Source organism: Schistocerca serialis, chromosome 7, assembly GCF_023864345.2.
Source record: "Schistocerca serialis cubense isolate TAMUIC-IGC-003099 chromosome 7, iqSchSeri2.2, whole genome shotgun sequence".
Lineage (NCBI taxonomy): Eukaryota > Metazoa > Arthropoda > Insecta > Orthoptera > Acrididae > Schistocerca > Schistocerca serialis.
In genome coordinates, this window is record NC_064644.1 from 516,341,157 (window position 1) to 516,463,052 (window position 121,896).

The 121,896-nt window shown below is 42.4% G+C and overlaps 3 protein-coding genes across 3 annotated transcripts in view; 2 read left to right on the plus strand and 1 right to left on the minus strand.

The window, feature by feature from the left end:
• LOC126413186 (myogenesis-regulating glycosidase-like) overlaps nucleotides 1-389 on the plus strand; it is a 22,917-nt gene extending 22,528 nt beyond the window's left edge. Inside the window, 1 exon segment of the mRNA XM_050083081.1 lies at nucleotides 145-389. Within this exon segment, the coding sequence (XP_049939038.1) occupies nucleotides 145-389 (245 nt within the window).
• Nucleotides 390-42,970: 42,581 nt separating this feature from the next.
• LOC126413187 (myogenesis-regulating glycosidase-like) lies at nucleotides 42,971-97,716 on the minus strand. The gene is made up of 6 exons (XM_050083083.1): nucleotides 97,692-97,716; nucleotides 71,382-72,370; nucleotides 56,661-57,095; nucleotides 48,594-48,750; nucleotides 43,210-43,401; nucleotides 42,971-43,098 (listed from the first exon to the last, which is right to left on the minus strand). The coding sequence occupies exons 1-6, from the start codon at nucleotides 97,714-97,716 to the stop codon at nucleotides 42,971-42,973; spliced, it is 1,926 nt and encodes a 641-aa protein (XP_049939040.1).
• Nucleotides 97,717-97,860: 144 nt separating this feature from the next.
• Nucleotides 97,861-119,526, plus strand: LOC126413188 (myogenesis-regulating glycosidase-like). The gene is made up of 6 exons (XM_050083084.1): nucleotides 97,861-97,917; nucleotides 100,908-101,018; nucleotides 105,024-106,012; nucleotides 109,112-109,546; nucleotides 113,499-113,655; nucleotides 119,327-119,526. The coding sequence occupies exons 1-6, from the start codon at nucleotides 97,908-97,910 to the stop codon at nucleotides 119,524-119,526; spliced, it is 1,902 nt and encodes a 633-aa protein (XP_049939041.1). The 5' UTR covers nucleotides 97,861-97,907.
• The last annotated feature ends 2,370 nt before the right edge of the window (nucleotides 119,527-121,896 follow it).

A 121,896-nucleotide genomic window follows, 5' to 3' on the forward strand; every position in this document is an offset into this window, starting at 1 on the left:
CGGTGACTAGGCCAGAATTGCTGATGGCCACGTAAGTGTTCAGGGCAAAGAAAATTCATTGTGACGTCATTAAGAGTCAGTACTTTTGTTACCAAAGAAATGAGACTACGCAGACAGTTGTGAATGTACGTGTTTTCCGTACAGAGTTCCTGCTGGGAGAGGACCTGTTGGTGGTGCCGGTGCTGGAAGAAGGTGCCATCAACCGCGACATCTACCTGCCGACGGCCAACTGGACAGACGAGGTTGACGCGGAACACCCCATAATAGAGGGACCCGTTTGGCTCACCAACTACTCGGCTCCGCTCAGCGCCCTGCCATACTTCTCGAGTATCTCTAGTTCTTTGGCATTACAGTTCATAATTGTAAACTGCCTTTGGGATCTGAAATAAAGTCTTATTACGCAATCTGTCAATATTGTTGTGAATTTATTCCCCAACTTACTTGTTGAGAATTTAATCATCAATACATTTTGATTTCCAGACGCTCATCACAGGATCGATTGTTTCATTATGCAACATTACTCAGTTCGATCTCATGTGGAGCAATCAGTATACATCACAAAAGGAAGTGTACAATGTGCCTGCCGCTAAAACTCCGAAACGAATTCCGGTCGATCAAGGGAGTTATATTTTGTGGTATACTTCTGTCCCCTAATCTTGAAGATGGTTTCCGTTTTCACCTTTTAAGGGTTTGCGTTTGAAGATATAAGGGCTGGAAAGTTTCCCTCTTTAGAAGTTTCTAGAACATTATAGAGTGTTAGAGAACATTCGAGAACATTCGAGCGTATTTGAGAGCATTCCACAACATTTCAGAATTTTAGAGAACGTTTCACAATGATCCGGGATGTTATAGAACGATAGAGAATAGTCTGGAGCCTTCGGAATGATTCCACAATGATCGGGAAGATCCCGGAACATCCCAGATCATTGTAGAACATTTCAGAACACTTTCTAGTGTTGTGAATGTTACTGAACACTGTGGACCATTCGAACCCTTTATGGTATGATCTGGAATTCGCCATTGGTGGGACCTCCCTTTCGTAGGGGTATGTAAATCTCTACTTATACTCTCAAGGTTTTTTCGACATACACTTCCAACTATCCCCAAGTCAACACCAGCAGACTGGAGAAACACGAGCTTAAAAAAGTCACATGTCTGTCCCCACGACTAACAAAAGCGAAAGACGAAACAACAGCACATTTAGCTCAACAGCTTTTACAAATAGACGAAGTCACGTTTCCCACTGACCAGATGGCCGGCGTCGTTAAACTCAACAGTGATTTGTGAAACGTAGCCACTGCTGGAAACGAGCTTATCGACCAAATTTATCCGAAAATTGTTCACAACTATACCAGTCCGGGCTGGCTATTTGAAACAGCAATTTTGGCCACTAAAAATAAAATTGTCGACGATATCAACTTTAATATTCAAAAGGGAATTTCCGGTGAAGAGAGAATATACAAATCGATCGACATTATGGTAAACGTTGAAGAAGGTGTGAACTTCCCTACAGAATTTTTAAACTCTTTGCAACTACCAGAAATGCCATTTCACTGCCTTCGACTTAAAAGTGGATCTACGATCGTAGTACTCAGAACTCTAAACTCACCAAAACTATGTAATGGAACAAGATTGATCGGAAAGTAGCTATCGAATAACATCATCGTAACCGAACTTATCACTGGACAGTACAAAAGACACCTATCATTTATCCCCAAAATACTAATGATCTACACCGAACTGCCATTCCAATATAAATACTTCAGTTTCCAATCAAATTAGCCTACAGTTTTACAATTAACAAAGCACAAGGACAAAATTTAAAGTATTGCAGCATCATTCTCAAAGACTTCTCCTCCTCTCATGGTCAGGTATAAATAGCTTGCCCTCGAGTACGAAAATCGAAAAATTTGTACATGTATACCCCAGATAACGAATTGAAAAACTTTATTTCTAAAAGTTGTAAATAGAATACGTTTTCAATAAATTTTGTTTACCTATTATTCTTCAACAAGCGTTGTAAATAGTGAAAATGTGTTTTCAATAAAAAAAAATTTTACCCCTTATACTATAATGTTTATTTTCTTTTCCAACTTTCACACAATGTCATATCAACTCCCCGGCTTGTTTCATATAATTGTCAGAAAAAATTTCACTATTCACCTACATAAGTTGACTGTCGACTTTATTCAGTGATAATGTCCTTAAACAGAATTATTGACTTCCAAGTGACTTATAAGCCGTAAGAAATAAGTAGTAGGGAGATGAGGGGTGCTGATGCAATTCTGATATCAAATAAATATGAAATTGATATGCAAATTAATTAACTCAAACAGTTAATTTTCCCTGCAACCACGCCCAACCGCACCTCCTCCCCTCCCCTCCCCTCACGCACACACACTCCTGGATGACATCATGTCTATCCCTCAGCCTGCACGTGGATCTCCACACCCTCTCCCCAGACAACCACTTCACCCTCCCTCACCTACCATAATGGCAGGAATTTCTAATTTTGATGGGAATTTCGAATTTTTGCGGAAATTTCGAGTTTTGTTGCGAATCTCGAATTTTGGTGGGAATTTAGTTGTCCCAGGGCTGTCATCACGTCCCACCCCATGCCCTACCACAGAAATTGGCTAGAAATGTAAAATGGCAGTTCCCTTTCCAGGTCTTGAAGCCTGGTACTACTACACAGAAAGCCCAAGTGCACATCCTAATACAATTATACCACCATAGGCTCTTGGAACTAGGAAGAAATTAAAAATGGTGGTGTCGCTGCCGGCACTTGAACACTGGTCCTTCTGGACGGAAAGCCCAATTGCACCTCCTAACACATGGAAACTGCACAGATGCGAAACAGGAATTTTAGGTTAGTATACTTTCTTCCTTTTGGTTAGGGAACTGAAGTAGTGATCGGTCCTAATTAGTTAGTTAATCATAAAGATGGGCCATAATTACACAACTGTATGCATAGCGCTACAAAAAGACTGACTAAAATGGTAATACAGCTGAAAAACTGACGATGCCATACAACTGGTGTTATACCACGGGGAAAAAAATTTCATAATACCACTTGGAACTAGTGGCAGACGCAGTCAGACTCTAGCCCTCACCTACAAGCCTGTGGGAAAAAGGCTTGCATGTAAGGTACTACCTCTATTCTTTTTGGCAAGAAATATGTTCGACGAGAGAGGAATTTAATAAGTGTATTACCTATAAGCATACAGCTGAGGACTGTATCTATCTCTGATCTCAGAGTTCGTTACAGACGGCTGCATAACAATCACCCCGCTGCACATATAATAGAGGCCAATACACGCTATAAAAACTGATGGAAAATGCATCCTAATAACGCATCGAAATTGTCTTGAAAAAAAAAAAAACAGCACTCGTAATGAACAGGTCATAATACAACACATGTACTGGGGAAAATTATCCTCCTGAAAGGTTGTAGAGGAGGTGGTACTTGAATGTTTGTTCTTCTAGATGTACGATCACAAACTGCCGAAAATTAAAGGCCATCTTACCTCCCCTCATACTCCCCCCCCCTTTCACTTCTTCCCTCCCTGCCACCATCCACGGGGGTACACGGGCTTTTTCAAACGGTCAGGTGCTACCGCCGAGCACCTCGCGGTTTTTCTGCGAGCCATCATCATTTTGCCAGCAGACGAGAGGCAATCCAACAAAAAAGCATGTATACCCAACTGAGCCGGTACGGCTCGCTACTTATATTTTTTTTTTTTTTTGTTTTTGAAATCACCCGCCTTCTCACTGCTTTCCGGGACGCCAATATCGAGATCGGATTAGAGTCTCTGGTCGCCGCATGAATGTCGTACATTTGCCACGCCGGACATTTGCCACGCCGGAAATTTGCCACACTTGCCCCTTCGCCAGGTAGCTTGAGTAGCGATCCCTCAGGTAAGGGATGCGCTTCCTCGTGCTTCTTCTGTCAACTTTCAAACCGCCGTCTCCACATCTTACTCGATACAACCAGTACGTAAGGGACCTTCTTCTCCGACATCTTGGTGAAATACAGAGCTTCTTTTCCGAAATCGAAATATTTATAAGTTTTGGGAAACGAAAGCAATACCGATGATCATGTCAGTATGTAATTAGTTCTGCCAAGTATAAATATAGATCCCTCTGTCTGTAGGATAGCTTCCTTTCACGCTTACTGATTGCGGTAGAAACAGCCCATTGGCATGGGAACAAGAAGAAAGGAACGATGTAAAGAGAATGAGAATGTAAGCTATTCATTTCGTTCTGATCACTGCATTTGTGCCTACTTTAATTACTACAACTGCATGCCCAAAAGACAATAAGGAAGGAATGTGAATGTTTGAAAAGAAGAACGACATACTCCATATTAATTTACCCTCTAAAATCCGATATCCCTTACGCCGAAACATTAGTTAATAAAGAGTAGCGGAACAATGTTCAAAACATGACTAAAAATACGTTCACTAAATAAAGATAAGAACATCTATGATTGACATGTCCTCTAAAGTCAACGTACAATTTTAAAATGTTAGAAATAAGGAAATGAAGTAATACAGAATGCTATGCTTGTAACGTACGTTGTTGTTCTGCATTGTTTAGCTCTGGTATTTACAGGATCACAGAGAAAGCATCCTAGGTTTTGGAGGGAAAAGCCGTAATTGTAATGATCTGCACTACTACAGAAACAAGAATCACAACTAAACGAAAAATAAGGTAATCTGTGTTTCAGCTCACAAGAGACATTGAAGCAGATAGTTTCTGTGACTTAGTATGGGCAGAGGTTATATTCTACAACAGTAAATTAATAACTGGCTCCTTTTACCGACGCCCGGTCTCAGATGTAACAGTTGCTGAACAGTTCAAAGAAAACTTGAGTCTCATCACAAATAGGTACTCTACTCATACAATTGTAGTTGGCAGTGACTTCAATCTACCTTCCGTATGTTGACAAAAATACCTTTTCAGACCCTATTGTAGTTAGAAAACAACTTCTGTAATTGTTCTAAATGCTTTTTTAACTTATTTTGAACAATTAGTTCACGAAGCCATTCAAATTGTAAATGGTTACGACAACACACTTGACCTCTTAGCCACAAATAATCCGAAGCAACGCGAAAAATATCTATTTCTAAAAGCAGCTAAAAATTCGGTTGACGTCTTTCTAAGAGACAGTCTTGAATCCTTCCAAACTATGTAAGTGAAGACCATATGTGGCTTAAGTTCAAGGAAATAGTATCAAAAGCACTCGAGAGAGTCATACCAAATAAATTAATAAGAGACTGAACTGATCCCCCATGGTACACAAGAAAGCTGCTGCAGGAGCACCGAAAAAGGCACTATAATTTAGACGAACGCAAAATCTCCAAGATTGGCGAAGTTTTACTGGGGCTCGAAATTTGGAGCGGATTTCAATGCGAGATGCATTTAATAGTTTCCACAACGAAAGTCTCTCTAGAAATGCAGAAAATCCAAAGAGATTCTGGTCCTATGTTAAGTAAACCAGCGGAAAGGCTCGGTAAGTACCTTTACTGCTTGACAGCTATGAGGAGGAGGAGAGGGAGACGAGGGATCCAACCCTTCGGAGCAGGTAAAATGGTGGCTGGCAAATGTCCAGGGTAGCAAATGTCCGGCGTGGCAACTGTCCGCACCTCCCTCCTCCCCGCATAACTTTGGCGAGTTGGCTTCCCGCCCGCTGCGTGGCGACATTAGGAGCAAGAAGGGGGTTGCGGTGGTGTGAGCTCTGTTCGGCGCGTGAGGTGGGACGTCAGCGTCGGAGGGCAACGCCGCTTGGTCGGTGGTCCCCGCGGAAGCAGTCGGTTGGTGACGGAACGCCGTGGGCTCGAAGATCCTAGTGTGAAGGGCCGGTGCTGCCCCGGTGGTGGTCATCGTGTCGTCATTCAGGGGTTGAGAAGTGATTTCTTGGTTCTGCCCTCGGATTCCGACAAAGAATTACGGCAAGTTTGGTGTATGAAGTGAACATAAAAATTCTAAAAAAGTGCACGTTGGCGGCGCGTATATCGTGAGTAGTACTGCAGTCTGAAGTTGGAGCGTTGATTAGGAGGAGAGTGTTGATATCGGCATTGTCATCTATTTGGCTGCTTTAAGGTAAATGACTGTTTTGGATCGAGGTGGAACCAAGTGAGGAACCAAAGCATTGCTTGTCTTATTAAGAAACCTAATCGGCCCCCAGGGTGTTAAACTCTGTAATATACGGTTATAACGAGTAATTGACAATCTGGAAGTGTCCACGAGTGAGCTTTGGAGGTATTGTTAAGTGTATGTAGTAATGGAAAGGTTGATTGTGGAGCTGTTTAGTCGGACGCTTATGAATCGTGTTTAATTGCACTTCACTTCTTATGGTATTTTACGGTTCTACTTGTCGTGGCGAAATCGTCGATAGTATTTTCATAATTTAGTTTGGGACGTCATTCTGTGGTTTGGTGTGGCACTTCCAAGAGTTTAAAGCCCCAAATATTTTCTTACTGCCTTTTCTGAGACGCCTCGCAACAGTTGTTGATTTATCTCTTGTCTACCCCAACGTAGTGCTGTTTGGTGCGGTGCGGTACAGTCGAAGTGTTCAGTAGTAACGCATTTACTCCCTCGTCCGGTTTAAGGTTTGCGAGCCGCATCGATATCGTCGTATAATCCGAGCATGCAAGTTGGCTGCCCCCTGTTAACGTTTTTTACATCGTGGAAAATCTTTGTAATGACGAATGCGATCCTGAAGGACAGCACGGTGCGCAACAGCGCATGACCACGACTAAATCAAAAGACATGTATTGTATATTTTTTTAACGAATTAACCACTGAGCTTAAGAGTTGATTTGTGTGTTTTTTGATTTCATTTGAAAGGGAAAGATTTACTCACCTGATTAATTATAACATCTATGCTTAATTATTTGTCATAATTCGTTGGGTGTCGTATTCATCACATGTAGGGAGGTTTGCGGTGTGAAGTGTTAAAAAGGAAGGAAAATATTTTGTGATACAGTGCACATCGTAGAAGCTGCGGTGTTTGAGTGTACGTTGACAGTAATCAGATTTTATCGCATTTAAGTTGATGTTGAAATTAAAATTTTGTGATCAATATTTTATTGCCTTTTGAGATCACAGGTGATATCTAGGAAAATTTTGGTATTGCCGTATGGCGTTAGAATCTTTTATTTATACTTGAATTATGCAATTACTATTTTTTTCCTTTGCTTAAAAAGAGATTTTAAGTTTTAAGCGTTGTAAATTGATTCTCAGAGCTGTTCTTTGATCTGTTATTATTCAAGAGATTGTTGGTTAAATAATGCTTCCGGAACTTCCATTATGAAACTATATTGAGGATCTTGGTGTTTATGATACCGAATGTTCACTTAATATTTTAAAATCAAGTTAATAAAGTTGTAAAATTTTGAAGGGAAAAAAACTTTTAGTAGAGAGACGGTGCCTGCCCGCACTCGCCACGACTTCGACGTATTCAAGGTATTGGCATGTGGGCGTTGTCTGATGTTTTGCCCGGTATCTGTCCCAGCTAACGCCTGCCTGTCCATGTCGCCAACTAATCAAGCAGAAATAAACGAAGGACGCCCCATTGCCACAGGCCTCGTGCTGGTCGTGACACAGCTACCTTGCGCGATCACCCACACACGCGCCGGATCGTGCTCCACACCGCGCCACACAGGTGACTGCCACTTTGAGGAGCGAAAACAATTAGTTTGTCGTAGAAAGAGGATGCAAGCCACTAAAGAACATCCTTTCCCTTGGTTGCTATGGTACAAGACATCACCGACCACATGCTCCAATTGGGAGATACGTGTATATGTAATATGGTCGATGACAACATGCCGGCGCTATTTGGCTCAAATGGCTCTGAGCACTATGGGACTTAACTGCTGAGGTCATCAGTCCCCTAGAACTTAGAACTACTTAAACCTAACTAACATAAGGACAGCTCACAAATCCATGCCCGAGGCAGGATTCGAACCTGCGACCATAGTGGTCCAGATTGTAGCGCCGGCCGGCGGCGGTATTTGCTTTTTAGACATATCGGAAGAGAGAGACGTGGTAAAATTTTATAGGAAGATCTGTTACAATGAGTGTCTGTGGTCATCAGTCCCCTAGACTTAGAACTACTGAAACCTAAGGACATCACACACATCCATGCCCGACGCAGGATTCGAATCTGCGATAGTCGCAGCAGCGCGGCTCCGGACTGGAGCGCTCGGCTACCGCGGCCGGCCCCAGGCGTATCAACGCCGTTATTACGGCCAGAGGTAGTTGTTCTGGGTACTGATTTCTCAGGCTCTATACACCCAAATTGCGTGAAAATGTTATCATATGTAGTCCGTAGCTCGTGGTCGTGCGGTAGCGTTCTCGCTTCCCGCGCCCGGGTTCCCGGGTTCGATTCCCTGCGGGGTCAGGGATTTTCTCTGCTTCGTGATGACTGGGTGTTGTGTGATGTCTTAGGTTTGTTAGGTTTAAGTAGTTCTAAGTTCTAGGGGACTGATGACCGTAGATGTTAAGTCCCATAGTGCTCAGAGCCATTTGAACCATTTTTTTTTGTAATCACATGTCGTCCGCAGCTCGTGGTCGTGCGGTAGCGTTCTCGCTTCCCGCGCCCGGGTTCCTGGGTTCAATTCCCGTCGGGGTCAGGGAATTTCTCTGCCTCGTGATGACTGGGTGTTGTGTGAGGTTAGTTAGGTTTAAGTTGTTCTAAGTTCTAGGGGACTGATGACCATAGATGTTAAGTCCCATAGTGCACAGAGCCATTTGAACCATTTTTTGGTAATCACATGTCAGTTCTAGTGTAATATATTTGTTCAAATGGCTCAAATAGCTCTGAGCACTATGGGACTCAACTGCTGTGGTTATCAGTCCCCTAGAACTTAGAACTACTTAAACCAAACTAACCTAAGGACATCACACACATCCATGCCCGAGGCAGGATTCGAACCTGCGACCGTAGCAGTCGCACGGTTCCGGACTGCGCGCCTAGAACCGCGAGACCACCGCGGACGGCATATATTTGTTCAATGAATACCCGTTTATCATCTGCATTTCTTCTTGGCGTAGCAATTTTAATGGCCAGTTGTCTATATTTTCCATGATCTTCCTTTCCAATATGCATTCAGGTAGATCATCGGGAAGAGGGTAATTCATAGGATCTTTTAGTAGTCTGGTGTACAGGACACGCAGATATTTTCATATAAAATCAAACAATGAGTCGGTAAGCCGTCAATGACCATATACAAACGGGAAAATATCAAAAAATATGAAAAAATGAGATAAAATAGGTTTAAATCGAGTAAAACCTGGTATAATTACGACACAAAATTCACGAAATATGTAAAATCCCTAAAGAACTGCAAAATTGCTCAAATTAACTAAGAATACATAAAATTATAGAAAAAGTATCACGGAATACAGGGAATTGGGGTGAGTTGAGGGTAGCCAGACACTGAAGACCAAGGAAAGCTTAAAAATTTTACTCTGGCTGCGTTCACTTTTAACTCTCCCTCTCCCCTTGTAAATTAAATCGGTTTTTGTAACACATACTCCAACAAAAGCGACATAAGTATTACACGCACAGGTGCCATGACTGTGTTCTCACTCACGCAGTCGAATGTAGATATTACAAAACTACGACTGGTTCCCACAAACAATCTTATTCCTCAAATATTAAGGAGAAGAATCAGTGCGTTTATTAGACTTAAGGCATTCCCTAGAGTGTTCTGTAGGAGAGTGGACCGATGTCACATGCATCTCCTTCAATAGTATGAGAGGGGTGTACTTGAGAGATGTGGCGTTAGGAGGAAATTGCCGTATTATCCTACACATGAGCGAAACTATCTAACATCAGACGAGGGCTTCTTTGTGCAAAAGAAATGCTACCAGAGCTGTGGTGATGCTACTGCAAACACCAACAAGGCTGTTACATCTCCTTTGGCTATTGATCATCTGATCATGGTGCTTGGTCCCTCATAAGAAGATGCTGTTTCTTTGTGTGCATTTTCATGCAGCAAAATAGGGGTGGTACCCCAATGTACCAGCTATCGAAAATATTCATGTCGGATTTTCTTCGCTGTATTTCCTAATGAGACGTAGCTGCGTCCATCAAAATCGATACTACTACTCCTGATAATATGCACGACTTATGCAGGAAGTGTGATTGAGGGTATGTACATTTCCGGCTTAAAAAGACATATAAAACCCATTAATTTCTTAAGATATAGAATAGCAGTTACGAACTTATTTCTAGCTCATATATAATCAGCTCGAATGATGCATATCCACTGACGATGCCATACTAGGACACCAGAATAGTGTAGAAGTAAGTAGTTTTATCATTATAAAGTTTGTCACCATAGTGATTGTGGTAGGCAACTTGTGGGGTGGTTGAATGTCTGATGTGGGACACATATATCCTGCATTAGAGTGTTAAGAGCGTTGTGTTATGCATATTGGAAACCATATGGCTTTAACAATATAGTATTTATAGGTGCAGAACTATGTAACCATTGGAGTGTGTGTTTATGCTCTAGGATCATTCCTCTTATGCCGGTACCTTCCTGGTACTGATTCCAGACAGTGGAATGATTCTTCAGAACAGATAGCACAGTTGATGTAGGTGAAATGTTTCAAACTCCATCCGACTGGAGGTCCATCATGCATAAAGTTCACATTTCTTCTTAATCATCTGTTATATTACTACAGCACTATCATGTCTACTATACACCGACAAGAGGAGCTGCCCTCCTTAACATGCACGGACCTAGAGAGATCTTGTGCTTTTGGAGGAGTGCTGCGGGTAAGACTGCTGTTGCAGAGAGCATTAGTTAAGGATAATGTGGGAAGGATCTGTCAATGTCCGACTTTATCCTACAAATGCGAGAATACTCTGTGACTCCCATCCATACAGGGAAATATAATCAGTCATAATTGTAAATACTACACTATGATCTATGCCCTGGAAATATGTAGATAACCCAACAGCATCGGTTTAGGACACTGTCTGGTATACCTCGGCGTATCTGGTCGAATGGACGTAGTGCAAGTCATCTAGTTTCATTTGAAATCTAGTATACTGTATCTGTAAAGTAGTGGAGAGGTGATTTAGCGATGATACAGAAATTGGGAGGCATTTTGGCGTGTATGACCGAAGGGATCTACAGCAGACATCTTTGAGCATTCACAATCTAGTGTATGGTACTTGCAATGTAGTGGAGGGGTGATTTAGTGGTGATGCAGAAATTGAGAAACATTCTGTTGTGTCACTGGCACACATTGCAATTACGGAACAACTCGTAAAATTGCTAAAATCGATCGTGCTATCAATTGCAGTGCTTAATAAGGTACAGCATCCCACACCAACTTTGTCTTTCCCGTTCTGCCCATTTTCTGGTACGCTGTTGATTAGCACATACTGACTGCTGAGCGAAACCACCTGGTTGAGATGGAGAGAGCACTGGCGGAACGCTGGACATCTGCTACATGTAGCTGCAGGGCGTGGTATTAAATGTAGAGGTCATCACTTTCAGAAAGTTGTTTGGAAGCATTTCTCAATGCTGCAGACTACACTAATTTCCATAAGCTGTGACACCCTACGCATGTTTTTTTTTCCTTTTCATCAATAAGATAACAGTACCTCCTTTTATTTCTACTACCTCACATGTGTTGTAAACAGCACCTGCTAGCGGTGGCCAACACCAGAACAGTAATCATGTACATGACTGCAAAACGAGGAATCAATGCTCGTTGAAACAGACCACCGACACATTTGCTAGCCTGTCGCTCTGGAAGACGAGATTAACTAAGTGTACAGGTGACCACCTACGGGTAGCTGTTGGCAACACTCTACAATGCCCTAAACTTTTCCTGTTTCCATATGTTGCAATGTCTTCCACATTTTTGTCAATGAGAAACACCACTTCGTGTTTTATTTCTACCAACCTGTGCACTTTGGAAGCTGCGTAGTTTACACTACGCAATGTTCAGCTTTCTGTAAGAGCCAGAGATATGGTAGGAAGACAAAGTGTATGGTGGTGTACGAAGCTGTAGTCATACACTTTATGCAGGTCTGTCTAAGCGATTTCGAGCACTGGTCACATGCTCCAATGAAGCGATACGTGTATATGTAATACGCTCGATGTCAACAAGCAGACTGTATTCGTTTTTAGATATGTTAGAAGAGAGAGACATGGTAAAATCTTACAGTAGGTTCTGTTACAAAGAGTGGTAAAAATAGTTAAAGTTTGGATGCAAATAATTCTCGCAATACTACACCGATTTTGCTAATTAAACTTTCAGAAATCGGCTGTATCTATTCTCGTGGAATCATGACTTTTTTGGTGTTTATCATCATGAGTGTGTGTTTAAAAAAATAGGTTTTACTGCAACTCCTGTACTATTGCATAATTCATAACCTCTAATTTATAACGCAGAGACCTTTAGGATTATAGCTCGTTGTGGAATATAGAAGTAATAGTGTTTTTTTCACAAAGTGTGAGTAGATTGTGTCAAACAGGCTGTGATGATTCAGTTGCTTACAAAACTAGAACGCAAGTATCTGCTGTGTCATAGAAACTTTACAGACATGTTCCACAGGGCAGTTATGGAGCAAAACATGTCAAATGTAAGCACACAGATGGTAACTGGTTTTTATGTATCGGAAGAGAGAGAGAGAGATGGGGTAAAATCTTATGGGAGATTCTACTACAAGACAGGCTCTCAAGTTTGTTTCATAAACGCAGTTGTGATATAGCTTCAGACTGCTAAAACGGGACTTCCCATAGTGTACAAAATAGCAATGTCCTCTTGAATTAAACATTGTTTTGTCGAACACAAAATGATTGTATTTTTTCCAATGTGTGAGTTAATGGCATGAAATGTTGTATTCTCTAATGTTATTTAACGTGTCTGAAATAGTAGTAATACACACATGCGCGACAGTTTATTTACAGACACTGATTTGAACTTGAGAGACGCTCTCAGATCATGTAATCTGTCCATCAGCGTGAAAGACATTACTTAACATAGATTTTTTTCTTCACAGTTTAAATTCTAGCCGTTTCTTTACTCTGATGATGGTTTCAAAATAACGAGGACACCCTGCCAGTGATCAGTAGTTATCACAGAAAAATAGTGGAAGACTTTCTTTATCCAGTTTTAAACGGTGTGGACATGACTTTGCAAACTGATCGTATGTAACCAGCGGTGGTGCACTTCATTGGATGTCCAGAAAAAATGAGACGGGAATTGCATTCTGCAGTTAAACGTTAAAATGAAACCAATTTTGCCCATAAAACTAAAAGAAAATGGATTGCGTCTGTTTATATGGAAAGAGGCCATTTATTATCATCATAATTGTGGTTTGCATTTTAATAGATGCTCGATTATAAGAGATACGTTGACATTAAATACAATTATTGCTGTGAATTGCTTTTGCTCCTCAAAACGGCAGTCATTTGTGTGGTCCAGTGTGTGTGTGGATGGTCGCCCTAGGCAGCTGTGTCCCTACCAGGATGCAGCCTGTGGGACTGGACAGCCTTCATTTATCTCCTACTGATTAGCTGGGTTTACATGCTTTTATGCTGGCAAAGGACCATTGCATCAAGGCAGGCCGGCTGCCTGTTGTCTGCCAGCAGAATGGTGGTGGACTGCGCTCGGTGGCAACAGTTGACCATTTGTGTCTTCCATAGGTGGTAGCAGGGAGAGAGGGTGGCAGGGGAGGGATGAAGGGGTAAGACGGCCCATAATTTTCGGCAGCTTGTGGTCATATATCGAGGAGAACACACGTTCAACTACCGCTTCCTCTGCAAGCTTATAGGACGATAATGTATCCCAGTACGTGTGCTGCATTATGACCGGTTCATTATGAGTGTTGTTTTTTTCATGACATTTTCAATGTGTAATTACACTCCTGGAAATGGAAAAAAGAACACATTGACACCGGTGTATCAGACCCACCATACTTGCTCCGGACACTGCGAGAGGGCTGTACAAGCAATGATCACACGCACGGCACAGCGGACACACCAGGAACCGCGGTGTTGGCCGTCGAATGGCGCTAGCTGCGCAGCATTTGTGCACCGCCGCCGTCAGTGTCAGCCAGTTTGCCGTGGCATACGGAGCTCCATCGCAGTCTTTAACACTGGTAGCATGCCGCGACAGCGTGGACGTGAACCGTATGTGCAGTTGACGGACTTTGAGCGAGGGCGTATAGTGGGCATGTGGGAGGCCGGGTGGACGTACCGCCGAATTGCTCAACACGTGGGGCGTGAGGTCTCCACAGTACATCGATGTTGTCGCCAGTGGTCGGCGGAAGGTGCACGTGCCCGTCGACCTGGGACCGGACTGCAGCGACGCACGGATGCACGCCAAGACCGTAGGATCCTACGCAGTGCCGTAGGTGACCGCACTGCCACTTCCCAGCAAATTAGGGACACTGTTGCTTCTGGGGTATCGGCGAGGACCATTTGCAACCGTCTCCATGAAGCTGGGCTACGGTCCCGCACACCGTTAGGCTGTCTTCCGCTCACGCCCCAACATCGTGCAGCCCGCCTCCAGTAGTGTCGCGACAGGCGTGAATGGAGGGACGAATGGAGACGTGTCGTCTTCAGCGATGAGAGTCGCTTCTGCCTTAGTGCCAATGATGGTCGTATGCGTGTTTGGCGCCGTGCAGGTGATCGCCACAATCAGGACTGCATACGACCGAGGCACACAGGGCCAACACCCGGCATCATGGTGTGGGGAGCGATCTCCTACACTGGCCGTACACCACTGGTGATCGTCGAGGGGACACTGAATAGTGCACGGTACATCCAAACCGTCATCGAACCCATCGTTCTACCATTCCTAGACCGGCAAGGGAACTTGCTGTTCCAACAGGACAATGCACGTCCGCATGTATCCCGTGCCACCCAACGTGCTCTAGAAGGTGTAAGTCAACTAAACTGGCCAGCAAGATCTCCGGATCTGTCCCCCATTGAATATGTTTGGGACTGGATGAAGCGTCGTCTCACGCGGTCTGCACGTCCAGCACGAACGCCGGTCCAACTGAGGCGCCAGGTGGAAATGGCATGGCAAGCCGTTCCACAGGACTACATCCAGCATCTCTACGATCGTCTCCATGGGAGAATAGCAGCCTGCATTGCTGCGAAAGGTGGATATACACTGTACTAGTGCCGACATTGTGCATGCTCTGTTGCCTGTGTCTATGTGCCTGTGGTTCTGTCAGTGTGATCATGTGATGTATCTGACCCCAGGAATGTGTCAATAAAGTTTCCTCTTCCTGGGACAATGAATTCACGGTGTTCTTATTTCAATTTCCAGGAGTGTATAACAGTTGTGGTAGCGTGTATTGGCCTTGATTACCTGGGCTGCAGGGTGATTATAGAGTAGGCATCTGTAGCAAACTTTGACGTCAAACAGCGATAGATAAAGGCCTCAGTTGTATGCTTACAGGTAATACACTTGTTACCCTCCTCTCTGCGCAACACCAGCATCTTGTCAGTTGGTCACATTTCCTGATAAAAAGAATAAAGGCAGTTTACGTTGCACCCCAGACTTTTTCCTACCAGCTTGTAGGTGATTCTGAGTGCGTCCGCCACTAGTTTCGAGTGATATTATGAAACTTATTCCCAGCAGGATTACACCAGTTGAATTCCATCATGAATTTTTGAGCTGTATTGCACTTTTAAGCGGTCTTTGTGCAGAGCTAACCATATAGTTGTGTAATTAGGGCCGATCTGAATGACTAATTAGAAATTAGGACAGATATCTACTTCAGTTTCCCAACCGAAACAAACAAAATATACTAACCTGAGCTTCCTCTCCTGCATCAGGACCTGTTCCATGTGTTGGGGAGGTGCACTTATGCTTTCCAGCCAGGAGGACCAGGGTGCAGGTCCTGGAAAGGGCACTGCTGTTCTGTATTTCCCTCCAATTTCTGGAGGCAGAGCTCAGGTACAAAGAATTCCCACCAAATTTCGAAATTCCCACCGAAATTCGGAATTCCAGGCAAAATTCGGAATTCCCGCCAGTAGGGTAGGTGGGGGAGGGTGAGAGGGTGGTATTGGGAGGGGAAGCTGTGGGGACCCACGGCTGAGGAAAAGACGTGATAGCACCTGGGAGTTTTTTGGATGGGGTAGGAATGAGTATGGGTGTCGGGGTAGTTTATTGATCAATTTAATTAAATCGCATATCAATCTAAAATTGCACCAGCAGCCTATCTCCCTAATACTGAAATCTACATCATTTTGGTCCTGAATACTTTTTTACTCTGAATAAGGCCGAAACAGATTTTCAGTACACTTCCTCACGATTCCTGTACCGTAAATGTTTGTTCAGTAAAATGATATAACAATGCCATGTCCAAGCAAATAGTTGCTATGTAACTCTGACAATAAGTGTTGTGTGTTGACCGCTGTCAGTCAGCAGCAATGTTCTACACGAGTTTCCTGAGATATTGCGGAGTGACTAGCTTCACCATCGCACTTTAGAATTATTTGCAGTCTTATGAGTAAATGGTTCGACATGGTTACGCAATAAATTTACCATCTTACTGGCGGAAAACGTTTCACAACATTTGTGCAATCATCAGTGAGTCATATTTTCTTCGGGTTAGGTTTTGTAGGACATTCCTCATAAATTCATATAGCTTGACACAGTTTCCTCTGTAGTTCTTGTCCTTATGTCCTCATAATCATGAAACATTAGTTTTCATAATCAGGGAAACCAAATTCCCGTAATTTAATGTGAAAGCACAGCTGCTTTTACAGAAATAAAATGACAGCAAATCTACAATGCACTGACTGGAAACTTTTTTCTTTTATATTTTGAGACGTTGCAATTGTCGTTCGCCATATAAATTATTGACACTAATTGTAAGTCTCCTTTGTAAGTTATTTTGTTACTGTCGGCTATCGGACTCGAAAACGGGAGTATCACATAGAAAATACAGTTCGTTACGAAATAACAAATACGTTTTATACTCTTATATGCACAATCAAGCTTATTCATGCTGAACTAACTATTGCTGTATTGCATTACCACACTAATTTAATAGTCAATCACCGATCAGCAAAGCCTTTTAGTATCTGTTCCAATAGGAAAATGTTCCGCCACGGAAGTTACTGACTAACACTCACTATGCTGCTTCGTCTGCCAATTTTAATAAATAATCCCGCGCGGCTTTCGCAAATAAACCGAATCACTGAAATACGTTTACCCTTCAACGCGACGTAATACTTTCAACTTTAATCATACTTTCTAGCAAATTCTTCGGACCATTTATGCGTGACGTGGCAGCGCGAGATAGTTCCATACGTAACCGTATCACCGATTCTCTGCACATTGAGTCAGTGCGTGCCCACTGTTTTTTCGGTTTCGTTGACATTAAAAGGAAGACAACGCTGCGCCAGAGGAGAAGCACGGCCACTATCGAAAACTTCAGAAGCCAGCGATAAGGAGGGAGTACAGAACCACCACGGTATAATCCTAAAGATAACAGTACTTCATACAAAGTCACTGCAGAAAGCTTTCAAACGTAATGCACAAATCAAAACCACAGACATCTTACGGTGTGCACGATCTAGCAATAATCTAAATGTCATCACTACTACGGTTTCTTGTGAATCTGACTTGTATGTCAACTGTTATTATTAATCTTTAACAGTTAGAATGCAGTTAATTCCTTCAGCTACTTTCAGAATGGTTCGCCAACCTTCATTAAACAACGTCACATAATCTCTGAAATTCAGTTCAGTTATTAATTAATAAAACAATTCACCACAAACGTATGGATAATTCTATACAGGGCGGTCCACTGATCGTGACCGGGCCAAATATCTGATGAAATAAGCGTCAAACGAAAAAAACTACAGAGAACGAAACTCGTCTAGCTTGAGGGGGGAAACCAGGTGGCGCTATGGTTGGCCCGCTAGATGGCGCTGCCATAGGTCAAACGGATATCAACTACGTTTTTTTAAATAGGAACCCCCAATTTTTATTACATATTCGTGTAGTACGTAAAGAAATCTGGATGTTTTAGTTGGACCACTTTTTTCACTTTGTGATAGATGGCGCTATAATAGTCACAAACATATAGCTCACAATTTTAGATGAACAGTTGGTAACAGGTAGGTTTTTTAAATTAAAGTGCAGAACGTAGGTACGTTTGAACATTTTATTTCTGATGCTCCAATGTGATACATGTACCTTTGTGAACTTATCATTTCTGAGAACGCTCAAAATGCCCGTCAGCCTCAATGCATTTGGCAATACGTGTAACTACATTCCTCTCAACAGCGAGTAGTTCGCCTTCCGTAATGTTCGCACATGCATTGACAATGCGCTGACGCATGTTGTCAGGTGTTGTCGGTGGATCACGATAGCAAATATCCTTCAACTTTCCCCACAGAAAGAAATCCGGGGACGTCAGATCCTGTGAATGTGCGGCCCACGATGTGGTGGTTCGACGACCAATCCACCTGTCATGAAATATGCTCTTCAATACAGCTTCAACCGCTCGCGAGCTATGTGCAAGACATCCATCATGCTGGAAGTACATCGCCACTCTGTCACGCAGTGAAACATCTTGTAGTATCATCGGTAGAACATTACGTAGGAAAACAGCATACATTGAACCATTTAGACTGCCTTAGATAAGATGTGGGCCAATTATCCTTCCTCCCATAATGCCGCACCATACATTAACCCGCCAAGGTCGCTGATGTTCCACTTGTCGCAGCCATCGTGGATTATGCCGGTTTACGTTACCGCTGTTGGTTAATGACGCTTCGTCGCTAAATAGAACACGTGCAAAAATCTGTCATCGTTCCGTAATTTCTCTTGTGCCCAGTGGCAGACTGTACACGACGTTCACAGTCGTCGCCATGCAATTCCTGGTGCATAGAAATGTGGTACGGGTGCAACCGATGTTTATGTAGCATTCTCAACACCGACGTTTTTGAGATTCCCGATTCTCGCGCAATTTGTCTTTACTGATGTGGGGATTAGCCGCGACAGCAGCTATAACACCTACTTGGGCATCATCATTTGTTGCAGGTCGTGGTTGACGTTTCACATGTGGCTGAATACTTCCTGTATTCTTAAATAACGTAACTATCGGGCGAACGGTCCGGACACTTGGATAATGTCGTCCAGGATACCGAGCAGGATACATAGCACACACCCGTTGGGCATTTTGATCACAATAGCCATACATCAACACGATATCGACCATTTCCGCAATTGGTAAACGGTCCATTTTAACACGGGTAATATATCACGAAGCAAATACCGTCCGCACTGGCGGAATGTTACGTGATACCACGTACTTGTACGTTTGTGACTATTACAGCGCCACCTATCACAAAGCGAAAAAAGTGGTCCAACTAAAACATTCATATTTCTTTACGTACCACGCGTTTGGCCACCAAGAGCTGTTGCATAGCGTTCTGATTCACGGGTCCAGTTATGTGGCTCCTTCCGTGTATAGCGATTTCACGACTATGACGTGTGGGGCCTGAAGATGGCATCAATGTAATGCCGAAACTGGTAGCATATAAGAAGTTCATAAAATAAATTTCTACAATACATACGGCTGTTGGTGAATTATTGTATCAAGAGAAGGTATTCAGTCCGACCCGATATTTTGAAGTCCTAAAAAGTCACTGACCCACGATTACTTGCGAGTATAGTCAGTCGTTCTGTAGCTCACCATAATGTCTCGTAATCTGCTCGAAACACGCCACACGAAGTTTATGAAAGACTTGAAGTGTTCACACGGGAAGCTCTCCCAGCCCAGCAGCCAGCGCCAGCTCTGCGAGCTTTAGTGCAACATCTGTTCTCCTCCCGGCTCCAAGACAAGCTACGCTTTCAGTGCAAGGAGACAGCGCGTAATAATTTAGTACGTGACAAGTGGGAATTTTAGCTTTGGAATAATGATGTTCACCATAGCAGATAAAAATTGAATTGTGCGTGGTCATTTTTCAACACAACCATTTTCAAAGTTACTACAAGCTAAATCAACCATATTACACTGGTAGCATCGCAAGAGCGAAAGCAAAAAAACAAGTTGGTGTAACATTAGTATGTTAGAGCACAAAAGCTGTTAAATTAATAAACTTTTATGTGGGGTTTCTCTCTTTGAATTTTCAATGCGTAGTTACTTTACGCCCCCCCCCCCCCCCCCCCATGAACCATGGACCTTGCCGTTGGTGGGGAGGCTTGCGTGCCTCAGCGATACAGATAGCCGTACCGTAGGTGCAACCACAACGGAGGGGTATCTGTTGAGAGGCCAGACAAACGTGTGGTTCCTGAAGAGGGGCAGCAGCCTTTTCAGTAGTTGCAAGGGCAACAGTCTGGATGATTGACTGATCTGGTCTTGTAACAATAACCAAAACGGCCTTGCTGTGCTGGTACTGCGAACGGCTGAAAGCAAGGGGAAACTACCGCCGTAATTTTTCCCGAGGGCATGCAGCTTTACTGTATGATTACATGATGATGGCGTGCTCTTGGGTAAAATATTCTGGAGGTAAAATAGTCCCCCATTCGGATCTCCGGGCGGGGACTACTCAGGAGGATGTTGTTATCAGGAGAAAGAAAACTGGCGTTCTACGGATCGGAGCGTGGAATGTCAGATCCCTTAATCGGGCAGGTAGGTTAGAAAATTTAAAAAGGAAAATGGATAGGTTGAAGTTAGATATAGTGGGAATTAGTGAAGTTCGGTGGCAAGAGGAACAAGACTTCTGGTCAGGTGACTACAGGGTTATAAACACAAAATCAAATAAGGGTAATGCAGGAGTAGGTTTAATAATGAATAGGAAAATAGGAATGCGGGTAAGCTACTACAAACAGCATAGTGAACGCATTATTGTGGCCAAGATAGATACGAAGCCCACGCCTACTACAGTAGTACAAGTTTATATGCCAACTAGCTCTGCAGATGACGAAGAAATTGAAGAAATGTATGATGAAATAAAAGAAATTATTCAGATTGTGAAGGGAGACGAAAATTTAATAGTCATGGGTGACTGGAATTCGAGTGTAGGAAAAGGGAAAGAAGGAAACATAGTAGGTGAATATGGATTGGGGGACAGAAATGAAAGAGGAAGCCGCCTGGTCGAATTTTGCACAGAGCACAACATAATCATAACTAACACTTGGTTTAAGAATCATGAAAGAAGGTTGTATACATGGAAGAACCCTGGAGATACTAAAAGGTATCAGATAGATTATATAATGGTAAGACAGAGATTTAGGAACCAGGTTTTAAATTGTAAGACATTTCCAGGGGCAGATGTGGACTCTGACCACAATCTATTGGTTATGACTTGTAGATTAAAACTGAAGAAACTGCTAAAAGGTGGGAATTTAAGGAGATGGGACCTGGATAAACTAAAAGAACCAGAGGTTGTACAGAGATTCAGGGAGAGCATAAGGGAGCAATTGACAGGAATGGGGGAAATAAATACAATAGAAGAAGAATGGGTAGCTTTGTGGGATGAAGTAGTGAAGGCAGCAGAGGATCAAGTAGGTAAAAAGACGAGGGCTAGTAGAAATCCTTGGGTAACAGAAGAAATATTGAATTTAATTGATGAAAGGAGAAAATATAAAAATGCAGTAAGTGAAACAGGCAAAAAGGAATACAAACGTCTCAAAAATGAGATCGACAGGAAGTGCAAAATGGCTAAGCAGGGATGGCTAGAGGACAAATGTAAGGATGTAGAGGCCTATCTCACTAGGGGTAAGACAGATACCGCCTACAGGAAAATTAAAGAGACCTTTGGAGATAAGAGAACGACTTGTATGAATATCAAGAGCTCAAATGGAAACCCAGTTCTAAGCAAAGAAGGGAAAGCAGAAAGGTGGAAGGAGTATATAGAGGGTCTATACAAGGGCGATGTACTTGAGGACAATATTATGGAAATGGAAGAGGATGTAGATGAAGATGAAATGGGAGATATGATACTGCGTGAAGAGTTTGACAGAGCTCTGAAAGACCTGAGTCGAAACAAGGCCCCCGGAGTAGACAATATTCCATTGGAACTACTGACGGCCGTGGGAGAGCCAGTCCTGACAAAACTCTACCATCTGGTGAGCAAGATGTATGAGACAGGCGAAATACCCTCAGACTTCAAGAAGAATATAATAATTCCAATCCCAACGAAAGCAGGTGTTGACAGATGTGAAAATTACCGAACTATCAGCTTAATAAGTCACAGCTGCAAAATACTAACACGAATTCTTTACAGACGAATGGAAAAACTAGTAGAAGCCAACCTCGGGGAAGATCAGTTTGGATTCCGTAGAAACACTGGAACACGTGAGGCAATACTGACCTTACGACTTATCTTAGAAGAACGATTAAGGAAAGGCAAACCTACGTTTCTAGCATTTGTAGACTTAGAGAAAGCTTTTGACAATGTTGACTGGAATACTCTCTTTCAAATTCTAAATGTGGCAGGGGTAAAATACAGGGAGCGAAAGGCTATTTACAATTTGTACAAAAACCAGATGGCAGTTAAAAGAGTCGAGAGACATGAAAGGGAAGCATTGGTAGGGAAGGGAGTAAGACAGGGTTGTAGCCTCTCCCCGATGTTGTTCAATCTGTATAGTGAGCAAGCAGTAAAGGAAACAAAAGAAAAATTCGGAGTAGGTATTAAAATTCATGGAGAAGAAATAAAAACTTTGAGGTTCGCCGATGACATTGTAATTCTGTCAGAGACAGCAAAGGACTTGGAAGAGCAGTTGAATGGAATGGACAGTGTCTTGAAAGAAGGATATAAGATGAACATCAACAAAAGCAAAACAAGGATAAATGAATGTAGTCTAATTAAGTCAGGTGATGCTGAGGGAATTAGATTAGGAAATGAGGCACTTAAAGTAGTAAAGGAGTTTTGCTATTTGGGGAGCAAAATAACTGATGATGGTCGAAGTAGAGAGGATATAAAATGTAGGCTGGCAATGGCAAGGAAAGCGTTTCTGAAGAAGAGAAATTTGTTAACATCCAGTATTGATTTAAGTGTCAGGAAGTCATTTCTGAAAGTATTCGTATGGAGTGTAGCCATGTATGGAAGTGAAACATGGACGATAAATAGTTTGGACAAGAAGAGAATAGAAGCTTTCGAAATGTGGTGCTACAGAAGAATGCTGAAGATTAGATGGGTAGATCACATAACTAATGAGGAAGTATTGAATAGGATTGGGGAGAAGAGAAGTGTGTGGCACAACTTGACCAGAAGAAGGGATCGGTTGGTAGGACATGTTGTGAGGCATCAAGGGATCACCAATTTAGTATTGGAGGGCAGCGTGGAGGGTAAAAATCGTAGAGGGAGACCAAGAGATGAATACACTAAACAGATTCAGAAGGATGTAGGTTGCAGTAGGTACTGGGAGATGAAAAAGCTTGCACAGGATAGAGTAGCATGGAGAGCTGCATCAAACCAGTCTCAGGACTGAAGACCACAACAACAACAACAGTTACTTAACGAGCTGCTTGTGTTTCTTATTACTTTGTAAGGTGTATGAAAGGAGCTGCACGTTGGAATCACTGTAATTATTTCTTAAATATTAATTTGTAATTAGCTTTAAAAGTTCACAACTTTTATTTTTCTCCATTAACGCAGGCATGATGAACCACTCATAGAGGCTGAAATCGAGAGAGTGTTGCTGAAAGTAACAGAAGTTGTCAGTAACTTTAGTGACATAGGGAACGTTATGAGGCGTAGTGCCCTGCATCGCGTCTATTTAAAAGACAAGCAGACAGCTTCAAACGTAAGTCATGTCTCGTATGATAGACGCCATCGCATCCAGAATACACGTAGTTTCGGCAGTGACCGAAACGTGTCAGCATCTTACAGACAGTGAAATTATCAAGTATATTTGGAGAACAAAGCAGTGTTTACTGTGAGTATTGCGAGTTTCATTAATTATTTGTAACATGTTTAATTATTAGTGTGAATGCGAAATATGAAATAAATGAATATTGTTATGTCTATTACTGAGTATACGCTGGCGTGAGAACTGAACACTGGGAGAGTGAATCATACTAAGGGGAAATTATTAAGAGCAATTAGTCAGTTCATCGGACTGAGAGAACAAGATACATTTTACTATAATTTTGTTACTTAAAGAGGCACTTATTTTGATATCTGTGAATTTCATAAATTTGTTCATTTAGTAAGTTGCTCATAAAAGCTATTAAGTTATGATTGATCGAAGGTAAAAGATGCAAGATAGCACGGGTTAATACTATATTGCCGCGCGGGGTAGCCGTGCGGTCTAGGGGCCTTGTCATGGTTCGCATGGCTCCTCCGTCGGAGGTTCGAGTCCTCCCTCGGAAATGGGTGAGTCTGTGTCGTCCTTAGCATATGTTAGTTTAAGTTAGCGTGTAAGTTAGTGTGACCTCAGCAGTTTGGTCCCATAGGAACTTACCACCAATACTATTATCGGACTGGCTGTGATGTTTATCAGCCAGTCAGAGGACAGTACGTTAGCGCGTATTTTGTGGGCTAACGAAATGCTTTGTGAAGTCTTAAGAGTTTAGTTCGATGTCAGTTGTGATCATGTTCGGATAAGGAACTCTGAATATATGTGAAAATTTTACGAAATGATGGTTAAAACTTGACTGTGAAGTGCCACAAAATAGATGCAAACGTATGAAAAAGACAAACCCCTGAAATTATGGTTTCAATATATACACTGTGACTTCTGAACAACCAAAATCACCGTGGCTTGTTACACAAGGCGCGAAGGCAAAATGAGCACTTTCAGGGGTCAAATTGCGTTATATTGGGGAAATGAGCGTTTGGCGACATTGGCCCGGAGGCCCCTTGCGGGGCAAGTCCGGCCGCCTTGGTGCAGGTCTTATTACATTCGACGCCACATTGGGCGACCTGCGCGCCGGATGGGGATGAAATGATGAAGACAGCACAACACCCAGTCCGTGAGCGGAGAGAGTCGCCGACCCAGCCCGGAATCGAAACCGGGCCCGTAGGACGGCAAACCGTCACGCTGACCACTCAGATATCGGGGCGGACGTAATATTAGGACAAGCATTCTTTGACAGACGATCTGTTTGTTAATCCTTTCGGTAACGGGTTTGTTAATTACCATAAGCTGGCTATTGCGAGTGAGTGTGATTGCGTGGGAATGCCAAAACTGTAACTTGCATCAAAGAGGTCACAATACATTTAAGTTTTTACTCGGAAATTACCTTGCAATTAATCTTTGAGCTAATCTGTTACAGAAAAACATTTGTGGCACCGTTTGGAATCGTATAATACTGCTGCTTCTACTACAGATTTTCCAGTAGGGGAACATGATTCCTTTTTATCGAGAAAGTCGTGCAGACCGGACTGCAGAAGAGGAAATCACCGCAAGACGACCAGCAGCAGAGAGGTCAGGCACGTCATTCACATAGTTGTGCTTGATTGTACTCCCACGTCAGTGTCGATGTGAGGGGGGGAAGGTAGAGGAGACCACAGGTCTGTTGGGGGGGGGGGGGGGGGGCGTGTCGACAGATATGAGGGTTGGCGACAAGGAGCGGCCGAGCTGGAAAAATCCTGTATGTAGCATCAGGCCATGGTCATTAAAACAGGTAACTCTACTGTTATCGCAAATCTGTAGGTATTTACACAGAATTTCAAGGCAACTGGAGAGGAAGGAGCGGTTCAAAATAGAGTTCCCAGATTTTACGTAAAGAAATATTGGTGATGTTAAACAACATCTTTTCAAGTACACTTTAGCTGTAAAAAACATCGTTTCAAGAGAAAGAGCTTCACAAACTAAGCAAGTCGATAACGGGTTGATCGATCTCTGGCCCTTACGCAAGCAGCTGTTCGGCTTGGCATTGATTGGAAAAGTTGTTGGGTGTCCTCCTGAGGATTGTCTTGCAAAATTCAAACCAATTGGCGTGTTAAATCTTCAATAACACTTCAAAAGTTGCGGATAGATCTGGCAACTTTGCTGGCCAAGTTAGGGTTTGACAATCACTAAAATGAGGAAGACACTCTCACCGTTTGCGGGAAGGCATTATCTTGCTGAAATGTAGTCCCAGGATGGTATAGCCGTCCTCCGTTGACGTGCTGTCGACTTCTCTGACGTAAGATATTGATGTTGTTATCTACTGTACATGCCCGACTTTTCGTTTTATCTACACATCAGACGGAGCAACCACAAACATCAAATCTACTTAGATCTCAGTATAAGTTTCAACGTAAGTCTGTCCCGTATAAATAGTCACTTTTCTTGCAGTTTAATAGAAGTGCCCTGATTCCTTCCGTAGCATATTACAGAGAACTGCCGGCTATATCGCACGCCGCAGCTACGTAGACTTATTCAGAGAGCAGAAAGCAAGACAAGAGAACTAACAATACCCTCGCATGGTTTATGTAGTAGAATTTAGAAACAAAGTAGCCGCGTTGAACCCTGTTTGATTTCGCTGAGGCGCTACATTGTTGCGGGCGTTATTCTGATGAGACATTATACATCGATAATTTTAATTAAAACTATTTCAGTGCTGTTAATTATTTCCGATATTATCCATCACCTCTCCCCTACATGAGAATAAGCCTGATAAAACTGTTCTCAATTAATAGAACCGTTACAATGACTTGGCATGAAGGGCAACTAAACGGGGCATAGAGAATCGTCGAGGTACGGCTGTATTGTAAGTGTACCGCAGACGACTGCCGAGGAGGTCCTGCTATAAAAGGAAGTGCCACCTCATATCATCACTCCACATCATCGTGCCGTATGGCGGACAACACTCACATTGGTATCCTAACGCTGTCCAGAGCGTTTGCAGATACGTCTTCGGCCTGGAAGCTCATTGACTGGAGTAGAATTGTATTAGGTGAGGAGTCCCGCTTAGAACTAAGCCCCGATGACCAGCGAAGAAAGTTGTTTGGTTGTTTTAACCTATTAAGTAACCTAATTTTATGTGCATGCAACGCATTAGTGATGTTACTATTTTCTTCATTTATGTCATGGTTTACTGTTGTTACATTCCACCTAAAATGTAAAGGATACGTGTAAGTGGAGCATCGTATCAAAAGGAAAATCCAGGACGTAGTTATCAGAAAAAAATGAAGCGGCTATACTTAAGTTAGTGGAACTTCTTTGGAGACTCCAGAATCTACGCAAGGATCACCATGTGTGAGTTCTTCAGAGGCTATCGTTGTTCAAAACCAAGAAGAAGCTGCAGTACTGTGGTGCAAGTCATTGATGAGTTGCTAGGACCTAAAGCTGATGCTACGAATTTGTCAGCCTCATGTGCTTCCAATGCGACTGCTGAAACTGCTACACCAGAACAATATCTAGCCACATCACCTGGGTCAGACTTTGACAGAAGCGATAGTGAAGTATTGGAAATATTTATTCAAATAACGGTTCATATTAACATGGCAAAGTCCCGAAGTCTTTGAGCACATTAATACAGACTTAGATAAAGTTGCAACAGTACGATGCTCAGTTCAGTCAACAGTCAGACACGGACTCCATCGTACCCAAAGTATTTCCAAGGAGAAGTTATGAAACGTCCCCTTTGAACAATTATACACGACTGTCCTTAACCTGACACACAATATTTTGTTAGCGCAACGCAATCTGACTTTCAATAATCCTTACAAAAGAATGGCCCTGACTAACAGTAAACTATACCTTTTACAAATCACTTACCTCACAAAAATCTTCGCTGCTCAAGCTACTGCAATACAGCGAGCGCCACTACTGCCAGCTAAATAAAAGATTCAAACTATGGAAGGCACTAACTACTGATAGGGATAGTTAGCAAATGAAAGATATTAATAGAGAACAAACAATGTATTTACCTTGATATCATCATATATAAATATAGCAGTTCATGACAAATTTCAAAACTCCGCCATCTCTCTCCCCACATCCACCACTGCTGGCGGCTCACCTCCAACTGCGCAACGCTACGCGCTGTTCACATCCAGCTGCCTAACACTGCAATGGCGAGTATTACAACAATGCAAAGCAGCCACAGACTGCACACAGCACAGCCAGTGATTTTCATACAGAGGTGGCGTTACCAATAAAAAAACCTAAACAGCCTACTTACAAAGTTGAACACGAGAATAGTTTTGGCGCAGCGACAAATGGTGACAAAGTTTTACTAAGTAAGAGAGATTATTGTCCCTCTAATCATCACTGTATTGCATCTGTTATCGTTTGTTTGAGAACGCACCGAAGTTTTACTCCTCCGGTGGTTTATTACTTAATTGAAACTGAGATCGTCAGTGTGCTACACATAATCAAAATTTTTGCAAGTGAAAGGAGTCTGAAACAATACTTCAAAAATGACACACTATTAATGAAAACGAGCAAGAATATGTGGCCAACTAAACTAAAAAATGGAATGAAATTCTACCTAGAATGTTTGATGTAATAAGATTCCTGGCTAAACAATATTAGGCGTTACATGGCCACATAGGAAATCACACCATTGTCAATAGAGCATTCTTTTCAAAAGTAGTGTATCTATCAGAAAAGCATAATCTTCTTCTCCGAGAACATTGCTTCAGTAAGAATAAAAATTAGACCGAAAAACTCACTCACTTATATGTCATTAGAATTTCGAAAGTAGATCACTGAAATTTTAGGGAATATAGTTCGCCAAAAGAGGTATAGGTTAGATAAGGTCAAGTATTACTCCACGGTATCTGACAGTGCACTGAATGTTCCCCACAAAGATCAAACAAGGCAAATGTTCCTATACGTGATAAATAAGGAACGGGAAGTACGAGAAGTGGGATCTTTCATAGATTTTGTTGAAAGTAAAAAAGCAAAACAGATAAAGGTACTTGAGAAATGATACTAAGTAACCTCGATGCTGATGCGCATGACATTATGAGCATTAACATTAGCTGTAGTGTCCGGAAGAGCAGTGTGCACGCAGTGGTCTTAAAACTCAGTCGCTTACGTCACTCAAGTTACTTAGAAGACAATTAACGCTCTCTTTCAGCACCCAACGATACAAAAGGAGACGAACTCCAGTGAGGACTGCTGAATCATGATTAGGTGCAACTGAATAGCGGGGCTACGACTGCAAACATCAAGACAGACGAATGAGTGAAATTTACTGAATAAATCTACTAATTTCTAACGCCAAATGAGTTTTTGATGGGACACAGGAAATGTAAAATTGACGTCATACCCAAAATCATCCGACGTTGCATTTCATTATTGCAACCTAAGAACAGGACGTGAATAAGCGGCTCCAGAGAAAGTGAGAATATGAAAATTTTACAAGGATTTCGTCACAATACTTTGAGAAAAAACGTCGTTCAGTGACGACCGTTATCAACAACAAATAACAACGAAGAAAAGACGTACGCTGTGTTGGGTAATAAACTGAAATATAACAAGAAAAGTAACTTCTAACAGTATCTAAATAAAGGACTTGATAACGTTGAAGTGAAAAGAGAAGTTCGGGATTATGCAGGGTGTCCATAACTAAAGCTGCAGCTTCAAAGCGCCGCAGAGAGGGATCCACTGCTCAGGATGACGCCAAATTTGAACAACAGCAGGGGCATACGTCATGGAACAAAACAACATTTACAAAAATTTGCGCAAATGATGGCGCTGTAAGCGTCTGAATATGCACACCAATAGATGCTCTTTTACAAGAACGGTGAGTGTGTGCCAGTACCCCGGCAGAAGTTCCTGACAAACAAGTGTATGGAAAACAAGGCTGATGCCTGTTAAGGATCTAGAGAAAACGATTACAGAATTCGACAGGTGCTTTCGAAGTGCATTGTGTTAGAAGAAGGAAAGCAGTTAATACGACGTTTGTCGATGATGTGGCCACAGTATTGCAGGAGGGGTCAATCGATGGTACTCAAACAGGCAGTGCAGGGGGACTGCCGGAACGTTAGACCTGCCTGAGAGCACGGTGCGTAAAATCCTATGAAACATCCTACGTTGGTAACCTTACAAAATTACCCACATTCAGGAGTTGCCCTCTGCTGATCTGCTAGCAAAACATGTAAGTGGGCAATGTACGGCCATTAAACATTTTGTGGTCAGACGAACCCCGTTTTCATGTGAAAGGTTATGTCACTACTCAAAACTGCAGAATATGGGCTACCGAAGAATCGTACGCACATCAGCCGATACCATTTCTTTCTGCAAAGGTAACTGTATGGTGTGGATTGGCGGCATCGTTTAACGTAGGGCCACATTTTTTCGAAGAGATGCATCCTGCAGGCACCGTCACTAGCAAGCGCTATGGTAGTCTTTTGGGCACCAACGTCAATCCAACCCTTCAACAGCGAGGATGTGTTGGGTAGGATCATTTTTAAGTAAGATGACGATCCTCCGCATTGCACAGCCAATGAAACAGCTGTCAGAGACATATCGTAAATGTTAGGCTCATCAACCGTCATTTCGCTGCAGCCCGACCGTCCAGATCACCTGATCTTAATCCGTGTATCTTCCGGCTGTGCTGTTATCTGAAAGATGTTGCACTCAGTGGTCCAGTTACGAACGTAGCTGATGTGAAGGCACGAATTGTGCAACACATTCCGAACGTGACCCCTGAGACAGATCTGTTGTAGAAACACGCTGATTCTCCACCTCAGCTTGTGGCAGAAAACCGTGGACTGCATAATGAAGATGACCTGCGCTAGCCTCACGACATAAAGAGATTTCCTTTCGTTTTTTATGAGATTTTTGACCCAATGGAAATTAAAAACCGATGTCGTCTTGCACTGTAAGCGATTTTTGCTCTCAGGGCAAGTAAATATCGATTTCCCCCATTCGATGCTTTAAGATCTTGCCTTGGTGGCTGGGCTTACGTAACTAAGTGCCAGAACTGTTGACTGGCGAGTTTTTGCAGCAACGAACATTGAACAGTAAGGATGGTAATGTGCAACTCAAACCGTAGCCGGTGTATTGCGATTCATCTGTCATTTGTCTTCCTCCCATGAGCCATAGACCTTGCCGTTGGTGGGGAGGCTTGCGTGCCTCAGCGATACAGATAGCCGTACCGTAGGTGCAACCACAACGGGGGGGGGGGGGGGGTATCTGTTGAGAGGCCAGACAAACGTATGGTTCCTGAAGAGGGGCAGCAGCCTTTTCAGTAGTTGCAGGGGCAACAGTCTGGATGATTGACTGATCTGGCCTTGTAACACTAACCAAAACGGCCTTGCTGTGCTGGTACTGCGAACGGCTGAAAGCAAGAGGAAACTACGGCCGTAATTTTTTCCCGAGGGCATGCAGGTTTACTGTATGGATAAATGATGATGGCGTCCTCTTGGGTAAAATATTCCGGAGGTAAAATAGTCCCCCATTCGGATCTCCGGGCGGGGACTACTCAGGAGGACGTCGTTATCAGGAGAAAGAAAACTGGCGTTCTACGGATCGGAGCGTGGAATGTCAGATCCCTTAATCGGGCAGGTAGGTTAGAAAATTTAAAAAGGGAAATCGATAGGTTAAAGGTGGATATAGTGGGAATTAGTGAAGTTCGGTGGCAGGAGGAACAAGACTTTTGATCAGGTGAATACAGGGTTATAAATACAAAATCAAACAGGGGTAATGCAGGAGTAGGTTTAATAATGAATAAAGCAATAGGAATGTGGGTAAGTTACTACAAACACCACAGCGAACACATTGTTGTGGCCAAGATGGGCACGAAGCCCACGCCTACGACAGTAGTACAAGTCTACATGCCTACTAGCTCTGCAGATGACGAAGAAATTGAAGAAATGTATGATGAGATAAAAGAAATTATTCAGATAGTGAAGGGAGACGAAAATTTAATAGTCATGGGTGACTGGAATTCGATAGTAGGAAAAGGAAGAGAAGGAAACATAGTAGGTGAATATGGATTGGGGTTAAGAAATGAAAGAGGAAGCCGCCTGGTGGAATTTTGCACAGAGTACGACTTAATCATAGATAACACTTGGTTCAAGAATCATAAAATATGGTTGTATACATGGAATAAGCCTGGAGATACTGACAGGATTCATATAGATAACATAATGGTAAGACAAAGATTTAGGAACCAGGTTTTAAATTGTAAGACATTTCCAGGGGCGGACCACAATCTATTGGTTATGACTGCAGATTAAAACTGAAGAAACTGCAAAAAGGTGGGAATCTAAGAAGATGGGACCTGGATAAACTGACTAAACCAGAGGTTGTACAGAGTTTCAGGGGGAGCGTAAGGGAGCAATTGTCAAGAATGGTGGAAAGAAATACAGTAGAAGAAGAATGGATAGCTTTGAGGGATGAAGTAGTGAAGGCAGCAGAGGATCAAGTAGGTAAAAAGACGAGGGCTAGTAGAAATCCTTGGGTGACAGAAGAGATATTGAATTTAATTGACGAAAGGAGAAAATATGTAAATGCAGTAAATGAAGCAGGCAAAAAGGAATACAAACGTCTCAAAAACGAGATCGACAGGAAGTGCAAAATGGCTCAGCAGGGATGGCTAGAGGAGAAATGTAAGGATGTAGAGGCTTATCTCACTAGGGGTACGATAGATACTGCCTACAGGAAAATTAAAGAGACCCTTGGAGAAAAGAGAACCACTTGTATGAATATCAAGAGCTCAGATGGAAATCCAGTTCTAAGCAATAAAGGGAAAGCAGAAAGGTGGAAGGAGTATATAGAGGGTCTATACGAGGGCGATGGGCTTGAGGGCAATGTTATAGAAATGGAAGAGGATGTAGATGAAGTTGAAATGGGAGATATCATACTGCGTGAAGAGTTTAACTGAGCACTGAAAGACGTAAGTCGAAACAAGGCCCCGGGAGTAGACAACATTCCATTAGAACTACTGACAGCCTTAGGAGAGCCAGTCCTGACAAAACTCTACCATCTGGTGAGCAAGATGTATGAGACAGGCGAAATACCCTCAGACTTCAAGAAGTATATAATAATTCCAATCCCAAAGAAAGCAGGCGTTGACAGATGTGAAAATTACCGAAATATCAGTTTAATAAGTCATAGCTGCAAAATACTAACGCGAATTCTTTACAGACGAATGGAAAAACTGGTAGAAGCCGACCTCGGGGAAGATCAGTTTGGATTCCGTAGAAATATGGGAACACGTGAGGCAATAATGACCCTAAGACTTATTTTGGAAGCTAGATTAAGAAAAGGCAAACCTACGTTTCTAGCATTTGTAGACTTAGATAAAGCTTTTGACAATGTTGACTGGAATACTCTCTTTCAAATTCTGAAGGTGGGAGGTGTAAAATATAGGAAGCGAAAGGTTATTTACAATTTGTACAGAAACCAGATGGCAGTTATAAGAGTCGAGGGACATGAAAGGGAAGCAGTGGTTGGGAAGGGAGTGAGACAGGGTTGTAGAGTCTCCCCGATGTTGTTCAATCTGTATATTGAGCAAGCAGTAAAAGAAACAAAAGAAAAATTCGGAGTAGGTATTAAAATCCATGGAGAAGAAATAAAAACTTTAAGGTTCGCCGATGACATTGTAATTCTGTCAGAGACAGCAAAGCACTTGGAAGAGCAGTTGAACGGAATGGACAATGTCTTGAAAGGAGGATATAAGATGAACATCAATAAAAGAAAAACGAGGATAATGAACTGTAGTCGAATTAAGTCGGGTGATGCTGAGGGAATTAGATTAGGAAATGAGACACTGAAAGTAGTAAAGGAGTTTTGCTATTTGGGGAGCAAAATAACTGATGTTGGTCGAAGTAGAGAGGATATAAAATGTAGACTGGCAATGGCAAGGAAAGCGTTTCTGAAAAAGAGAAATTTTTTAACATCCAGTGCTAGGAAGTCGTTTCTGAAAGTTTTTGTATGGAGTGTAGCATTGTATGGAAGTGAAACGTGGACGATAAATAGTTTAGACAAGAAGAGAATAGAAGCTTTTGAAATGTGGTGCTACAGAAGAATGCTGAAGATTAGATGGGTAGGTCACATAACTAATGAGGAGGTACTGAACTGAATTGGGGAGAAGAGGAGTTTGTGGCACAACTTGGCTAGAAGAGGGGATCGGTTGGTAGGACATGTTCTGAGACATCAAGGGATCACTAATTTAGTATTGGAAGGCAGGGTGGAGGGTAAAAATCGTAGAGGGAGACCAAGAGATGAATACACTAAGTAGATTCAGAAGGACGTGGGCTGCAGTACGTACTGGGAGATGAAGAATCTTGCACAGGATGGAGTAGCATGGAGAGCTGCATCAAACAACAACAACAACTGTCATTTGTAACCGACCCAATTTACGTCAGGACGCTTACAACGCTAACAACCGGTAGAAGTTCTGTATCTCTTTTGGATGGTTTGTTTCTTTGTTCCATGACGTTTCCCATGGCTTCAATAATATGTTGTTGGATTTGACGTAATTCTGAGCAGTGGTTCTGTTTCTACAGCGTTTTGAATCTGGGCTTTTAATTACGGACACCCTGTACTTTTTCAGCCCCTGGCCAGTAACGGTAGATACGACCATATTCAAATCAAAGTATACACGAAAATACCAGAAGATTTCGTTGGTGGACTAAGGAGACCACATGTCTCGGGTCACAGGGCTGTAATTGGCTCAGTAGTCGACGTCGCCGCTGTAGCAGCCGACGGTCGACACGACGGCGGCTCGTCTCCACACAGCGCATCTCACCGACACGCCGTGTCGGCTATGGGTGTGCCGATCGCCAGCATCGCACCACAGCGAGCTGTTCCTGTCATCCGCTGAGCTGCACTCAGCCCAGGACAGGCATATCGTGTACTTTGTTCGTGTAAAAACTCACAATATAATTGCATTGTTGTAGGAAGGTAGACACGAAGTATCGTCACTAAAAGAATTTCAGAAAATAAATATTACACTACCGGCCATTAAAATTGCTACGCCACGAAGATGACGTGCTACAGACGCGAAATTTTAACAGACAGGAAAAAGATGCTGTGATATGGAAATGATTAGCTTTTCAGAGCTTTTACACAAGGTTGGCGCCGGTGGCGACACCTACAACGGGCTGACATGAGGAAAGTTTCCAACCAATTTCTCATACACAAATAGCAGTTGACCAGCGTTGCCTGGTGAATCGTTGTTATGATGCCTCGTGTAAGGAGGAGAAATGCGTACCATCATGTTTTTGACTTTGATAAAGGTCGGATTGTAGCCTATCGCGATTGCGGTTGATCGTATCGCGGCATTGCTGCTCTCGTTGGTCGAGATCCAATGACTGTTAGCAGAATATGAAATCGGTGGGTTGGGGAGGGTAATACGGATCGCCGTGCTGGATCCCAAAGGCCTCGTATCACTAACAGTCGAGATGACAGGCATCTTATCCGCATGGCTGTAACGGATCGTGCAGCCACTTCTCGATCCCTGAATAAACAGATCAGGACGTTTGCAAGACAACAACCATCTGCCCGAACAGTTCGACGACGTTTGCAGCAGCATGGACTATCAGCTCGGACACCATGGCTGCGGTTGCCCTTGACGATGCATCACAGACAGGAGCGCCTGCGATGGTGTACTCAGCGACGAACCTGGGTGCACGAATGGCAAAACGTCATTTTGTCGGATGAATCCAGGTTGTGTTTACAGCATCATGATGGTCGCATCCGTGTTTGGCGACATCGCGGTGAACGCACATTGGAAGCGTGTATTCGTCATCGCCATACTGGCCTATCACCCGGTGTGATGGTATGGGGGGCCATTGGTTACACGTCTCGGTCACCTCTTGTTCGCATTGACGGGACTTTGAACAGTGGACGCTACATTTCAGATGTGTTAAGACCCGTGGCTCTACCATTCATTCGATCCCTGCGAAACCCTACATTTCAGCAGGATAATGCCCGACCGCATGTTGCAGGTCCTGTACGGGCCTTTCTGGATACGGAAAATGTTCGACTGCTGCCCTGGCCAGCACACTCTCCAGGTCTCTGACCAACTGAATACGTCTGGTCAATGGTGGCCGAGCAACTGGCTCGTCACAATACGCCAGTCACTACTCTTGATGACTGTCGTATCGTGTTGAATCTGCATGGGCAGCTGTACCTGTACACGCCATCCAAGCTCTGTTTGACTCAATACCCAGGCGTATCAAGGCCGTTATTACGGCCGGAGGTGGTTGTTCTGGGTACTGATTTCTCCGGATCTATGCACCAAAATTGCGTGAAAATGCGATCACATGTCAGTTCTAGTATGGTATATTTGTCCAATGAATACCCGTTTACCATCTGCATTTCTTCTTGGTGTAGCAATTTTAATGGCCAGTAGTGTACATTGGTCAATCTTGACGTCGGAAACATGGAAGGGAATGTAACTGCCGAATTTGCAAAATTAGAGGAGTTGATGACGCAGGTGAAAACCACTGTGACAGACGTAACTACTCCATTAATACACAAGGGGGTAATATTTCCAATTTGCCCAAGGACTTACAGATTGAAATAAATAAACAGTGAGATCTAGTAAGAAACAAACTGAACTGAATGAGCAGATTAAAGAAGAACAAGGAGACATAAGATATTAAATGCTCAAATCTCAGGTGCAGGAGGACGGATAGAGATGTTAGAGTATGATAAAGAATTTAACGAAACAGATTGACCGGTTTGGAGGAACGGCTACGGCAATTAGTGGAGCACTAATTACAAGAAAAAGTTGAATCTCCCATCGCTACGCCTAATTATGTAGAGGATGTAGAAGGAAGCCTAAGAGTTCCAAAAATTGTGGGATCAATTAGAATGGGGTTCCAAGTACCAGAACAATTTTAAGACAGCGTGTGAGTTCAATGAAGCCTTTAAGGGTGCTTTGGTATTCGAGTGATCTTGCTAAAGTACACAGTGATCGTAAACCTAAGTATGATAAATATTTAACTTGTCATTAGTACACCGGTGAAGATTTCAAACTGGATTTCAATGATACGGATGGGTGCGTGTCCTTGCCAGTACTGATATACATGTATGTTCTTTATTTAAAGTGTGTTGTTTTTTTAAAAAGTGTAAACACAATGAAAATTTAAAAGGAGCTTTACGCTGCTAACGTGTATTTCTTAAGCTTTTTTCTGAATTAGTGTTGGTTGGAAGGATAAAGTTTATTAACAGTACATGCTGTGTAAGGACACTCATACGTAGGTGAGATGTATACAGGATAAATATTAATAAACTGCCAAACTGCAGGGCCTGATCCCTGACTCGAAATGCAGGAAAGAAGTGCTACGAACATGTATCCGTAAATGGAAAGTGGCCGTCCAATGACAATAGATCGTCTCGGAACACAGCGCAGAGTTGCATCCCATTCTCGTCGCAACAGGTGATCAAAGTCGCCTCCAAGGGACGCAATGCGCGCGTTCACTTGTCGCATCATGCGTTGCCGCACTCATTTGCACGTCCTGGACTCTGTTCGAATAGTGTCACAGGTGACACGGACATGCTGATGAAGGGTCTGCAAATCAGGAACCGGTACAACATACACAAAGCTTTCCAGATGCCCTCAGAGGTAAAAATCCCAGGGGTTAAGTTCGCTGATCTAGTACGCCATGCAACAGGTCCTCTGAGTTCCACCCAGACGAACTGTAATGTGGAAATGGAGTGGTGGTCCGTCATACAGAAACCACACAAGCTGCCGTACTGCCAAAGGCACATTCTCAAGCAGGTTGGACAGAATATTTCGCAGGAAGTCCTCCGTCGAGGCGCTCTGGAATAAAAACGGGTCCAAGGGTGTGGCCGCAAAAATCCCTGCCCACACATTGACGCTGAACCGATATTGACGAGACGCCTAAACCATTCTCCGAAGATTGTCTGTAGCCCACAGATAACGATTATGCAGATTTATGATGCCAGTTCTGGTAAAGGTTGCTTCGTCGGTAAGTAAGACTTACGACAGAAATCCCATAATTGCGATGGTCTCGTGTAAAAACCACTGACAAGATCCTTCCCACAGAGGGAAATTCGCTGCTAATAGTCCTTGCACTTGTTGCATGTGATACGGATAATAGCGGTTGTCATGCAAGATCCACATAATAATACTTTGGCTAACACCTTGCTGGCGGTCCATTTGCCTGGACCTTGTACTAGGGTTCGTCTCAATCAAATCTATATAAGAATATACAGCCTACAGTTGCAGGTTAACTTTATCGTTTACCTACGTTTCAACGTTAGTAATAACGTCTTCTTCAGAACCTGCAAAAAGTTAATATTATAATGTGCTATTTAATTATATTAGATATGGTCATCCTACAGGATGCAACGTGTAGTACTTACATAAAATATTATTTAAATGTCTCCCTAAAACAAGCCATGTCCTAAGTCAACTCTATAAAACTTGATGCATAACCATAAGGTTTTGTCACTTCTATTAAACAAGCTGTAGCAAATTCACTTTAAGCCCGTTGTATGGGCCTCGTCGTGTGACTAGAGACTGCGGACCGCGAGGGCTTCGCGGTCTACCTCACATGCACGCGCGAGACGTATAGAACCAAACTGTTCTTACGCACGCGTCAGATAACGTTTTTGCTATGAATTAATTTTATGCTTTACTATTGTAAATTAATTAGAGTATCCAGCATGACTACGTCTTACATTCTACTACAGACCCTTATAAACGGACTAACAAATCTCGTATGAACATCTGTAGGAAAAGTTCTATTTTTACAGAAACTGTAATGGTCACATTTATTATGAATTATTGTAAACCTAACATAGGCTGGAAGCCTTCGAAGTATGCCCTATTTTTTAGATACAGTTGATCGTTCAGTAAATTGCCTCTATCTGTAATTAGGTGTGCATGAATTTGTAGTTCCTCAAGCGTATCGAGTCTATAGCCCTTAACTTCATGATGTAGTAGCTCTATGCCAAGTAAAGGTTTAGGTGTATGAGCCATTTGCACCTGATGGTTCCGCAAAGGCTGACCCCAGTGTTCCTACGCCCTTTATTGGAAGATGTTCTTTAAACCTTACTGCTATAGCTCTGCCTGTTTGACCTATGTAATAACATGGGCAATCATCACACATAATCTTATATACGCCTGATTTCGCAGACTTATCACAGTCTTTCTCAAGGGTATGAACCAAATTTCGCTTTAAACTATTACTCGTCGAGAAGGAAATTTTAAAACCCAAAATTTTCAACAGGCATCCTATCTTGTAGGAGACATTACCTATATAAGGAACCGACAACCATTTCTTTGTGTGATCTTGGGTTTGAGTATTTGAGTTTACTAAAAATGTTAAAGATCAATCAAATGTGGTGTACGCCACCTCCCTGCACTTTCCTCTGTCTGAAAGGACCCATAATCTCACAAACGCTCAAAAAGGGCTTGAAATTTTGTGTGATGTTGTTGGTGTCTATGAGGGTTCTTGTTTTGGTACATCCGTGCTGCCTCTCGACCGTTTCCATCTGCTCCGCCGTACACAAACACTACCTCGTCTCGTTCCCGACATGATTACCGGACCGTTCTGCTGCTTACAGTACGCTGCGTCAATCACACAGCCTGCAGCACACAGCAACACCCAGCACGTGGTCAGAGGAACTGTCATTTCACAGCGCCATCTACCACAACAACGATACATTTACTGACACAACTGCATAGGATCTTCCTTCTTCCATTTCCAGTCAGGAATCCGTCCCAGCAATTTGTCGGTTTTATTTATGTTTACCCTATACACTTGTAAAGCAGGAAAAGATTTAAGGTATAGCTATTCTCCTGACCCTAGAGGAGCCTGTCATCTACTCTGCTGAGAGCACCAAAAAGATCATTGCAGATGCAGTGCCCCTCAAGTCAAACAGTCATCGAACTGGAAAAAGACCTAGGGATTATTTTAAAGCCGTAGGATAAATTTTTACGATTTCATTTATTTTTATTACTTACCTGAGGCTCTACAGCTGAATTACCTATTTATTTAAGTGTCAGTTCAAGCTAAACGAGGGGATTTGAACAGCGCGACAAACAAAATGGGCAGTACCTACAGCTTTCAGGAATCAGCTGTTAGGTTAAACGAATTAAAGATGATCTCTGGAGCTGCAGCTATGGCACCTGAACGCTGTGTAATCTCTGGAACATGATGAATAGTACGAGACATCGTAAATATGATGAGCTCAACTACTTATTAACCTTGTTAGGCTATTGTTGGAGGGAAGGGTTTTTTATTTGTGTGCGTGGTAGGTTTATTTGGAACCAACAGTAATATTAAACAACGTTTTAAGGTAACACATTAAGTTACACGAACACTATATTGTTACGAATAGACAATGTTTTTTGACACATTATAAATTATAGGATCATTTACGTTATTGTTTAAAAAAAATCTAGGCAGCGTCAATTCAATGAAGGAAAGAGAAATGGGAACCATTCCCTCAAGGATGCTGAGACATGCTGACATGTAAACGGGGAGAAGTGGCCAGCATATCAATTGTTTTGTCGCAGAAGCGATGAAATTAGGCAAAATATAGTCGGTTGCACGTACGTATATAACACGAGCTATAAAGATGAAGGGATGAAAGAGTACGAGAAGCTATAACGTCGTATTCTTTTCCTCTTTCACGTTTTAAGAAGAGATAGTACCGAAAGAAAGGCTGCCATCCATGGATAGAGAAGAGTTTTTCACTATTTTATGGCTCGCTGAGAACACACTGATGGTACCATTCGTTCAAAACAAAAGTAAAGCAGTCATTTTTGTGTTTACATGATATATTCGACACTAATTTAGATGAGAAGAAAAAGTCAGAAGTTATTTCATTCTACAACAGCATAATATCTGGAGGAGACAATGTTGACATGATGGCAAGGCAATATTCAATTAAACGGGCTACTAGGAGATGGCATACTGCTATTTTTTGTGATATGATAGATACGGCAAGTATCAATGACCATGTTATTTACTGAAACATAGCCACCATGGATGAAAAAAAAAACAGAGCAAGGAGGCAGTGTCTAATAGGCCTTGCTAAAGAAATGGCAACACTACAAAAAGTGGAAGAATCAGAATGCACAGAAAAGAACTAAGGCCATAACAGGTACAGTAAACTCTAGTGGTTTTCAACATGTGCTGAGATTCTGACAGGGAAGGGGATGGGGAGGAAGAGAACTAAATGTGTCTTGTGTTCACAGAAAACAAATTGAACATGTGATGGCTGTGGTGACTTTGTATGTAACAATCATTTGATGTGAAAATACTTTGTAACAAATGTCTTGGTCATTCTGTGAAGTAGGATTGTGAGATATTGAAATGAACACTTGAGTGAAAAAACTTTGAATGTTTTATGTAAGATTTATTCTATAATTTTGTTTCATGATCTGTATAAGTGTGAGACAACATTCCACATAACAATTATCTTATAACTTTTTCATGATTTATTTAAGTGCAACAAATAAGGAACTTTGTATATCAACTTCCTAATTAGTTTATAACAATAAACAATGGAAATATCAGTAAAATAAAGAAAAAACATTTTAAAAATTAGAAAACAATAAATAGCTTCCGTATAAGAATATAACAGACATAAATTGCTGGAGCTACACATGATGCCCGTACAGAGTTTATGTGATTCTCGAAGAAACTGGGTACTGAGGTTAAATAGGATGCTTGAAGTAGGAAAATTGAAGAATGATACTGAATTGGCTATAGAAAAATTACTCTCCTTATTTCCTCAGAGATCAAGTAAAATCACACACCACAACACTCAAATTAGAGATTATCAGAAATGTCATTGCAAAATTAATGAAAACTACCTTAAATGTTCTCAAGTACTCCAATTCTGATTGTACTTTCAATAAAATTTTCAGCTCATACCGGTCACGATATATACAAAACTAGTTATACGTTTTAATGCATTATTTTTACATCATTGCAATGGTAAATGAATTGGTACCACGCTGTACCACTCTATTGGAATTCTGAATATTTTGAATGTATTGCTTTCTAGCTCTGTATCATACCTATAATTACATACTGAATGTTGTGAAAGAATTTTACATAACACAGCTAAACTCTTCCATATGCACATTCAAATAAATCTGATAAATATACAAATAGAATATATGAGTGGTTTCTGTCATTATTTCCTGCATAGTGGTATTAATATGAATCAGAATATGCAGTTGGTATATGTGTTCATTATTCATGTTAACTCAAACTGCTCATACTGGAGCCTTTTGGCAGCTCTTATATCACATCAATGTGTATACATGACAAATATGTGCAAACTAAGTATTTCAGACCTCTCAGAATTGACACATTAGTATACACTGGTTACATATATATATATCGTCACTATAGTAACAATAATAATAATTTAAAAATAATTACAGTATTATGACATAAATAACATCTATAAAGAGAACAGTGGTAATTATAAATACTCTAACAACTATAATTAAAAGTAGATTTACTTCTCTCTTTCAGTGTTATGGACGCGAGACAGTAGAAGAATAGTTGTAGAGAATAAAAGGCATGTGGGATAAAGTGTAAGAATCCTTGATTGGAGCGTGAACTTGCCTTGAGTCTCAAGGCAGTTCAGAGGAACCATGAAATCTCTAACTCTCATACTGGCGTGTTTGTTTAAAGGTTTGCCTTCGATATAGCAAGTATGAACTTTATTCCTGGTGGAAAGGGAACTACATTTTTCTATTACCAAGAATTTATGAGTTTTTCTGACTCTTTGAAAAAAAATTTAGGGAATGAATGGCGTTCTCATGGATGGACAACAACAGAACATTACTACGTAGGATTATGAGAAACGACTTCATTAATATTTTTATTGTGTATTATAGCCTATTGCCTAGTATCTTACAATATTCCATAATATCTTCCTATAATTACATTTCTACATTCAGTTATTGAAGTTAAATTGTAATGAGACTGCTGTTTAGAATGAACCAAAATATTGTTATTACTCGGACTCAAAATAATACCAATATACAAAATGTGTTTCAGGACCAGTGCTCACGTCGTTCAAAATGTTCAAAGAAGTGTAAGCATTATTTTAAAGGCAAGAGTTGACGTTTGTAAGACATTATTGAAGGTGAACGACAAGCAAATTATGTAAGTAATCGGCGGAAGGCAAGTGAACAAATATACAAAAGTACAGTACTGCTTGCCCAACTGGAACTTGTTGCAGGAGTGAACAGTCGAATCTGTGAGGAACCTCCAGTGGCGTCAGGGACATCTGAAAGACGAAATGCGTTTATTAGGAAACTTAAAGCATCGCTGTTATATTTCATAAGAGTCTGTATTCCTCATGTTAGGCATACTGTTATGATCTATGAGGCACACATACCAGAGGCTCGGGTGAAGTAAGGCAGGACGCTGAGTGGAGCCGAGTAGTTGGTGAGCCAGATAGGGCCCTCTATGACTGGGTGTTTTGCGTCCGCCTCGTCTCTCCAGATGCCCCTGGGCAGGTAGATGTCGCGGCTGACAGCGCCCTCCTCCAGCACCGGCGCCACCAACAGGTCTTCTCCAAGCAGGAACTCTGCACAGAAAACGGCACATGTCACAACCGTCTGCATAGTCCAGTCTCTTGGTAAGAGAAGAGCAGTACGAAAGTGCCAGACACGTAGTGGTATCACGATGCAACATATTAGTTCCTTAGTATTTACCAGTCCAGTGTGTGAGGCTATGCAGTCCACTATGCTGAATTCCAGTTTTGGTACTGTGTTACTGGAATCGTCATTGTTTCCTTAATTTGAGGTTAACATCAAGCATTCCTATGCTCTGCCTGATTCACAATCTCTACATTAGTTACAGGGAATGGCATAAGTTCATATGCTGGATTTGCATGTGCTGACAAAGTTGGGGGTGATTCGGTTGCTCCTAGCGTAGAACCCGTAATTCTATATCTGACCTTCAAAAACCAAGCGCGAAATGTTCATATTCTCTCGTTCGAACGCGCATACAATTGGACCTACAGAAGAAAACTGATTATGATTTTTCTGTATGAAATTGAATGTAGTTAAATTGTACTGCGATTCGTTTTCGCTGGAAGCCCCGCTTTTCGAGTTATTCAGGAAAAAAGTACAAAAGTGACCTTCAAACGCACCACCAGTCCCACACTCACTCCTAGCTAGTCAAATTTCCTGTTACGATGGCCGGCCGGAGTGGCCGAGCGGTTCTAGGCACTACAGTCTGTAACCGCGCGACCGCTACGGTCGCAGGTTCGAATCCTGCCTCGGATATGGATGCGTGTGATGTCCCTAGGTTAGTTAGGTTTAAGTAGTTCTAAGTTATAGGGGACTGATGACCTCAGAAGTTAAGTCCCATAGTGCTCAGAGCCATTTGAACCACTTTTTTGTTACGTTGCTCGTGGTACTTCCTCCTACCACTTTACAAAAATTTTCGACGACACGAACTATTCGCGATATTCGACCTTTTTTCACTCTATTGATTGGGCAGTTACATCATTACCTTAACATTATTAATTTATAGGCCCTCTTGACGGTGATGAAAGGAAAACTGTTTTTGTAAACGTTACACTAAAACATATTACATTTTGCATTTCGATCGTAACTTTTACAGGCACTATAGATTCGTGGTCAGAAGGCCTGAAGAACACAACGATTTAATTGTTTCTTTTGTGCTGTTAAATCTCCACTATAAAGATGGTGTCTTCCTGAATAAAGACCTAACACTGTACACCAAACTGATGGTGTACAAAGCTGTAGTCATTTCCAACCTGCTATATGGTTGCGAAACCTGGACGTTATATTGGTGTGATCTGAAGAAACTAAAACGCTTCAACCAACAGAAGCTAAGATATATCATGAATCTGAAATGGGATGACTTCATACCCAACACAGCTGTTCTTGAGAAAGCAAAAATATATAGCATGGAAGCTCTTATCATTGGGCATCAACTCAGATGGGTCGGACATGTCCAGCGCGCGGATGAAAAGTGACAGACTTCCACGTCAAATGCTGTACAGCGAAGTGAGCACAGGTAAAAGGCCACGAGAAGCGCCTCTCAAACGTTATAAGGATCATTACAAGAAAAATCAGAAAAATGTGAACATCGATCCGCGTAACTGGTCCACAATAGCAGGAGATCGAAGTCGCTGGCGCTCAGTTACCTCAAATGCTCTTCAAAACTTTCAGCTGGAACGTCGAAGAACGGAGAATGACAAACGCCAGAGAGGTAAACTCCTCCAGGCTCAGCCACGTCGTCCACCTTCCATCAGCTGTAATGTCTGTGGCCGCCTGTTCCACACTAGGACTGGATTGCTAAGCCATCAACGACACTTCCACGCCTGAACCGTGACAGAGGAAATTTCAGGAGAGAAATGAAAACTCGGACACGAGTATCAGCCGACGACGACGATAAAGATGAACATGGAGTTTGTGATATCGTTGCACAGTCGATACCGCATAGGGTTCGGTCACCGTCGTAGACGCTGAAGTTGGCAGCGGCCGTCCACCAGCGATCGCTAATGCAACGCTCGCCTTCCAAACACAAGCGGCGCCAGGCCCGCGACCCTTGTGCGACAGCACCCACCAGGGTGCGCGACACAGCCGCGTGTAGAGGCGTCGTCTGCAGTGGCAGACCATGTACTCCCCAGTTACTCTCCAGTTACCCTCCAGTCGCTCTCCGGGGCCCAGCCAGGCCAGTCCACGACGACGCCAGCGGAGCCACTTAGCAGTACAGTGAAGTACATCGCTATTCAGTGTTTACCTGACCTCAGACAGGGGTGTCAAATTGATTCCATATTCTTAGATTTCCAGAACGCTTTCTACACAGTTTCTCACAAGCGTCTTCTAATCAAACTGCGTGCCTACGGAGTATCGCCTCAGTTGTGCGACTGGATTCGTGATTTCCTGTCAGAAAGGTCACAGTTCGTAGTAATAGACGGAAAGTCATCGAGTAAAACAGAAGTAATATCCGGCGTTCCCTAAGGAAGTGTTACAGGCCATATATTGTTCCTGATCTATATTAACGACATAGGAGACAATTTGAGTAGCCGTCTTAGATTGTTTGCAAGTGATGCTGTCATTTACCGTCTTGTAAAGTCATCAGATGATCAAAACGACTTGCAAAATGATTTAGATAAGATATCTGTATGGTGCGGAAAGTGGCACTTGACCCTGAATAAGGAAAAGTAAGAAGTTATTCACATGAGTACTAAAAGAAATCAGCTAAATTTCGATTACGCGATAAGTCACACAAATGACATCGAAACAGTACAAAGAAGGGCAGCTCGTTTTGTAGTATCGCGAAATACAGGAGATAGTGTCACAGACATGATACGTGAATTGGAGTGGCAATCATTAAAACAAAGGTGTTTTTCGTTGCGACAGGATCTTCTCATGAAATTTCAATCACCAGTTTTCTCCTCCGATTGCGAAAACATTCTGTTGGCACCCACCTACATAGGGAGAAATGATCACCACGATAAAATAAGAGAGATCAGGGTTCACACAGAAAAATTTAAGCACTTGTTTTTTCTCCCGCACACCATTATAAAGTAGAACGGTAGAGAGACAGCTTGAAGGTGGTTCATTGAACCCTCTTCCAGGCACGTTGTTGTGAATAGCAGAGTAACCACGTAGAAGTAGATGTAGATGTAGATACTTCGCTTCACAGCTAGGACAGGTAGCTTTATGAAACTTTAACTTCAGTCAGGGAAAACCGAGTTATCGAATAGAGACTTACAATTATGCATGTCAAGGATATCAACAGACAAAGGACTTTGTACTGCACCACATGCATATTTTCAATGTGTAAGTTGACTATTCACAACTCAACTATTTTACAGTGATGTTTGTTTATTCGTTCGACGTTTCTTTTATGCAACAGTTCCTGTGCGCTTCCCTGAAGAGAACTGTTTATTGTACACGTGTCTACCACTCAGTCACATGAATGGTCCAGGCTTTGGCAGTTGACCCTGAACGTAAATAAATGTAACATATTGCGTATACACTGGAAAAGAAACCATCTACTGCCTAGTTACACTACTGATGACAAATTTGTGGCCGGCTGAAGTGGCCGTGCGGTTAAAGGCGCTGCAGTCTGGAACCGCAAGACCACTACGGTCGCAGGTTCGAATCCTGCCTCGGGCATGGATGTTTGTGATGTCCTTAGGTTAGTTAGGTTTAACTAGTTCTAAGTTCTAGGGGACTAATGACCTCAGCAGTTGAGTCCCATAGTGCTCAGAGCCATTTGAACCATTTGAACAAATTTCTGGAAACAGTGCCTAAGGTATCTAGGACTAAGTAGCCACAGGGACCTTAAGTCCAATGAGCACATAAAATAAATAGTAGGGAAAACAGACGCCAGACTGAAATTCATAGGATGAATCTTAAGGAAATGTTACTCATCTACTAAGGAAGAGGCTTATAAGGCGCTTGTTCCACCGATTCTTGAGGATTCTAGACCAGTGCGCTACCCTTACCAGGTATGACTGATGGACGAGACAGAGACGTTCCAACGAAGAGCAGCGCATTTCGTCACGGGATCTTTTAGTCGGCGCGAGAGCGTTATAGAGACGCTTAAAAACTCGAGTGGCAGACGTTACCAAAGAGGCGTTGTGCATCACGGAGAGGTTTACTGTTGAAATTTCGAGAGAGTACTTTCCAGAAAGAGTCGTCAAACGTTTTGCTTCCTCCAGCATACGACTCGCGAAATGACTACAACGAGAAAATTTGAGAAATTAGAACTAACACAGAGGCATTCCGTCAATCATTCGTGCCACTCGCCATTCGCGAGTGGAACATGTTAGGGTATCCTCAGCCGAAGATTGTAATATGACTTGCAGAGTATGATGTAGATATAGATTCGAGGAATATCATACTGTCAAATTAACAGCTATAGAAACATGACTGCACTACTGAGTACTGCGTGTACAATAAGTAAATAGTATTTGATTTAGTGTCAGTACCATTACTACGAAAAAGGAGCAAATGCTATGTGGTGTTATGAAGTAGTATTTTCTAAGGCGAAAACTTATTTTGCGGCTAATGGATACTGATGAGTCATCACCCACATGTGATATAATCAGAAACAATAAAAAGCGATCATAAGTATCACCCATGGGTGTGTGAAAACACCAAAACTATTACGTATGTGCTGTAAGTTGCATCAGTATCTGGAGACTTGTTGCTGGTGATTAATATCATCGGACTTTCTTACTTCAGTTTACAAGCTTGTATGTTTGGTAAGCAACCACCAAAGTATAGAGATAAAAAGTGTAATCAAGGGAAAATGTCATTGCGATGGCATGTGTACAAATAAGTAAGACTTTATAACCCAGCTTTGGTTACCAACACTGTATCTGTCAGTACGAGCAAGAAATTCCGTAACTGTCTGGAAGGGCACGAAATTACACTGAAGCAGCCAGCTCAGAACTTAAATTAATAAGGAAATATTTAGTAAACCAAAAAATGTAATAATATCTGAAAATATTCCCATTTGAAACGCTACCACACACATTTCAAAAGCCATTGCGACTATACTATACTTCTATTGCATGTTGTTTTTTGTCTTCATTGTGGTCGATACTGACTCTAATTAAATTTTAAATTACATTCTAATGTGATGGGTAAACGTAAGACATCACAAAAAGTCATAAGAAGTATCCGAGGTGAGAAACTGTAACAGTAGGATGAACACACACACACACACACACACACATACACACACACACAGTGTCAGAGAGGGAAGCCTCGCTCTCCGTACCTGAGTTTATGGCGAGGGCCGTGTCGTCGGTGGGGTCGACCCACCAGATTGGAAGGTTGACGGGGCTGCCATCCTCTACCGCCTTCCTCATCAGCTCCACGATGCGCGGGGCGTACTGGGCGTGCAGCGCCACCAGCTGACGGCTAAGCTCCACCGTCTGCAACAGCGCCGACACTCCCAGAACTTTCCGGCCAATTCACCCACACCCCACAGAGTACAAGAGAGTGCAGTTATCAGAGAAAATAGAGTGGGTAAAAGGAACAATGGACTCTGTTGCGATGAACCCTTCTGAATACTATAATTCTTTCACTACACGTAGTGGAACATGCCTACAATCTATTTACAATAAACTTATCAGGTCCAATGCTACCTCTATCCGAAGTACTTGTTAGACTATAATTCATTCTTTCTTCTTAAATAACATAACATTTTGATGAGGACAAGAGGTCACTCTTAAAGACGTTATACACTGAAGTAGCGAAAGTCAAGCGATACCTCGCCATATCGTGTCGGACCTCCTTTTGCCCAGCGTACTGCACCGACTCTACGTGGCATAGACTCAAAAAGTCGTTGGATGTTTCTTGCAGACATATTGAGCAATATTGTCTCTATACCTGTCCATAATTCCGGAAGCTTTACCGATGCGTTAAGAATTGACCTCTGTTTATGTGCCATAAATGTGGGATGGGATTCATTTCGGGCGATCTGGGTCGCCAAATCATGAGCTCCAATTGTCCAGAATGTTCTTCACACTGATCGCGAAAAATTGTGGCCCGGTGATGTGGCGCGCTGTCATCCATAAAAATTTCATCGTTGTTTGGGAACAAGAACTGCGTGAATGGCTGCAAATGGTCTCCAGGTAGCCGAACATAACAATTTCAAGTCAGTGATCGGTTCAGTTGGACTAGAGTACCAAGTCCCTTCCATGTAGACACAGCCTATACCGTTACGGAACCTCCACCAGCCTGCACAGTGCTTTGTAGACAACTTGGGTCCATGGATTCGTGGGGTCTGTCCTTGCCGACTGAACTCTGTCCAGGCCGATGTCATGCTGCCAGCTAAGCAACTCTCTTCGGTCGTCTGCCCCTATAGCCCATTAACGCCAAATTTCACCGCATTGTTCCAAAAGAATGGTCCGTCGTACGTCCCACATTGATTTCTGCCGTTGTTTCACCCAGTGTTGCGTGTCTGTTAGTTTGCTCGCTTCGTAAACCCCCCTGCTCATGGCCTGTAGGAGAAGGCCGTCGGCCACTGCTTTGTCCATGGTGAGAGGTAATGCCTTAGGCTTAGTATTCTTGGCATACTTTGGCAACTGTGGATCTCGGAATATTGAATTCCCTATCGATTTCCGAAATGGGAAGTCCCACGCCTCTAGTTCGAACAACCATTCCGCTTCAAAGTCTGTTTATTTCCGACGCACTGCCACAGTCACGTCGAAAACATTTTCACAAGAATGACCTGAGTACAAACAACGGCTCCGCCAATGCAATGGCCATTTAAACCTTGTGTACGAGATACTGTATATGTGCTAACCTATGACTTCCGTCACCTCTCTTCGTGCATTCTCTTCGTGAAATATTGCATCGTCCTCTGGGAAGGTACTTTACGATCAACACAATCTTCGAGTTTGTATTCGTACTCTAATCACCATAGATAGAGTGTTGTAATGTGGCTTACGGCAGACATACACTGATAAGTCAAAACATTATGACCACTGCCCATCGCGGCTTCCTGTTCTGCCTGGTGATATGCAGGCACGTGACGCGCTAACAAAAGTACAGGGTGTTTCAAAAATGACCGGTATATTTGAAACGGCAATAAAAACTAAACGAGCAGCGATAGAAATACACCGTTTGTTGCAATATGCTTGGGACAACAGTACATTTTCAGGCAGACAAACTTTCGAAGTTACAGTAGTTACAATTTTCAACAACAGATGGCGCTGCGGTCTGGGAAACTCTATAGTACGATATTTTCCACATATCCACCATGCGTAGCAATAATATGGCGTAGTCTCTGAATGAAATTACCCGAAACCTTTGACAACGTGTCTGGCGGAATGGCTTCACATACAGATGAGATGTACTGCTTCAGCTGTTCAATTGTTTCTGGATTCTGGCGGTACACCTGGTCTTTCAAGTGTCCCCACAGAAAGAAGTCACAGGGGTTCATGTCTGGCGGATAGGGAGGCCAATCCACGCCTCCTCCTGTATGTTTCGGATAGCCCAAAGCAATCACACGATCATCGAAATATTCATTCAGGAAATTAAAGACGTCGGCCGTGCGATGTGGCCGGGCACCATCTTGCATAAACCACGAGGTGTTCGCAGTGTCGTCTAAGGCAGTTTGTACCGCCACAAATTCACGAAGAATGTCCAGATAGCGTGATGCAGTAATCGTTTCGGATCTGAAAAATGGGCCAATGATTCCTTTGGAAGAAATGGCGGCCCAGACCAGTACTTTTTGAGGATGCAGGGACGATGGGACTGCAACAAGGGGCTTTTCGGTTCCCCATATGCGCCAGTTCTGTTTATTGACGAAGCCGTCCAGGTAAAAATAAGCTTCGTCTGTAAACCAAATGCTGCCCACATGCATATCGCCGTCATCAATCCTGTGCACTATATCGTTAGCGAATGTCTCTCGTGCAGCAATGGTAGCGGCACTGAGGGGTTGCCGCGTTTGAATTTTGTATGGATAGAGGTGTAAACTCTGGCACATGAGACGATACGTGGACGTTGGCGTCATTTGGACCGCAGCTGCAACACGGCGAACGGAAACCCGAGGCCGCTGTTGGATCACCTGCTGCACTAGCTGCGCGTTGCCCTCTGTGGTTGCCGTACGCGGTCGCCCTACCTTTCCAGCACGTTCATCCGTCACGTTCCCAGTCCATTGAAATTTTTCAAACAGATCCTTTATTGTATCGCTTTTCGGTCCTTTGGTTATATTAAACCTCCGTTGAAAACTTCGTCTTGTTGCAACAACACTGTGTTCTAGGCGGTGGAATTCCAACACCAGAAAAATCCTCTGTTCTAAGGAATAAACCATGTTGTCTACAGCACACTTGCACGTTGTGAACAGCACACGCTTACAGCAGAAAGACGACGTACAGAATGGCGCACCCACAGACTGCGTTGTCTTCTATATCTTTCACATCACTTCCAGCGCCATCTGTTTTTGAAAATTGTAACTACTGTAATTTCGAAAGTTTGTCCGCCTGAAAATGTACTGTTGTCCCAAGCATATTGCAACAAACGGTGTATTTCTATCGCTGCTCGTTTAGTTTTTATTGCCGTTTCAAATATACCGGTCATTTTTGAAACACCCTGTATATAAGCGGTGCAGAGGCGGACAGGTGATCACCTTAGTGAAGATGTGAGCTACAAATGGGGAATAAGCGACTTTGACAAAGGGATGATTATTATTACGCAGAGCCCGTGAACGAGAACCTTGAAAGCTGCTCGAATGTTCACAGAATGTTCGGATTCGGAGGCTCGTCTGCTCTGTAAAGTAAGATAGATGGTAATCGATAGCATCTCTGCCGAAACAGCACAAAGTTGGTGCATGCACAGTTATTTCAGAGTACACCGTTCATCGTACATTGTTGAACATGGAGCTCCGCAACAGACTACCCCTTCGGGTTCACATGTTGACACAGCGACATCGTCAATTACGATTGTAGTGGGCAGGGGAAGATCAGGATTCGACTATCAGTGGCAACATGTCGGCTCTTCGGGTGAATCACAGGTCAATGGTCATCTCCACAAAAGACGTCATCGAGGTGAACGGCGGCTCGAAACGTGCAGCGCGCCACAGATACAGACTGGTGGGAGCTGTATTTTGCTATGGGAAACATTTTTCTGCACTTACATGGGACGTGTGGTAATAACCGAAAGCACGGTGAAGCTGAAAACCACCTGGATCCCTTTTTACTTGATGTCTTCCCCGACGGCGATGTCGTTTTTCAGCAGTATAAGTGTACATGTCTACTCGCCAGGTTAGCCGAGCGCGCTAATGCGCTTCTTCAAGGAGTCGGCTACGCGCGCCGGCCCTGGATCGAATCTGCCCGGAGAATTAACGACGAGGGCCGGTGTGCCGGCCAGCCTGGATGTGGTTTTTAGGTGGCCTTCCACATCCCCCTAGGTGAATACCGGGTTGGTCTCCACGTCCCGCCTCAGTTACACGGCTCGCAGACATCTGAACACTTTTGCACTATTCCACCGCTTACACTAGTCGCAGACAGTTGGGGTGCACTAGTTCCTTCCCGGGGGATACGGGGTGGCGGCAGAAGGGCATCTGGCCACCCCTTCAACTAACATTGCCACATCCGATTAACCACGCCGACCCTGCGTATCCGCGGGATATACGGCACAAGCAAAAGAAAGAAAAAGAATTGTACATGTCTCGGAGCCAGAGACGTGCTGAAGTGAGCTGAGGAACATTAGGGCGAACTCACGTTGACGTCTCAGCGACAGTATTCGCCTGGTGTGAATCCTATGGAATCTATCTGAGTGGCTTAGTCGCACCACCGCGTACGCAGATCAGCGGCCCGTTGTTTATGCGAATTACATGTCCTTGCGTGGACATCTAATTCCACATCAACCAGTAATCTACGAACAAACTGTCGGATCTGTGATACCCACAATCAGTGATGTATTTCGTTCTAAAGATGGGCAAAAAGCTATTAAGCAGGTGGTTATAATGTTTTGACTCATCAGCGCACATTGTGACTTTCAGTATCATTCGCAGAGTGTTTTTTCTCTCATGTTATCTGCTGACGGCCATGAGAACCGAGAAGCGAATAAATTGAATTTAATGGAGAACGAGTTTAGCTTCCAGACTTCAGTGCCATAATTTAGATCCTCTAGGGGACAAGAAGATTTTCTGAAATGATGTGAACGAATAAAGTGGCCCCATGGCATGACACCACACTCGTATTCGAGAGGACAGTGGTAAAAATCTGGATTCCACCAGTGGAGGTAGTCATGGTCGCTCTGTTTCGGACAATATTACTCAGTTGGGCTCGCCCATCTACTGGGGTAAACATTTCAGTTGTGGCAGAAATTTACCTCCGCGCTGCTCCAATATTATATAAGCCTGGATTGTAGGCAACTATCTGAAAAGATACATCTACAGCACCAGATCAACGCGTTTACACAACCGATATGTATCATAATCACCCACTCAACTCCCAAAACGATATTTATTGCTGTAGTGGTACGCGAACACTTAACACGTACTTCCAACGTGAAATAAGGACAGAACAAGCAAATTAGATAACATAAATTCTTTATTGTAATTCTGTGACAGCTGCGATTTATTTTGCTGCAAAGTAGATTCCAACTACCAAGTTCATTTCCAAGAGATCCCTATTGAAGCTAAAATACAAAACATTTATGAGAACACATAAAAAATTTGAACAGAATAATACAGTTACTGAAAATTTCCGTAGTTGTTCACTCAACTGTGAATACCTGGAGTAATAGTGAGTGTTTGGGTCACAACAAATTCAGATACAGATAATATACACATAACACAATGTCACATGGAGCCTCGGATCAGTTTCACGGTATAGATGTATTCACGACGTGCAGTTAAACAAGACAAAGAACTAGCGCTGGAGACATTTCCAGAGGAGAGCAGCTGGTGTCGCCAGTGTATCGCCTTATGTATGCGTGCACGCTCCTGCAGCCAACGGAGACTTGAGTCTCAAATCCAAACTCTTCGTGTATGTGCAACATTTGCATAAATCAATCTACCGTAACACAGTTCGAATTACATAACTTACAGCGCCATGTACTTATCACTAACAGTTATTTTGTTACAATCACGAAACCTCATTGAAAAACACGGACTTCCGCGTTAACATCCTTACATAGGAATAATACAAATAACAAAAGTTTGACATGCATATCACTCCTGTGTGATGCCCTATATAAATAAATACATGAACAGTTTGGATCTGATGTGCAACTCCCAGTTGGTTGTTGGTGAGCCCACGTACACTAAACGAGACATCAGCTATTTTCCTTAGGAACTTTCTCTAGCGATAGTCCGTAGTTTAGTTTAACTGCACTTCATGAATACATCTACAAAGTGGAATTGGTCTGACATTCCATGTGACAGTGTATTATGTATACATTACCCATGTGCGAATTGATTGTCGCCTAACCAAGCAATATTAGTGCCGGTATGCTACAGTTCAGTGAACACTGACTGAAATTTTAAGAAACGTATTTTTATGATTCCTAATTTTGTTTTTACGTGTTCTTACAAATGTTTTGTGTTTTACTTTTAGTAGGCATCGCTTGAAAATGTGTTTGGTAGTTCGAAACTAGTGGCGGAGTTAAAATAAGGCATTAATGCAAAAAGTTTAATTATGCGATGTTTCGGGAACACTGATTCCTGTTTCTCCAGAAACCGAAATACGTTTAGTCAGTCTTTGTTTTCCTATTTTTGTCTGTGCCCAATGTACGCCCATGGCGTCAACATGACGTACCATTTACATTAATATTCACAAACTGTAAATACACTCCTCAAACTCTCATCTACATCTACATCTACATCCATACTCCGCAAGCCACCTGATGGCGTGTGGCGGAGGGTACCTTGAGTACCTCTATTGGTTCTCCCTTCTATTCCAGTCTCGTATTGTTCGTGGAAAGAAAGATTGTCGGTATGCCTTTGTGTGGGCTCTAATCTCTCCGATTTTATTCTCATGGTCTCTTCGCGAGATATACGTAGGAGGGAGCTTGACTCCTCGGTGAAGGTATGTTCTCGAAATATCAACAAAAGCCCGTACCGAGCTACTGAGCGTCTCTCCTGCAGAGTCTTCCCCTGGAGTTTATCTATCATCTCCGTAGCGCTTTCGCGATTACTAAATGGTCCTGTAACGAAGCGCGCTGCTCTCCGTTGGATCTTCTCTATCTCTTCTATCAACCCTATCTAGTACGGATCCCACACTGGTGAGTAATATTCAAGCAGTGGGCGAACAAGTGTACTGTAACCTACTTCCTTTGTTTTCGTATTACATTTCCTTAGGATTCTTCTAATGAATCTCATTCTGGCATCTGCTTTACCGACGACGAACTTTATATGGTCATTCCATTTGAAATCGCTCTTAATGCCTACTCCCAGATAATTTATGGAATTTACTGCTTCTAGTTGCTGACTTGCTACATTTTAGCTAAATGATAAGGGATCTTTCTTTCTATGTATTCGCAGCACATTACACTTGTCTATATTGAGATTCAATTGCTATTCCCTGCACCATGCGTCAATTCGTTGCAGATCCTCCTGCATTATAGTACAATTTTCTATTGTTACAACTTCCCGATATACTACAGCATCATCCGCAAAAGTCTCAGTGAACTTCCGATGTTATCAACAAGGTCATTTACGTATATTGTGAATAGCAACGATCCTACGACACTCCCCTGCGGCACACCTGAAATCACTCTTACTTCGGAAGACTTCTCTCCATTGAGAATGGCATACTGCGTTCTGTTATCTAGGAACTCTTTATCCAATCACACAGTTGGTCTCATACTCCATATGCTCTTACTTTGTTCATTAAACGACTGTGGGGAACTGTATCGAACGCCTTGAGGAAGTCAAGAAACACGGCATCTACCTGGGAACCCCTGTCTATGGCCCTCTGAGTCTCGTGGACGAATAGCGTGAGCTGGGTTTCACACGATCATCTTTTTCGAAACCCATGCTGATTCCTACAGAGTAGATTTCTAGTATCCAGAAAAGTCATTACTCTCGAACATAATACGTGTCCCAAAATTCTACAACTGATCGACGTTAGAGATATAGGTCTATAGTTCTGCACATCTGTTCGACGTCCCATCTTGAAAGCGGGGATGACCTTTGCCCCTTTCCAATCCTAGGAACGCTACGCTCTTTTAGAGACCTACGGTACACCGCCGCAAGAAGGGGGGGGGGGGGCAAGTTCCTTCGCGTACTCAGGACTCTTTCTTCATAATGGATGTTGAAAGTAGTGTAGAACGATCTTCATGAACTGACAAAGGGAGAGCGATGATGTGTCCACAGAGAGTTACGTACCTCGTCGTCAAAGTCCCAGGGCACGTAAGAAAACTGAATGGCTGGCATGAAGACGGTGGCCTGCAGCCAGCGTATGAAGAGCTCCTTTGTGGGCGCCTCGCTGCCGTAGCCGTTGCCGCCCACCATGTCTGGCAGGACGAAGGGGTAGCCCACCATGTTCATCTGCAGCAGCGTCGTCACCATCGAAGCCAGGCCGTTGTCGAAGCCCCACCTGCTGTCCTTGTCGAGCATCCGGACGTAGTACGGGAACTGCTGGCTGTGTTGGCCGACGCGAACCTCTATCATCGACCCGAACTGGGCGGCGTTCTTCACGTAGTCCACGGAGTACTGCACGGGGTTCGTCTCCGTGGGCCTCAGTACGGGAAGCTCTGGGAGCCAGCTGGTCTCGCCGGCGTCGAACTTGAACGAGTCTATTCCCGTCTCAGTCTTTATTTGCTGAAAGGAATTTGCGAACAGGTAAATATTGAGGCTTATGTGTCACGAAGCTGGTGATATATTGTGTAAGTTAAAGACATCTGTGTAATGAACGGCCACTAATGGCTTGGAAGTTAGCAGGGTTGGTGTATTAGTTTATCACTCTGAGATTTATTCCACCTGACTACCATTATGACTAAACCGAATGCTGTAATGTGATATAACCTGAGCTGCATACTATTATTAATGTATCAGAGCCAGTGGTTAGTCACTTGAGAGGCCTGGCGCCACTTGGATTGTATTAAATCGGTCGCGGAGCGGGCCAACGTCCAACTGATGTTTGTTACGTGTCATAAGTACCTCAGACCACGACCTTTATATTTCTCGAAGATGTTTGGCTCTCAAAGATAGTCCAGCTCTCCTGCTCTCAATGCTACTCACTGTAAGCAATCCTGGGAAGCAACAAGTCAAATAAGTAATATTATAATAAAAAAGGGTGTGGCAGAAAACAGGAACATGGACCTACCGTTATAAATAAAACATGATTCAGAGGCGCAGTGTCCTCCAATAAAGCATATGTCACAACTACAAGGGATTGTTATTACAGTAGTGTTTGGCACCTGTAGTTAATCCGAGAGCATACATATGACATAGCATGAGGCTAACGTCTTCCCACACACGACATATGGTGACACATCTGTCATGTATCTTTTGTGTGTCCATCCTTTTAGCAGGACGTCTCTGGGATGACGGCCGTTTACTATCGTGAGAAAAAATAAAAACACCTACAGCCGTCCTTATGATTTTATTTTGTTTTGTCGCTACCAGTTTTGACGCTTCATTGCGTCATCTTCAGGCTGTTTTGATGCGGTACAGGTTGATACGATCTCCATGCATAACCAAAAAGTTGCCAGCATTACTGGATTTTTAGATAATGTGTCAGCACTCCAACCATCAACTGTCTCTCATTTATGTTCATAAATTATCATCACGATGAATTAGACTTTATCCTTCAGAACAATGCAATATACGCTGGCCCCTTCTAGAACAATCTGTCTTCTCCTTACATACATAATTTAGATACTGGTTTCACTCAGAGTTAAACAATTAATTTCGCACTGCCACGCGAGATTTCTAACGATGCAACTACAACAAACACTCGCTCTCCTGAACATTATCACATTACACGACGAATTTAGATTTGTTTAACTGCAATCGAATCTACGCCCATCTTACGTACAGTAAAACCTTGAAAACTTACAGGAAATTCGCAGCAGCACCGAGCCATTCAAGAAATCAGTTACCCAAGATGATAAGACTACATCTTGTTGCGATACGTAGTTCTACGGTTGTTCTAAAGTTCATCACAGTCCCAGTGAGGCTTCGTATCACACAATCAAACTCACAGCCTCACGTATGCTTTTACTGACGTATTAAGTTGCGGAATAACCTGTCGATACTCAGCTTCTGTTCCAGACACTCTGAGCAGTGCCTGCAAAACTATTTGTACTGTAAAAGTACTTACTGACGGAATAAAGTTTGCATCTCATCGGGGTGGTCAGATACGGGTCTGTCCATCAGGAAAGACCCAGAGCGAGTCTCGAGAGCGAAAATGTCAACGCCAAAAGCGCTCCTCTCCACTTTATCCTTACCTCCGCGTCTATAAGTAACCACGTCGTTACTAACTTTATAAAGCAATGAAAGATGAAGTCGTTTTCATAAGCCCTGTCCTCAATTACGTCCTTCAGATTACATTTAAAACACATTTTTCTTAACCTGAAGGGTTAAGAACAAGTGGGACTATTCTCTTGGCACCAAAATCTCGCAATATCGCCATCGAAGTTCCATAGGATGGAGGGCAACTGACTGTTTAGTTGCAGCTTTCTGAGGCCACAGTAACTAACTCGAATTATTTTATCCAGTTTGGTTAGAGAACACTACCAGCTGGTTTTGTAAGCAGCTCCTTCGAGTGTAGGTGAATCTAGAGCGAGACGATTTTAAGTGGAATGACCGTATAAAACAAATACTAGGAAAAGCAGACGCCAGAGTCAGATTCGTAGGAAAAATCTTAATGAAATTTAGCTCTGTCACAAAGGAGGTGGTTTACAAGGAGCTTTTTCTTTAATATTTTTCATCAATCTGGGACCCCTACCAGGTAGGACTGATATTGCGAAGGTTTTACATTCCTTGCCGTGAATCTGAAGAAATAGACAGCAGTCCCCAACATGAATTCGCAAATTCATGTGTATTCCTCCTGTGAACTATAACTACTATAAGAAGCCAGTGATTGCTCGTGAGGGACACAACGATCAAATATTAGAGAACTGTAAAATCTTTTATTGTGATGACTGACCACATTGGATGTTAAAGTGAAATAAGTAATGAACTTTGTCGACTAATTTTTTACAAAATATAAATGGTAAGATCTTCTGTATACTGTGTTTTGATGAAATTTGTTCATCACATAAAATTATAATTACCATAGTAATGTTAAGGTGAACAGAAATTTGAGTTATAATTAAAGGTGGCTTTTCAATCTGCATTTAACTTTAACTGTAGTTTTCTGAGTTTCCGCCTGCACTGGAGTTACTCGGTTTGGCCTCTTAATGGCACAGTTGTCGAAGGGAGGATGAATGCTACACAGCTCATGGTTGAAATGGTAAAACCCTATTGTCATACCCTTCAGCCCACGGATCCAAATGGCATGTCGCACCAGGTTGTTGCAAGACCCACATTGCAGTTCATATTACAAATACCTCGAGAAACGTACGTATTACTGATTGTCCTGCCCAGTCCTCTGATTTGTCACAGATAGAGCGAGTCTGGCATGCCATGTATACTTTCATGCTAGACTAAAGCCACGAATTTTCGTTAAATGAAGCAGTATGTGTTGCAGAGAGGACAACAAATTCCTCAAGATGACATGTGGAGGTTGCTTGTGTATTTCTCACTGTGGGGGCTACACGCGATGTTGATGCTGATGTTGATGATAGCACCAGTTCCAAATAGGACGGAAGTTTAATAAAGTTATTTCCATTATGTAATGAAGATCTCTATTCATTAAATATCGCATTGGTGCTTTAAGATTTGACGTTTTCAGAGATCATCCATCTCTTGGAGAATAGGTACTTTGGATCTCTCATTGAATCTAATGCAATAACCACACTTCGGCCAGGTGCACTGTCCTAATGTACTGAGTTTTATTTTAGAAATTCAGGCCTATTCTGCATATTTCTGTTCCAAATTGTCTAGACATCTTGTGTGGTATTCATGAAGTACTGTTTTGCTCGATGAGAGGATATCAGTTGAAATAATAATATTTATGTCCGATGAAATTAGATTCACCATTTGTTATGCAGAACCACAAATTCACCCCCCCCCCCCCCCCCCAACACAGACACTGATATTATAGGTGTTTCATTTCTTAGATAAAGTTACTGATTCACTGTGCATGCGGAGCAGTTACTTGATTCGTAAAAATCACGAGCTTTTTTTAATGATCCAGATTGTTAATGGAATTCGTCTGGGTATGTGACCTGACAGAAGGACGTAGCCACGACTATGTCAAAAAGGGGTTCCAATTTGTTAAAGAGGATCTTATAGCTGCTCAAGTTTCTCATTTATTCTCAAAAAATATTTTTTTTACTTTGATCTATGTAATTAGGTCTGTAAAATTAAGCAAGAAAAGATTTTCTTGGAAAAGTATAACATATACTCTCAACAGTATGTAAGAAATACTCAAATGCACTATTAAATATTTCTTTCTTTGACAATGAGATAACTTTATTGCCAAGCGAATTATACACTACTGGCAATTAAAATTGCTACACCACGACGTGCTACAGACGCGAAATTTAATCGACAGGAAGAACATGCTGTGATATGCAAATGATTAGCTTTTCAGAGCATTCACACGAGGTTGGCGCCGGTGGCGACACCTACAACGTGCTGACATGAGGAACGTTTCCAACCGATTTCTCGTACACAAACAGCAGCTGACATGCGTTGCCTGATGAAATGATGTTGTGATGCCACGTGTAAGGTGGAGAAATGCGTACCATCGTATTTACCACTTTGATAAAGATCGGATTGTAGCATATCGCGATTGCGGTTTATCGTATCGCGACATTGCTGCTCGCGTTGCCCAGATCCAATGACTGTTAGCAGAATATGGAATTGGTGGGTTCAGGAAAGGTAATACGGAACACCGTATTGGATCATAACGGCCTCGTATCACTAGCAGTCAGGATGAAAGGCATGTTATCCGCATGACTGCAAGGGATCGTGCAGCCACGTCTCGATCCCTGAGTCAACAAATGGAGACGTTTGCAAAACAACAAGCATCTGCACGAACAGTTCGACGACGTCTGCAGCAGCATGGACTATCAGCTCGACCATGGCTGCGGTTACCCTTGACGCTGCATCACAGACAGGAGCGCCTGCGATGGTGTACTCAACGACGAACCTGGGTGCACGAATGGCAAAACGACATTTTTTTCGGATGAATCCAGGTTGTGCTTACAACATCATGATGGTCGCATCCGTGTTTGGCGACATCGCGGTGAACGCACATTGGTAGCATGTATTCGTCATCGCCATACGGGCGTATCACCTGGCGTGATGGTATGGGGTGCCATTGGTTACACGTCTCGGTCACTTCTTGTTCGCATTTTCCCGTTATTAAATAACAACCTAAATTCTCCTAATATAGGTTAACGCGTACATCTGCAGAGATTAATGTTTCTCCACTGCAAGAAGCGACAGATAAATATTTAAAGGAGGAAATTTTGTAAAGTATAAGGTTGAATAATTCCAGATCGTTTGCATTTTCTCTACCAAAAATTACTCTAGAAAGTCTGTCGAACACACCAACATCAGATATGTTTATCCCGACAACTCTGTCGCTAATAATCATGTTGTTGTTGTTGTTGTTGTCTTCAGTCCTGAGACCGGTCTGATGCAGCTCTCCATGCTACTCTATCCTGTGCAAGCTTCTTCATCTCCCAGTACTTACTGCAACCTACATCCTTCTGAATCTGCTCAGTGTATTCATCTCTTGGTCTCCCTCTACGACTTTTACCCTCCACGTTGCCCTCCAATGCTAAATTTGTGATCCCTCGATGCCTCAGAACATATCCTACCAACCGGTCCATTCTTCTAGTCAAGTTGTGCCACAAACTCCTCTTCTCCCCAATTCTATTCAACACCTCCTCATTAGTTATGATATCTACCAATATAATCTTCAGCATTCTTCAGTAGCACCACATTTCGAAAGTTCTCTTCTTGTCCAAACTATTTATCGTCCATGTTTCACTTCCATACATTGCTACACTCCATACAAAAACTTTCAGAAACGACTTCCTGACATTTAAATCTATACTCGATGTTAACGAATTTTCCTTCTTCAGAAACGCTTTCCTTGCCATTGCCAGTCTACATTTTATATCCTCTCTACTTCGACCATCACCAGTTATTTTGCTCCCCAAATAGCAAAACTCCTTTACTACTTTAAGTGTCTCATTTCCTAATCTAATTCCCTCAGCATCACCCGACCTAATTCGACTACATTCCATTATCCTTGTTTTGCTTTTGTTGAAGTTCATCTTAAATCCTCCTTTCAAGACACTGTCCATTCCGTTCAGCTGCTCTTCCAAGTCCTTTGCTGTCTCTGACAGAATTACAATGTCATCAGTGAACCTCAATGTTTTTATTTCTTCTCCATGGAATTTAATAGCTACTCCGAATTTTTCTTTTGTTTCCTTTACTGCTTGCTCAATATACAGATTGAATAACATCGGGGATAGGCTACAACCCTGTCTCACTCCCTTCCCAACCGCTGCTTTCCTTTCATGCCCCTCGACTCTTATAACTGCCATCTGGTTTCTGCACAAATTGTAAATAGCCTTTTGCTCCCCGTATTTTACCCCTGCCGCCTTTAGAATTTGAAAGAGAGTATTCCAGTCAACATTGTGAAAAGCTTTCTCCAAGTCTACAAATGCTAGAAATGTAGGTTTGCCTTCCCTTAATCTATTTTCTAAGATAAGTCGTAGGGTCAGTATTGCCTCACGTGTTCCAACATTTATGCGGAATCCAAACTGATCTTCGCCAAGGTCGGCTTGTAAAACTTTTTCCATTCGTCTGTAAAGAATTCGAGTTGGTATTTTGCAGCTGTCACTTATTGAACTGATAGTTCGGTAATTTTCATATTTGTCAACACCTGCTTTCTTTGGGATTGGAATTATTATATTCTTCTTGAAGTCTGAGGGTATTTCGCCTGTCTCATACGTCTTACTCACCAGATGGTAAAGTTTTGTCAGGTCTGGCTCTCCCAAGGCCGTCAGTAGTTCCAATGGAATGTTGTCTACTCCCGGGGCCTTGTTTCGACTCAGGTCTTTCAGTGCTCTGTCAAACTCTTCACGCAGTATTGTATCTCCTATTTCATCTTCATCTACATCCTCTTCCATTTCCATAATATTGTTCCCAAGTACATCGCCCTTGTATAGACCCTCTATATACTCCTTCCACCTTTCTGCTTTCCCTTCTTTGCTTAGAACTGGGTTTCTATCTGAGCTCTTGATATTCATACAAGTGGCTCTCTTCTCCAAAGGTCTCTTTAATTTTCCTGTAGGCAGTATCTATCTTACCCCTAGTGAGATAAGCCTCTACATCCTTACATTTGTCCTCTAGCCATCCCTGCTTAGCCATTTTGCACTTCCTGTCGATCTCATTTTTGAGACGTTTGTATTCCTTTTTGTCTGCTTCACTTGCAGCATTTTTGTATTTTCTCCTTTCATCAATTAAATTCAGTATCTCTTCTGTTACCCAAGGATTTCTACTAGCCCTCGTCTTTTTACCTACTTGATCCTCTGCTGCCTTCACTATTTCATCCCTCAGAGCTACCCATTCTTCTTCTACTGTATTTCTTTCCCCCATTCTTGTCAATTGTTCCCTTATGCTCTCCCTGAAACTCTGTACAACCTCTGGTTTAGTCAGTTTATCCAGGTCCCATCTCCGTAAATCCACCTTTTTTTTAATCTACAGTTCATAACCAATAGGTTGTGGTCAGAGTCCACATCTGCCCCTGGAAATGTCTTACAATTTAAAATCTGGTTCCTAAATCTCTGTCTTACCATTATATAATCTATCTGATACCTTCTAGTATCTCCAGGATTCTTCCATGTATACAACCTTCTTTTACGATTCTTGAACCAAGTGTTAGTTATGATTAAGTTATGCTCTGTGCAAAATTCTACCGGACGACTTCCTCTTTCATTTCTCTCCCCCAATCCATATTTACCCACTATGTTTCCTTCTCTCCCTTTTCCTACTCTCGAATTCCAGTCACCCATGACTATTAAATTTTCGTCTCCCTTCACTACCTGAATGATTTCTTTTATCTCATCATACATTTCATCAATTTCTTCATCATCTGCAGAGCTAGTTAGCATATAAACTTGTACTACTGTAGTAGGCATGGGCTTCGTGTCTATCTTGGCCACTATAATGCGTTCACTATGCTGTTGGTAGTAGCTTACCCGCACTCCTACTTTTTTATTCATTATTAAACCTACTCCTGCATTACCCCTATTTGATTTTGTATTTATAACCCTGTATTCACCTGACCAAAAGTCTTGTTCCTCCTGCCACCGAACTTCACTAATTCCCGCTATATCTAACTTTAACCTATCCATTTCCCTTATTACATCTTCTAACCTACCTGCCCGATTAAGGGATCTGACATTCCACGCTCCGATTCGTAGAACGCCAGTTTTCTTTCTCCTGATAATGGCATCCTCTTGAGTAGTCCCCGCCCGGAGATCCGAATGGGGGACTATTTTACCTCCGGAATATTTTACCCAAGAGGGCGCCATCATCATTTAACCATACAGTAAAGCTGCAAGCCCTCAGGAAAAATTACGGCTGTAGTTTCCCCTTGCTTTCAGCCGTTCGCAGTACCAGCACGGCAAGGCCGTTTTAGTTAGTGTTGCAAGACCAGATCAGTCAATCATCCAGACTGTTGCACCTGCAACTACTGAAAAGGCTGCTGACACCCGAAAAATTCACGTTCTTTGATCCTGATCACTTCCTCAGCTCAAATCTAAATTGAAAGAAGAGTGTAATATAACCTTGGAAGCTGAAGGGAGAGTAGACCATGACTGCCTCGTAGTTGTTTGCCAAAACACAGCACTGTAAAGTAACCAGATTATATCTGTGCTTGCTGAAAGTCCCGAGACCATTGTGAATAAAATGGTTTAACGTTCTTTCGGAAAATTCCATATTTTATGGAGCAAAATTAAGAAAATGCACTCTTATGTACGCAGTGCATTATTATGCACTCAAGGGAGTATAATATGCAGGATTAAGGTGTAAAACATATCACATTAAGTATAAAAAAAATTAAAATGTGGAATATGCGAACATGCACGAGAAAGCTCTGAAGTTTGCAGTTACATGGCACGAATGGTACTGATTAGTTTAAAATGACTCGAATTTGGTTCGACCTGCATGGATACCCGCTCCCGTTAGCACGGCGCTTCCGGCGTTCGGAAAGGTTAAAGTGAAGCTTATATTAGAAGACTAAACTGTGCTTTAATAGCAAAGAGGCAATACATTATATTAGAATTACGCTACTGGCCATTAAAATTGCTACACCAAGAAGAAATGCAGATGGTAAACGGTTATTCATTGGACAAATATACCATACTAGAACTGACATGTGATTGCATTTTCACGCAATTTTGGTGCATAGATCCTGAGAAATCAGTACCCAGAACAACCACCTCTGGCCGTAATAACGGCCTTGATACGCCTGGGCATTGAGTCAAACAGAGCTTGGATGGCGTGTACAGGTACAGCTGCACATGCAGCTTCAACACGATACCACAGTTCATAAATAGTAGTGACTGGCGTATTGTGACGAGCCAGTTATTCGGTCACCATTGACCAGATGTTTTCAATTGGGGAGACACCTGGGTAATGTGCTGGCCAGGGCAGCAGTCGAAATTTTCTGTATCCACAAAGGCCCGTACAGGAGATGTAACATGTGGTCGTGCGTTATCCTGCTGAAACGTAGGTTTTCGCAGGGATCGAATGATGGGTAGAGGCAAGGGTCTTAACACATTTGAAATGTAACGCCTACTGTTCAAAGTGAGCATATTCACCTTTTTTGCGCTCCAGTAGAGGCATTTTTCCTTCTCTTCCCTGCTACACCAGAGCATGTTACTCATATGGAAAGAACTGTATGGGTCAGTTACATTTTGATAGTTTACTTATGTGAAATTGAATTTTAAGTGCACAAGTATTTTGCATGTGCTTCAGTACTACAGCATGTGGTTCCCAGAACCCTTCTGATGATAACGGAGAAGCTTTACACCATATTTGTCTGCGTTACGTAGTTTTATAAACTACATTTTCGCCTCATCCCAGACTTTACGTTGCATTTTACATTTACAAGTACGGTGACGTTTGTACTTCTGTATCTCAGAAACAGATAAAGATACCAAGAAAATTTTCGCGATTGTTTGAGATCGGGATCTTAGGAAGCTACCGTAAAAATTTTAACCATCTTCTGTGCGTAACCGTCTTCAAATCCGCGACTCCGTTTCGTTTCGAAAAAATGGTAAAAAAACATTTTTGTGTGTTTTAATGGTGCCTACATAAGCCCCTTAAGGCCAATCGTAGTCCACAACAAATGCAAAAAGAACCAAACGATGTTCTCCATTTGCCTCAGCAGGAGTAAGCGTGTAACAGTCATATTTTGACCCGGTGCTGTAGGATAGTGACACTAAGACTGTCCTTCTGTCACATCCGTACCGATTTATCGTGATGTTTTTGTCGCTGGGAATCTACGAAGAGATACCCTGTTCGCCTTCGATACAGTTCTTTCCCTTTAAGCAGTGAGGCTGCATTTAAGAGAAGTAGAATCTGTGAGGAAAGAAAGGAATGTTGAAGGAATTGGCTGTGACCTGTAATAAGCGACCAACAACGGCATTCGCCTAAATTGAAAATGCGAAACCAAAGAAACCCATTTCAAGGTAGCCGGCGGATATATTCGAACAACCATGTTACCTCCTGAATTCAGGCGTTGCTAGTTCAGCGCCTTTACGCATGAATCTAGACCGGTCATTACAGAATTTGGGAAAATCTGGTTTTTGTAAATTGTTTCAGCATGGAATGGATCAGAACAAAAGGAAAAATTTTGATACAGCATGTTTTTCCTTTAATTGTGTGTATCTGGTCATTTGATGGTGTACGAATGCATACATTTAGATTAAATTTACATGGAATATCTGGCGTCGGTTATTACAACATTAGAAGACCGTAATAGATTTTGTACGAAAGGGCGGAGCAGATGCAGGCCGCAGTTAACTGGATCGAATTCAAGCAGCTCGCTGAAAAAAATCTTTAATAAACGAACGAACTGTAGGCTGTGCTGTCATCACATACTCTTGTCAATCTGCACAAACCCCTCCCCATCGTTCCATACCGGAACTGGTTTTCGTAGTTGATTACCAACTGGGTGACCGGACTGCGCGATATTTTGCCATTTGGACTACTAACGGCAGGTTCAAATGGCTCTGAGCACTATGAGACTTAACTTCTGAGGTCATCAGTCCCCTAGAACTTAGAACTACTTAAACCTAAATAACCTAAGGATATCACAAACATCCATGCCCGAGGCAGGATTCGAACCTGCGACCGTAGCGGTCGCGCGGCTCCTGACTGTATAGTGCCTAGAACCTCTCGGCCACTCTGGCCGGCACTAATGGTAGAATTTCGAGAAATTATTTTTTAATGAAATGCAACCACGGATGTTTGGGCAAAATTTTTGTTTATCAACACAATTTTTGGGCAACACAGGCAAGTCCAATTGCGTTTTGATGCACTGGTCTTACTACTCCTCTACTTTGTGAAGCACTGAATTATTTCAGCTTCAGATTGCTACCAGTATCCAGATAATGACTCCAGTGCGAACATTAAACAGCTGTAGGTAGGAAATGACGCTACTATAGTTGTGCGAGTATAATTTTAACTTACCGTAACGCTAGCGAATGAATCAAAATGCTTTTTCCTCTTCTATCTTGTCAATAAAACTTATCCGTAATTAGAAGTTATGAAAACAGCACACAGTGCAAAAACAATAAACAGTAGCAATCACATTAAATGCAACTACAGATAGGAAGTGAACTGATTAATAAAACAACAACTGAGTTCAAGTGAGAGCAACAATGCACAATAGTTGATCTTGGCTTAGTTAGTGGTTGGTGATAACCGATAGAGCTATCAGTATATGGATAGTTTAAATCTGCTGCTCACCTTGGTGACTATCGATACTACGTATCCCTTTTTTGTCGTATGGTTGAAAATCAAAATATCTTTGGATACACTACACAGCAACTAGGTTGTGTGTAACTTCATTTAGGTGATAGAATGATCTGGACAGCCCACACTCACAAGGGAACCTCCCCATCGCACCCCCCTCAGATTTGGTTATAAGTTGGCACAGTGGATAGGCCTTGAAAAACTGAACACAGATCGATCGAGAAAACAGGAAGAAGTTGTGTGGAACTATGAAAAAATAAGCAAAATATACAAACTGAGTAGTCCATGCGCAAGATATGCAACACGAAGGCTAATGTTAGCACAGAAGCGCCGTGGGCCCGTGGTTAGCGTGAGCAGCTGTGGAACGAGAAGTCCTTGGTTCAAATCCACCTCGAGTGAAAAGTGTACTTTCTTTATTTTCGCAAAGTTATGATCTGTCAGTTCGAGCATTGACGTCTCTGTTCACTGTAATAAGTTCAGTGTCAGTGTTTTGCGAACGCACCGCAAAACCGTGCGATTAGTAGACGAAAGGACGTGCCGCTCCAATGGCAACCGAAAACATTTGATGGCAGGTTATAGGTCAACCGATTCCCCCACAGGAAAACACGTCTGATATATTCTATTCGACACTGGTGACGGCATGTGCGTCACATAACAGGAATATGTTGTCCACCCACCTAACTCGTACACTTGGCGAATGGGTAAAAAGATTCTTCTATTTTGCCCGATTTAGGTTTTCTTGTGGATATGATAATCACTCCCAAAAAAGTGATGAAAACATAAGAGTTTGTCACATAAACTGAAGATAAAAAATTAAATTTTCACGCGATGGGAGACTTAAACCAAAGACCCCTCGTGCCACAGCTGGTCACGCTGCCCACGGGACCACGGCGCTCCGGAGCTGACTTTATCCTTGATGTTGCTTATGATGCGCGTGGACTACTCAGTTTGTATATTTTGCTTATTTTTTCATAGTTCCACACAACTTCTTCCTGTTTTCTCGATTGATCTGTGTTCAGTTTTTAAGGTCTATCCACGGTGCCAACTTATAACTAAATCTGAGGGGGGTGCGATGGGGAAGTTCCCTTGTCAGCCTCTTGTTTGGCGAAGTCCTTGCCTAACAAGACACTCTGAGAAAGGCCATTTCCAAAGTGACTGGAACGTCGGAGAATTTTAAATGTTGACAATGCTGCCACATACCCAGAAGTATTTTAACGGCATTGACAATAGCTGCATGTTTCCTTTGGATCAGCGTTGAACAGACATGACAATTTTTACTTCATGGACTGTCTGACAGAAACTGAATGAAACACAATTTTAGTGCCATACGCGTTTCGCCTTTATTTTCTGCAAGGCATCTTCAGTGGCAGGTTGCGTGGACGATTTCCTACAAACGGTCCATAAAGTAAAAATTATCAATATACCGTAATATTACTCGCAACTGAGGAAGACGGGACTGCAAAGGTTGAAGATGACGTCTAACAATTTTCTATGTAGAGCGTTTACTTTTCCTTACGACATTTCTATATCTCCCATTACATTACACTGTTGATGTAAATGTCAAATGCGATTCATATGAACGTATGGTCTCTTTTGAATTCAGCTATCCCCAACTTACCTACCGCAGATGGGTTGGAAATTATATTGTTGTTGTTGTGGTCTTCAGTCCTGAGACTGGTTTGATGCAGCTCTCCGTGCTACTCTATCCTGTGCAAGCTTCTTCATCTCCCAGTACCTACTGCAGCCTACATCCTTCTGAATCTGCTTAGTGTATTCATCTCTTGGTCTCCCTCTACGATTTTTACCCTCCAAGCTGCCCTCCAGTACTAAATTGGTGATCCCTTGATGCCTCAGAACATGTTCTACCAACCGATCCCTTCTTCTAGTCAAGTTGTGCCACAAACGCCTCTTTTCCCCAATTCTATTCAATCTACCCATCTAATCTTCGGCATTCTTCTGTAGCACCACATTTCAAAAGCTTCTATTCTCTTCTTGTCTAAACTATTTATCGTCCACGTTTCACTTCCATACATGGCTACACTCCATACAAAAACTTTCAGAAACGACTTCCTGACATTTAAATCTATACTCGATGTTAACTAATTTTCCTTCTTCAGAAACGCTTTCCTTGCCATTGCCAGTCTACATTTTATATCCTCTCTACTTCGACCATCACCAGTTATTTTGCTCCCGGAATAGCAAAACTCCTTTACTACTTTAAGTGTCTCATTTCCTAATCTAATTCCCTCAGCATCACCCGACTTAATTCGAAACATTTACAAATTTTGCGGGAAGTTACGTGGCCAGCAGCAAAGTATTTACAGCCAGACTACACTGCAAAGGAAGTTAGCTCCTGACTCCTGCTATTGTGTAACGCGCAGTGCAACACAAGAAGTTTAACCATGTACAAATGTATAATTACAGAGATCTTTTCAAGTCACAAAGATCTATGATGTATACATGCAAACTGAAGCGGCAAATGAAAATTTGTATCAGGCCGGGATTCGAAAACCCTTCTCCTGCTCACTAAGGAGACAATCTGACCACTACGCCACCCTGGCACCATGGCTTTGCACATCCGTGTGGAGAGCATTGCAGAGGCTCTCAATTATATCGTTTTCCAGTGGAGTTGGAGATCCTCAGCAATACTGGTAGAGTTTAGGGGGAGTTCGAGGGAGCTGAGGCGTGAATGGGAATTTGGATTCAGAAGGGAGGCATGCTACTGCAGTTAGAGCAGTTGTGCAAAGCCACTGCTCCAGTGTGGGGTAGCGGTTAGTGCTCTGCCTAGTGATCGGGACACCCGGGTTCTAATCCCAGCCTTGGTGCAACTTTTCATCTGTCGCTTCAGTCTGTGTATGTATATATCACAAAAAGTTTGGCTGATATGCGTACCATTTTTACCACAAACAGAAAATATTCTGGCATCGTTTGGAAAGAAACGAGTCGGAGCCACAGATGTCCAAAACTCGCAGCAGCGCAACTCACCCAGAGCATGCAGGACCATTGGCCCGAAGCTGCAACGCTGTTGAAGTCGATGATGCCGCCCTGGCCGTTCCACCAGCTGGTGTTGGTGCTGCCCTCGGAGTCACTGACGAACCAGTCCTCCTCCAGCGCCCTCGAGTAACGCGGTTCGCAGTCAGAGTTGATGAACGGGTGCACCCACAGCGTGACACGGAACCCCATTGCGTGCAGGTCGTCTACGAGCGCTCTGACGTCAGGGAACTTGTTGGGGTCGAACGTGAGGCTGCCGTAACAAGTCTCCCACTTGTCGTCTATCTCAATCTGGCTGTTGCTGAAGCCGTGATCGACTATCTCGTTCGCGAACTGCCTCACTGTCGTGTCGTTGATGTCTCTCTTGTAACGCGCCCACGTCGACCATATGGGATGCGTGGTCATGCGCTCGTCTGGAATGCCTAGGGGTTTGTCGAAGTGTTCTGCGATGGCCTCTTCGTGCGCTACCCTTGCATTTTCGTAGTAGCAGACTGTGAACTCCAGAACAGTCTCTGACCGATTAACTGGGTAAGGTGGCTTGTTCTCCGCAAAGAAACATAGTTGACCCTCCGACGTGTTTGTATTCTGTTCTATGAAAAGAGGCACATATGGAGGTATGTAAACGTACCGGCCATCGGAGAAGAGCCAGTAACGCTCGGCCACGCCGACGTTGTCTTGCTCTTTGCTGACGTACGAGTAATCGCTGTACACGTTGTCCTCTATTAGCCAGGTCTGATTGTACTGCTCGGGTCCTCCATAGATATGGCTGCCCGAATGGTCGACACAGCTCCGAATAATGATTCCACTACCCCCCGCTTCCGTCTTTGATGTGGCACAAATGAGGGCTCCACCTTGACGATGTGTGGTGATTGTTGGCTCGGGGAATGGTAGACAGTTATCATCAGACTCAGGGTCAGAGCACAGTTTGCGAGAGCCCGTGGTGTCTTCAACTGTGACATAGCCGACTTCAACATCCTCGCCATCTGAAAAATTAACGCAGCTATTATTCGAGTTATTGAATGTTGAACTCTTCTTATGAGCAAAAATGATGCACTTGATGATGACTTACAGTAGCGAAAACAATATGCTGGTATCTGGTTACTTTTAATTGCACTGGTACACTCAAGGGGTTTTTATAACACAGTTTCGGTACTAGATTCATCTGAACAAGAGAAAATTGCGCTATTTGTAGTACAAAACGGCTCCCAGAATAGACTGAGGATAAGCGTATGAAATGGATTATTGTTTTCAGTTAGTTTTCTATAGCTAACACATTGTGACATTCCAAATAGTATTCCTGAAATCTGTTGTCGCAGCCATATATGGTTTGTATGCTAATTCGCTGCTTCCTGAACTCGGGTAGGTGCGCCGGCCCTGTATCGAATCCACCCGGCGTCTTAACGACGGAGGCCGGTGTGCTGGCCAGCCTGGATGTAGTTTTTAGGCGCTTTTCCACATCCCACTAGGTGAATACCGGGCTGGTCCCCACGTCTGCACACATTCGCACTATTCCATGGATTCCACTAGACACAGACAGTTGGGGTACACTAATTCCGTCCCGGGGGTACGGGGTGGTGGCAGGAAGGGCATCGGGCCACCCCTTCAATTAACCCTAGCCAAATACGATTAACCTTGCCGACCCTGCGTCACTGCAGGAAAAATGCGCAAGCAAAAGAAAGAAAGCAATATATAATTTTTAGTACTGAAGAGCAAGTACCGTGAGCTACAGTGGAATCTTACATTAGAAATAATGGGGCAGTAAAATCCGTAACACAATAAGTGCTCCATGAAAATGTTTTATTTAAACAATGAAAGGGCCTGTGATATGTAAACGAAACTGAAAACTACGTATTTTTCAAGACATTGCATCATCACTGGTGTCCCTCTGTATTGGAAATAAATTAGTTTAACGATGTCTGAACTGCTTGCACCGGCTCGGGAATATATAAAGTACTAGTGTGAAACGCTGAGTTACAATTCGCAAGTCGCTTAAACAACAAGAATCATAGTTGGCAGGTAGAGTCGCTTGAACAATAAGAATCATAGTTGGCTGGAAGAACCGACCATAATACTGATCTTGAATGTCCATGTATGGTGTGTACTATCGTCTCAAGGAATCAACTTAAGTTTTACATTTTTATAAATGCTGTATTTCGATTTCGAGGTGCTATACCGTGTTCTTCAACTCAGCTTTACAACCGCTAACTGCGATAAAAGAACACTGACGTTTCTGATATTGTATTTCGCTTACAGTTGATCTCACGGGTTAGCTTATTCGAATATTCAGCATCACAGTGCAGCAACTAGTAATGTATGACTGTTATAACTGTAATTGTTTGCGAATGACGATGGATTCATCCATCGTGAGTTTCTAAACACAGCAACTTGAACCTATCATGACTGTGAATAATGAACAAAAATCAGTACGTTTAACAATAGTGACGAATTTATAAGGCACCAGGAGCCATGTCCTGGGGTTTGTGTCGCGATTATACCACTTGATCTGTCTAGCCTAGTAATACGCTAATGTTATCTTTTGAGTTATAGTTTCACTGAGATAATGAGTAGTGGCATGTAGCAGCACGTCGAATACTATTTGAGGTGGTTAAATTCGCGTGAGTAAGCGTCTAATATATTACTGCAACTCAGCGAGAAAGGGTAGAATATGAGTTTATTTAATAATAATTTTGTTTACTTGGTTTAAATTTTATTTCGTGTTCCACTACACTGTGACACAGTTTACCGATCTCCAACTAGCGAATGTAATTGGTGTCCGTGGTAAGGGCCCTTGCTCTCGTAATTGGCGTCTGTGGTAAGGGCTGACTCACATTATAGGGTAACTCAGTCCAGACCCGAGTGACTTAGTATCTAAACGTGTTTGACGAAAATTAGAGTACTCGATTTAATAAAAAGGTATCAGACATTCGGGTACCTTTCTCAAAGTCAAATCGCTTATCAGTGTTGCACCACTGGACGGGCTGCAAAACAGTCTATTCTGTAGGGTCATCCCTGTTTTTGAGGTGCTGTAATGTATTGGAGTCAGGATAACACAGTCAAATCTGTCACAGCTTATGCTGGAAAGGTGTGCTTGCAGAATCTGAATTAGCCTAAGGAGTTGAGTAATCTACTCTAAAGAAGTGCGTTATGGTTATTAAAGTGCATTTAGTGCAAAGCATAATAACAGATCTGAGAATTTATAGTTATACCTTCCTAGCAATATTTAAGAGCGGAATGGATATCAGCCTTTACATTCTAATCAAACAGTGGAGCATGTTTTTGACATTTTAGTGTCTGTAATTATTCTTTTGTGTTTCCAGACAAACATATCACTACTCTTTGCCTACCATGTCCTCAGCCTGATTCCCGTACACTCTACTGTTTCTTCAGATACCGATGAACGCTGTGATCCCGGGCTAGGCACTCACCCTTTGTCGTGGTGATTACGAGGCGGTTGCTGCTCTCATCGAGTCGAGTCTGGAGGTCAGTGGCTGCTGACGTCACCAACAACATCAACAGCAGCGCTGCAACCTCGGTTACTGAAACGCGGCCAGGACATAATGAGGTCTCTTACCATAATACATCCCGTTACTCAGAACACAATAATTACTCGTACATAGCATACAATTGTTCTCTAATTAATTTCCATTATAAGTAACTTCTATGTGTATAGGTCTTTTAGATGGGAGCTTGACACCCCTTATTGAATATAGTTACACACTCTGCTTAAATTCTGTTAAAATGAAATTTTATATTATATACGCATTAACATAAACGAAAAAAAAAATTCAATTAGACTAAGTTCAGTTTCTAGGCAACTACAAATTATGTTAGGAAATGAATAGCAGTGATAAAAATATAAACAACGGCAGTAAATAAGGGATTTATATGTTTCGAGGAGACAGTTATTTGGACAGTAACTTTTGCAGCACTGGACGTAAAGGAAGAACAAGGAGAGATGGAATCAGAATAAAAATATAAATGATGTGGAGGAAAGGTGTATTTGTTGGACAGAGGTAAGTTACAGTATATACGCAAAGAGAAAACAGAAAGTATGGAAACTTGATAGAGTGTAAATTCAGATTTCTGTTTCTGTTGTATTTTGACACACTGGAGACAATAGACGACAGGCAGTTGTTATTCTGATTTGCACTTGTATACCACAGCAGTTGACTCATTCACCATGAATGGTGCTTATCTGCAGCCAGTGGGTACTGACCGTTCGTTATGTGAGACCACTTCAACACTCTCTGTCGTATTAAACACAGGAAGGGGGGGGGGGGGGGAGGAATGTTGTAATATCGTGGAGTTTTCTTGATTGCTAACATAAATCCCCAAATAATTATTGGCAGTGTAAAGTGAAGTCGCTTTCAGTTCTTATAGGGATTGTTACACTTAAAACATTGCGTGGAACTAGAGTACTATAACTGAAAAAAACAGATGTCTCAGATTATAGGACACGTGTAATAACATCCTATCCAAACATCTGGCATTATATGTGAGACAGCGTAATCTTAAAATCTGAGCTTTCATTTTCATGGCACTGAAAGGGCTTCTTACTTACTAGAGCCTTTTTTGTTAACTATTTTTTGTACTTAGATTTTAAATACTGTATATACCAACAGAGGCGAAACACATAAAAAGTAAAATACTGGTTATCAAAAAGCGTGAAATGGTTATAGATGCAATAAACAATGACACTCAAACTGTCTTGAAGTGATGGTTTTCATTCTAACACTGTTGATTTTGAAACATAAATGCCACCAATCTATAATATGTATATTGATAGCTCAGTACCTAGCTTTGCCAGGCTGTGTATTGATGCTAATTGTAGTTTGTCAGTTTCTTCTCCCCCAAACCTTCCTCCCTGTCCATCTCCTCCTCAGCTCTATCTCTTCGTCTCCTTCTCCCCATCTCTCTGTCAACCTCCTCCACCACTCCGCTGACTCTCTGTCTACACCTTCCTACCTCTCGCTCTGTTCGTGTGCTCCTTACCTTTCTCTACATCTCCTGCTCCCTCTCAAACTCCATCCCCCCCCCCTCCTTCTACTCAATGCATGCTTCCTCTCTCTGTGTCCATCTCATCCTCTCCCTTTCTCAGTCCATCTCCTTCTCTATTTCCTTTCTCTCCCCATCTCTTCTTCCTTGTTCTCTCTATCCGTGTCCTCCCCTTTTCCTGCGGATTTCCCCCTCCCCTCTTCTGTTCATCTCCACCTCCTCATATCTGTGTTCATCTCCTCCCCCTCCCCTCCCCTCTGTTTGTCCATCTCTTCCTCTCTCTTCCCATTACCACTGTCACTCCAGTAGGAGATTGGTCGGTTGATTTGGGGAAGGGGATCAAACAGCGATTTCATCGGTCCCATCGAATTAGGGAAAGATGGGGAAGGAAATTGACTGTGTCCTTTAAAAGGAACCATCACAGCATTTGCCTTAAGCGATTTAGGGGAATCATCGAAAACCTAAATCAGGATGGCCAGACGCAGGTTTGAACGTTTGAACTGCTTTCCTACCGAATGCGAGTCCAGTGTGCTAACCAGTACGCCGCCTAGCTCGGTACCAATAGAAGGTTGCTGGTTCTTAGCCACATTGAAGGTCTTTCCAGATAGTAAGTAATGCGTGTACCAAGTTTGGCTGAAATCGATCCAGGGATTTAGAAGGAACTTTTTAGCTGCGGATTTGCCAACAAGAACACATGGCTCATATATTTAGCATATTGCACCTGTATCTCTAGCAAATTTTGACCTACAGTTTCGTTTGTATAAGGATCAGTGTTTAAGACGTCGTTTCTTCAGAACTGTAAATCGTACAATGGCATAATTTTAAAGTTGTATTTAGTAGTATATTAGACACTATCTTCGAATGTGTGACGGATAGCATTATCAGTAATATGCATCGTACAATGATATAATTTTTCAGGTTTATTTAGTAATATATGTAGGCAGTGTCTGAGAAATTTGTTAGAAATAGAGATATTAGTAAAAACGTAATGAAAGGACATTCCCGCTGCAGTAGGTTTACTGGACGAAAGCGAGAATATAGTAAGCGATATACTTTTTTTCCTTTCATCATTTCGTGAGGGGTGTGAGCGAGAAAAATTTCGTACGGATTTCAAACTATGTCTAAGGTTTGTTGCAAATCACTAAGTGCTCTCATTCTCAGGTACTGCATGAATATTGTGAGGTTCCTTTACGCACCCTCCCCCACGCCTTTGAGAAGTCCATGGTTCTTGCGCGCTTAGTGGTTCTTTTCAGACAGTAAGAGATTGTCTACCAACTTTGCTTGAAATCGATCCAGTGGCGTGGGAGGAGATGTGGAACATAAATACAAACACCCACTTTTATAACATGTATTGGTAATTCTGCCAAGAGAAACCTGCTGATGTCAAACACAGGCCTTAATTTGAGCAAAAGAAAAAAAAAAATTCGGAATTTACGATACGGAAGCAGAAGTGAATGGAAGTGTTTGAGCCGTTATTATACAAAGTAGTGTTGAAATTTAAGTAGACTGATAAGGTAAGGAACGAGAGGAAAGGAATATATGGAAAACACTGACAGGAAGAAGGGACTGGACGATAGGATATTATAAAGACATCAGGAAATAACTTCCATGATAACAGAGGGATCTGTAGAGGGTAAAAACTGCAGAGGAAGACAGAGACTGGAAAACAACCAGCAAATAATCGAGAACATATGTTGTGCTACTCTGAGGTGAAGACGTTGTCATGTGGAAAGAGTACATGGCAGGATCCATCAAATCAGAAGTCCGATGGCTCAAGAAAATGGGTAGTTTATGATATATATTTAAATTATAAGTGGTTGTTAATATAATTTTATGGTAGTCTCAATACCTAATGGACACATTGTGTACACTTATGCCACAGTTTATAAGAGTATGGGTCGTCTCAGATTCACATGTTTGCCCGGCGTCCCTACTACTTTGCATGGTGCTGAAAGAGATGAACTGCGATAGCATGGTATGTTGCGACAACGTGTCGGGAAGTAAAGTAATCTTCTGTAGTATGTGTGAACTGTAAAAATGGCTCTGAGCACTATGGGACTCAACTGCTGAGGTCATTAGTCCCCTAGAACTTAGAACTAGTTAAACCTAACTAACCTAAGGACATCACAAACATCCATGCCCGAGGCAGGATTCGAACCTGCGACCGTAGCGGTCTTGCGGTTCCAGACTGCAGCGCCTTTAACCGCACGGCCACTTCGGCCGGCTTATGTGTGAACTGATGCTTAATTCTGTGTACGTGACAACCACTCACCTTTTTCCATACTAATTATGCAGTCCACACCTGAACAGCTGCTTACAACTGGTCTACTCTGCCTGCCGTGCATATATATAGGAACGCTTTATCACCGCAGCGCTTCCTTATCACTTACGACTCCTAGCCAGTGCGTCATACATTGATAGAGATAACTAATCATTCAGATCTCATGGCCAGAACTTCCGGAGCAGTTGCGCAAATTCATCTCGTAAATGGCGTGGTAGTATGTTCTTATGGAAGTACTCGAAACATTTGGAGTATGGTAGTTTTTTTGGAAGAAATCCAAGACTCCACAAACGTTACACTAAGCTCATGATCTGCAGACATAGGAACAGAAAGTGGACTCCATAATCAATCTCTTACTTAGCAATATTGTTTCTTCTAGGAGTGATAGACACGGGAAGTATACTGGAGAACTTCTGTGGAGTTATGGATGTACAGGAGAGATACTGGGAGAAGTAAATCAGCGCGGAGTATTAGTAAGTTATAGCTGATTAACTCAACAAGTAAAAACATTATTCGTGAGAGACGAAGTTCTGAATTATATCCTGCTGTTCAAGTTGTGTATCTGAGAAGCAATTATGTAATTAAAAAGTAGGTTCAGGTGTGGGATTAAAATTCAGTGTGATGGGATGTAAAACATGATTCACTGATGACATTGCTATTCTCAGTGAAAGTGATGGAAAAAAGAACAACAACAGAATGAAAGAGCTATCTAAGGAGCACAGAATATCGACTGAGGAAAACGAATATTACGGAAATAAGATCTCTAGCAGATATGAGATAAGGTTAACATCAAAATTTGGAACTACGTAATAGGGAAGTGAAGGAGTTCAGCTACGTTGGTCGCAAAATAACGCGTAATGAATCAAATGCGTAAGGAAGCAGAGTAGTATGGACAAAAACGGCAATCTGCTTTAAAACAAGTTATCAAAAAATGGTTCAAATGGCTCTGAGCACTATGGGACTTAACTTCTGAGGGCATGAGACCCCTAGAACTTAGAACTACTTAAGCCTAACTAACCTAAGGACATTACACACATCCATGCCCGAGGCAGGATTCGAACCTGCGACCGTAGCGGTCGCGCGGTTCCAGACTGTAGCGCCTAGAACCGCTCGGCCACCCCAGCTGGCCAAGTTATCAAACGCAGGCCTTAATTTGGGAATAAGTTTTCTGAGAATTTATGTTTGGAGCGCAGCAATAAATGGCGCTGAGTCGTGGACAATGGTGAAACCGGCGAAGTTGAGAATCGTACCGTTTGGCTTATGGACACCGAAAAATGAGTTTAGGAGTGAGTAATTCGTCTGATCATAGGTCGGGGAAAGGAATAGGAGGAGAACACTGGCAATGTACAGTACGGTATATGTTAAGATATGAGGGTATAGCTCCCAGTCTAGCAGACAGAACTGCAGACGACTAAAACTTAAGAGACAACATGGACAACAAACATTCGAGAACAATGAGTGGAGATGTTTCCGGGAGATAAAGGGGTTGTCATGAGAGAGTAAGTGGTGGCGGATCGCAAGAAACCAAATTAGAAGTCTAACAGAAAGAAAGAAAAATGACAAGGAAGTTAAGAAGGCGCCGGATGGAACCATCAGGTTCGGTGCCCATGTGAGCGGGTTCCTCACCGGTGCCGGAAGGCGTCAGGTTCGAAAGTCCGACCATGAAAAACTGGAGAGATGTACGTTAATTCGTATCACCTTAAGTGTCGGTTATTATCCTGTTGTATCGTTCCCTACATGGATCTGCTGTTCAAAACTCTGTTGGCACTGAAGAAGAACGTAGGATAAAGTTCCAAACGTGATGGTTTGAAGTACAATTTGGAGCTGAGGCTCCTTTCAATTCCTTGCCTCATTATAAATCCGTAAGCGTTTAGTATAAATTTGACCCACTATTTCATAGGTCACATTATTGAAATTCGTGTTGATGAAATAAAAATAATGACAGCTGCTGTCATGAATATTTTGTCTTTTTTTATCCTATTATGGCCATTTTCACTGCTGTGTCACACCAAACATCCACAATTTTTACGCATTAGATCTATTATCTCCTTTGTCCACTTCTCGACATACTGCTATCTTTTACTGGCCCTTGGCTTAACTTCCTAGGATGTAGCTAATCGTATCTTACGCGTAAGGTATTCGATGAAAATTCTTTTCAAGTTACACTTGTTATCAATAATTCCATCACTGTTAGACACAGACAAAAAAAAAACTGCGACATATCACCAAGGAGTTATACGAACTGTCGAATGGGACGGAAATCTGTGCAAGCCGAGGTAAAATTTGCTGTTTTGAAGAGCGCGCCGCAGCAGGTAGTGTAAAGTAGTCGCCCTCAGTTTCTGGCGGTGGCGCTGCTGTGGCAATCGCAGCTTTGGTGTCTCCCTCTGGTGTGAAAGGGGAAAGGTTGTCTGTTGAAGTGCATTTAAGGGGCGCTATAAGCTCGCCAGTGGCAGTTGGGCAATCTGTCAGTCTCGGCGAGTCTGGTCAGTTGGGTCAGCCGGGTGAGTGTGCGGCAGTTAGTGTCTGTCCGTCGTTCGGAGTTCTAGTACGTCTGTCGTTTGGATCAAACTTTAAAGCCAGCACGAGGGGGCGAGTCTGGTCAGTTGGTCAGCCAGGTAAGTGTGGGCCAGTCAGTGTCTATCCGTCGTCCGGAGTGCTGGTGTGTGTTAGGCCGCCAGTCTGCTCGAGTTTGCTCAGGCAATTGGCATTGGCGGTTGGATCGATCGGTTGGTCGGTCGCGCACTGAGACACCAGATGACTTGTCCGCCTCGAGCGTCGGGGCATGTGAGGTCCCCACGTCAGTCCAGTGCTTAAAGTAATCTGCTGTGTTACAGATTTGCACCAGTGTACTCTTTCAGAGGTTGTTGTGAGCGGTCATGACTACGGCCGTGTTGAAACGGAGCAGGCAAGCTTCTCAGCCCGAAGGCTCCTACTGTTAATATTGTTCAGTCTGCCTCGAAATAAAATTGTAACTTGATATTTCTAGCGTGCTTTTCTGCTTATAATTTTAAATCTGTTTTTGAAAAGGCTTTTAGGAATAAAATTCACATTTGTTAAAAGTAATTTTATTTTCCATCAATTACTTCCTGGCAGCTACTTCCACGCTCACCTAGTGTGATTAAATGTGTTAATGTTCTTGAAGAATCGCTAGTAGATAAAGTAAATTCCTTAAGAAAAGATTTTGAAAGTAAATTCTGGGTTCACTATGTATGTGATGCACGTGCGCAGACAAGTAAATGAAGAAGTGATTATAATTTGAGGAGAACTGGATAATCGCGCAAGAGAAAGAACTTCAGAAATAGAACAATAACGTGTTGGTCTACTCCGGAGGCCCTTATGCATGCAGTTATTCGGCTTGACATTGATTGGAAGAATTGTTGGATGTCCTCCTGAAGGATTACGTGCCAAATCCGGCCCAATTGGCGCGTTAGATTGTCAAAATGCCGAGCTGGCTGCACGGTCTTGCCATTACGCTACAGAAATTCTCAATTGGGAAGAGATTGGCTACTTTTGCGGCCAAATTAGCGTTTGGCAAGAACGAAGGCAAGCAGTAACAACACTTTCCGTGTGCGGACGGGGATTATCTTGCTGATATATAAACCCAGGATGGCTTACCACCGCCGGCCGCGGTGGCCTTGCGGTTCTAGGCGCTCCAGTCCGGAGCAGCGCTGCTGCTACGGTCGCAGGTTCGAATCCTGCCTCGGTCATGGATGTGTGTGATGTCCTTAGGTTGGTTAGGTTTAACTAGTTCTAAGTTCTAGGGGACTGATGACCACAGCAGTTGAGTCCCATAGTGCTCAGAGCCATTTGAACCATGGCTTACCACGAAGAGCAATAAAACGGGGCACAGAATATCGCCTTAAAATGCCGTAAACATGCTGCGGATAACAACTAAAGGGGTCTTGCAATGAAATGAAGAGGCACCCCACATCATTATTCCTCGATTTCGGGTCATACGGAGGGCGATAGTTAGGTTGGTATCTCACAGTTGCCCGCAGCGTCTCCAGAGACTTCTTCAGTAGTTATCGGGGCTCAATTCGAAGCGGAAATCACCTTTCACCACTCCTACTTCGAACTGAGCCCCTATGGCCAGCGACGATGTGTTTTGTTACACCCCAGACAGTGGTGGGATACCAACATTCAGGAGTGATGGTCTGGGGTGCCATTTCATTTCATTGCAGGACCCTGTGATTGTCATCAGCGTCACCCTTAAAGAGCAACGGTACGTCTACATCTACATCTACACATATACTCCGCGAGTCACCAAGCCGTTGAAACGCCAGCTGAATCCGCTGGGCAGAACAGGTAATAGGATTGGGAAAGGGCCAAATAGGTTGATGTCAGTTTCGCCTTCCAATTGTAATTTATTGTAATTTAATAACTTTTACAATCAAAGCGGCACATAACCGGACCTTTACCGAATGCAACTCTTTCACGGTTGAAGGCCTCCAAACAAGAAATCTTAATAAATCAACAAGACAAAATCCATTTAAGATATCAATAAAATAATTTAAAAAAAATCACAACAAAGTAGATAGAACAAACATATGCGAGGTGCAAAACAAATGGCTGATGGCCAAAACTAAATTTCAAAATTTTAGAATATATTACCATAGACTTTTAAGAGCAGGAGGTCAGAATAAAAACAAGAAATCTTAAAAATCAACAAGATTAAAATGCAATTAAAGAGCAAATAAAATAAATAAAACAACATATCACGGCTACGTGGAAAGCCTTAAGGCTAAGCAGATAGAACATACATATGCAAGGTGCAATACCAAAGGCTGAAGGCCACAATTAAGTTTCTCTTTTCTTAAAAATTTTGCAAAATTAATTCTTAAATTTATCTTTCAAGCTTAAACATTGCGGCCTTCTGCCTTTAAAATAGGCAGAAGGCCGCAATGCCTAAGATTGAAAGATAAATTTAAGAATAAATTTTGCAAAATTTTTAAGAAAAGAGAAAAAATAACCATAAGCCTTAAATTTAAAGTAGCACACAACAGATAATTAAACACCGGTGGTACTCAGAAGCCTCCACGGAGGTCGGTCTGCCCTCGTTCACTTAGGCGAGACAGGTGGTGAGCCCAATTACACTTGATCCAGGGGACAGCCACAGACCGACCGACACAACGACTTGCTTCCTGTCAATTAGTACATGAGAACTCAAACCGGCAATGTTACAAACGTGATAATACACAATGGAGTATGTATTAGCTGTCAAAATTACACACCATGTTGGACAGCGACAACAAGTGAGGAAAGGATGCTGACTGAAATTACGTTAGTGGCTGGGGCAGGTAACAGGAACACTAACGGCCACTAGGCAGAAAATTCCGCTGGTACACTTGAATTTGAAACACGGTAATATAGTTAACTTCACCCAAAAGAATACTGCCCGAATTTACGTCAGTGCCCAGGTCAGGTAACCCGAACACTAACAGCCACAAGGCAAAAAATTCCGCTGATGCACTCGAATTGAAGTCAACCAAAATAATTAATTACACCACATGGCGGCTAAATTTCAGCAGTAGAAACACTCTGCGTTGCTCACAGGAAAACCTTCCCAACAGGAAAGCACCGAAACGAACCACTACAACATGGATGGACGCAGCTTTGGTAGTTGAAACCACTACTCAACTTTGGCGTCCTGGGTCGGTGAACAACGAAGCTAGTAGCGATCGGACAGCTCCACACACGCTCCGACACTGTGCAGGGGCTGCCAGCGGTCCCAGCCGACTGCACCGCGAGGAGATAACTTCCCTCGTCCGCAACAACCGACCGACTGCTTGCAGAACGCCTAGTCGGAAACGATATGCACCAAACCAAAAATGGTACACTGCGCAATTATCGATACACATCACTGCTGTCACACGTAGGCGGAAGAAGAACCACGATGTAACCGCAACAAGAGTGGGAAACCAAACAAAGATAGACAGCGAAGTTCAAGAAAACGCATCGCTGGGAGTGAGCACGGCTCAGAGGTGTGTGGCGGAGGACACAATTCGCGCCAAAGTCATATTTGCCCCCTTCTGTTCACTCGCGGAACGTGCAAGGTAAAAACGAGTCTGAACACCTCAGTACGAGCTCTAATTTCCCTTATCTTTGAATGGTGATCATTGCACGATTTGAAAGTTGGTGGTTATAATATATGCTCTACATCCTCGGTGAAGATCGGATTTCGGAATTCAGTGAGCAGCCCCTTCGTTTAGAGCGCCGTGCATCTGCAAGTGTGTCCCACTTCAAACTTTCTATGAGATTTGACGCTCTCGCGATGGCTAAATGTACCAGTCAGGAATCTTGCCGCTCTTCTTTGGACCTTCTCAATCTCCCAGGGTCCCATTCAGAAGAACAACACTCTAAGACTGGATGAACTAACATACTGTAAGCTATTTCCTTTGCTGAAGGACTGCATCGCTTCAGGATTCTACCAATAAATCGCAATCTAGAGTTAGCCTTACCCGTTACTTGTGTAATCTGATCATTCCATTTGAGATCATTTCGAATAGTCACACCCAGATACTTGACGGATGTTACCGCATCCAAACACTGGGCATTTATATTGTACTCATACATTAATGGGGTTTTCGCCTAGTTATATGCAGTAGGTTACATTTACTAATATTGAGAGATAACTGCCAGTCATTACACCACGTTTTTATTTTCTGCAAATCCTCATTGATTTATTCACAACTTTCGTGTGATATTACTTTCCTGTAGACTACAGCATAATCGGCGGACCTATTACTCCGCCCTGGGGCACACCTGAAGTTACGCTTGTTTCTGTTGAAGTCACCCTGTTCAGGACGACATACTGATCCCTGTATGTTGGAAAATTTTCTATTCAACCGCATATGTCATCGGGTAGACCGTAAGCGCGCATCTTTTGGAACAAGCGACAGTGCGGAATTGAGTCTAACGCCTACCGAAAGTCAAGAAATATGTGGGACTTACATGCCTTCCTGGCGTCTAAGGATGTTAACTGTTTTACAATCCCAGATACACTGAACACTATGTCAGCCATCCTTGCGTTTGTTGTATGATTGAAAGGGGGAATGGTGCTGCAATCCTCTACCGTAAACGTGTTTTTGAAAGCTATATTTAGGATTTCGGCCTTCTGTTTATCATTATCTGTTACATTACCCACACTGTCAGCAAGAGAAGGTATTGAATTATTTGTAGCGTTGGTAGATTTTACGTACGACCCAAATTTATTGGGGTTATTTTTAGAATCTGCAGATAAAATATTGCTTTGAAATTCGTTATAAGAGTCTCTCATTGTCCTTCTGACAGCTGCTTTCACTTCGCAGAATTTATGTTTATCAGCGGGGCAGTGACTACGTTTAAAATGACTGAGCAAAATTCTGTGCTTTCTCAGTAACTTCCTAATATGTTTGATGTACCAAGGTGGATCCTTTCCCTCCCCTATATCTTTGCTAGGCACATACTTCTCTAGCACATGGTGGACAATACCTTTGAATTCCGACCAAAGATGCTCAATATCTTTGTGTCCCGTGGCGAATGCTTGGAGCTGACTATGAAGATATTCATTACATTAATAACAATTTTATTTGCTTTCCCAAACAGGAATACTCTACACTGGTTTTTTTTAAAACTTCCATTGACATAGAAGCCATAAGGATATTATGGTCGCTAATACCTTCTTGTAGATTAACTTCCTCACAAAGTTCAGGTCTGTTTGTCAAGATATCTAATATGTTCCCAATTTTGAGTTGGTTTTCTAAACAACTGCTCAAGGTTGTATGTTGAGAGCGCTCCTAGAATAACTTCACACGAATCTTTGCTTCTGGTCCCTGTGATAAACGTGTAATTTTCCCAATCAATGGATATCAGATTGAAGTCTCCAACTAGAAATAATGAATAATTTGGATATTTACTTCCTATGCACTCAAGACTTCCCTGAAACGTTCTGCGACGTTTGTTGCGGATGCTGGTGGTCTATAAAAACATCCTAATACAGTGGTCAACCCTTGTCTGATTGACAGCTTTATCCAGATTATTTCACAGTCAGACCCAGTATCGATCTCAACTGCGTTTAAACAGCTTTTAACTGCAATGAACACACCACCTCCCATAGCATCAGTCCTATCCTTCCTAAACATTGTCCAATCCGAGATCATAATTTCACTGCTATTAGTGTCTGGTTTCAACCAGCTTTCGGTACCTAATACATTATTGGCATTACTACTGTTTATTTTGGAGAGTAACTCGGGGATCTTGCTACAGACACTTCGACAATTTACTGACATGAAACTAAGCATATTTAAATCCTTTGGAATGAGCTGTTTAGGCGAACTAACAATTTTTACAGTTGACACACCCACATCAGTGACATGAAGTAATTTTTCAGGCCAACGGTTTGTTTCCCTTGGAGAGGAACCTAATCTAAAAAAAAAAAAAAAAAAAAAAAAAAAACATTTATACGCCACAAGTACTGTGCAACACATGTAGCTGCTTCCTGTGTGTAGTACACCCCTGATCTATCGAGGGGCGTTGTACAACCTTCTACCCCATAACGTAGGTCGAGCTCTACATCCCGTTTTGTCGCCATTCACGGCAAACCATTCGTCGCTTACGTTTCAGCAAGACGAGGCCCGCTCGCACACACGGCGGGAGTTTCTACTGCTTGTCTTGGTGCTGGCCAAACCCTACCTTGACCAGCAAGGTCACCTGATCTCTCCCGAATTGAGGATGTTTGGAGTATCATGGGCAGGGCCATCCAACAAGCTGGACACTTGGACGATCTAACATACCAATTGGTCTTAGTTTGCCACGATATCCCTCAGGAGGACAACAAACAACTCTGTCAGTCACTGCCAAGTCGAATAACCGCTTGCTTGGGGTCAGAGGAGGTCGGACGCGTAACTGACTTGATCAGTTTCTCAAGCTCTTTCTCTTGAATCAGTCTACCAATTTTTCTGTAAATGTAATCATTTGTTTGTCTATACATGCACACTGTTTTATTTTCTGTCCCATTTGAATAATTCCTTAGTGGTGCGTTGTTTATTGTCTTAGGGCGTATAAAAGAAGTTAAACAAGAGGTAAAGTGGAATAAATTTGAACGTGTATATACTTTGCAAAAATCACACTCCTGGAAATGGAAAAAAGAACACATTGACACCGGTGTGTCAGACCCACCATACTTGCTCCGGACACTGCGAGAGGGCTGTACAAGCAATGATCACACGCACGGCACAGCGGACACACCAGGAACCGCGGTGTTGGCCGTCGACTGGCGCTAGCTGCGCAGCATTTGTGCACCGCCGCCGTCAGTGTCAGCCAGTTTGCCGTGGCATACGGAGCTCCATCGCAGTCTTTAACACTGGTAGCATGCCGCGACAGCGTGGACGTGAACCGTATGTGCAGTTGACGGACTTTGAGCGAGGGCGTATAGTGGGCATGCGGGAGGCCGGGTGGACGTACCGCCGAATTGCTCAACACGTGGGGCGTGAGGTCTCCACAGTACATCGATGTTGTCGCCAGTGGTCGGCGGAAGGTGCACGTGCCCGTCGGTCTGGGACCGGACCGCAGCGACGCACGGATGCACGCCAAGACCGTAGGATCCTACGCAGTGCCGTAGGGGACCGCACCGCCACTTCCCAGCAAATTAGGGACACTGTTGCTCCTGGGGTATAGGCGAGGACCATTCGCAACCGTCTCCATGAAGCTGGGCTACGGTCCCGCACACCATTAGGCCGTCTTTCGCTCACGCCCCAACATCGTGCAGCCCGCCTTCAGTGGTGTCGCGACAGGCGTGAATGGAGGGACGAATGGAGACGTGTCGTCTTCAGCGATGAGAGTCGCTTCTGCCTTGGTGCCAATGATGGTCGAATGCGTGTTTGGCGCCGTGCAGGTGAGCGTCACAATCAGGACTGCATACGACCGAGGCACACAGGGCCAACACCCGGCATCATGGTGTGGGGAGCGATCTCCTACACTGGCCGTATACCACTGGTGATCGTCGAGGGGACACTGAATAGTGCATGGTACATCCAAACCGTCATCGAACCCATCGTTCTACCATTCCTAGACCGGCAGGGGAACTTACTGTTCCAACAGGACAATGCACGTCCGCATGTATCCCGTGCCCCCCAACGTGCTCTAGAAGGTGTAAGTCAACTACCCTGGCCAGCAAGATCTCCGGATCTGTCCCCCATTGAGAATGTTTGGGACTGGATGAAGCGTCGTCTCACGCGGTCTGCACGTCCAGCACGAACGCTGGTCCAACTGAGGCGCTAGGTGGAAATGGCATGGCAAGCCGTTCCACAGGACTACATCCAGCATCTCTACGATCGTCTCCATGGGAGAATAGCAGCCTGCATTGCTGCGAAAGGTGGATATACACTGTACTAGTCCCGACATTGTGCATGCTCTGTTGCCTGTGTCTATGTGCCTGTGGTTCTGGCAGTGTGAACATGTGATGTATCTGACCCCAGGAATGTGTCAATAAAGTTTCCCCTTACTGGGACAATGAATTCACGGTGTTCTTATTTCAATTTCCAGGAGTGTATTTCCCACTCATGTTTAAAATTCTGACTCTCTCTCTCTCACTCTATGCGAATTGACAGGGAGATGGCGATTCAGCCGCCGGACAGCGGTCCTTGTTTGTGTTTTCTGCGCTTCCTTAGATCATGTAAGACCATTTGGATGATAGGTACTTCACAAAACATTTTAATTTTTCCAATTTTGTCTGTTTCGGTCCAGAGGGCCATCTCTAATGACGTCGTAGCTAGTTTGGTAGCGACAGCAGTTGTTTTGTTCCGACAAATTCCATCGTACTAATGTCCGGAAAGTTCCTACAGAGACGATTTCTTTCCCACGTAGTTACAGTTCTTGGAAGCGGGCTACTTCAGACGTCTATTGTTCTCTTTAGTATTGAAAAATTCAGATTAGATGATATCTGAATTTGATGAAATCATGATTTGCGCAGACAGCAGTACATCTCTTGAATGGAGCCAGCACGTGATTGTGACAACATGAGAAGGCGTATTTCAGCACAAAAGCAATGGACTTCTTGAATGGAGCCAGCACTTGACAGTGATAAGAATGTCGCACTGCGTATCTCAGTGATAAGATATGTCGACAAGAAGTCGTTGTCATCACAGTCGCAATGCGTAATTAATAATCTACGAATGATTTTTCAGTTTCGGGAATGTACCCTACAAATGCCAGATTTAGAAGGTGGAAATAGGCTGACCAAATAAGCTGTCACCAAACATTTCAGTTATGCGCAACCATCTCGGAAACCTACGTGAATCCATGTTGTAGATCACGTCAGGTAAGCGTGTTTTTAACGTGATCGTGAATTAGGGGTTACCTGTGCTCCTTACTTTACCCTATCCAACGTCTGATTGATGAGTTACTCTCCAAATTAGCTGAACAGACAGTTTATACGCTGCTGTTTTCATTCTTGTAATTACAGAATTCTATTTTAGTTCGTTTACCGTTACAAAAATACTATCACACCTGAACATAGAAGATAATACGTGTTATACGCTAGTGGAACTCAATATGAAGGCATCGATAATCGCGGGGAAATTAAAACTGGCGGATGGAACAGTTATGCACAGTGTATATGCAATAGTATGAGATCCAGTATACTGGTAAATACATCAACGATTCATGTGGTAGAGGGTGGAATTCGACATGAAGTCAGCCAGCTCTGTGCGATGTTGATGTGCGCGTACGTGTGTTTACTGCAGCTAAAAAATAGAAACCATTAGTAACAGTGTATGTTGCGTACATAAGCCACGATTGTGGCAAGGCCACATGGTAAACAGTTATCACGAGATGAAAAACCAAAAATCGGTGGGTACAAGGAAACGGGACTCCATGAACGTTAATGCCCAAAGAATTCGAACCGTCGAAGTACAGTATTTGATAATATGGTCAGTTGGGGCGCGCGATATGCATAGAACGGAAAACACAGGCAAAATTCGTCTGAGGCAACAAAACGGTTACTTTTGCGCAAAGCAGGAATCAAAAGCCGTTATTTTTCTCAACTTGCTGCTGACTTACAGTTATCAGTAACTGGCAGGCCTGTAGGACAAATTTTGCATTCAAGAACCGACTGCAGAAACCTACTCTAAAATCTAAACATAACCAGGCTAGATTGGACTCTTCTTAAAAAAAATAATAATAATAAAATGTGATCAACTGATCTTCAGAGATGAGAATAAGTTTACTTTAGATGGGCTGGTCAGATTTCAATATTATGGGCATGATAAGAGAACAGAGCAGCAGGTAAGAACGAGCAGAAATTTTGGTGGTGGGAATGTTATGATTTGGGCAGCCTTCTGCTCTAAAGATAAATCACGCATACCTTGGATGAACACCAGAATGAACTTTAACACGTATAATGAGACGCTAGAGGCGGAGTCGATTAGATTGTATGAGGTCCTATAGGATGAAAGTCTACAGTTTCAACAAGATACTGCACCTTTGTATGTTTATAGTGCAACCGAAAAGTGGTTTAGAGGTCAAGATATCGATGTCTTGCTCTGGCCTGCACGTAGCCCAGATATGAACGCCATGGGAAACCTGCGGGGTATACTTGCAAGGTGTGTTAATCTCAATGGCAGATAATTTAAGGTCGTATGTAACCTGAAGAGAGCGATATGAGAAGAGTGCGCGGCAATTTCACTGCAAGAACTACAAACCCCAACAAAGTCGATGCTGAAGAGAATTTTTGAGGTAACTAGGGAGACTGGAGGTAGGTTAGAGTACTAATAACGCAGTAACACAACAGGATACTGAGTGCCTTGATACAAATTTCCATCCTGGAACTGCAAACACCTTATTTTGTTACTCGTTTTATGAAATTGACTATGTAATTCCGTCATGATTGTTTACATCTTACATGTTTCTACCACTTTCATAGTAAATTCGATACATGTATGCTTCAGAAATTTTATTTGCGTAAGAAAGCCGTTATACTGTTTTTCACCACTGTAGTGAGAAAATACGTCAGAACATGAAAAAGCTTAGTTATAATATTTAGTATTACGAACATATCAGCAAATATGTGCTATTGTATTTGTGTAATTTAGCTGTTTCACAAAATTATTAGTTGCACATCATCAGACTAGCATTTATTACTATTTATTTCTATTGTTTAGTGATCCCGAACGCGTGCAAAAAATCTGTCATTATCCCGTAATTTCTCTCGTGCCCAGTGGCAGAACTGTGCACGACGTTAAAAGTCGTCGCCATGCAATTCCTGGTGCATAGAAATATGACACGGGTGCAATCGATGTCGATGTATCATTCTCAACACCGACGTTTTTGAGATTCCCGTTTCTCGAGCAATTTGTCTGCTACTGATGTGCGGATTAGCCTCGACAGCAGCTAAACACCTACTTGGCATCATCATTTGTTGTAGGTCGTGGTTGACGTTTCACATGTGGCTGAACACTTCCTGTTTCCTTAAATAACGTAACTATCAGGCGAACGGTCCGGACACTTGGATGATGTCGTCCAGGATACCGAGCAGCATATTGCACACGCCCGTTGAGCATTTTGATCAAAACAGCCATACATCAACACGATATTGACGTTTCCCGCAATTGGTAAACGGTCCATTTTAACATGTGTAATGTATCACGAAGCAAATACCGTCCACACTTGCAGAATGTTACGTGATACCACTTACTTACACGTTTGTGACTATTACAGCGCCACCTATCACAATGCGAAAAAAAAGGTCCAACTAACATATTCATATTTCTTTAAGTACTACACAAATATGTAATACAAATGGGAGTTCCTATTAAAAAAAAAACAAAAAAAAACGCAGTTGATATCCGTTTGACCTATGGCAGCGCCATCTAGCGGGCCAACCATAGCGCCATCTGGTTTCCCCCTTCAAGCTAGATACGTGTGTGTGTGTGTGTGTGTGTGTGTGTGTGTGTGTACATTGCTGAGTACTCAGCAATGGGTACGTATTTATGCCACTAGCCTATCTTCTCCTGCGTCCTCTCTTTGTTCAGTCTCTGCCTATCTCCTTCTCTCCCCCTCTCTGCCTGCTATACCATCTCCCTCTATCAATCAGCTCCTCACAACTGTCTCTGCCCATGTGCTTCTGTCTCTTCTGTCCATCTGCTCCTTCTCCATTAGTCCACATCTTTCTTCCCCTCCTCTGTCTGTCCTTCTCTTCCCCCTCCTCTTCCTCCTCCTCCTCCTCCTCTCGTATACACGCTATAAAGCCATCGAAGTAGGAGGTTTCTGGTTCTTATCGCCGCAGTATTTCGTTCCCGATAACAGTAAGTGTATCGAGTTTGGTTCAGGTCGATTCAGGGGTTTGGAGGAGATTTTCCCCCACAGATTTTCCAGAGCAAATATATTTCACATATATTTAACTTACTTCACACATATTTGTACATGTGTTTCACCTGTGTCTCAAGGGAATTTCGTCCTGCAGTTTTGTTTTCACGTCATATCTCCTGAACAATGAGTAGTACAATGATATAATTTTGTACGCCCATTCAGCGGCACAAGACGATACTGTTTGCGAATTTTTTGGAGAATTGTAGCGCAACTTTACGCTAGCACAGGAAAGATTCAGTTAATGAAAGGACTAACCCACAATTCTTAAACATGATTGACTTTATTACAGTATAACTCTCTGAGCAAGTTTCATTCTTTGGTAAATATTAAAGAAAAAAAGAACAAAAAAAATCACAGAGCGTAAAATTTTAAGACAAAGTTTCTCATAAAAACATTATTTTAATTAAATATAGAAATGTCTAAAACAAATTCAAGCTGACGAGTAAATGACTTTAGAGTTAACTTCTGCAATAGTTCAACAAGGGGTCATTAAACAATATTAAACAAACTCGTGGTTTTAAAGTCAAGCCACCACTCGCGCAACTACAAATGCATCAATAGATAGTTGGTTATAATTGGAGGCGTATACTTAAAGCAGGATTACACATCTTTCCTTTAATTACACATGAGCTGCCGCTCTTGGTAGAAGCCCATTTACTCTCCACCAATCAACAGGCCCAGCTCGCCCATCTTCTCAGGCAGAACGTTGCACACACCGGGAGAGAGCACAAAGTAAAAAGACAAGCTTCTAAAACACACAAGCAGATGGTGTTAACTCAACAAGCATGTCCATACGCGCTTCAGAGAATACAGGCCAGATCATAATGACAATTTAAACGATGGCCTGGAAAACTTCAAGCAACCAACTGATCCAGTAAATAAAATAAAAAATAATTTAACCACACTTGATAAACCATCAAAACACGGGCATTTCACTACTAAGGAAATCGTTCAGGACTGGCAGTTGGCAATACCCATAGCACAGATTGAAGTAGCTGACGAGAATTTCGAATGAGGCAATAAGAGGCAGCAATACATTAAATTACGTTGCTACCAGAGTTCATGGGCTGGAATTTAGCTCACCCAAAAAAAATACTATCCACGTTACCAATGCCGTCGTGAGCAGAAACAAGGCTGTCCACTCAGAGTCCCGTCAAGCAATGAACGTCATAATCACCAACGCCAGTACCAACAGTCTCAGTTCTACGCGTTGCCAGTTCATACTGCCGCGCAGCTTGCTTCCAAACACAGTGCATGCGCGACTCACTCCTCCTAGCGGCTCCGTGTTCACTCTTTCTTTTCGTACCTCCCCTCACGTGCGCTATATAGGCAAACTTTACGCCAGATGGGATCGATAACTGCTAGATCGATGTGCACACATCACGAATATAATTTTTGGCAGTGGTAGCACACAATAAAGAACAAAATAAATCTAATTATGCGGATTCTAAACAGTAACTAGATAATTGCCCATCACAGAATGTGCTCAAAACGACCACCGGCAGCGGCAGTCCACGCTTACAGTCTGGTGTGGAACGACTGCTGCACACGTCCTAGCATTTCTGAGGAGACGTTGGAGCAGGCAGCATATCATCGGGTGTAGCTGGTGTATCATTGTAAACGGCATCTTTCAGCTTTTCCCACAGAAGAAAATCTACAGGCGTCAAATCCGAGGAACTAACCAGCCGAGGTGCAGGTCCTCTGCATCCACTTTAACGATTTGGACACAGCTTTTGAGAACATGCTGTAGTGCGTAGCGTACTATGGGCAGGATAGCGATTATGTTGATGCCACAGGCTACCCCTAGTCTGCACAGCAATGTCTGATAGCATTTGTGGAAGAAAATTTGTTAGGAGGCTGTGATACTAGTGAACATTCAGTGCTCCATCTATGAAATATGGGCCTAAGAGATGGTTCACCAAGCCACACCACACGTTTACGCTCCATGGACGCCAATACTCCACCTGATAAAGCCAATAGGGATTGCCAAGATACCAATTGTTCATGTTTCAGCGGTTTAGCTGGCCATCACTGTGAGCCGTGCTCACTCCCAACTATGCGTTTTCGTGAACTTCGCTGTCTATCTATGTTTGGGTTCTCACCCTTGTTGCGGTTATGCCGTGGTTCTTCTTCTTTCTACGTGTGGCAGCAGCGATGCGTATCGATATTTGCACCATGTACCATCTTTGGTCGTGTGCATGTGGTTTCTGGCTAGGGGGTCTGCGGGCAGTCGGTCGGTTGCTGCGGACTGGGGAAGATATGTCCGCGTGGTGCAGTTGGCTGGGTACGCTGGCGGTCCCTGCACAGTTCGGAGCGTGTGTGGAGCTGTCCGATCGTTACGAGCTTTGTGGTTGACCGACCCGGAACGTCAAAGATGAGTGGCGTTTTAAGTACCCAAGCCACGGCCATTCATGTTGCGTGGTTCGTTTCGGTGGTTCGCTTTTGCGGAGGTTTTCCTGTGAGTAACACTGAGTGTTTGTATTGCTGAAATTTAGCCACCATGCGGTGGAATTAGCTATATTGGTTGACTACAATTCAAGTGCACCAACGGAATTTTCTGTCTTGTGGCCGTTAGTGTTCCAATTACCTGTCTTGGCCACTAACGTAATTTCAGGCAGTGTCCTTTCCTCACCTGTTGTCGCTGTCCAACAGGGTGTGTAGTTTTGACAGCTTAAAGCATATCCATATTTGATTGTCGATAATAACACCCATAACATTTTGTGTTTGAATTCTGATGTATCAACTGGTGGTAAGCAAGTCATTTGTCGGTCGGTCCGTGTTTGTCCCTTGGTTGGGGTCCGACGCATCAAGTGTAGTTGGGCTCACCACCTGTCTCACCTAAGTGAACGAGGGTAGACCGACCCCCAGGAGGCTTCTGAGTGATGTTGTCTTTACTGTCTTTCTCACCGGTGTTTAATTGTCTGTTTATAATCTATCATAGCCAATGATTAAAAAAATTCTTGGTTTTACTTGGTATTATGTAAAAAATTTGAATTCTGGCAAGTGGATATTTTCTGAAAGGTTATTGCCGTTGTGTTGTCTTTTCTTTTAGTGTGGTTTCAGCTGCTTAAAACTTAAGGCTTATGGTTATATTACTTTTAAATATTGGAAAATTAATTGTCAGCTTTTAGCCTTGGAACCTTATTCTTAAAATTACTTTTCAAGTTTAAACATTGCAGACTTCTGCCTTTGAAAGGTTATGGTAAATAATTTTAAAATCTTGAAAATTTTATTGTGGGCCTTCATCCGTTTGTATTGGATCTTGATTATGTTTGTCTATCCATACTTGCCTTCAGGCTTTAAGCCTAGCTGTGATATATATGTATTTTACTTGTAATTGTAACAGTGTGTTTTCAGTCACTTGAAATTTACCTCGTTGATCTTGGAGATTTCTTGTTCGGAGGCTTTCAGCCGTGAAAGATTTGGAGTTTGAAACTCGTGCTTGTAAAAGTTCAGCTATGTGCCGCTTTGGTTGTAAATGTGTAATTAAATTACAATAAATTACAATTTTAAGGTGAAACTGACCCCAAACTTATTTGGCCCTTTCCACAATCCTAATAACCTGTCCTGCCCAGCGGGTTTAGCGTGCGTATGAGATTATTGGTAAATGTAGCTTCATCACTAAACAAGATACGTGATACAGTGGGAGTATCCTATCTTAATGCCCGCGTCCAGAAGTTAACACGATTTTCACAATCGTTGCATGCAGCTCTTGTTGGAGAGAGGTGTGATAGGAACGGAAGCTGTGTCGTAGGAGGATGTGTAGGCACTTGCCTTACACGCCACGTGTGATTGCTCGGGTCCAAATGTGCAGATAAACTGCAACTGTAGCAGTAACATTAATTTCCCCCTCTTCTGTCGTCACGTGTTTTCTTCTGTTACGTTGTCTAGCTTTTACAGTACAACTTTCAAGTAACTAGTTGAAGACATTGGTTAATAATTGCCGAGGTGGTTGATGTCTATTAGGGTATCTTGTCGCATGCACCGTACAAATACAAGATGGAACTGCATTCTTCCTACACTCTCCATGCACTATGAGCATGTTGGCTTTATCTCTGCTGGTAATTTCCATCGACCACTTACGTCCTACTGCTTGGACTGCCACACACTACCTAGCAACTACGCAGGTTGAATAGCACAAACTAATGTCGGTGTAGAAACTCTTCAAAATACAGTGCATCTTGTAAACAACTCTTGATAGAATCCTGCAATAAACACCACTGACATAGTAATTTACTCTACTTTTACATTTTTAATGTAAATAGTCGTTTCTCAACTTAAATACGCCTATGTCTGCACAAAAATTTGCTTCCTAATTGTTGTCAGAATCTTTTCGTTGGCTAACAATAAGAGGCCATGACTACCAATGCATTCCTTGGAAACGTCACATCAGTAGCACCTTCACCATTGCTGAACATTATTGTGCTGATGCAGCATTCTCGTAAATTTTCATTACTGTTTGCTGTATTCTCCTTAAGAAATGAGTATAACAACGTCAAAAAATATCACGCTATGAAACTGATGAATTTCATTATAGCCTATTCCAAAAATACCGTTCTTACAACAAACACGTCATTGCAGATTAAGTTACGACCTGAGGAATTGCTCATAGAAATGATTGCGCAAGAGGTGATTTATACGAGATTTTATAAACGCAGTTAATCAGCTGATGTATCTCAGCTCACTGGATCCTGGAGAAATGACGCACATGTTTACAGTAAAAAAGAAACAGATGATGAGATATCTCAATGGTTTGCTATCTATCTGCGTGGGACACAGGGACGGGCGACAGGATGCGATAACGTAGCGTCTGGTCGATAAACGCTGCCTATATGTATATGTGTGCCCCACTGAACAGGACAGTTAGCTGCAGCTCTTCAGGGGTGTACAGTGTAATTACAATGGAAAGAGGTGAGTTTGACTCCATATGTATGCACCAAAAATTTAATACTCACTTAGCGGAAGAGACAAAAGTCGATATCATTCAAAACAGAGATACATGGTGACGTATTTTAATCCATGTCCCTTCTACTTAAAAGTCCATACATTATGAATCCCAATTATTACGTAGAAATAACTATCTCTTATATTAAACGATGTTAAAATATGTAGTAAGGACAAATATATTATACTTGCAGAAACATAAACTTATCTTGCAAAGTTGGTCTCAGTGTCGGATCAGATTCTTTTCTTCCTGTATAACCTAATGAAAAAAATGTTGTCCAGGGTCGTTTAAATGACAAGTCGATGGAATATCATCTTGCTTTTAACAATTTTCTTCTTTCATTTGCATTTTCTTGAAAAACAGTTTACCATCACATATTCGACACTTTTCAAATGTATATTGTGTACTTTCCTTGAAAAATACGAAGAAGACAATCGATCAGAGAACAAGACGTACCAAACTCAGTACATGCTAACTCCATTATTCTGGTGTCGAACCAAACTCTGACCCGCTTGCCATAAGAAATACGTTATATATTACGACTCCAATGTCTAGGACATTCAAGAACAGGGTATATACAAATTAAAATTAACTTCACTGTCTTAACTGAACTATTTTTTCAGATTTAATGTGTATATTATCCTCTGAAAACAATTATTTAAGCGAACATTTGTAGGCCTAATGATTAATAACAAAGATAACAAATTTTGACAATATGAAAAATAGTAGCTGCCTGTAATTTTACAATGTCGATTTCGCTATCGATAATTGAATTACAAAAATTATAAATGAAGATAGAAACTTTGTTTGCATGAGCATAACAATATTATGCCTTCTGAAAATTTGTTATTTGATCATTTAAGTTGACAATTCTGACTACTAATTTGTGTAATACAAAATCTACATTGAAATGGATCGATGTGAATAATAAAAATATATTAACTAATAAATATTGTCCTGCTAATCAGATATGTTCAGACATATCTTCAGATGAGAAATACATAATTTATCTAAGAAAATTAACTCAAGTATGGCCGCAATATAGGTGGAATCGAATATTTCAGTTAACATGCGAAAGTTATAATGAGGCAAGGTTCATTACAGTATTCATGAATTACGTAACACATTACTGCCAAAAGCGTGCGGTGTTACAATATACACACTGTATTTGAAAACTACAGGAGACGTAATGAAACACTAGGTACTGATATAATGATAATTATGTATAATAGTAATTATATTTGAAAAATAACATCCTTCGAAACGGAATAACAAAATACATCAAATATCTATTACAGGCGTGGCCAGAGATGAAACTGTGAAGCGTGTTCTAACGTTCAATACTCTGCCTCATCATGTCATTGTATGGAGAGCTGAAAACTATTACTCTGATAATTTAGAATGTTATACACGATCCTCTGTATGAGGGTAAGTGGTGAAATGGTCAGGAAATTTGTAAAGAGGAAGCACTACACACAGAAATATTCACGGCTAGATAGGGAGTTACGTGAAAGTGGAAAATGGAAAGACGGATTGGTTCTAGTGACCAAGTGGTGTGAAACAGGACACTGCATTGTCTCCTCTCCTCTTCATTGTTGTCATAGATAAGATAATGACTAAGGTAGTAGAAAAAATACTGGAGAAGATAAGAAGAAAGCAATGGTGTTCGCTGATAACTTGATCTGGGAAAAGGGAGGAGGAACAGCTGGACGCTTGGGAAGAAACTGAGATACAGTATGGAATGAAATTAAAAGTAAACAAAGACGACAACCTGGTTACAACTACGAATAAAGATAGACCAAGTAGCGGAATAAGAATCGGAGTTGAACAATTGAAGAAGGTGGAAATTGTCAAATACTTGGGAAGGGTGACTGAGGAAAGTGGAAGATATCACAAAGAGATCCGTGAACGTGGCAGGCAGGAAGAAGCACTCGTATGAAGTGTTACGAGAGTGGTTTGGTACAAAGCCGTCTCATCAAGAAGTTATTATATGCCAATACTGACCAATGCATACATGAGTAATGAAGAAACGAGATGTAAGCAGTTTGCATGTATGTGAAATGAAGTTCCTCAGGAGTAGGATAGGAGTAACAAGAGGGGATAAGAAGAGGAATGAAAGGTTAAGGGAAATAGTGAAAGGGGAACTCTCGCAGAATGGACAGAAACGTCCAAAAGGCTAAGGTGGCATAGGCATTTACAGAGAATGCAGACAACAGGGTACATGAAATGCGATGCGAAGGAAAACCGAAAGGGACAGGGATAGACGGCTGAATGGTGTGGAGGAGTGTGGCAGAAACAGCGAAGAGCACTGGAGCAGAGTGAACAAGGAAAACTGGTGAGAAAACAGGACTACATGGCGAGTCTTATGTTCCAAAGAGAATGGGCCTGCGGTTGGAAATCGTTCACGATGAACATGATGATGAGGTACCATGCGGCAAACGAGAGTGGCGAGTGCCTGTGTTTCTAGTATTTTAGAATCCTACTAAATTTCATCCGGCTTATGCATCCTTCTATTTTTTTCATTACGCCATGTGACTTCGTTCCACATTGCTTATACCGATATTTTACTTTTGTTTCTTTATGTTTCCTCCATCAAGTCCATTGCTGTTTCAGATCGCTATTTGAATTATTATTGCTCTTGTTTGTATAGCTCTTATTCCAATTCTTTTTCGTAAGAGTAGTGTCTACATGTTCATATTTTCATCATTTTAGATTTATTTTAATTTGTACATGTATTACGTTAACCTGTCTGTTGAACTTGATTATGAAAAGACTGCTCGACTGGTTACAATAGAACAGCTAGTGGCTCCAATCTAAAATAAGCACACAAATAACTGTAAAATGAAACAGGTAATAACTGCCTAATATCTAGACACTTCGTGCCTGTAGACTCTGGCTACAAAGTAGTGTGACATACAGTGCTGAGTGACGGTGCTTTGCCCTCGCCGTGTTTCAGTGGCTTGGCTGGCAGTGCTGCTGCTGTTTATGGTGGTGACGTCAGCACTCGCTGACCTCCAGACTCGGTACGACGAGCAGAGCAACCGCCTCCTGATCACTACGAGAAAGGGTGAGTGCTCAGGCAGCCAACATTCTACTGGTCGGCTGCCGCATAAAAATAGAGTGTAAGCGACGGTAATTGTGGATGTGGTATTCGTGGAGCCGATTTTGAATTTCATGAATACCTTGCAGTTGATAACTCTAAGCATCTGTTTTCTATTAGAATATGTGAAAGCTAAAATCCAGTCTAGTGATGTGCGTCTCTAATGAACAATAAACAGAAAGAACTCTACACAATAATTTAGGAGCGTATCCTGTGACGCATAGAAGAAGCTACCATTCGTGTAGTACCTATTTACGAAGTCGAATGTATTAAGTCATTTTTTTGAACCATTGTGCAAAACATATCTGTCCTACCACGTTTGGAAGTCAAATAATCTGCAACTGGGCTAAATTACTTACCTACTGAGAATCAGATCTAGCAGAATGTTCAAAGATGGCTCTAAGCACTACGGGACTTAACATCTGAGGTCATCAGTCCCCTAGACTTAGAACTACATAAACCTAACTAACCTAAGGACATCATACACATCCATGCCGGATTCGAACCTGCGACCATAGAAGCAGCGCGGTTGCGGACTGAAGCGCCTAGAACCGCTCTAACAAAGTGTATTACAAACGCTAGCTAAGTGGGGATTGAACCTCTCACATTATAGTTGTAGAGAATCGGGGAATAAAATGTCAGTTAAAGTGTTTTCCTAAGAGACTGAAATTCCTTTCCTGCTCAGTTAGATGTACTAACAAACATCATATTTACATAAACTGATTTTACTGGTTAATTTGTTATAATGAAATAATATTTATCACGATACGTCATCAGCGTAGGTGGTTTCTATCGCATTATGATTCAAACGAATATATCAGTGGAACTTTAACGTAATGAGTATAGACTGGGACGTCTATGGATTAACTGTGGGGAGTACACACAGTTTTGCCAAGTACTTTTGAACACGTTTTTCAAAAAACTGTCTTCAGGAGCTGGTTCGGCAGTCCACACGCAGTGGAAGTCTCATAGACCCCGTAGCTACAAACGAGCCGGACCTTATCAGTGGCGTCAGTGTGCGCGATATGGAGACCTAGATTAGTGATCATGATGTCATCATAGCGACTATGGTGACGATAGTTAATGAATCAGTCAAGAAGGTGAAGTAAGTGTTTCTGCTTTAAAGAGCAGATAAGGAGTTGCTGGCATCTCACTTAGGCAATGAACTGACATTACATACTTCCAGAATGATGAAGGTAGAGGAATTATGGACAAAGTTTAAACAGATCGTAAATCATGCCGAGGAGAACCGTGTGCCTAGTAAGTAGGTTAAGAAGGGATACTACCCAGAATGGTTTAACAACGAAGTTCAGAAAATACTGAGAATCCAAAGACTGTTGTACTCTCGGTTCAAAAGAGAACACACAGTGATGACAGGCAAGGTTAGTCGATTCGAGGGTCTGTGAAAAGGTGTATGTGCGTAACATGCACCTACCATCGTCATACTTTAGCGAAAGGTCTGGCCGACGACCCGATAAAATCCTGGCTCTACGTAAAATCGCTAAGCATGTTAAAGATTTTCATCCATTCACTTGTTGATCAGTTTTGTGTGGCAATTGAAGATAGCGCAACGAAAGTCGAAGTTTTAAATTTCGCATTTAAGAAATTGTTCACACTGGTGAATGGTACAAACACACCGTCGTATGAACCTCGAGCAACTCCCGTATGACGACATGGTAATAGGCATTCGAACCGTAGAGAAACAACTTGAAGGGGGTTGAAAAAAAAGTGATTCGCCTGGCGCAAATAGAACTCCAACTTACGAAGTGTACACAACGGCATTGGCAGCTGACTCCTGTTTATAAAAGGTCAAAAGAATGGATCCACAAAATTACACACCAATATCATCGGTCTGCTGCAAAATTCTTGAGCACATTCTCAGTTTGAATATAACAAATTATCTTGAGACCTAGAACCTTAAGTCCACGAAGAATCGCTGGAGTAAAACTCAGTTTGTCCTTCTCTCACGTGATAGATCTTGCAAAATATAGATGAATGGCCACAGGCAGGTTCCATATATGTAGCTTCACGAAAAGCATTTGACATGGTACCGCACCGCTGACTATTAAAAAAGGTATGAGCATATGGAATAGATTTCCAGATATGTCAGTGTCTCGAAGACTTAGTAAGTAATAGAATCAAATACGTTATCCTCGACGGGCTCAACAGAGACAAGGGTATCGTCAAGTGTGATAAGATCGTTATTATTTTCTATATACATAAATGATATGGCTCACAGGGTTACAAAAATCTGCGGTTGTTTGATGATGATATTCTGGTGTACGGTAAGATGTCGAAGATGTGTGACTGTAGGAGGACACAAGATGACTTAGACAAAATGTTTAGTTGGTGTGATGAATAACAGCTGACCATCCATATTTAGGTTTTCCGTGATTTCCCTAAATCCCGGGATGGTTCCTTTGAAGGGTACGGCCGACTTCCTTCCCCATCCTTCCCCAATCCGATGAGGCAGATGACCTCGCCGTTTGGTCTTCTCCGCCAAAAAACCCCAACTCAGAGGCGGGCTGCTTAATGTCATATTAGCTTCTTCTAATGACACAGTTTCAACACAGTTCCGTGTAGTAAGCATCCTTGTTCTCTGTGACGTCTTAGTAACCACTACGGTAATTAAATATTGCTTTTACTGATTATTGATTATTCATGTCCACGATCAGGTGTGAATATATTCCGCAACTGACAATAGTTGAAGGTGTGGCCTTTTGAAGGCAAATGTAAATATAACAATATTAAATCTCATCCGCTTCTGCTCTACGATTTTTACACTATATCGCTGAATCCCGGAGACTCCATTCTGAATTTCTATGACTGTGGTCTGGATTAGATTAACTTAAAGTAATTTTTAAAATAACTATTTCCCTATACATTTCATTTCAAAAGCCGTACAAGCTAGTTGACTACAAGCTAGTTGTCGTGTCCTTAGATCAGAACTTTATTATTATGACGTACATTCTTCTCTCACTATATACTGATGAAACTCTCAGCAGTTGCTAAGGAATATCTGAGTGGGGGTGGTACACAGTATAATTCGTGAGTTAAAAAGGTATCACTGAACCATAATTTGCTTTTTTTCTTCGAGGTACGATGGTTTCTCATTTATTTAATATTATTTCGTCGAACAAAAGAAAAAAATTGCCTGGTCTGAGCTCTAATCTGAGTGATTTGTAGGTTCTAAAATTTTATTTCTTTTAATGTAAGTCATTAAATTCTGCATTTCAGCATGAAATTTTGAACAGAGTTTCCTACAACAGTTATTTTTGTATTTGTTTCACTAGACTTTGTAACATTTATCAATAGCATGAATTTACAACGTATGTGATGAAATATAATTAAACTTTATTGTATAATCAACAAAAACAATAACTCTTATTACTGAATTAGTTGCTGTAGAAAATTGTGAAATGCAGATGCAACAAATGTTGGCTACGTGTTGAAATGCTAATACATTACACATTAAAAAATTACGTGTGGGGATTCCTTGAGGCGATACTAAACAAAGTCATGTTAAGTTCATTAATTGCATGAGGGTTCTTGCCTGTCTGACAACAACGATTCATTGATTTAACATGCGAAATGAAAATGCGTGTTTCGTGCTAGTATCATGTTTTATGGCACTGTTTGAAACATTGTCTGCGCACAGCATATTAGAAAAGACACAGTTACTGGATCATCTGCTTCGTGCTTTCTAAAGGTGCGTTAAGCATACATCTCTCTTATTGACTTACAGTTCATGGAAGGCAGATGGTTTCATGGATGCGCTACAAAAATGTTTATATCTGTGAAAAAAATCGCAATAAAATTTCAGGACATTCGTGCATCAAGTGAAAGTGAAACGAACCAAACTGAACGATTTGATTTCGCACTTGTTCTAACAGTAAAATTATCTCACAGTTTTCACCAAACAGATTTTCTGTAAACCAGTTCTCTGAGGCTGTGTCTGTGCAAATGTTTCAGGTGGCCAGGACACCGAAGTTGCCTACGTGACAGTTGAAGACGCATCGGGTGCTCGCAGATCCCACTGTAGCAGTCAGAGTCGCCAAGAATGCCTCCCATTAATCGAGGCTAAACGTTCTTATCAGCGGCAAGGTGTGCAAATAATTTGCGTCTCCACAAAGACCACCACTACCAGTCCCAACAGCGTTTTCCGGACCTGTATCAACCATCTGGGCAGCCACATCTATGGAGGACTCGAGCAGTACAACCAAACCTGGCCCATAGAGGACAACGTGTACAGCGATTACTCGTACGTCAGCAAACAGCAAGACAACGTCGGCGTGGCCGAGCGTTACTGGCTCTTCTCCGATGGCCGATACGTTTACATTCCTCAATATGTGCCTCTTTTTATCGAACAGAATACAAACACGTCGGAGGATGCATTATGTTTCACTTCCAAGAACAAGGCACCTTACCCAGTTGATCGTTCAGAGAGTGTCATGGAGATGACAATCTGCAAATACGAAAATGCAAGGGTCGCACACGAGAAGGCCATCGCAGATCGCCTAGGCAAACCCGTAGACATTCCAGACGAGCGCATGACCACACATCCCATATGGTCGACGTGGGCGCGTTACAAGAGAGATATCAACGACACGACAGTGAGACAGTTCGCCAACGAGATAGTCGAACACGGCTTCAGCAACAGCCAAATTGAGATAGACGACAAGTGGGAGACCTGTTACGGCAGCCTCACGTTCGACCCCGCCAAGTTCCCTGACGTCAGAGCGCTCGTAGACGACCTGCACGCAATGGGGTTCCGTGTCACACTGTGGGTGCACCCGTTCATCAACTCTGACTGCGAACCGCGTTACTCGAGGGCCGTGGAGGAGGACTGGTTCGTCAGCGGCTCCGAGGGCAGCACCAACACCAGCTGGTGGAACGGTGAGGGCGGCATCATCAACTTCAACAACGCTTCAACTAAAGGCCAATGGGCGTGCCTGCTCTGGGTAAGTAGCGCTGATGCTATCCAGCTGCATGTCGTTTATTTTACAAATTATGGTGGGTATGTGCTAAATATAGTGAGCATAACAATTAAAGATTACGTTAGCACGTGTCCTGTGGTACAGAAGTCGTCATCTTGGTATGTGGAATAGTTTAAACTGTCAGGAAGGAAATAACACATTAGCTGGCAGTGGGAATTGATTTACATCAATGGGGTATGTTGAAACTTTGTGCCAGACTGGGATTCGAACCTGGGTCTCCTGCTTACTTGGCAGATGCCCCGACCACTATGACACGTGGATACAATGGACGCAAGAATCAGATTGACTACCCTAGCACGATTCCCGTCAGACCCAAATTATCAAGTTACACTACGCACTACTGAAGCAGTGGGCCTCGTCATTAGCCTCTTTACATTTCGCCGATTCCCGTAAGAATTCGAGCTTGGTGTGCACCTGGACTGGAGGCATCATTCACCGTCTGAGCCTTAATTATGTAAATGTGATGTCTGTTCTTTCACCTATGTCCCAAGGTCATTCGCCGTCTTTGCCTCAGTTATACATATGTAGTTCCTTTTTCTTCGTACATGTCCGAAGGGATGGACACCACATACACATAATTTAGGTGAAGACGGTCAGTGATCCCTTCAGCGCGGGTACACTCCAAGCTCGAAGCAGCGAAATCTCGCGAATAAAGAGGCTAATGAGTGACGACATGAGTAGTGTCTGGTATGAGTTGATAATTTGGGTCTGACGGGAACCGTGGTAGGGTACTCCATTCGGCTGTTGTGATCATTGTAGTGATCAGCGCATCTGCCTAGTAAACAGGACACCCAGCATCGAATATTCGTCTGGCACAAATTTTCAACTGGCCCCGTTGATGTAAATCAATGCCCATTGTCAGCTAATGTCTTTAATTCTCTTGTGTTCCGATTCTTGGCTGCTGTTGGATCAAAATGGTCTCTGTACTTTTGGACAGATCTGAAAGAACAGACACCACATATATTCAATTTATCCTGATTTGTAAAGCAGTCGTGTTGTGGTTGACTACTTAAAATGTATACTAGTATACAAAATTTTGAAAAACACATCTCTCAGTCGCGAACACAATTAACTTGTAACCTAGGTTTCGGTGTCACAAGGGACACCTTCTTCGGAAAAAATTAAAACTAAATGTTACAGCATAACGTACCAAAAATGCGAAAGCTGCGGTCATACCTGACAGCGTCAGATAGTCAGAATTAAAATAAAATGCAACAGAGGTGCAAGCCACTAGGGGCTGCCATGTGTCCCTCTGCTACAGTCAACATAATTTTATTATTTTAATTTTATTTATTAATTATTTTTATTTATTATTTTAATTTTGACTATCTGTCACTCTCAGGTATGACCGCAACTTTAGTATTTTTGGTACGTTATGCTGTAACATTTAGTTTCAATTTTGTCCGAAGAAATTGTGCCTTGTGACACCGAAACCTAGGTTACAAATTAATTGAGTTCGCGACTGAGGGCTGTGTTTTTCAAAGTTTTGTATTATACAACAGTCGCTGATTGACAGCCGTGTTAAAAACCTTAAGTATACTAGTATATCGTGCAGTTACAAACTTTCTACTTTTCTACAGTCGAAATTAATCTGAAATGTTCCCCATTATCTAAGCGCATATCTGGGTCAAGAATATTTCACATACTCTCTGTGCTGTCTGAAACGCATTGTTGACATCTAACTAGATATTATGTTAATGTGAAATGTGTATGTATTTTTTTCTGAGAAGATTATTGTAAGAAATTTCTTCTACAGAACAGGGTCATAATACACTCCAGGAAGATTTTGCTCAAGTTAAAAAATGAACTAAGATATTACTTACAACCACTGTAATCGTCTGCAGCATTAGGATAGTATAGGTCAGGCAGAGTAATAGGCCTAATACTCTTAAATTCTCAAACACTTATTTAAGGCAGTGGATTGTGTAGAACCTACCGTTAAAGTATGTTACAGGAAAATAGTATGTATATATGAGACAAAAAACTGATAATTACGGATAACGAGGTTAATGGAAATCATCTATATTTCATACAACTTTCTTACGTATTCAAAGTGATAACAAATGTGTCAGTTCGTGTGCATTAACTTTGCACTGACCCTCATCTGTGTGAATTTCCATTTCCTTAGGTGACATTATAATCATCCAAACAGGCTTACATCAGGTTTTTGCATCTCCATGCCAACATAATTCACCATCCCACTAATCTGCATCATGCTCTAGGATTTTCCCCTAACCGCCACCAATATACACACCGTCGTACGTTTTACATATTTGATAATCTTCAGCTCTGCTGAACTGTCCTCGATTTGAGTCATAATTTGCTGTCTACAGAGGGTGGTCAGAAAAAGCCCGAAAAGCTTGTAAGGGTGTTTTAGGTTAGTTTGTGCCGAGACATGACTCTCAAGGAAAAAAGTTCGATACGCTGCGCTGTGTCCGAGTTAAATAGCGTTGGAGTTAACCAGTCAGGTAGTTTCGCGAACAAATTCAAGTGGCCTGCGAGAGACGCTCTCACGAAACGTGTTCTTCGAGTGGTTTCCTAAAACCGAAAAAGAGAAGGATGAAATGTAAATGTCGTCTGACTAGCGCCTCCCGTCGGGTAGACCGTTCGCCTGATGCAAGTCTTTCGATTTGACGCCACTTCGGAGACTTGTTTTTCGATGGGGTTGAAATGATGATGATTAGGACAACACAACACGCAGTCCCTGAGGGGAGAAAATGTCCGACCCAGCCGGGAATCGAACCCGGGACATTAAGATTGACGCTCTGTCGCGCTAACTACTCAGCTATCGGGGGCGGATGCAAATATTGGAAATGGGATAGTAAGGATGGAACCCGAGTTAAAAGCTGAGGTGTAACCTGTGCTTTCATGTACGCTATGAGAACAAGTGACACGAATTTTATCCGGTGGTCTGCTTGAGTATGTGCGACCAACGGCCTGATTGGCTAACTTAAATGATTATTAACACGGTGCAACCTTTACAGACCGTTTCTGATCACCTTGCACTAGAATGTTATGTGTCATAATCTTATCTACATTTTTACTGTCTCAAATACCTTCCAGAAACTTAAGAGTGAGGCGGGAATAGACTCGTTCAAGTTCGACGCCGGCGAGACCAGCTGGCTACCACAGCTTCCCGTATTGAGGCCACAGAAGATGAACCCGGTGCAGTACTCTATGGACTACGTGCAGACCGCCGCCCAGTTCGGGGCGATGGTAGAGGTTCGCGTCGGCCAACACAGCCAGCAGTTCCCGTACTACGTCCGGATGCTCGACAAGGACAGCAGGTGGGGCTTCGACAACGGCCTGGCTTCGCTGGTGACGACGCTGCTGCAGATGAACATGGTGGGCTACCCCTTCGTCCTGCCAGACATGGTGGGCGGCAACGGCTACGGCAGCGAGGCGCCCACCAAGGAGCTCTTCATACGCTGGCTGCAGGCCACCGTCTTCATGCCGGCCATTCAGTTCTCCTACGCGCCCTGGGACTTTGACGACGAGGTACGTAGCATTATATGGACAAATCTGCATGTTCTCTGTTGTGTTGGCAGAAGAGGCAACACCGTGTTACGAGAGGAGGCCGAAATGCACGCGTTTTATCTCACGCAGGCTGGAGTGAGCAGGGAAGGACTATACTGACGTGAGGTCTGGAACATGACAAGGAATTAGAATTCAGAAAGCGGACGTAATTAGTTTGATACTTAACTTTAATCCATTAATGATGAACGTCGCTCTTGAGGGTACATGATTCACAATATCAATTAGTAACTGAATACGGCGCCTTGTTAGGTCGTAGCAAATGACCTAGCTGAAGGCTATGCTAAACTGTCGTCACTGCAATTAAGAGCGTCTGCAGACAGTGAACCATCGCTAGCAAAGTCGGCTCTGCAACTGGGGCGAGTGCTAGGGAGTCTCTCTAGACCTGCCGTGTGGCGGCGCTCGATCTGCAATCACTGATAGTGGCGACACGCGGGTCCGACGTATACTAACGGACCGCGGCCGATTTAAAGGCTACCACCTAGCAAGTGTGGTGTCTGGCGGTGACACCACATTCTCTTTCTCAATGATCGGTTAAAAATTGTTTGCATTAGTTTTAGTATCCACAGCTAAAAAAACTGGCAGACTTTCTACTTTCTAACCACGAAATCTGATTGAAATGTGTGAATGTCGCTGAAAATTAAATCTTCAGTTGAGAGTGTAGGATACTCCGACGAAGACAGAACTTCAGAAAGTAACTTACGAGTTAGTGTGTCAGGCGAAACAGTCGTTATTGAATGCTACACCATAATTCGAAGTGATACAGATACATTACACTATTCTTCTACACATTCCGCAATTCTTCGTAGAAACAACATTCGGAACATTAAACCAGTCGTTCAGTCTCTTGTGGTTAAAATATGTTCCTTAGAATCAGAGTCATTTGTAATCCACAGATTTTTCTCCACAGATTTTCTTTCAGTTTGCCGAGAAGATGGAAATCACATGGTGCAAGATCTGAGTTTCAAAAGGCACACGCCTGTGTGGCATTAGTCACAATGCTTCCACACTTTCACTACTGCTGGACTCGACATTGCATTTTCTCAGTACACCGCTAGAATTTAGCGGTCAGTTTAAACGTATTGCACTCAACGATCCTATAGTCCCACGCAGTTCAACTTTGGGGTACGTTTACATTTTCTACGGCACTTCAGCCACACACTGGGATGCACGCGTTATCGTCATTGCAGCAGAACTGCATCTGCATGGATACCGGAACACGTACCCTCTTCAGAAAATGTGCCTCTCTTGCTGTACATTTATCTTAGTGTGGGATGTCACATGTAACTTACGTAATGGAGTCCTTACATAAATAAAGAAACAGACTGGTTTGATACATATAACTGGCTCTCTTATATCATCGGTAGAAATTGTATTTATATATGCTGCTAACAAGGAATATCATAAACTTTACCGTAAAGGTAATTTGTGAGAATGTGTATTCGAGAAGACTAATGGACCCTTTTCAGTCGTGGCAATTGCGAATTTTATTAAGCGTTAATGTCTTTCGTGAACGTCGGTTTCTGTGATGCATTCAGACCAACCAGAATGCGTACATGAAAAATTTCTACCTTCAAATAAATTATGCTCTTAACAGAAATAAGTAGCAAGTCAGATGAGTGGGTACATAACCGATCACCGACACATAGTCCAAAACAAACCGACGGTGTCTTCACCCGAGCTTAGGGTGGACCACAAACTGAAACAAACTTCAGCTGTCTCGACACCATAGCCATTTATACTGCTGCAGTCTGGAAGTCATTATCCATCTCTGCATAATTACGTTTTTATTTCACAAATCTGAAATCATACTTGATGTCTCCCTGCACGATGACACCACGTCTGTGTCTCTCGTCTCTTACGATATTGTAGTGCCTGTGTTATTCCGAATTACGGTGCAATGTTCCTTCCGACTTACGTGCGTGTCCGAAAGAACAGGCACTGCGACGACTACAGCCGTTACGAAACACATGAAATGTATTCGCAGCTGCTTTACGGAATGATAATGCAAATTTGTGGTGGACCGCGACTCGAACCGGATATCCCGCTTCTCACGAGCGGTCACCTTACCGTTTAGCTACCCGAACACGAATCATTAGCAGACTCAAGCTACCATCGTCAATCCATTGTGTATATTCCTGTACAGGCGCGACATTTTAATTGACAGTCATGTGCCCAATGTCAATGGATAGATATTATATTACAGTCCTGTGTTGTTCAGAAGTACGGCACTACAGTATCGTATTTATCCGCTGACATTGGGCAACTGACTTTCAGTGAAAATATCTCTCCTGTACGGGTGTATACACAGAGGATGTACGAGTACAGGTTGTAGACACATGGTTGACGACATATGGAAGTCTATGTCTGTCTGTGAGTTGTGCTCAGATAACCACATGGTAAGGCAACTGCTCGCATAAAGCAGAAAAGCGGAGTTCGAGTCCCAGTCCACCATAAATTTTTATTGTCGTCATTCCAGTATACAGCTGATGGTTCTTCAGGTTCGTATGTGTGAGTACGTTTCATGTGACTCTAAATGCTGTAGTTTGTTTTTAAAATCATGATCATTGCTGGATGAATCGACTGTTGGAACGGAATCTGCGTGAGGATAAAGTGAAAGACAGTCAACCAGTTTTAGAAATGAAAGGTTTATTCAAACCCCTATATGGTGTAGTGGCTGCGAACGCATGGGACAGTAATTCTATATTTCAGCTGAAGTTAGTCTTTGACTGTTGCTGCAGGATGACGCACGGTAACGTACGGAGTCCGTTATATACTCTGATGATAGGCACAGGTGTGATGAGGTTCTGATGTACTTGGTGTACAATAAGGTTATCCTTTGTTATGGTGATCAGCCGTGGTCAACTGCAACCTTCATGACGAGTATACCTGCCATCACTTTTCCATACAGTGCAGTACAGACCGTGAAATCCAAGTGGCTCAACAGTGTGGATGTTGCACGGATCGGTCAGCCAGGCAAACGCTCCTTGCAAACTTTGTCAGGCGCTGATAATAATTTGTCCATGTTCTTCACGGTGATCACTCAACAAAGTTGATAGTGTTTACGCCGTTTATGTAGCCCCCCCACGCCTAATAACATCGATAAACGTGAACAATACTAAAGCAATCCTGTGGCTGTTCTACCTATCGCGGAGAATTGTAATTCTGATCATTTACATACTAGCTGATGGCGTGTAGGTGTAGGAGGTTACATTGACAACCAACCATGTATTCTGAGGGCTTCACTTTTTTGTCAGTTGGCGTACTTATGCAATTGTATAGGATATGTAGTGCGTGTTTTGGTACCATTACTAACTTGGTAATACTGTTCGTTCACGTCGTTTATGTTCGTTGCTATGTGATGATAATCGCCTTGGGGGCATTAGACTGTCTCTGCAGCAGAATGCACTAAACTACATTGGTAGGACACAAGTTCAACACCGTATCGATGACGAGAGCACGAACTCAGAATTGGGAAGAAAATCAGACATGTTCTCTGAAAGGTGGCGTCTCAGAATTTGCCGTAGACCATTTAAGGGAACCACAGAAACGTATAACTAGATTGCTGGACTGGTACCTGATTTTCTGACTTAATGAATACGTCTCCACTGACAGACCACTGTGGCACATGGCCAAGTACGTTGTTAGAGATCTCCAAAACTGGATCGTAGATGAAGATGAAATGCCCATGTCAGCATAAAAGTCAAATAATAAGAAAAACAGGAATTATTGATTATTGTTAGTCAGGAAATTTTTACGTACATTTTGTGTGTATATCTTAGTTAATGTAATGGGAGAAGGTTTAGCCATAAAACAGTTTGCACTTCCCGGTCGCCCAGTATTTTCCCCATAAGAAGTGTACTCATTTTTACTCTGTGGAGTGTGGATGAACTGTGTAGTGTCGATGCTGTTGCAGACGGTGGAACTGAGCCGACAGCTGGCGGACTTGCACGCCCGCTATGCCCCGCGCATCGTGGAGCTGATGCGGAAGGCGGTACAGGACGGCAGCCCCGTCAACCCCCCAATCTGGTGGGTCGACCCCACCGACGACACCGCCCTCGGCATAAACTCAGGTATGTTGGGCAAGGCTTCCCTCTCACATTGTGTGTCTGTGTTTGTGAGTGTGTGTGTGTGTTTCCTGTGTATCTGTGTACAGCCTCCTGCTACCCTTCCCACCCTCACGTCCGTCTTGTGCCGTCTGTAAACTACCGTGTCTCATTGATTTGTTTGAATGCACATTGTCAAAAGAATAAGGACAAACTTCAAGGAAACACTTTAAAAACATATACAGCTTTCACAGTGTTTTATAAAATATAGCGATAAAAAACTAACTGAAGTGGTAATGATAGCAGGATCAGTATGTTAATAGATGCTTATTTTTCTGTATTTTCTTTTAGAATATTTACTCAATAAGGCTTCGTCAGTGCATTTGGCACAATATACAGCTGTATCTTATTGAATGGAGCTTGAGGCAACAATGTTATTAAATGTGTGCGATAGACAATCTTCCTTCCCTTTTATCAGTTTTTAACTGAAGGCTCTGGTCGCCAACTAGCCTCACAAACACTAACGTTTGTCGAAATATTAAGCAAGCAATTTCACAAGATGAATTTCATTTGTTTACCGATTTAATGGACTTAGCACCCTTTTTCAGAAGAATATGTAGGAAAATATACCGCAAATAAGTACAAGCTGGATAAGAATATTAAATTTTAAGAAAAATAATTTTGAAAATTTGAATAAGTCGATGGTACATACTTATAATTGTCACATTATTAACGAGCTTTAAAAATAAGCAGGTGTGTGCAGTATATTACTGTTATCCTAAAACATACAAGAACAGCAAGTAATACAATCATAAAATGCGCTAAAGAAGAAAGAGCTCGTAAGTGCTTATACGTGGATCATAGCGCATGTACAAATATGGTATACATAAAGCAAACAACCATTGCAGACATCATGCTATAAATGGAGCTAATCAATTAATGTCATGCATATCTTGAATTTGCTCTCAGGGTGGGGTGGGTTGGGGATGGAAGGTAAAGTACTACAAAATAAAAATAAAAAACCTTACACGAGTATGTTTGCCATAAAACATAAACGAAAATGTGCGAATAACTAGTGTATTAAGTAATATATAAAATCCTAATAATAAATAAAAAACGTTGAAACAAATGACATGTGTCACTGTGGATGGGAAGTTAAGAAACATACTGTTGTGGTGTAGCAAGACAGCCACGCCACGGAAGTAGCCGAAAGGCACGCGTTTAGCAGGCAAGTTATAGGTCTGTAACAGGATATGTAATGAATGTTATAAAGAAAAGTACGTAGCTTCTGGAATACTTAACTTTATTCCATCCTTGGTACATCGGTATTGACGATATAAGTGAGACTCTTTAGATACATGCAATGTTACTAATGGCGCCTTGCTAGGTCGTAGCCATTGACTTAGCTGAAGGCTATTCTAACTATTGGCTCGGCTAATGAGCAATGCTTCGTCCATGTAGTCGCTAGCAAAGTCGTCCGTACAACTGGGGCGAGTGCTAGTCCGTATCTCGAGACCTGCCTTGTGGTGGCGCTCGGTCTGCGATCACACAGTGGCGACACGCGGGTCCGACATGTACTAATGGACCGCGGCCGATTTAAAACTACCACCTAGCAAGTGTGGTGTCTGGCGGTGACACCACACATACCTTTGAAACAGCTGTCGTGAGGTCACTAACGTGCTAGCAAGGAACCTATCGGCAAAAACAAAATACAAACCTAATCATGGGGCTGGAAGCTTTAAATGGAGTAAATGGAGAAACAGTTCTCAATATGTATTTAGTTCCTAATATGTATTTAGTTCTTAATATGTATTTAGTTCTTAATATGTATTAGTAATATGTAATAATATGTAATAGTTCTTAATATGTATTTACATATGAAAGTTGTATTTTTTAGTACTACAGCAACATGCTGCATGCATCTCTTTATTTTTGATGCTCGCTAATACTGCGATAATTCTGTAAATTACCTATAATTTGTAAACTTTTATTTCTTAAACTTTAATGTTCTTACTATCCTTAACTGTACTTATCTGTGGTATGTGTTTCTGAAAAGTCTTGTGAAGAACGGCACGACGTGCATGAAATCGGTAAAGAAACAATTTTATTTTTTGAAACTGGTTGCTGATTTTTCAACAAATATTGTTGTGGAAGATGGATAAAGTACTGAACAATAGTAGCCCATCTCTCACCACAGTGGCCGACAAGCCTTAAAATTCTTACTAACTTGTGACTGGGTGGTCTGATCGTTACCTTTAAGGGCAGCGACTGGTCAACATCTATCTCGTGCAAGGTTAACGCTAAAAATTGAGGTGACTAAGGATCCTCTGGAAAGGACATTTATACTGGACTTGACTATTAGCTCTATTCTGGTTGATGGGATGTGTATGTATGCGAGTAATACGCAGTTTTCAACGTTGGGACGTCTACATCTCAAATCTGTCTAGTGCTAGGATGTGTCGAGTTGCATTCTGAACTTGGAGCAAAAATACCACTGACTATGAGCGATAGATGGGGCAGCATGTGTTTATAGTGTGTCTGTTTCACAAAAATCAGGTCGAATCAGCATCTTCTCCATTCAGAAAATGTCTGAACTAACTAATCGTGTTTTCTTGTACATCATTACTATGAACTTAATTAATTCTGCTACTTTGTACATTAATCGACTGTAGTGGAACGTATATCTTTCAGAAAGCGTCTCAGAATGTTGAAAGATCGGTATGCTGTATGTCAAAGCTATCTTCAAATGAAAAATTTAGCGATATTTCATGAACATCAATGTCGGAAGGAGAAATTTGATTTGTAACTGATTTGTTGTAATTTTCTCCATAATTGTCATCCTGATAAAATCGTTCTAAAATTAAGAATATAATTCTGAAAATCCTGGGGTGACATGAAACATGGATCTAGCTAGGTTCATGGGACACATACCTCCCACTTTACCGATCGGAAAGCTTAAAATCTTTTGGCAGAGGAAGTGTGTTATTTATCATAAAGGGAGACAGTTTTCGACCTTTTGTTTCTCAAGTACATGCAGGATAAATTTTCATCACGAAAGGGTTAAAAGAGCTTTAAGGGGAAAGAAATCGGAAGGAACAAACGCTGAAGTTTAATCAATATGTATTTTCTATGCTTGAGCAACTATCTAAGAAGTACGTAGGATGGGCAGAGGAGCTGCAAAAAAGATCCAAGTCCTAAGAGAAGCAAAATTGCTACTGGTATTAACTATGGAGAGCCGAGACGCGAGATTGTGAAGTTCTACGTCGGAGATCGGCCATTATAGTTTCGGCGTTCGCATCTCTGACACCAAGAGACGACTGTTCAAGAGCACACTGGGTTTTGTAAGCTAAGACCTCTGTTCTCCTCGTCCCTCGCGGTGGGGACAGTCAGCCAATCCCCCGTGATAGGTTTCTGAGAGTATCACGGAACTACGCGAAGCGTGCTGGTCTCTTTCCATGTGTGGACACCAGTGAGGATTCATTGCGTTGTTTGGCATAAATAATAGTAACAATGGTCGCCTGTACGGCGTTTGGGAGAACTGGGCTTAGTGATGCTACTTCTAAATTGCTGCAGTGGTTGCCGCTCTGCTCAAAGGCCCTCATTCAGCGTTCTCACGCATAGCGTACACACTGGTCTATGAATTTGCACGAGGGCGACAAAGCAGCCACTAGCTTAACAGCAGGTCAGGTACAAACGTGTTACCATCCACCTGAACTTGATCATCACAGGTTCCTCTCGTAGGATAGCTCTATTTTCAGCATCACCGACTATTCGATCGACGTAGTGAATAAGGAGGGGGTTTTAACCCAGAGGAGTTGCATTTGCGTTTAGACTAGATGTACAATGCGTAGATAGACGTTTATATTTTTAGAAAATGGAATACTCTCGCCATTAACTATTACCAGTTCACAGCATCACTTGTATCCGTTGTGTGATAATTACTTGTACAGATATTGTTCTACAGCAATTCGTTGCACTGCGTTCAGTACCTCGAAGAAGGTTCTTCGATTCACTTACGGACAGCCGGCCGCGGTGGTCTAGCGGTTCAGGCGCTCAGTCCGGAACCGCGCGACTGCTACGGTCGCAGGTTCGAATCCTGCCTCGGGTATGGATGTGTGTGATGTCCTTAGGTTAGTTAGGTTTAAGTAGTTCTAAGTTCTAGGGGACTGATGACCACAGAAGTTAAGTCCCATAGTGCTCAGAGCCATTTGAACCATTTTGAACTTACGGACACTGTTCCTTCGGAAACCTTCCGACTATTCTTTGTTATTAGTAGTATGAGACAGAAGTCCTCGTATTTGTGCTGCGCTGACTGGTTACTTTCATCATGTCTGTACACTTCGCATTAGAAGATTTTTGTACCACGGCAACACGGAATACCAAATACACTAGCGAGCTGCTCCAAAACATTTACCTTGGACATGCCTGAATGAGAAGACCCGCCACTCGTTTCCTTTGCTTAATGGTACGCGATATCTATACTAAGCGTATGCACATTTAATTGATAACATGACAAATTCTATTACCTTCATACATCTCTTCTGGGAATACAGTGTTCGTTTCCATGATCTTTTCTATTGAAAATGACCCACGTCACTATTCCTCAACGAAGGGCGTTTGCATTTAGAAAATACCAAGTTCTCCATGGGATGCTTGTAATCCCGTGACTTATTTTCAAAATCATGACCAAAGTTTGGTTTATATGGTAAACAGAAATGCATTACACATATCTTAGTAAAAAAGAATTTTTTTCTGTGCCGAAAGGATACAGTTACGAAATTTTGAAGTTCAATTGCAGCACAAAATAGATTTAGTATCATGTGAGTGAGGTCGTATCTCACCTTCATAGATCTGTTCAACGCAGAAAATTATCACAATTCTTGAATACCAGAGCACTGAACACTACAAGAGGAACATATAAAAACTACAAGCGTTATCGTATCGTATCAGTGCGATTGTAGAGTTTGCTTACTTTTCTGGAGTGAATAGCTAACCTGTACACTGAGAGAGACAGACGTGGCCAAATTACTTACTATAAAATAACGGTTAGTGAAGGGAATAAATCCTTACCAAGAAACTAGGCATTAAGCAGTTTGCACAACGGGAACGGTGACTGTGACGAACAGCAGTGTGAACCACAGAATCAGCTTCTATCAGTAAAGAAATATTAAAGATATTGTTAGTACAATTAAAATGAAACCAACATCGACAATTGATTTATAGGGAGGTATCGTTTTATGTGTCTGGGGCAATTACATCACATGAAAGAATAGCGTCGTTGTCAAATATTTTGGTCGATCCTCGTTCATCATAAGTTCACCTTTATTGACCACTGTTCCATTTTGCCCTCCTGTCGTTGACGAGTATTTATGTAGTAACGGCCTTGTTCGAATTCGGTTGCAAGCTGTAGGTGGTTAAGGTGTATGTAGGATTGTATCGAGTTTCAATATTATTCACTCTAATGCTTTTAATGGGGATAATAAGGCCATTTCGTACACGTGTAATGTTAAAATTGTAATTATAGAGATATGGCACGTATTGGAATCTCTAAAAGGTGAATTGCTGGTGGCGAAATAAGTGTTCAGGGGATAGAGAATTCATTGTGATGTCATTAACAGTGTTAGATACGCAGCAATTTTGTTACGAAAGATGTAGGACTATGCAGACAGTTGTGACATGTGCCGTGTTTTCCATGCAGAGTTCCTGCTGGGAGAGGACCTGTTGGTGGCGCCGGTGCTGGAAGAAGGCGCCATCAGCCGCGACATCTACCTGCCGACGGGCAACTGGACGGACGAGGTTGACCCGGAACACCCCATCATAGAGGGACCCGTCTGGCTCACCAACTACTCAGCTCCCCTCAGCGTCCTACCATATTTCACCAGAGTCCCTGATTCTTAAGCATTACGGTTCACAGTTGTAAACTGCCTTTGGGATCTAAAATAAAGTCTTGTTACGCAATCTGGCAATACTGTTGCGAACTTATTCACCAACTTACGTTGAGGGGCAGACCCTCAACATAGCTTCGATTACTTCATTTTGCAACAATTCCCAGTTCGGTCTCATGTAATCAGCATGTGTTATAAAATTAGGTGCACAATATGTGTGATGCTAAATCTCAGAATGGAATTCCGGTCAGTCAAGAGAGTTGTAAGTTGTATGATGTGGCAGATAGCCTTCTACCCCCCCCCCTCCCCCCCCCCCCCCAACCGTGTGCTTTTCTATATATAAGGGCTGGGAAGTTTCGCCTCCTAGAAATTTCTGGTACATACTAGAATGTTCTGGAACGTTCGGGAATGGTATGGAGCATTTATGAAGATTCCAGAATGCTCGGGAACATCCCAGAACATCTCAGATCATTGTGAAACATTCTATAATCCTCTAGAATGTTGTGGAATGTTCTGAAACATTGTAGACCATTCGAAGCCTTTTTACTATGATCTGGAATTCGCCACTGGTGGGGCCTCCGAATGGTAGGGGTATGGAAAACTCTGCTTACACTCTCAGGAGATTTTCAACAAACAATTCCAGTTATCCCCAAGTCAGCACCACCAGGCGAGATCAATATGCTTAAAAAATCACATTCCTGGCCAACTACTGCGACTAATACAAAATGTAAGAGTTGAACTATAGAAAGACGAAACAATAGCACATTTTGCTAGAAAACGATCATAAATAGTCGAAGGGACATATCCTTCTGATCAGACGACTGACCTCATTAAAACCAATAGAGATTTCTGCAACATAGCCACTGCTCAAAACGAACTCATCGATCAAATGCATCCAAAAACTTTTCACAACTACACTAATCCGGACTGGTTATTTCAAAGGACAATTTTGGCAACTAAAAATAATTTGTTGACGATATCAGCTTTAATATTCAAAAGAAAATTCCCGGTGGAGAGAGAATATAAAAATCGATCGACAAGATTCTAAACATCGAAGGAAGTGTGAACTTCCCTATAGAATTTCTAAACTCTTTGCAAGTACCCGGAATGCCATTACACTGCCTTCGACTTAAAATTGAATCTTCGATCACACTACTCAGAAATCTCAACTCATCAAAACTATGTAATAGAACAAGGATGTTTCAAACGGCTATCGAATAATATAATCGAACTAATGACTGGCAAGTACAATGGATATATACCATTTATCCCCAGAGCTCCACTGATCTCTACTGAACTGCTATTCCAATTTAAAAGACTGCTATTTCCAATTACATTAGCCTACACTTTTAGAATTAACAAAGCGCAAGGACAAACTTCAAAAAATTGCGGCATCAACCGCAAACACTTTGCTTCTTTCGCAGTCACCTGTACATAGTTTTCTCTCGAGAATGAAAGTCGAAAACTTGTACATCGTTACCCCATATAACAAAATGAGAAATGTTGTTTATTATCAAGTATTGTAAATAGTTAGACCATGTTTCCAATTTTTTACGTCTTATACTTTAACGACCATTGTAAATTGTGAGAATGGGTTTTAATTAAAAAATTTTACCTCTTGTTCTTCCATCTTTATCCTTTTTTCCAACTACAACACATTCTCATATCAACTCCTTGAGCGACGCCGTGTACCTGAACTTTTATATAATTTCGCTAATCACCTACATAAGCTGATTGTCGACTTAATTGCAGTGGTAATGTCTTTAAAAAGAATTATCGACTTCCAAGTGACATGAAATCCATATCAAATTACCGGGCTGAAGCAGATTTAAATTACTGTTCCTCACTAGTCCTATAACGTAAATGTCTGTTCATTAAAATCCTGTACAACAATACTATGTCCAAACAAATGGTTACTATTTAGTTCCGACAAAAATTACTGTAACCACTGCCAGTCAGTGACGTTAGCAAAGTTCACCAAACGAGTTTTGTGAGAAACTTTGGAGTGGCTAGCGTCACCAACGCACGTTTGGTTTATTTGCTGTATAACGGGGAAATTGTTCGACATGGTTACGCAATAAATTTACCAGCTTATTGTCGGAAAACGTTTCAAAGCATTCGTGCCATCATTAGTAGTTCATGTTTTATCCAGGTTATGTTTTGTAGGGCATTCCTTAAAAAAAAAAAAACATATAGCCACCCACAGTTTCCTCTGTAACTATTGTCCTCATATACATGCAATACGAGTTTTCGTAATCATGCGGAACCAAATTTAGGTAATTTAATCAGAAAGCACAGCTGCTCTTACAGATTTATTTATTTATTCGTGTCACCCCTAAGGAGCACGCGGAACCATTAGTTAGTACTGTAGGAGGATACAAGA

What these genes read in the sequence shown, in the direction of transcription:
- LOC126413187 (XM_050083083.1), bottom strand. Translation starts at nt 97,716, where the DNA reads ATGTGCGTCATTTCTCCAGGATCCA. An exon ending in CCTGGGACTTTGACGACGAG is followed by an intron (nt 48,751 to 56,660) that starts GTACGTAACTCT and finishes GCGCTGTTGCAG; the next exon opens with ACGGTGGAGCTTAGCCGTCA. An exon ending in TTACTTCACCCGAGCCTCTG is followed by an intron (nt 43,099 to 43,209) that starts GTATGTGTGCCT and finishes TTCGTCTTTCAG; the next exon opens with ATGTCCCTGACGCCACTGGA.
- LOC126413188 (XM_050083084.1), top strand. An exon ending in CCTGGGACTTTGACGACGAG is followed by an intron (nt 109,547 to 113,498) that starts GTACGTAGCATT and finishes ATGCTGTTGCAG; the next exon opens with ACGGTGGAACTGAGCCGACA. An exon ending in CGCCCTCGGCATAAACTCAG is followed by an intron (nt 113,656 to 119,326) that starts GTATGTTGGGCA and finishes TTTTCCATGCAG; the next exon opens with AGTTCCTGCTGGGAGAGGAC.